Here is a 107443-nt window from a genome sequence, read left to right as displayed (position 1 = left end):
GCCTGTCCCTGAGCCCCCAGCCCCGCTCTCCACGGGATGCCCGGTAAATCAGTACTTTGTCCGGTGTTTATCCAGTCACACTCTAATTTGAAATAAAAAACGCAGCCAGTAAAAGGCCTTTATAGCTCTTCAGAGCTCATAAACCTGCAGGGCCAGCGGATGGGGGCCAGCTGATTGGGGGCCGCGAGGAAAATTTATTGCAGATTTTGGTAAGTTAAACATTACAGCTCTGTGAGCTCTGGGGCTGGTTTGCTGAGCAGCTCCCAGCGGCAGGGATGGAACAAGGGATGCTTTATTGGGGGAGGGAAGGGGAGGGCTTGCAGGTCTCACCCAGACCCACGTTTAACATCAACCTGGTTTTAAACGGGCTCATTTTTAAGGCAAGGCAGGCTTTGCACAGCCCGGATCCAGAAGCCCTGGCATGAGGATGGACCCAGGCTGCATATCCACTAGACATGGGGCTGCATCACCTCGGGATGCAGGCAGTCCTCACAAGCATCCCCGGGGCGATGGCGAGCGGATCTGTGCCGGCACCTCCTTGTGCCACGGTGTCCGGCTCGGTGGGCGACCTTGTGGCGAGCTCTGCTGCGGGGCAGGAAGAGCCGGGACGGGGCAGCCAAGCTTGTCGTGGGAGTCAGGAGAATTTGGAGAGAATGAGAGGAAGCGGCCGGGGTGGGGAACGTGCGAGGGAAGGCGGGTAGCGGGAGGGAAGGCATTTTTTCCTTGCCAGTGTCTTGGCTGCTTCGGTGTGAACTGCTATAAATTTGCTCCTTATCTCTCAGGCCATTTAATGTTTTCATGAAAAGAAAATAGTCTGCAGGAAAAAAAAAAAACTGCTGATAAAATATCCCTTTGGCATCGGGAGGAATGTTAAACGTCTCTAATCAGTGGGGTCTGGGGCTCGGGGCGCTCCCAGGGCTGGCGGGGAGCTGGGAAGTTGTGGAGACGGGGCAGTACTGGAGCAGGCTGGCCCAGCGCCCTCCCGGCGTTGGGGGGGTGTCAGCATCTGCACCCCTGGGTGCCCCTTGCACCGCGAGAGGGGACGGGGAGGGCTGCATGGGGGACGTGGCGGCTGGCGTGGGACAGCAGCGGCTATAGATGGGACAGCTCCAGCCACGTCACCCCCACGGGCTCCGACACCTCGCTGGGGACAAATTAAACCAAACACTGCCAGAAAGAATAAAAAGTGTGAATCCGGGGGGTAAACTCCACGGGAATAGGGATATGGATCCAAATCCTTGTTGGCTGCTGCCCAGGGACAGGCAGGGCAGGCAGGGGCACGGATTGTGCCGGGGACTCACACGTGGCTTAGCACCTCTGGCACCCGCAGCCCTCGCCTGCACCCGTACCCGCGGAGAGGCCGGGGTGGAGCCCCAAAAGCCCCGTGGGGGCTGGAAGCATCCTTCCCCGGGAGAGCTGGCCCGCAGACAAGCTGCTCTTTTGATTTACAGCTGCAAAAGCGAATCCTGCAGGAGCTTCCCACAGCACAACCATATTGTCATGCCGGGTCGGGCGCAATGGCATGAATCACCCTTGGAGCATCCCCCTGTGCCCCTGTGCTAACTGTCCCCTTCCTCCCGCTGAGGACTGAGATGCAGGGCTGGGGACACCGAGGGACCACAAGCATCCCTCGCTGCAGGATCAGGCACTGTTTGGTTGCACTCCTGTAACATTTGGGCACTGAGATATGTCCATGAGGTTTCTTCCTTCCTCCAAATACAGGGCAATGCGATTGCCATCATCCCACTCACTGGAGCATCCTCGGCCGGGAGCATCCCTGCAGCGCGGCTCCCTGACAGCCGTCCCCACCCGGCAGCCTGGGGCCGGCAGAGCCACGGCATGGGGACATGTGAGCCTCTGAGGCACAGCTTCATGCCGAGGCTGAAAAACAAACATGCAAGCAAAAAATGTGACTGCGAAGGGGATTTTTCAGGGTGGGAAGAAACAGTTAGTGATTATTTCCCCCCCTCCCTTTTTTAATTTTTTTTTCCCCTTTGGTAACATTTCATTACATATTCCAAGAGATCAGAAAAGCCATTTCAAATGAAAAAATCAAACCCTTCTGTTTCAACACACTCCCTGGCCCAACGTGCTCATGCACCAACACACCCACATACCAGCTTTCCTCCCAAACACAGCCCCGGTCCAGCCGAGCCCGTTTCCAGGCAGCGTTTCTCCTTGTCCAGCCCCATATCTGAGCATCCCGCCTCCCCTGCCAGCCCTGCTCCCGACCCCAGCCCGCCGTCCACATCCCCTCGCTGCAGGCGAACACATTTTCTTGCACATCCATCACGTGGAAATAGGATGTGCGTTTCGGTGCCAAAACACGCACAGACGGCCGCGCCAGCAACGCCTGTACGGCTCCACAGAGCTACTTGTGTTCTGGTGGGTCGCGTAGTTTGCTTTTGTGGGCAGGTTTTGGCTGTACCTGGCACGGCGGGGAGGAGCCGGCAGCTGGCACTTGCCATTGACACTGACCTGCCAAAATTGGTGCTGTGCCAGGTCTCTCGCTCTTCGCTTGAACGTCTGCCTGTGCGCCCGCTCTCGCCTTTCCATGGGGGCATTTTTGTGCCTTTCAGAGCCCCCCCCCCCCCCCCCCCCCAAAAAATATTTTGCAAACTTGGGGGTTGCTTGGCTTGGGGGGTGGAATGGCAGCACCGCTGGCGTCGTGGTGGCATCGTGGGATGAGGACAATTGGCCATGCATCGGCCCCGGGCACCCAGCACCCTCCTGCCACCGGGGCAATCCGGGGCTGGGGACATGAGGGTCCCGAGGTCTCGTCCCTGCAAAGCTCCCGGCGGCAGCTCCCCGGGGGCTCTGGTGCAGCCCCGCCGCCGCCACCGCTTTTCCTGCCCTCTGGAAGAACCCCCTGTCCCGCCGCCGTCTGCCTCTGACGCAGGCGGCTTCGTTTCCAGACGGGCTGCGCTCCCCTCCGAGCCCGCGCCGAAAGAAAGCCCCTTTGTTCGGCTCGACAAACGGGGCCCACGCCGCCGGCTGACCCCATCGCCCCGCACCGACCTCCGCCACCCGAAAACACAGTCCCCGCTGTCCCATGGGACAGGGCATGCACGGGGACGGGGATGGGGGCAGCCCCCGACGCTGCCTCTCGGGTCAGGATCAGCGCCCGGGGATGCCGGTAGAGGTCACAGAGGATGAATGGGTATGGACCAGCCTCGTCCTGCCGGGAGGAATGGACAGATGGATGGAGGGATGCTCTACAACCAGATCTCTCATCTCATGGTTCTTTGAGACAGGCAAACCATCACTAGGAAATACCGGAGTTGCCGAGCTCGCCGGGGTGGGATGGGGGAGCGGGGACGGTGCTGAACAAGCTGCTGCTAATGAGAAGCAGGCGCACAGCCCAGCGTTGCGCCCCCCCCCCCCTCCAGTCCTCTCTCACCTCTCAGGGTCAGCTTGTATTTTCTTAAGTCCTGATTGCCGAGAAATTGGAGGCTTGTGTGCCCGTGAGGTCTGGTTAGCTAACGGCTGGCCCGGGGAGGAGAGCCATGATGCCGTGGAGCAGGGGTATGCACTCCAAAGCAAAGGGAGCCCGACGGGAGCTGGGTTTAAGGTTTGGAAGGGATCTGAAGGGGGACACTGGCACGTCGCACCCAGGCTGAGCGGGGCACAGGACCCATGGGATGCTGCCTGCCACGATCCCGCTCCGGAGGGAGCATCCCTGGTGCATCAGGTTGGGAATGGCAGCAGCCCATCTGACAGTGCTCAACTTGGCCCCGACTCGCACGCGGGAGAAGAGGAACCCCGAGCTGCCGAGCCGAGGAGGAAACGAGAGCAGAAAAATGCGATAAACATCTGTAAAGCCCAGCCCTGGCTCTGCACTGCTCCCGCCGTCGCGGGTCGGCCCCTCAGACTGTTTATGGAAAGCCCAGTTTGCCGAGAAATCCATCTCCCGTTTCCTGTTGATCGCTGGAAGCCAAGGTCCGCGGCTCAGCCAAGGGCTGCCGCCGCCTGCGCACGTCTCTCAGTAACACAGAGGAAGGGCTGAGCGCAGGTCAGCTCACCCAAGTGTCCCTGGGGACAGGGATAACGGTCCCAAGGGACCGGGAGCTGTATCTCCCCTGGGAGCAGATAGAAGATTTTGGGTGAGACAGGGCATCCCCGGCCCCTCTCAGACCCCCGGGCAGGGAGGGGCTGGATGCTCCCCCCGAGGCTACTCAGCACGGAGGGGGTATGGGTGGGATGCTCGCACCCACCTGCCGAGATCCGGGGCTGGTACCATCCACCTGCTTCCAGCCCTCCGTCCATGCAGGTGTCCACCAAACACTTCCAAGCCCCCCGGCTGGGGACAGGCGATGGGTCCCCCCCCTCTTTCACTCCCTCCCTGTGCTGACCCCGCTGGCTGCCTGAACCAAGCCCCGCCGGGTGCGGAGGGAGCCCGCCGCTCTGCGTAAGCTTTGCTCAAGGCCAACACCATTGTTGCTGAAGCCGTGCCGGGCGGGAGCGGAGCCAAGCGGGGCCGGAGCTGCGGATGCCGCCGCCATCGACTGTCTGAGTCATTGGCCCGGAGGAGCCAAGCGAGGGAGAGCCGGGTGCTGACCTGAAATCCAGCCGATTTTTTTTTTTTTTTTTTCTCTGAATCAGGGCAGGGAGGAAGGGAAAAAGGCTGGGGGAAGGGGGGAGCAATGAGTGGGGTCAGGCTGCTCAAATTTCCCCTCTTTCCAACTGCTCTAGAGGGAGACGGGGCCAAGGCAGTGGCCAGGGTGATGGAGAGGGGCTGTGGAGAGCCGTGATGGGGATGGTGACACCGGGGCCTGCAAGGAGAAGGAAGGGGATGAGAGATGCCGGGGGGGTGCGTGCCCACGATCTTGCTGAGCTCGTCCCAACTAATGCTCAGAGGAGGAGAAAGGAGGAAAAGAAACAACGAGAGCTTCCCACACCCTCTGGAGGGTCCCCTCCCCGGGCTGCGGTCCCCATCAAGGCGGGGATGGGGATGCTCGCCCGGCACATGCCTCGTCCAGCCGCGAGCACGTGGCCAGATGTGAGACATCCCCCCCCAGGGACCGTCCCGTCCCAATACGAGCAGAGCTGGGGGGTGAGGGCAGATCTGGGTCCTGCTGGCCGAGGAGGGGTGTCTCAGTCTCTGAGCGGTCAAACGGGTGAAATGAGCCCACCCCATAGCCAGCCAGGGCCATCCCTCCCCCTCCTCTCTCCTTTGCCCTCCCTCAGCCTCTCCCCCCATTGCAATGCTGCCTTCCCCGAGCCCTTCAGCAATAAGATAACCCCACGGGCTCCCAGAACGGGGCTGCGCAGGCGGGAACCTGACCCCCCCCTGCCCTCTGCCGCCCCCTCCCCAAACCCCAGCAGCAATCGCCGGTGCGGGAAACCCTGTCTGTAGCCCTTCCATGGGGCTTCACAGACCCCCCAGCAACCCCAGCACCAGAGCCAGGGCAGGACACCCACCCCCAGAGCCCCCCAGTCCCTCCCCTCGGGCTGCTCCCCACGAGCGGGGAGGGGTCTGTCAGCCTGGCCAGGGGAGCTGGGGGGGGGGGGGGGGGAGGGGAACCGTCACCCATGTGGTCACCAGCTGCTTGGAAATCTTCCCTTGGCTCTGGGTCATAAGTACAGATTTTTATAATTATTAGCCTTGGTAATTTACCGTAAAATATTTATTCTGGCTCATTCCGAGGCGTTTGATTCGTGTTGGGTCCGTATGGCTTCTGGGGGGGGGGGGAGGGTGCACACAGAGAGGCACATGGCTGTGCGGTGCTGGATGCTCCGCTCCCATCCTGTATAAATATCCACATGGATGTGTGTGGCCCAGGGAAGAGACCCTGGTGGCAGCCTGGAGCGGGGGTCCAGCTCGCCGCACCGCTCCTCTCCCCCTCCCCACCGCAACCCCCCCACGAACGCCTCCATGCACCTATGGACTGCACCCACCTTCGCGCCGCGGGATCTCTCCCAGCCCACCGTGGCCCGTGGGACCATCAAGCTGGATGCCTGGGCTTCTCCCTGGCACAACATCTGGATTGGGGCACGGAGACAGCCCAGCTCATGGCTACCGCCAGCATCGTCCTCCAGCTCGGCTCACCGGTCCCACTGTGAGCCCTAACGGGCAGGACAGGCAGTCAGAGCATCTTCCTGGTGGCTCTGGTGATGGTGTTTCGCAGGGGAGTGTGTGTATGTGTGTGTGTGTGTGTGTGACAGTGGCGTTGCATTCGGACAGGACCAGCCCGTCCCCTCTCTACCGCGGGGTCTGGCTGTGGCACTGCCATCTGGCTGTGTGGCATCCATGTGTGGCCACCAGCCCTGCGGGACACGGGGCAGGGGAGGATGGAGGCCATGCCCAGCGTGGAAGGGTCAGCGGGGAGAAAGCATCTGGGCAACCCCGGGTGAGGGCAGGTGGATGGAGGTGGCAGGGGAGGACGAGGAGCCGGAGGGTCCCAGGGGTGGCTGCAGCACGCCTGGGTGGTCGGCGGGGCCGGGCTGCTCGCGCCTGGCTGCGGAGGAAGGGATGGGAAGATGGGGGCTGAGGAGGGCTTTCCACCGGGCTGAGCACCCTGTGCAAGGGGGAAGGTGGTCCCCGAGCATCCTTCACTCCTGCCCCGGTGCTGGGACCCGCAGCACGGCTCTCCAAGTCCCAGCAGCTCTGGCAGTGGCGGACCCCATGGTGCACAGAGGAGGGATCAGCGGTGAAACTCAACCCAGATGTGCGACAGCGGGAAACCCTTTAACATTTCCCTCCTCCCTACCTAGAGCTGGAGAGTCCCTCTCACAGCCCTGGCTCTTGAGTTGCTCCTCTCTCGCACCCCAAATGCCCTGCAAAGGAGCTGCAGATGTTGTCCCAGTGAGGGACAAGGACAGGGACTTGCCAGGGATGCTCTGGGCAGCACCAAGGTGTTTGGGGAAGGCGGCATCCCTGCCTGGGGCCAGCAAGCAGGGCAGAGTCGAGCAGCCCATGGCAAGCAGCATCCCAAAAGCAAGCTTTGCACCAGCAAACAAACAGCGCTGAGTCCCCACGGGGCTTAAAAAGAGGAGGAAAAGTATTAAAATGGTTGAAACCTATATATTATGTGCATTGAGTTACACCTCCACGTCAGTACCAGCCCCTCAGTGGTGGGAATGTGCTGATACCGGCATGATTTTTGCTGCTCCCTGAGCCCAGAGAAGTTATATCTGCCTTTAGGTGGCTGGAAGCTGGGTTGGCTGAATGAAAAGCTGCCGGGACAGCTACAGCCATCCACATCTTGTCGCCCTTTGCACACCCTCAGTTGCCTGGAGCCTCGTTTAACGTCTGCCTCGTCTTTTCTCCAGGGCTCCGCATCACCTCACAGCCCTTCCTCATCCTAAAGCCGCCCTGAGCCTCCCGCCCCGGCCTCCCTCCTCCCAGCTGCCTCCCAGCTGTCCCCTGCATTATTAAACCAGAACCACCTTATCAGCCCCTATCTTTTTCCACTCGTGCACAACCCGCCTGGTTCCAGCCGGCAGCACTTGTGTCGGGAGCCAGAAGACATTGGGGACACCCCTTTGGCACGGATCCCGCAGGCTCCAGCTGTGAAAAAGCCACCAAGCACCGGGTCCCCAGGGAGTCCGGTTCCTGGGGGAGCTGGAGCTGCCCCCCAGTTCATCCCCCCGTGCCCCTGCGGTCCCTCTGCCGGGGGGACAACCCACCACTTCCCCGTCCCGAGACCCCCGAGAAACAGCCCAGAGCCGCTCCGACACCTGGTTTTAATAATAAACGGCGCGGGAAAGGACAAAGGCGCCTTGCGGGAGGGTGGCGGGATGCAGGATGGGGGGGGGAGGTTGGCAGGTGGGGCGGGAGGGGGGATGTAGGGCTGGGATGAGGGGGATGCGAAGGGGGGCACCAGCCCAGGAGCTTCGTGGAGGCTGGAGGGGTCCGGCTCCCAGCGGAGCCCCGAACTGCCCATCACCACATCTCCGCTTTAAAACAAATACCGCTCGCAGAACTGGGTTAACTACAGCCAGCAGAAAGCCGGGATTAATAGAAATTGGTTATAAGACAGTTTTCTCGGATGGAAGAAACATCTTTTTGTCATCTGTCCTTTGACATTTCAAGTCTGTTTTACATCTCCAGCATTTTCTGATTTAGGCTGTGACATTTAAATGGGCGATTCATATTTACACTCTGAGGCGTTGTAAATACCCTATATATAAATGTCTTCTAATGTATAGAAGACATTCTGTACATTTGTATCTTCAAAACAAGACCTATAAATTTTTACAGGAAAATGTACAACTTCTACAAAAGGATTTCTATCGGCTTTGTAATCCAGGGGTAGATAACAAATAATATAATGAAAATACATTGACCTTTTTCAGACACCAGAATTTAGCATTATTTTGTCACAAAGTGTAAATACGTCACTCAAAATCATGAGAAGCATCAGAGGAAATATTTTGCATGGCTCTTATTCAAGGACTTGGTGACTTGGACTGTCGTCCCCCCCCCCCCGACTAGGCATAATCCTCCCTCCGGACACAGGTCCCACGCCGAGGATGCAGTAAGTGCCGGGGCGGGAGAGCCAAGGTCACATCCCAGCAGCTGCAGCAGTCATGCAATGGGACACGGCCCTCCGGCAGGGCTGACACAGCCACTGTCCCCTCCCAGCACACAGCACCGCTGGGTGACACTGCATAGGGTCTCAGGAGGTTTTCAGCTACCCCAAATCTGACCCTCCTTGAGGGTCCCATCATCCCAGCAGGAGCCTGACCACAGCCAGAGCCCCACCAGCAGCACCTCTCCCACCTCCCCATCCACGGCAGGTCCTGGTGTGGCACACCCGCATCCACCTGGGTGACAATATCCACCTGGGAGGAGGTCCCCAGCCTGGAGGAAAGGACTGTGGAAGAGGGCAAAGCCATTGCTGCTTTCACAGTCCTGCCACGGTGTGAAATATTTGCATCATCTGGTTTTAACCTCCAGCCATCTGGTTCGAGGATGCCTTTCTCGGGGGGGGGGGGGGGGGATGGTGAGGGGCTCCTCCACAGTCGGTGATCTCTGTTATTTATAGGGTGCAAACCACCCTTGTTTGTCCCTGTGAGAGAGCAGTTTCCATGGCCCTTCCTGACTCCCTCGCTAGGTTTTCAGAGCCGAGGTCCTGCACAGGTTTGTGCTTTCTGAGCTCGGCCCCTTTCATGTACCTCTTTGGAGGAGCAGGAGGTCGGTAGCTTGATGGGGAGAGTCACAGTGAGATTTCTCCAACATAAACTTAAACCCATGGTATAGACATCTTTTGATTGAAATAATTCTGATTTCTGCTAAATCTCATTATAAAGCTTGATTTAAATGTCAAGCTGCGGCAGGCTGTATAGGCTGGACACAGCGCAGAGCGCTTGGAGGAGGAACCCATCCCACCCAAAAACTGCTGAGCACCTCCACCTCCACCCACTTTGGGAAGCCAACACAGGAGATGGCTTTCAAGTCATCCAAGAGGTTTCTTTCCTTGTCCTGCCACCCACTCTGCTCATCAGAAGATGGAAGGCATGATGTCCCCCCAGGGAGGGTTGCATCCCACATGCCCCCAGCATGGAGCCGGGGCACCACTGGCAGCGGGGCAGGAGGAGCCATCTGGGGTGCATGTGAATCCCAACTGCCGGCATTGTCACCTCCTTCCCTGGCTGGACATGCTGCAAAACCCCCTCCATCCCCTCCAGGGCTGGGGGTTTTAAATGAAGCAAGGTTGCGAAACTGGGAATTTCACTCCAGTCCCTCCTTTCGGGAGTGGGCTGTTATTGCCCACCCAGCCCAGGGCTGTGCTGCGCACGCTGTCTCTAGTAGAGGATGGAGCTGCCGGGCGAGCGGAGGGGCTGTAAATGATCTGCCCTTCCAGGCTTATAAACGCCCCGAGTGATGCTGGCAGGAAGCCGGGAATCTCTCAGCTTTTCCCTCCTCCCACATTTCCCACCCTCCCGGATCTGTCTGATGGAGCACAGCGCTGCACCTCCAGCCCTCCTGCCAAAATCCCTGTCCTGGTGAGACCCATGCGGCACACAGTACGGCCACCGGTATGGCAGCTCCGACCACAGCAGGAGCTGGTCCTCATGGCCCCTGGGGAGCTCAGGGGCTCGGTGGCAATGGCAGTGCGGGTGGCTCTGCGTGGCTGTGGGGTGATGGGGCATCATGCACCGGCTGCCTGGGGGAGCAGGACCAGAGCCACCCCACTGCTCTGGGAGGTATCTGGGGGTCAGACCTGGCCCCTGTCCTGTGCAGCTGTGCTGGGGACAGAGAAGGGGACACCAGGGTACCTGCATTCATTGGCACATTCCAGTAACGAGTTACCACATGGCTTATGGCCAGCACCCCCACCCCTGCGCCCAGCCAGGCGAGCCCTGCACCATGCTGCCTGCATCCCTTCCCTGCCTGCATCCCTTCCCTGCCTGCATCCCTCCCTGCCTGCATCCCTCCCTTGCCTGCATCCCTTCCCTGCCTGCATCCCTTCCCTGCCTGCATCCCTCCCTGCCTGCATCCCTCCCTTGCCTGCATCCCTTCCCTGCCTGCATCCCTCCCTTGCCTGCATCCCTCGCTGCCTGCATCCCTTCCCTGCCTGCATCCCTCCCTGCCTGCATCCCTCCCTGCCTGCATCCCTCCCTTGCCTGCATCCCTTCCCTGCCTGCATCCCTTCCCTGCCTGCATCCCTCCCTGCCTGCATCCCTCCCTTGCCTGCATCCCTTCCCTGCCTGCATCCCTCCCTTGCCTGCATCCCTCGCTGCCTGCATCCCTTCCCTGCCTGCATCCCTCCCTGTCTTGCATTCCTTCCCTTCCCTGCCTGCATCCCTCCCTGCCAGCATCCCTCCCTGCCTGCTTCCCTTCCATGCCAGCATCCCTTCCCTGCCAGCCCGGTGGGCTGCAGCATGTCCCGCACTGCCTGGCCCCGTGCAAACAGCAGCCCTGGCAGGCACTGCCGGGCTCCACATCCCTCCCGCATCCATCTACAGCGGGGATTCACCGGCATATCCCTGAGCAGCCGGGGAGGATGCAGGACGTGTTGGGGCACGGACATGGGATGCATCAGGACGTGGATATGGGATGTGTCAGGGCACGGCTGCAGGATGAATTGAGGTGTAAGCAACCCCCAGGGCTCGATTGGACCCTGCCATGGCTCATCACGGCCAGGAAAGCCAGCCCTCACCACAGCCACCACGGTCCTGCCTGTGGGCTGGGGCTGCGGAGAGCCTGGAGCAGGCTCGGGCTCAGGTCTGAGACCTCCAGGACCCCCAAGAGGCTGCTGCCTCCAGCCCACTTCCCCCGGCAGCCCTTTGGGGGGCTCAGAGCTGGGCAGGGGCTGCCTCGGGGTCTCCAGCGAGAGTTTGAAGGACGAGACCACAGCAGGGACAGCCCCGGCAGCCCCCAGCCAGGGAGGGGGAGCAGCCCTGGGGCACAGTGGGGTTGGAGCCCCGAGCGGGGATGCTGGCTGGGGATCCCGCTGTCCCCCAGGGACGTGCCGGCTGCAGCCACCCAGCCCCTGGCCTTTGCCCAGCCCAGCACGGATTGCACTGAGTTTGCACATTTTCGGCAGGCGCAGAAGCTAGAAAACATCACGGGTGCCAAGGCGGGCCAGGGGCTCAGGGGACGGAGCCTTCCTCCCCCATGGCTCTCCTGCAGCTGTGGGAGGGCAGAGCCCTCCTCATCCTCCCAGGCACCCCGGGGCCAACGCATAGGGCTGAGCTGTGCTCCTGTTGCCATTAATTAACAAGCAATTAACTCTGGGCCAAGCTGGGCGGCAGCTGGTCCCACCTGGGGCAGCCCAGGGCCGGGCCGGGGGTGGTTGCACGTCACCCGGGGGTGGATGGGGATGATGGTGGCCAACCTGGACACAGCCCCACTGCTCTCTGCCAGGCTCAGGGACACCAGGAAGGGAACTGTGGGTAACGGGCATAGGGTGCATGGCCTAGCTTTGCTCCGGCATGGCCAAAAATTAAAAGCCTCCTCATCCAGGCAGGCAGCCCCGGGGGTGTGGGCAGGCAGGCAGCCCACTGCCCTCCCCTTGCAGCCCCCTCTCCTCCGTCCGGCGGCTCCTGCTGCACTGCACATCGTTTGTCACTCCGACAGGTTCAAACAAACCCGGCTGGGATTAATTAGGCTCCGTCTTCATTTCCTCCAGCGCTTCGCAGGGGCCGGGCTGCGGAAGGCGGTGGGGAGGCAGCAGACGGGTGGGCAGGCTCTGGCAGGCAGGGGCTATCTACCCTTGGGCAGGGGGAAAAGCAAGTGGGGACCCCCCCGGTCCCTCCAAATCGCTGCCCCAGTGCTAACAGAGTCGGAGCTGGATGCTGTCCCAGCTGGCCCTGGGCCCCATCCCGGGAACAGGAGGCTGCGGGCGGCTGTGCAGCGTGGCCGGATCCAGGACTAGACGGCTGCTGCCACCTCGTGCATGGAGGGCCGCTCCCACGCACAACCCCTTCCTCCCCAAATCCCCCAAAAAACTGCGCCCAAAGGCCCCCAAAAGCAGATAGCACCCCCCCGGGAATAGCACTGGATCGCGCCAGCGAGGAGAGAAACAGGCATCAACCAGCACGTAAAACCAGAGTCCCCGATTTATTAGCAGTTGGTTCAACAGGAGCTTACACCAGCGCCCAGGAGCCTCTCCCAGCAAAACCCCACGGAGGGGCAGAGGGGAGGTGCAGCCCCACCATGGCCCCACACACGGCTACGGGAGGTCCTACAAAAATAGCCGGGTGGGAATCCCCGCTGCCAGCGGGGCCCCTCCGTCACCCAGGCTGAAACACTGCATCCCATCCCCGCTGCCATGACACGGCTCTGGAGGTGCGGGGTGGCATCCCGGGTACCTCCGGCGGTGGCAACCGCTGCTATCCCGCATACTACGGAGCAGCTCCATCCGACGGGAAATTTGGGCCCTTATCCAGGTAAACCCATGATGGCTCAGTCTCATTTGCCACCCCTGGCAGCAAAACCCAGGGGACACGGCGGGGCGCGGGAGAGGCAGAGCTGGGGCTGCAGCTCGGTACGACATCAACGGTATAAAGAGGCGTCTCCGGCTGGGAAACCGTCCCCCGTTTCCCCACTGACCTTCGTCCACATCACATGTAACAACCAAAGAAACCACGTAAAACCCGCGGGGTTTAGGTACAAATTCTGGCACCGAAGAAAAACAACCCCCTGCAAAATGGGAACCAAACAAACTCACCCCACCCCCACCCCATCATTATTAAAATACTTTCGCTTTTAATATTCAAGAGTTTTGAAGTTCTCAGCATCCTTCCGACTGCCGTTATTCCAACGTCTGCCCTGTCCCCAAGGACCGGCTCTCCTCCGTGCCGGGGGACGTCAGGCACCGTTCGGCTTTACCACAGGAAACACCACGCGTGTACAAGATTGCAAGGGGGAGTTTGGGGGGGACGGGAGCGCGCCGGAGCCAGCACACCGGGGCCAGCACACCGGCCCCTTCTCCTGCTCGGCCGCGGTCCCACCGTGCGGCCTACAGACGGGGAGGAAGAGGTTGAGGAGCTTGAAAACCAACGGAGATGACAAAAGAAATCGTGCCCAAGTCTTTGAAAGAAAAATCCACCTTGTTCGCAGCTTTCTCAAGTAGGTGTCGGGGAAATCCAGCGAACTCTCCTGCTTCCTGGGGCGACTGATGGCAGGAGCACGTCTGGGTCCCTCTGTGCTTTGGGTCTCTACCAGCTCTGTTGTTCTGCTCCATCTCAGCAAAGTCACCTCCAGCGTGCCCAGAGCAGCTCCTCCACCCTCGGACCAGGAGGTGAGGGATGGCTCTGCCACTGCTCTCAGGCCCAGGGGAGTCAGGGCCTGTTTTGGGCAGAGAAAGGGGGAATTTGTGCACTTGCTCATGTTGGAGCAGGGCAGGAAGGGACCTCACCAACGGGCCCAGGCATTAAAAAGGAAAAAAAAAAAAAAAAAGAAAGAGAAATGGGTGTGCGGTAGGTGGGAGAGGTGGCAGCACAGGGACTGCAGTCAGGCCACCGCTGGGGCAGCCTCCGGCGCAGCCGTCCGCTCCTGGGGGTCCCCTCCGAGGCCACGGCCGGGTATTGCTGAGGAAGGTCCCGCCGGGTGCAGGGGTTGGCCCCGCTCGGGTATTGCTGGGCAGGCGGCGGGCGGCAGCTACCTGGTGCTCTGCAGCTCCTCCCGCAGCCATGTGGGCAGCGTCTGCCCCATTTTGTACAGGAGCTTGGAGAGCTCTATGTTATGGTCCCTGTAATAGTCCCGCAGGAAGGCGCGCGACTGCAACAGGAGGAGAACAGAGAGGAGGGTCAGGGGAACCAGCCCCAAGCCCACCACCTTGACACAGCCCTCCAGCCCCGCTTGGGACCATCCTGGGAGGTTTTCTGCATACTCACATCTGAATCCATCTCGGGGTACTTCCTCCCTTTGCTCTTTCCCAAGCATTTCGTTTTCCCTCCGTCCAGAAGCTGACACCAAAATCCTTTCTTCGGATCAAACCTGCGAAGAGAGAGTTCTGCCTCACCCCTCTTGCTCCCTCACGCCTGCTGCGGGCCAGCATGCTGCCACGCTGCCCGACAAGCCCCGCTGCAGCCCAGCCCTGCACGAGGGCACTTCTCCACCTCTTTTTAATCCGCAGCCCAGCTAACATCTCGTTATCGACCCTCTGGTACAGCAGGTTCCACTACAGCCGCACAGTAAGTAGCCCGACACGGTTCATTCCTCACCCTGCTGAGGGAGCACAGGGGTCTACGTGAATTTAATTATCTTCTGTGGCATCTTTGGCCCTGGATGCCCTCAGGAGCCCCATGGCTGGGTGCAGACTCAGAGTGGTCATGTATACAGACCAGACCATCTCAGAGGTGAATTATTCTTTTTTTAGGAGCCCTGGAATCTTCTGCTTCCCATGGTGGGCTTTAATGTCTGGAAGGCTCAGAGCAAGGTGACACCCGTGGAAGTGCTACACAGCCAGCAGCAAGAGCTGCTCTCTGCAGCGTGTGCACAAGGAGCCAGGGTACTGGGGCTCAACACCATCACAAGTGTCACAAATGCACCCCTGAACTCTGCTCCAGGAGCCCCGAGCTGCTCCTGGGCTGCCTGGGGTGACACCAGCGCGGTGCCTGGATAAGCACAGCAAAGCGGGGTGCTTCTTGAACGTTATTTCTGATTGCAGCCACACCAGTGTAGGTCGCAGCAATGAGGAGTTGCTGTTCTGATCTCAGGTGAAACCTTGGTCTCATCAACACCAGCAGCAGCTCTGGGGGCTGCCCTGGGACAGCACTGGGCGTCCCCAGGGGCAACCCACTGCACCAGGAGCAATGGCAGCTTGGAGGAAGGAGAAGCTTAGGGAAGGACTCACGCCAGCGTCTTGTGATAATCGATGAAGTTGGTCACGCCAAGGAATTTCTGGACAGTCTCCATCACTTTGGCAGGTTCCGTTCGGAGCAGCTTGCCATCCAGGACCAGGATCTGCAAGGAGCAAGGCAGGGCGGTGAGGTCCTGCTGGCTCCCAGCCCTGCTCTCCCAGGGCACAAGGACACCTTCGCCGCACCTTTTGCCATCTTGGAGCCAAATTTGCCACAGCCAGCGCAGGGTCCCCTTTTGAATGCTAACGTGCCCCGGTGTTCACTTACACCAGGTGTTGAAAAATTAAACACAAATAAAAGCCAGGGCCAGGATCCATCTAGGAAAACATCAGAGTTTCGGCTCAGGGCCACCCAACCCATGGGCAGCCAGGATTGCATTACAGCAATTACGCCAGAAGCAGACAGCTAATAGACTTTATAAGGTTAAATGATGGTGGAAAAATCATTCAGGGACTGAGCAGAATGGCGCAATGTGGCCCATACACTGCCAGCAGAGCTCCACTGTGCGGGTCACAGCAGGGCTGGCATCCAGCCCCCATTTCCCCTGCAGGCAGCTCGAACCACGGGCAGCTTTGCCCGCTATTTTTGTCCTGCTTCGATGCCATGGTGACATCTCACAGGGCAGCCCCGCAGGGGTCTGTGGCCAAGAGTGTTGGGCAGGCGGTGGGTGCCCCTGCAGTGCCACCCACAACTCTCCACCCCACGGACCCCTTTCGACCCTGCTTTGCCAGAGGACCAGCAGAAGGACCTACCTGCCCAGGACAGGCACAAGAACATCTTTCTGCATCGTCCATCACCAGGCTCACACTACAAAGCTTTCCTTCTTGCACAATATCTGCCCACTGCACCTTCCCAGCATACTTTTACTCTTCTACCCGTGGTTATTTAAGTATAAAAAAAGCAGATCCCACAGGAGCACCCTTGCAGCTGACTTGCGACCCAAGCTCTCTTCCCTGAGCATCCTTGCTTGGGTGAGGGGGTCTCCTTGGGGTGCTGCCACTGTAGGAGTGGGGTGCTCCCATCCCTACCTGGTTGGCGTGATAGCTGTTCAGCCAGCGCTCGATGTGGGTGGCGTACCAGCCTGGCACCAGGCAGCGGTTCTGCAGGGTCCGGAGCTTCGGAGCAGCCTCGGGTCCTGCCGTGATCACCTCGTGGAAGGTGTATTTCAGGGCGACCGGGTCGTCATGAGCTCGCTGGTGCTGTCAGGTATAAGCAACGCAGGTTTTTTCGTGGGGCAACCCAAATCCTGGGCTGCCCATGAGGCACCGTGGCTCCCAGGCCACCACACCGTGTCCTCGCACATCTTGTTTAGCCAAAAAAGTGCAGCGCCTGCAGCCACCCCACCTCCCAAACCAAGCTGACGGAGGGAAACTGCTGGCCTGCTGCCCCACAGGGCTGCCCAAGGCAGGGGAGAGGCAGAGGCGGGAGGCTCACCTGATACCAGGAGTAGGCTCGATCTGCAGGGTTGATGAGGATGGTGATGACTTTGGCCTTGGAAAGCAGGGCCGCAGCTCTCCGGGGAGCCACTTCGGAGTCAAAATAGTTGGCACTTTTCTCAAAGTAGAAGTCGGAGGTGGTGTTGGAGGGGATGGGGAAGAACTCCATGTACCTGGGGGAGGCACAGCGTGAGGCAGGCGGATGGGCACCATGAGATGGCCCCAGCACCCCTCCTCACAGGTGACATCTCAAACACTCTGTACCATGTACTAACCCTGCACGGTCCCCCCAGGTCTGACACGCTGCCTGGGGCTCCACAATCCCCTACAGCCATTCTGGAGGGCTGGGCCTCACCAGATTCCCCAGACAGACCCTGAAACCAGGCGGGAGCAGATGCACACAAGCCCAGCTTCTGCCAAGGACACTTCTGAGTCCTGGCAAGTGGTCTTTGTCTTAAGGACAACATCTCAGGGATGAATCATGGTGGTGCGATGGCCTGAAGGCACAAGGCAGAGCCTGTGCACAATTCGTCCCACCTGGCAACACCCAGGTGCCCTCTGCCGAGAGCCCAGTGGCTGTGAGGTCAATGGGAAACCTGACCGCACCACTGCTCTGGTTTCTGAAGAAACCAGCGCTCCCAGCTCAGCCCCCGTGGTTGGGAGACCTACCAGTCAATGCCCTTGTGATAGTTGTGTCCATTGAAGAACTGTATCTCCTCGAAGGTCTCTGAGCTGGGGTAGTTGCTGCTCAGGTCCGGGTGCATCCCCAAGAAGAGATAAAGGGCAGTCGTTCCTTTGGACAGACAGAAAGCAGGAGCTGACTTGGGCCAAACCTCCCTCCAAGCTCTGCTTCAGGGCAGGAGGGTTGAGAGGCTCTCCAGGGATGTGAGGGGGACCCAGCAAGCCTCCCAGCATGCTCACAGCACCGGGGGTGAAGGGAAGCACCTGTTTTTTGAGGCCCGATAATCAGAAGCTTTGGGAATCGGTCACAGGTCTTTTCTTTGGACCAAATGTCTTTGTGACGCTTGTCTTCACAGGGATCCTGAAATGCAGGGGAGGATTAGAGGCAGGGCAGCCTGGATGGAACTGTGCACCACTGCTCAGACTCCCCCCCAGCCCGAGCAGATGTGTGAGGAGGCCACGCTGTTCAGCAGGCAGGGCAAAGACTGGGGTTATTCCCAGCTCTATGGGGCAAACTTCTTCCTAGCACCACCCGCAGAACCACAAAGAGGTGAAACAGCTCCTATTCCCCCCATTCCAGGCATGAGGGGTACCTGCCACAGCGGGTCCTTCTCCTCAGAGAAGATCTGGAAGTATTTCTGTGCCAGCTGCACAGGTGGCAACGTCTGGAGCTTCAAGTTGGTCCAGGAATTCAGGAAGCGGACCAGGTGCTTGAAGGTGTACAAGCCCAGGCGGTCATTGCCGTAATTGGACAGATGGGTCATGAAGATGCTGATCTGAAGTGGAGAGGACGGAGCAGGGGTTAGTGGAGCCTCAGCCAGCAGCCATCCCACACAAACGGCTCCCACCCTGGCTAAGGGCATCAGGGACATTGCCCACAGCAGCACCCGGGGACGGCTCTACAAGAGATACCTGTCCGTCTGTCCCCAGGCAGCCAGAGCAGTACTCACGGGGTTGAGGAGCACAGTCAGGAACAGTTCGCCCCCGTTGATGATTTTGTCCAGCTCACTGGAGCCACCAGGGTATTCGTTGTAGAAGATGGTGTGCGTGAAGAGGCCACAGGTTTGCCGGGGAAGTACCTGAGGCAGGAGAAAGACATGCATGGAGCACCCAGGTCTAGGTCCCCTTTCACCTCCAAAACGAAAAGGGGTCCTCAGCCCTTCAGGGGTCAGGACTGGCTCCACTGCCCCTCACCACCTTTGACTTCAGTCCTGATGTCCACAAGGGATGGAGGTGGACAGATGAAGAAGTCAGAAAGTGTCCTCACACAAGCCTCCCCCATGCAGGACGAACAGAGGGCATAGGGCTCTCAAATCGAACCATCCAAGCTGCCCAGAAACCACCCGCCGAGCTTCTGGGTTTTGGTGGGGGAGGCAAAGGAGAAAAGCACCAGAGATAAAGCCTGGCCACCTACCATGATGCCATTGTGGATGAAGCCACGGCGATAGCGAGCAGGTTTCAGGTGGGGATACTCCTCCGTGCTTGTCACTTTGATTGACCAAACCTGCTTCCAAGCTTCGTACAATTGTACATGGACAGGGTACACGCCCGAGTGGTGGGGGGCCACAGCGTACCCCATGTCAGTGGGGATGCCATGCTCCTGCAGAGAAGAAAGCAGGGAGTAGGTGACCATGGAGACCCCAAAATCACAACATCCCAAACCAATTTCTCCCCAAGGGACTGCCCATTCCCAACTACAAATAGTCAATTCACGTCTCTGGAGAGCAACCAGGACAGTGCTGTGCCTGCACATCCTCTCCTAATCAGGGCTGTCTCCATGAAAGGGAGCCCAGCAGCATACGTGCTGGGTGGATACTTGGTCCTCTGCTTCACGTGGACCATCCTCACCCCTGCCATTTCTGCTGTCACTAGCAAAACAGCAGCAGCAAAGCTTTTCTGTGGAGAATGAGGAGATACATCTACACAGGACTCTAAATTGGTTTATATCAGTAGATATAAAACAGCCTAGAAATTCAGAGTAGGGATGGTCCAGTCTCTCTCTAATTAAGCACCTCCAATTATCAGAAAATTAATTTAGGTTAGCTTGAAGATCCCTCTCTTAGGCCATAGGTCTGAATTATTATTACTGGGTCTGGCATTACTGGCTTTGGATTCAAGACAACTGTGAGCAAACAAGTAGATCACATCATGATCTGGTCTCAAACCTGGCTTTACCCAGGGCAGATAAAGGATGGCCCAAGAGGATGGACAACCCCTTACCAAGCCGAAGGTCAGAGCCTGCCTTTATAAACCAAACGTGTCCCTGACAGCTCGGCCTGCAGAGGGAGTTTCCATCAGCAGGAGCCTCCCGGCACATGGCCACAGCTCCAGGATCCTGCATCATAGCCCAGAACAGCATCAAACCACTCCAGGCCGAGCACCCAACCCTAAGCTCAGCTAAAACCCAGCACACACCAACCCAAAGAGACTCTTCCTCTTGCAGAGGCATGGGTCAGACCTCCACATCTCCCATGGATGGACCCCCGCATGCCCCTAGTACCGGGCTAGGCAGGCACAGCTGCAACGCATAGATGACATCTTCCCTTGAACAGGCAACCCAGGCAGCTCGCTGCCTCTTCGCCTCCCTTCTCCCATCCTCCCCCCACCACAAGCACCCCTGCCGGCGGCATCTTACTCACGACAGCGAATTTCTTGTTTAAGGTCATCTGCTCAGCAAGAACTGACTGGTTGTGGAAGAGGTGAGGCTGCATGTGGCTCCACATATGGGGAAACCACCAGAACTCCCTCACATAGGACAGCAGCAGGTCGTCGCCTTCGTCCTCGGCATCGGTACCTGCGGGCACGACGCTCGCCGTCACCGCCGGGCATGCGGAGCCGCACGCGAGCAGCTAGGGCAGAGGGAGGGGAGGCCCCTCTCAGTGACCGGGTAATGGGGGACAGCAAGGGTGGGATGCCCAAGGACCCTCCTGCAGCCCCAACTTTGAGCACCAGTTTGTGCCTCAACACCAGCCGTACGGCATCAACAGGCAAAGCGATGCCCTTGCCCTCCTCACCCGTGTGGAAGAATTTCCCTGAGTATCCCAGGTTGAAGGTGAAGTTCGGTATGTGGGTGCGCAGCTCGTTCTGTGTGTCGAATAGTGCCTGGGAGGGGGAGAGAGAAAGTAAGATGTCCTCAGCTCATGGCCATAGGGATGGCTGCCATGTCAGGGCAAGGACCTGTATCCCCTAGAGCTTTGCAGAGGGGCTCCCATGGGGTCAGGGGATGCTCTGGGGGCAGGAAAACTCATCCCTGCAACATCCCAGAGCAGGCACAAGCACCCACCCCACACATCCCCTGCCCACACAGCCAGGACATCACAGCCGCACCTTGACATCTTCCACCTTCATCCGTGTGCCCTCCTTGCCCACAAAGATGTCGTCGATGTCCACCAGGATGTAGCGGTCGAGGGGCAGAGAAAGTCTCTTGCCCGTCAGGAAGGAGACAGAGTCCACGAAGACAAGCTTGTGCAGCCAGAAGTTGAGGTTGTTGCCAAAAAGCACCCTCTGGATGCCATCGTGAAGGCCCAGGTCCTGCATCACGGTGGTGTGCAGCGCCGCATCCACGCTCATGTGTGGGATGGACTCAGCTGACTTGGTCTTGGCCAGGAGGACCGGCTCGTAGGTGGAGTGGTTGGACTGGAAGACGGTCCAGTCCTCGCCAGGGAGCACACCCTTCTCCACCTCACTGGGGCGCGTGATGTACAGCAGAGGCGACTTGGGGTTGATGCTGCAGTCCTTCAGCGCCAGGTTGGAGTGGAGGAAGAGGGGGAAGCCCTTCAGCTGGGCGCTCAGCAGGCTGTTCTCGTTGGCCTGCAGGGGGAGAGACGGGAGCTGGAGGAGACAGGATGTGGGGACAGAGGCGTTGAAAAACACACCAAGTGCCCAGCCTGGCTGTGCAGGCAGGGGGTCACCAGGGGCACCAATGGCCATGGCGAGGGGTTAGGGGGCTCACCACCCCCCGGAGATACGTGTGCTGTTTTCCCTCCATTTCCTCTCCTGAGCATTGGCCACCCTCATCCCCTTCGCACACTCAATCCTGCTCACATACAACACACAAACCCCCCAGGACTGCGAGCCCCGGGCAGAAGGGCAGGGGGCTGCCGAGCAAAATACCTGCTCGTGCTTTTGGTGAACCCCAGCAAGGGTCAGTGCTGGGAAATGGGATGCTAAAAGCAACCAGACTGATCCCAGAGGTGTGCTTTTACCCCCAAAACGTGCAGGAGCCGCACAGCCCTTCCATGGGGAGAGGGCTAAGATGGTGCCCTCTGCAAGAAGCCTGCACCTCATGCCAGGCTGTGGGCAGGCTCCACACCAATTCAGGCTGCTTGCACAAAGGAAGGGGAGGGCGCAGTCCCTGCAGGGCACTGGGACCCCAGAGCCACCCGCTCACACCCGGCCTGGCCACGGGGTCTCGGTTCGCCCCACACACCCCCTCACCTTGAAGAAGCCGACGATGCCCACACCATACTCCACGCAGTATTTGTCCAGCAGCTCCCTGTTCCAGGCATCCAGGTTGACGTACTTAAGGATGTTCTCGTAGATGATGAGCGCAAAGCGCCCCCGGTCCTTGTCAGTCAGTGTGGGCATGTCCCCCTTCCCCGGGGCAATCTCTGTCCTGTATTTGAAGCGACTCGACTCCAAAATGGCCACGATCTCCTGGCCCAGCTGGGAGTAGAGGCTCTCCACGAAGACCAGCACCAAGGGGTCCGTGCGGGAGGAGTCGGCCGCCTTGAGGGTCTTCAGTGGCAGCAAGCGGGAAGGGGCAACCTTGGGCTCATCGCAGTCTGGCCCCGCCGCGTCCCCAGAGGGCTCCAAGCCCCTTTTCCACCCATATAAATAATACGCAGAGACGAAAACACTGAGCAGGCAGAAGGCAAAGAGCAGGAGCAACACCACCTGCAGAGAGAGCTGCCGGATACCCCGCCAGGCCCTGGCCAGCACAGTCATCCTTGCATCCGCAGGGCAAGGTGGGGGCCCTCTCCCCTGCCTGTCCCCTCCCCTTGCAAGCCCCGGGGAGGGGAAGAAGCAACCAACCAACTGAAGAAAATAGGTAAACTAAAAATGAATGCTAATAAATTAAAATACTAGCAGGCCGCCTGTGCAGGCTCTCTCCCCTCCAGCAGTCCGGCGTCCCTCGCCATCCACTTCATGTCACCATGGCAGACGCACCGAGAGTCCCCTTGCCAAGCCGAAATCCCCGCAGTGGTGGCAGCGGTGGCAGGCGTAGCTCCATGGCTTCAGCAGGACGAGGGGGCGGCGGGCGGCCACAGCGCGGCTCGCGGGGGGCACGTGGGCATGGTGGCTCCCTGGGGTGCCCCAGTCCCCCAGCTCCACGCGGCGCCCTGCAAGAGAGAGGTGGGATGAGCAGGCAGGGTCGGCATCGGTACAACACCACCGCTTTTATTTACGCCAGCACGGCAGCCCTGGCAGATCCCTCGACAAGCTCGCCAGCGTGCCAGGACTTGCCGTGAGAGCGCCGTGAGCTCCCGACGGCGCTGGGGATGGGGCGGGCGTGCAGCGCGCAGGCGTGCTCCGGGACCCCGGCTGCAGTGCGTGTCCGGGGCATGGCAGCACCACCAGGGTGCTATAGGGGGGAGCCCCCAGCCCCCTACAATTACCCATCACACCAAGTGGCTGGAGAAGCAGCCCTGCTCCTCCTGTTTGCCCAGCAGGAGCCAGGCTGCGTCAAGGAGAATGGGGGTGTGGGGGTCCGAGCCCTCCCATTGCCCAGCCCGGCTGGCAGGGAGGCACGCGGGCAGCTGGCCAGCCAGGCAGCATGAGGCCAACCCAGGAGCCGCCAGCCAAGGTCACTGGGACAGGGACGCGGGCACGCCCCCGTGGAGCCGAAGGGACCTTGGGAATATTTTTCCCTACCCTGTGAAAGGCTCATTTAAAAAAAGAAAACAAAGAAAAACAGTAGGATGGGCACTGCTTGCCGGGAGGTGAAGGCGCGCAGGGGGACGCTGATGCGGCCAGCGTCCTTAAGGAAAATAAAAAGTGTTGGCATGGTGGCTTGCAGCACCATCCCCAAACCCAGCGCCGGTGCTGGGGACAAGGGCAGAGGTCTCTGGTCGTCCCTGACTAGAGCTCCCCGCACCCCGCTGGCACCACAGCCAAACGCCCACCCTACAGACACCAGTCGGGCACGTAACGGGATTAAACGTGGCTGGCTGAACGGTACCATGGATTACAGGCTGGGGCTTGGCAGGGTAATCCTGTCATCCCTGCCCTTCCCTGCAGCAAGCTCTGCTCCAGGCTCCACTTCCCAACCCCACTGGCACCGCACTACTTCGCTCGGACCCTGCGCACGCCACCAGCAGCTAGCCTCCATCACTGCCTCCATCGCCATCTCCATCATCCACTAGCAACCTCCACTGCTGTTTCACAGCGGAGCATCTGGTTTTATCGATTTGTAATTAATCTTTGCACACATGGATGATCTCCAGGCAGGACCGAAAGGAGAAGCACATGGGGATGTTGCTTTTAGGGATGCACGTGTGCAGAGGGAGTCTCCCCTGCCTGGGTACCACCCCTACAGATGTGGACAGCCAGGACGGCATTATCAAGTATCCCGGCCATGCCATCCCATTCCCCCTCTGTTTCTCTCATCTTTTAGGAGCAGTGGGTGCTGGCAGCCATGCTCCCATGGCGATGGGTGGGCAAGTGACAGCCAGCAGGTTTGACGCCAGTGCTGGGGCTGGTGGCTGACAGGCAGGACGGTACGTCCATCCTCGCACCACCCTCCACAAGACAGAGCAGACGAGAGCAGGGCCCTGCACCCATATCATCTGCCATTTCCAAGGGGGCTTCGTTAGTCCATCCTCTTCTAAGAGCTTTTAATTACGGTATTTAATGGCCAGGCTTTGGAGACAGCATCTCTGGGCAGATGCCAGCTTACTCTCCCCAGGAAGGGAGGCTGCCACGTCAAAGCACGAAGGCAATGCCTGCCCAGGCAGGGGGCCAGCGCCGGACCCCCGGAGCAGCCAGGTGTGAGCCAGGACCAGGGCACGCAGCATCCCGCCCCACAAACCCGCCGCCAAGGCAGAGAGCAGGCAGGAATCCTGCTCTGCCGGTTCGTTGTTGAAGCAAACCCTCCACAGGGAGGATGCTGAGGGGTTTGGGGCGATGCTGTGGGGTGGGGATGCTCCTGCTCAGGGTTTTCCCCGCGGGAGTGGGTGCTGGCTGCATGCTGGCCAGCAAACCCCTCCTGTACATCCCCAGCAGCACTGGGAGAGCCGACAGCTGCACGCCAGAGAAGGAAGCAGGTTTGGGTGCAAGAGCACAAAACAAGTTCTCGAGACCAACAGCTTTTCTAAAAGAAAAAGCTAAACATGATGGTAAGATAGAAAAAAAAAAAAACCAACACAAGAGCTGGCAAGGTGACAGCCGGAGTCAAACTTCCTTTTAACCTGATTTTTAGAAGCTGCTCAGGTGCCTTTTAAAACCACAGCGTTTATTTAAAAGGCACCAGCTGGAAATGTCAGACTGAGTCCCACACGCAGACCTCAGGCCCCCAGAAACACCGTGCGGCGCCGGCAGGCTCCCATCGCACGGATGGGTGCTCAGCCACAGCCGCACGACAAAGACCACAGGAGAAAGAGCCCTGGAAAATGCTGTTTTCTGGGGAGTTTCTGAGCAAAGCCCTGGCCCAGGCTCTGCTGGAGAGGAGGCTCGGCGAGGAGGCTTAGCCACAGTGCTCTTAATCCAGCCACCCTGACAAACACAATCAGCATCTGAGCGGCTTCCCCAGCGCAGCCAGGAGCCTGGAGCACCCGCGGGGCCAGATCCGACCCCGGGGCAGGCAGGAGTGCAACCAGTGGCCGGGGAAGCCCTTTACTATCAGCGCTTCAAATCTAAGACAGCTGCAGGAGGAAGGGGAAAATGGTTTAAAAGCTTTTCTAAATTCCACCCCCCCCCCCGGCGTGTTTTGGGGGCTGCGGTTTCCCCCGGCCAGAGTTATTTGCCATAAATGCTCCCCGGGGAACCATGGCACCCTGGAAAGGCAGTGGGGCACCAGAGGGGATGAAACCATCTCCGTCGGCGGCTTGCAGCACTCTCCCTTTAACCTCCGGTGGGATTTTGGAGGGATGCAATGGGAGGATTAAATACAAGCAAGAGAGTGCAAGCAGATCCAGAGGAGAGGGAAGGGTTGGTGGTCCGAGCAGACAACTGCAGCAGGGTTTGATTTATCAGAGGGTGCAATAGGTCTGGCTGCAGGTGCGAGCAGTGAAAATCAGGCAGTTCACAAGTCCTGGCTGTCAAATAAATCAACTGTCCCAAGCCCAGGGATGGGAGGTGAGCTCAAAACCACAGGTGTGACATGGCAAGATAATTACTCATGCATCTCCCTCGCACCACTTTGGAAAGGGCTGCAAGGGAGAGAGCAAGCATCCACCCTCATGAAGAAGAGACCCCCAAACCTGCTCCTCACTGCAGTGCAACGACAGCGGATCGCTGACTCTGGTAGCTCACAGACCCCCAACATTCCACCCACAGAGATGGGACCACATCCTAAACACTGCAGCCAGATGGGTCATCCCACTCCTCTCCTGCCTGCACCCTTTGGGTGCTCCTCACTCCCCATCACCGTGGGGAGAGCCCCACCACTGGCTAATCACCTCCTCACCACCACGCCAGCTCCACTTCCCCACGTAAGCCAGCCCTGGGGGTTAAGCCTGGATGGAGGAGGATTTAGAGGCAGGATTCTAAATTGCATTGCCCAGCTCAGCGATTTGCAATTGCTTCTGCTCGCTCCAACGTTTCCCTTCCCATATCCGACCACCGCGGGGGGTGTGTCCAGCTTGGCCCCACCGATGCATCCACTTTGTCTCCCACTTGGACATTTGATGGCAAAAGGCTACTGGAAGGTCTAAATTCATCCAGGCTGGGACCCACATCCCCAGCAGGGCAACAGCACTCAGCCCACCATGACTGCTGTCTCTCCCACGCCTTGCACATCCTCGCCAGCATCCACAGCGGTCACTACCCGGTGCCCTGCAGCCCCGGGAATCACGAACTACCCGTAGAAGATGCACAAAAGGCAGCCAAATTGTTATTAACGGGTTTAAGTTCCCTCTAGGAGGAATCCCCTTCACTCTGCTGGTAATATTTAGAGGGCTGCAGATTTAAAACCACTGAGCTAAGCACGTCCTTAGAGAGGAGATTAATGCCACCATATCATTCAAGAGACAACCATGAGCTTAAGACAGAAGAGCTTGCTTTGAACATTAAAAAGTAACTGGCGTGAAAAACCTGCCTTTAAACACCTACCTCTGCACCGCTGCCTTTATCAGCTCTGAATGGCAGCAATCCCAACTGCAACTGGAAATATCTGCAAAGAATTGGGAAAACTGGCATGGGAGAAGAGCCACCAAAGGTGCAAAGGACCCTGTCCCCATGACCTCCCTCTCCAGCCAGGGCCGGATCTACTGGCCAACAGAAGGCACAATCAGGAGATGAACTCCTTTGCTTCGGAGCGCGGTGGTGTGACAACGCACACCAGTATCAAAGCACAGGAGGCAGCAGGTCAGAGCTGCCTGTGCATCACACCAAGGTGCTCCTCAAGCAGGGACTGAAGCCCTACGTCAGAGGGGACAAAGCTGCAAGCTGGTATAAAAGCTTCAACTGCTGCAAAACTGGAGATTTTCCTGTCGCTCCCCACTTACTGACAACCCGGGTGAGCCTTTAGGATGGGCCCAAAGAGACACAGATGGAAGGCGGAGCTGTATGGATGTCCAGCTGCGTCCTGCCAGGCTGCAAACCCAGAGTGTCCAGGCAGGGGAGAGGGATGCAGAGCAGACAGAGAGAGGAAAACGAGCAGAAGGACAGAAATGAGCAGAAACGAGCTCGTCCCGGCTGCCCGCTCTCGCTGAGTCTGCCCATGTGCCACCAGGGCAGTTTTATAATGCCAGATAAGGAGTGTCTTAGCGGTAGATTACACGGGCTGCTTAAGCGCTTTGCAAACAGTAGTTACAACACACCAGGGAAAAAAAAAAAAAAAACAACCTGCTTCTGGCAGGGGGACAGCCCCAGCGCCACTTTCTTAAGGACACCAGGGTTTCCCCAGTACCCAAAAGATGCAAAATTAAAGAAGGACAATGGCAACCCTGGCATCTGCCCTCGGGACAGGCAGCAGCAGGCAGGGGCAGGCAGCCACCGGCGCTGCTCCCCCCAAACCCACCTGGCTCGGCTTCTTCCTGCTGTGCACAGGCTGGACAGGAGCAAACACAAGGGAATATTGGGAAAATTTATCCCTGATCTATTCAACATCTGGAGCATTTGGATCCCAGGGGAACTTCAGCAGGAAAATCCTCCCTTTTTCTCAGCACTTTATTTAAGATTTGATTTATAAAGCCTGGCCAGAAATGATCAGTTGGAGCATCCACCTGAATTGCTGCTGCTGAACCAAGTTTATTCTCTGGAAATAAAACTCCAGCTCCGGCTGCCCACCACCTGCCCGCTCCTGCAGGAAAGAAACCAAGATAAGTGATTCGCTCAGCAAAAGCGGTCAAAGATTTTCATGTAAAAAGTTATTTTTGGCCAAAGTGTCTAGCTCTGGAAGAGATGTTTTTCACCCAGAAAGCCCCTTTAGCACTTCAGTTTTACGCCTTCCTTGAGTTTCCTTCAAAAAAACAATCGTGAAAATGTTTCTTTCCCTGCAGAGGGATGGAAAGGCAAAGTTTGGTGTGTGGCAAATCACTGCAAATATTTGATGAATTTTTAGGGGAGAAAAAAACCCAAACAAATGAAAAAAAAAAAAACACACGGAAAACCCTGAAGAACCAGGTGAGGTTTCTGGAAGCCTATGATTAAAACTTTTTCCATGGCAGAGCAGCGGCAAGTCCGACTGGTGGGGCTTTTAAGACCAGCTTTAGCAAAACCCACATCTTAACCCCGCTCCCCAGGTTCTGCCCCTGCTAACTCCCTTCTCCCAGCCCCTTCCCCAGCCCCGAGGTGCTGCAGCCCCCCACCAGAGAGGCTGTACAGAGGAACCCCCCTGGGGACGTCACCCCACTTCTGAACCTTGGGCATCGGTGGGTGAAAGGTGGCAACGGTGGCTGGAAGGTAGCACTGGTGGCTGCCACCTGCCTTGTCCCCAGCACCCTGATCTGGAAGAGCACCTCTCTGTGCTCCCCCCCATCTCCCAACAGCCACACGAAATCAGTCTCCTCCATAAACTAGGCCAGCAATTAGCAGCAGTCATTAGCTTTCCTACGCTCCAGGGATGCAGGGCTGGGCAGTTGAGCCCCCGACAGCGATGCTCCCCAACACTGTCCCAACCAAACACCCTGACACGCCGCAGCCAGCTTATGGTTCAGACCTTGCCACTGACTCCCTCAAAAAAAAGCCAGAGCCCTTTGCAGGTTACTCCTCTTCACGGGTATTTTTTGCCCTTGAATCCTCGGGAACAGCCTCCCTCAGAGCTGAGGGAATTCTCCCAAACCTTAATTGAAAGAGGCGCTTAACGAGGAGAGTTTCTTTTGTCTGTTAATTGAAACAGGTTCTTACTGACAAAACTCTCCATGAATTTTAAGTGGGTTCGCAGGGGGGAGGAAATCCACTCAATGAATCGGGTTTTCCTGCTTTGAAATAGGCTGTGTTGGTTCCTGTGGCTCTCCCAAGCACCAGAGAGCCTTTCTGGATAAGCAGGACCTGAATCCCAAGTATTTTAAAAAGAAAAAGGTCAAGGGAAAAATAATCTCATGTGAATTTTTATATTTCACCAGAACAGCAGACGGTGCTCTCACCAGCAGGTTGCACGAGGACTCCTACCCCAAAAAACACTGACTGAAAATCCCTCAACACCACCTTTTGCTGCCTCCGACACTTTGCTTGGCCAGATCTTCCCCGCAGAGATGCTGGTCCTGCCACAAGCGCCAGGGTGATGCTCCATCATGGAGAGCAGCGATTCCCCCTCCTTGGCCACAGCAGCGCTGCGAGCCCCATGGGACGAGCAAGCTGCTTCGTTTTCTTGACATCTTCCCATTATGGTGAATTTGAAGACAGTAGGATAGCAGCTCCATCCTACCACAGAAGAACCGCCAGCTGTTCTGAGGAGTGCAGGCTACCCTGCCGAGCGCTGACCTGGCCCCAAAACAGCACTTTTGCAAAGCTGCCTCCAAAAAGCCACAGCACGAACCAGCTCACGGAGAGCAACCAACCCTCCAGCAACTGCGTGCAGGAGAAATGCCCGCAAGGATAGAGCATTGCACGAGCTGCCCCCTCCTCCCAGGGGCTCCCAAGGATGCTCCTGCTGGACTGCATCCATTCTGCCTGATGCCCCGATGCTTTGCTGAGCTGCAGCCGACCTCTGCTTCCCCCACAGACAGACCCCGCTGGGAGCCCAAAGCACCCATGGGGCTGGGTGCTCGCAGCCAGCATTGAATTAGGAGAAAGGTAAGGGCAGGCGTGCTCTGGTGACGGCTCCCAGGGTGGCAGATCCTTCGGGGAAGGGCTGCGCAGCACACGGCCGGGATGCTCCCAGGGCCAGCATGCTCCAAGGTCGCGGCCGGGCCAGGCGGAGGTCAGATCTTTTATTAGACGAACGGACACCGTTGGAAAAACCGACACATTTTGAGCACGCAGGCATTCCTCGGGCCCAAGAGGACATCTGTTTTTTCCTGAAGGTATTAGTCAGGCTAATAAAAGACATTACCTTTGCATGCAAACTTTGCCACCCTTAAAAAGTACCAGAGGCTGCAATGCTCACCAACCCGGGAGAAATGCAGAGAGCAGGAACAGGCGCAGAGTTCAGGAGACACTTGCAAGATCTGTTTTGTTTTCACCCTCTAAGACACCTCTGGTAAAGCCCACACTTGCCCCCTGCAAACAACAGCATCGGGGCCGCTGGCACCCGAGCTGCCTCCTGCCTCCCCGATTTCCAGATCTGTGTCTGAGGTTGCACAAACGGAGCAGCATTTCTCCGGGAAGCCTGGTGCTTTAGTTTATCTGCTCCCAGGCTACAGCATCAGCCCTGTCCTCCCCTTCTCCTCTGCAGGGCCTCAAGGCAAAGAAAATGCTGGAGGAACCAACCTCCGATGCCCCACCTGCCCCTCCATCCCCGTGCTGCACTGCCTGCCCCATGCACACCAGCTCGTGGTTTCAGCCAGCGAGAGCTAATAAACCACAGGTAACACATGCTGCTTCACATCCCACCGGCCAGCTGGGCCAGGAGACCAACTGCCACACATCACTCCTGGTCTCTCTACCTGGGGACATTCCCCATTTAGATGGGCTCCCGCGTCCCAGTCATCAGGCAAAGCATCCCCATCCTGTGCCGGGTACCGCGCATGGCCTCCCTCCCTCCCTCCCTCCCTCCCAGCCTCGATTCCCCTCTCCGACATAAATCCACGAGGCCAGCAGTGCACCAGTGCAGCCAAGGGATGAACCGAGGCTGCTGGAGGAGATATAAAATGGCCTGAACTGTACATTTAGACTTCAGGCACCAAGAGCATTTTGCAGCTGTATTTCAGGACTGAGCTGTTAACTCTTTTTAACGCATCCCTTTTTTCTAAGCTGGTACCACTGCTTCAGGCTCCAAGCCCTGGCGTTGCAGGGCTGTATAAGGCTGTGAAGAAGCAGACAGTGGTCAGGAAGGAAGGGGGATACTCAGCGAGATGCTCACAAGTAGCCAGAAGGCATTTGGGTTCTGCCCAACAGGAGGCAGAGGAAAGAGAGCAGCATGCTGCCCTGAGGAGCAGGGACACCCTGGGGGCTGTCATCCTTCCAGACCATACGCAAAGCCATCGGTCAAGACACACATATCCCTGCGTGGCAGAGGGAGCTGAGAGGGACACCCCTCGCTGTACATCCACCTCTCAACATGCCCAAGCCCAGAGAGACAGAAAACACTTCTTCCCTGCTTTACATCAGTGATGAGATTTCCAAGACATTTTGGGTTCCTTGTCAACAAGAGGGCAAAGCCCATGGTAGAGAGCCTTGGTTTCTCCAAAAGACCTGCATCTCCATGGCTTTGGACCAGACCAGCAGCAGGACTGACCTCCAGGCATGCCCCCCTCTTAAATACCAAGGCAGCTCCTCCTGGAATACCTCACCTTCAGGAATCTCTTGACTTTCTTAAACCCCTCCAGGAAGGTTCAGACCACCTGAAGGTAGCACTGAGGATCTCAGCCCTTTTCTCGGGCAGAGGGCTGCAGCAAGGTCCTGCTGCTTTAGGGGAGGACACAGCAACCGAGGTGCTCCCAACACCAGCCTCCGCACCGCCCAGCCGGCAGTCACGTGTGGGATTTACGGCTCAATATTGATTTGTCTTCTGCAAGCTCTGCCATTACAGCCGGTGGCTTTTGCAGGAAAATAACATGAATCATAAGCTACAGGCCGCCCTCTCCCCGCGTCCGCGTTGCATGACTCACCGAGCCCTTCCAGGGGTCCTGGTGCAAGAGCTGTCCTGTTCCTCCACACCTGGGGACGAGTGTCGAGGGGGGGTGCAGGTGGCACCATCTCCTGTAGGCACTTGGGGACTGAGTCATCACAGCTCCTGAGGTTTGTGAGGTGGTCTCCAGGAAAGCAGCATCATGCTTTCCCTCCACCTGGGTACTCCTTCCCCCGTCTCAGGCTCCAAAGCCACCGGCACACGCATGACAATGGCACACCATATAAATGTACAAAGCAATGCCACCACCTCAGCCAAAACCATACAAGGAAGCCAACAGCATTCCTGAGGTCCTAAAGTGCCTTCAAGAGTAGGGCTGGAAACATAGGTGAGATGGATTGGGAACCCCAGCCCTCCGTGGCCATGAAGCAATCTCAAGATATAGGAGCTTAATAGCTTGCTTCTCTCTCTGCCTTAAGTCTAGCCTCATTCTAGCAGGCTTTAACCTCAGCCAAAAACATAAAAACAACTCAATAAAGTACATCTAGGAGGTAAAATTCCACAAAACCCCTTTTAAGCAAAGCTCTCCATGACCGTGCCCCAGAGCACGAAGAGCCAAGAGAGCAGCTCCATCTCAAACACCCAGCCAGAAGCCCCCCGAGACGGGATGCTCAGCAGGACCACGGCCCTCTGTCCCCAGCCCAGACACGCAGAGATGTCCCCAAAACCAAACCTGGTTATAAAAGCCAAAGCCTGCAGGCGGACAGGGGCAGGCGGTGCCGGTGACACTCTGCAGCAGGGACACGCTCGGCCATGCCATACTTCACCATGACACGCTACTGAAAAAAGCATTAATCATTCCCCCTTTGCTCCAGCCTAGTTTTCGACCTGTGAGGCATCTTTTTTCTTCTGTTTAAATTACCACCAACAGCACATTAAAGGTGTCCTGTTCTAGAGTACTGATGGCGTTGCACAAGAAAAAAAGAGGGGAAAAAACCCAAAACAACCTGTAATAAAAAGTCTGTTTGGCTGCGATGGGTTTTCCATCCCCACCCAAACACAACCAGACCAGATCTGACCCATCAGCTTCCCAAAGGCGCAGGAAGCAGGAGAGCCTTCACAGAGCTTTCCCGCCAGCATCCATGCCCCATGCTAGCGCTCCAAGTGGGAAGGGAGGAATTTGGGGGCTGCGGCTGGCATGGCACGCACCAGCACTGAGCGAGGTGACCCTGCAGGGTGGCTTGGGGACCCGTAGGATGATAACACGGGAGGTCCTGGCTTCCCCACACCCATGCACGGATGCCCCAGACGTGGATGGGTGTCAGGAAACTCGAGCATCACCATTGCTTTCACCATCCTTGCCAAAAAGAAGCGCTGACATGGACGAAGAGAAGATGCTCGGCCATCCCGCCACAGGCCAGCGAGCTTGTTGGTTTTTTTTCCTGCCATATAAAGCCCCGCACGTTTTTTCTATTGTTTAATTTCCTTCTTCTCCACCCACGGCAAGTTCACTCAGAAGCAAGGAACTTATTTCCTATTGAATTCGTCCTGGTTGTTTTATTTGGAAAAGGACGACTTCCTCGGCCAGGGTCCCCATGCACAGGAGAGAGGAGCAGGCACGGGGCAGCTCGCTTCCCCATCTGCACCAGCCCAGCCCTGGTAAAAAACACTCTTGAGATTAAAGTAACAAAGATGCTGCTTTGCTGCAGGAAGAGCTGCTGTTTCAAGGCTGTCGGTGACAAAGCTGCATTGCAAGGCGCCGGCTTCCCAACCCTGCGTGTGCTGGTAGAAGACCAGCCCCATGGTGTGCTGTGGTGGCAGCCAGCCGGGACCGTGGGAAGGGAGAGCCACGCACGGCTTTGGGATGCAATGGCAGTGCTGGGAGCGAGCACCAGCCTCGGAGGGAAGCGGAGCCTTCCAGGTGATGCCAAAAGGTGGCCAAGCTGGCTTCTGCACCGCCAGGCATCACGGGGACGGCGATGGAGGCAAAAAAACCAAAAGACTTGGGGGAAAAAAAAATAAATACAGCTATGCATGAAAGGCCCAGGAGTTCAGCGGTGGCTGGATAAATGTTAGGACCCCTTCCAGAGGGAGTGATAAGGTGCTTTACGGGGACTCCAGCTAGACTGGACAAGCCACGCCGTGCAAAAGGCGTGCACCATCAAACCAGCTCTCGGCCGCACTGCCCCAATCTCCTTCAATCTTTTATTATTTTTAACTAACGCCACTTACGCTCCTCCAGCGTGGGGACGCTTTAGGCCTCGCACCCCTCGCCCTCGGCGCCCGGACTGCAGCTCGGCCCCGACTTTTCGGGCGGCAGCCACCAGCCCTCCCTCCCTCCCTCCCTCCCTGCCTGCCCGCCGCCCAGGGGGGGTGCCCGGGCCGAGGGCATCCCGGCACGGCTTCGCCGCCTCCTCCTCCTCCACAGCCCCCGGTTCGGCGCACCGGAGGAGGGAGAGAGGGAGGGCGGGCTGGGAAGCCACGGCGGGGGGACGCGAGGCCTGATGGAGCCCAGGCGAGGTGGGCTCCGGGGCAGGCCCCGCCGGACCCCCGGCTCCGGGTAACCTGCCGAGGGGAAGGGGAGGGTCGGCGCAGGGAGTGGGGGGGGAGAGATCACGTCGTGCCCCGGCGTGGAGGGGGACGAGAAGGGCGGCGGGGCCCGGCTCCCCCCAACCCGGCTTCGGCGGGTCCCGGAGCCCGCGCTGCCGCCCGCCCTTTGTCTGCACCGCCGCCGCCGCTCGGCCCCGCTCGGCTCCTACCTGCCTGCCCCGGCCGGGACCGCAACGCTCCGCCAGGCCGCCGCCGCCCGCTCGGCTCCGCCGGGCCCGGCCCCGCTCGGCGCGTCCCGCCCGCCGCCTCCCCCGGCCAGGCACCGCCCCGCCGCCCGGCCCCGGCCCCGGCTGCACCGCCCCCGGGGGCCGCGCTGGGCCGGGCAGGGCGGGATTGCAGAGAAGACAGGGCTGGCGGCGGGCGGAGGGGGGGCGGCTCGGCATCCCCGCTGCCGGCGGGTTATGCTCCCCGGGGTATGGCTCCGGTTATCCCCCGGCTATAGCACGGCTCCCGGCCCCGCGGTGAGAGCCGCCTCCGGTGGCTGTGGTGTCGGGGCACGGGGGATGACCGTGAGCTCTGCCGTCGTCTCCCGGTGGAGGGCTCCTGCCATGCCTCCCCCCCGGGAGGGAGTGTGATGATCGACCCAGCCATGCTCCCACCGGGTCGCTGCTCGCACCGCTGTCCCCGGGGCCAGCGCGATGGGTTGTCCTGGATTGTAAGGCCCAGGCAGTGCCTTTGGTGTCACTGAGGTGCCAGGCTGCTGTCTCCCACCGAATCACAGAATCATTTAGGTTGGAAAAGACCTTTAAGATCATCGAGTCCAACCGTAAACCTAACACTGCCAAGTCCACCACTGAACCATGTCCTTAAGGGCCACACCTACACATCTTTTAAATACCCCCCGAGAGTCCTTTTATCGTTCTCTCAGTGTGCGTGCACCCTTCGTGACAGATTGCTGAAGCCAGTTCAGCCCAAAGTCATCCCCGTCCTCCTCCCCAGTCGCAGAACCCAGGCGTGATTTCAGAGCGCCGGTTCATCTCATCATTTCAGCTTTTCCACCCTGACTCCCAAGCTCAAGGTACACATCTGAGTCACGGGCTGGCTGTCCTTGGACTTGCAAGCGCACACACAAAATTCCCTTCATTCCTCCAAGAGGGGAAAAAGGAACCTGAAATGGCTCAGCCGCTCCCCTCCTGCCCCTGCCCTCCCCATGGAGGCTGCCGGGGGCTCTGCCGGCATGCAGAGACGTGCTCCGGTCCACGTTAAGCGCCAGCACGAGCTGCCTGGGTCTGTCTCACCACCTGCGTGAGAAGGGATGCTGTGCATGAAGAAGACCCCACCAGGTTTCGTGTTCAGCCCCTGGGGACAAGTTTTGTGCCCAGCCCGTGGGGATGAGATGCGGCAGAAGGTCTGTTGGGTTTGGCTTTGGCAGCATGCTCAGGGAGAGCTTCCGACTTAACGGGAGGAGAGGAAGCAATTTCAATCAAATGAAACAGGCAGATAAACAAACAAAAACAAAAGAAGAAAGGAAATCATAGGGAAGGAGACACAAAAAATTTCAGACAATTATGGCTGCAAATTTTCTAGCACACTCCAAAGCATTCATTGAAGTCAAAGACTTCTTATCCTTAAACTTTTCACTTCCCTCACAAGCCTTTTCTCTGAAGATCTCTGAATATCTTGCCTAAGCCAAAGTTACTTGAAAGCTCAGAAAACAAAAAAGGACAACCAGGAAGTTTTTAAACTGTGAACTGCTGCAAAGGATATTAAAGGTGGGGGTTTTTTTCAGCCTTAAAGGATTTGCAAACTCAGCCTGAAAACGTATCTGCACCAGGAATGGCTTTCTGAGGCCATGCTAACATCCGTCAAGAGTTTTAGCAGAGGAGATTCATGCACAAATCATTGAGCAAAAAGCCAGCAATGAGTAATCAAAGGCATGCATCCAACCCCGAGGACAATCTGCAGAATCCGCAATCTCCAGTGGTAAAGTTTTCCACTGAATAATTACTTCAGAGAAAAAGGAATTTGTTGAATGCTTGGTCTGGCATTTGCTAATACATTTTTTTTAAAGAATGACCTACTGCCTGGAAACAGAAGGCTGCTCAGAAAAGCACTGGTATTTATTAACACCAGCTCTGCCATTTTACATGAGTATCAGGTAGCTTCCCCCCCCCCCCTCTATCTTCTGTTTGCAAACACAAAGGAAACCAGTTCCTTTCCTGCATGCTTTAACTTAGAGGCTCTTCTTCAGCACATCTGTCGGAAAGAAGTTCAGCGCTTCCTCCGCATTGTCTCCAATTTATTAATCAACACTTTCAGCTCCCTACTGAGTTACCGCCAAATTATGGTCCCCTTGAAGTCCATGGCAGCACTTCCACCGACTTCATTAGGACCAGAAACTGGCTCTTGAAGTCTCTGCCAATTCCTTAAGTGCTTTAACTTCAGCATTGGAGATTTCTTTTTTAATCTTCTTATGCCTGTTTCTGACACATCATTTTACATGTGTGCATGCACAAACTGCCTTTCTGAAACTAAAAATGGCCTTAAAAGCGAATGGAAAAGTTTGCTTTTTTTTCTCTGTTTTTACCTGTGAATGACTGCATTTAGGGTCCTGAATTTCTCTTTGCTGGGGCTATAAGAGGAAAGATGCCATTTTGAGGGGCCTGGAGCTGTCACCCACCAGTCCTGTGACAGCCGCAACCGCAGACCCTGCTCAGCACCAGGCAGAAGGCAAGAGTTCAGTCTCTGGGGAGAGTTTTGGCCTCTTCCAGCTCCAGTCTCTGTTTTGAGGCCACCTGTGAGGCCACCAGTAAGGCCACTGGACCAGTGGCATGTGGGAACGAGATGCAGTGAATCCAAAAATTCCTGCTTGTGGGAAGCCCGGAACTGAGGGCTTTGCAGGTCAGGTCAGTTGTGTCCCACTGACCCCTCTCAGCCAGGACCAGTTTACACCAGGGCCAAAGTCCGGCAGGAGAAGAGGTCAAGAGCAGCATTTGCATTTGCCTTGGCTCTTGGGCTCCTTTTTTGTTTAGTCACTGGCTGAGTTATGAAATCCGCCTGCAGCGTCACTGTGTCTGTGGGTTTCCCATGGGCTGGAGAGGCTATTACTAAGGAGCAGCTGGAATGTTAATTACCCAATAAGGAACTAAGTCGGGGGGATTTCTCAAAGCAAATACACATCGTCTCTGGCACTGACCCCACCGCGGCCTGAGCATCCTTCCTGGCCAGGCTGGGGGATGCAATCCTTGCAGTCCCTGCCCAGTGCCTCCTTTCTTGCTCATCCCAGCCCGGGAAGGTCCTCAGCGCTGTCCTCAGCAGCTAGGACAGCCTGGCCAGAGATGGCATTCGAGCCCCAGGGACATTTTGCAGGGCAGGCAGTTCCCTTGCAGACACACCAGGACTGGTGCAAAGCAAAGAGAAAGGGAAGAATTCATCCCGGGAAGTAGAGAAAGCCCCATCCTGCACAGAGCCTGGAGGGACTGGGAGCAGCCTTCCTCCCAGCTGCTCCGGGGCTGAGGGCCGCGTTGGATTTTGAACCGTTGGGTTGGGATTTTTTTAGAAGCTCATCTGGTTATTTCAGCCTGGTATCCCGTAAGTGGAGGCTTGCACGTTTCCTTGCCTCTGGCTTGCATCTCTTCCAGGCTGGTGTGAGCTTTGTGGAGGATCGTCACAGCCTGCCCTGCTCCTTGGGGAGAAACCCAACCTGCCCAGCTCAGGCTGCCCGTGCCACCCTTCACCATCCCCACAGCTCCTTCTCAGATGGGTCAGCCGCAGCCACTACGGCACACGTGGCCCAACGCAGGCTGAGCGCTGCAGTTCTCGCCTGCTGCTAGACCTTTCCTTCAAATCAGGCCACAGCAGGTGTCACTGGAGCCCCCGGCTGGAATTACAGCAGTCCCGCCAATGTATATTTTAAAAGCCTCTCCTTCAATATTTAAACAGGAAGATCCCTGATGCAGGAGCAAACTGCTAACGAAGAGAGGAGCGGGTGAGGATGGCCCACAGGGTCAAGACAGGCATTATGGTGGCACCTGTGAGCACAGAGATCTTTCCTGGGGAAGAAGCCCAGCACAGAAGGGTGCAGGGGAGTAGGAAGCCTTACAGACCAAACCTCTTCTCCCTGGTGGCAGCTGAGATGTTTGCATCCTGGAGGGACCTGGGGTGGGCCCCTCACTACAGGAAGACATTGGACCTGGGAGGGACTTTTTTGGGCCCCTCACTACAGGAGAGACATTGAGGTGCTGGAGCATGTCCAGGGAAGGGCAACAAAGCTGATGTGCTCTATCTGGAGCACAAGTCTTATGAGGAGCAGCTGAGGGAACTGGAGTTGTTTAGTCTGGAGAAAAGGGGGCTCAGGGGAGACCTTATTGCTCTCGACAGCTGCCTGAAAGGAGGTTGTAGCAAGGGGGGAGGGTTGGTCTCTTCTACCACATAACAAGCAATAGGACAAGAGGAAATGGAATCAAGTTGCGACAGGGGAGGTTTAGATCGGATATGAGGAAAAGTTTCTTCACGGAAAGGGTTGTCAAGCATTGGAACAGGCTGGTGGTGTCACCATCGCTGCAGGTATTTAAAAGACAAGTAGATGTGGTGCTGAGGGACATAGTTTAGTGGTAACTTGGAAGTTAGTTAATGGTAGGACTTGAAGATCTTAAAGGTCTCTTCCAACCAAAAAGATTCTATGATTCTATAATGTTTGGCCAGAGAAAGGAAAAGGTACCCAGAAAGACATCAGCCTTGCTGGACTTGTGGACGCTGCCCTAAAAACATGCAGCACCCCAGAGCTGCGGAGCTGACGGGCGTGAGAGAGGGATCAGGAGATTCCCATGGGCCAGCAGCAAATGCTGTCAGTCGAGCAGAGGTGCTGGACGCTCCCTGACGATGTGTTTTCAGGCTTTGGGACTGCAAAATCCCACTAGCGGGGCCGTTACAAGGAGCCTCCCTCGTACATCTGCAGCCATCTGCTTCTCCTCTGGTTGGACCAGCTCTGAACACAGCTCCTGGGTGGAAATCTGAACTCCCTTCCCCACCTAGGCATCCACGGGTGGGCCCCTGTGGCTCTGAGCTCTCTGCTTCCCGGAGGGCCAAAACATTTTTCCAAACGGCTTTGATGTATCCCATCTTTATTCTCCTGAGCCTTTTTTAAATCAGTTGGAACCTCCTGGCAGTCAGGGCAGAGACCCCCATGACACCTCACTGTGCTCAGCCCGACAGCAGAGTGAGGGGGAATGAATGGCCAGCCCAGCTTTAGCTGAACCCAGGAGGCGCCGACTGCAGCTGCGTGGCCGGGAGGAAGCCAGCTGCGTGCTGGCATTACACTGGTTCTCCTTAGTTGTTTTTTAAACCGATTCAGGCCTGCGTTTCCAAAGCTCTCCTGACACGGTTCTGTCAGGAGCACAGAGGCCCAACCGCGCACCCGCCGCCATCTAGGGGAGGGACCCTGAGCAAGCGGTTGCCGCCATCTTGGGGAGGGACTCGGGGGACTCGGGCGGCGCCATCTTGGGGAGGTCGGTCCGGCTTGCCCTCGGCAGCGCCGTTGACGGTTTCACGGCGGCGGCCGGCGCGGCGCGGCGCGGCGGGATTGGGATCGGGATCGGGATCGGGGCAGAGTCCTGCCTCTGCGACCGGGGAAACGCCGGTTCCTTCGCGGCACTCGGCCACCTCCCGCTACCACTTCCGGGTGAGCGGCGGTGACCTCCGCCCCCTGACCCCGACCACTTCCTTTCCAGCGGCGGCCGCCGGAGGAGACGTGCAGGTGAGCGCGGGGCCGTGGCGCATCCGCCGCCATCCGCCCGCCCGCGCCTCGTCGCTGCTTTCCCACCCGCTGCCCGCCTCCCCGAAGGCCCGGGACTCCGCGGGGCAGCGCGCTTGGCGCGGGGGAGGCGCGGCCGGCCGAGCGGGGCGCTAGGCCGCGGGTGAGCCGGGGGCTGGCGTAGCTGGGCGCCCGGGGGAGGGCCGGCGCTCCTGGCTGGGGGTGGGGGGCGGCCAGGCTGGGCCTGGTGGAGGAGCGGGGAGGCGGGGCAAGGCGGCGGCTCCGTGGTGGGCCGAGGCGAGCTGGCCCATCCCGAGCCCGGCGGTGCGAGGCTTCTCCCGCCCGCTGGGCCCTGAGCGGCCGCGGCTGCGTGCAGTGTGGTTTTAGGGGGGTACCGGAGAGCAGCGGGTGCGTTGTTTTGATTTGACAGTCTGTGCCGCCCTCTGTGGAGAGGGGACAGTCGGGCTACGGCCTGTGGGTGAAAGTAGGTCGTGCTGGGGTTGATGTCCTTAATGAAGTTGTTGGGCTCTTCTCTTGGGCAAGGCATCAGTCATAGCTGGTATTTGGCAGGAGAGGGCAATAGGGAACTGTCTTCCTGTGCTCAGAGCAGATGCACGGGGTCCTCGGCCACCTAACCAGGCGCTGCCGAGAGCTGCATCTGCTCTGTCCTGTAGCTGGGTGTGAGCTTTAAAGGCAGAAGACTTACCAGGGTTAGTCCCGATGATGTGGTTAGGAGACCAATAACCCAGAAGAACCCAAGCTAGAACTTCAAAAGTCTGCAGGTTTAGAGCAGTGCTCAGCTTTGCTGGTTATCAAGGAAAGGGGCTCCCTCTGTGCTGCGGTGGTGCCTGGGGCCATCAGTTGCCTTGAAGCACAGCTTGGGTAGCTCCTGCTGTGAAGTGCAGCAGGAGAGACCCCACTGAACCATTGTGGGTGGTGACCTGTTTGCCAGCATACGGCTAAGCTGGGAATCCTGGGTTTTGTAAGAAGTCCACTTGTACCCCAGAATTGCTACCTGCATTTTGCCAATGGGAACTTGTTTATCTTGCTTGGTAAAAGGTTGCAGTTGTAGGGAATTTTGTAAAATCCTGTAAGAGAATGCTGAGAAATCCATCATCACTCATACTTCTTTTTTGTTGTTGTTCAGAAATGGCACCTCGTAAGGGCAAGGAGAAGAAGGAAGAACAGGTCATCAGCTTGGGACCTCAGGTTGCTGAAGGAGAAAACGTGTTCGGCGTCTGCCATATCTTTGCTTCCTTCAATGACACTTTCGTCCATGTGACTGATCTCTCTGGCAAGTGAGTATTGAATGTTGCTCACCTCCCGGCAGTACCTGGCTCCTTCTGTTTTGAAAACAGAAATGAGATTTGGCAGGAGGTTCCACTGAAATCCTTGAGCTTCTGCTGAGCTGTAAGATAAGATGGTGTGCGTACGTGAATATAGACCAGATGGCTTGGTGTGCTTCTCTGTGATGAATATTGCACTGAAGGTACTGGATGGCAGCTTGTTGATCCAGTAACATTCAAAATAACAGGTTCTGTCTGTATCCACAAGCTGCTTTGTGGGGAGGAAAGAGGAAGGGCTCCTTTCTGAATGTTGTCTTTCCATTTCGTAGGGAAACCATCTGCCGTGTGACTGGTGGCATGAAGGTGAAGGCTGACAGAGATGAGTCTTCCCCCTACGCGGCTATGCTGGCCGCCCAGGATGTTGCCCAGAGGTGCAAGGAGTTGGGCATCACGGCCCTGCACATCAAGCTGCGTGCTACCGGTGGCAATAGGTACGTTGGAGGGGCTGGGCCCTGGCATTCCCACAGGATGTGTCCGGTCTTAGAACCGTGCCAGACTGCACCACATCCCTTCTTTGCACTGACTCTGTTGGGAAGGTAGATGCACCCTGGGAATTTGCCCTTAAACTTGACCCAGAGGGTGTTTGTCACTTAGAATGGTGACTGGCTTATGTCATCTCTCGCTGAGCATCTGGAACTCATTCTGAATGAACATTTTCAGTTGATGGAGTCAGAGTGTGCTCTTATTTTTATCCGGTAGTGCATGGGGAGGTGCTGTCAGCTTGGAGGTGTGTTACCTTGGAGTGACAGTGAAGCGCCTGTCTGGTGGCTGATGGCGAGTGGTGTGGGTCTGGGGACAGGAGGAGGTTGAGTTCTGGTATCTGGACATTTTGGGGTGGAGAAACTCTGATTTTGACATTGTCATTTGTTTGTTAACTGTGTTCAATGTTCAACTTCTGAATCATTTAAGGGATTATGAGTTCTGGTTCTCTCCTCCAGGACCAAGACTCCTGGACCTGGTGCCCAGTCAGCCCTGAGAGCTCTGGCCCGATCTGGAATGAAGATCGGCCGCATTGGTGAGTGATGGGGAAAGCAATCGCTAAATGCGTATGTCATGGTATATCAGTGCAGAGCCTTGCTACCTCAAAAAATCAGTTTTGAGGGATTACTGAGTAATAGGAGCTCTGCAGACATGTATACCAATGGCAGCTTGACTTTGGGGTGTTCTGCTTGGCCTCTGTCAGGTGCCACTGTAGGTATGATTTAATTTAAACAGATTCTTAAATTGAAGATTCACCAGGAGGTGGCGTGAGCAGGCTTCAAAACCCAAGTTTCTGTCTGCTGATAAACACCAACTGCACAGTGGGATGCTGATGCCCCTCTGATGTAACAGCGTTTGCGCCGGAGCCACGCAGTCACCTAGAAATAACTCTGTCAGTCTCGGTTTAAGACTGACTCAATAATATTGGAGAGTCCCAGACTTTGTAGGGGGATCACGAGAGGGGGTTGTGTTGGCTGCTTTGAAAGTTGTATCGAGCAGCCTCCGTTTCTTTGGAAATGCTGTGGCTACTTGGTTTAACTGGGATGGGAGATGGGGATTTTTGCTTTCTAAGCATTCCAATCCCGAGATACCCAGCCCTTGGGAAGTTCACAAATACCTTCGCTCCCACTGAGCGTTGTTCTGTCTGCGCGTGGCTCCTGCGGTGGCTGTCCGCTAGGGGCAGCTGTGGGGTGCCGGGGTGACTGCTGGGGTTGGGTGGCTGTGACTGTTGGTTTCTTGGGCTACCTCTGGAAGGTAACAGTGTGTTTTGGGTTTTCTTCTCCCCACAGAGGATGTCACCCCCATCCCCTCTGACAGTACTCGCAGAAAGGGTGGTCGCCGTGGACGTCGTCTGTAAACAACGCTGCACCTTTCATTATTAAAGCTCTCTTTTAAACCTCTTCTCAACTGTGTATTTTCTTACCGAGGTGTGCTTGGAATTTGGGTGTTACTGTTGGGGTTGTTGCAGTACTGCTGCAGCAGAGGTGCTTTTGAATATACACAGGAAAAGCTTCTAAAAGCACTGGAATTCAGCTCCCCATTTATATTTCCAAAAGTATTTAAGAAAAATGACTCCTCACTTCTTAGTCACACACTGCTTCCTGCACTGATGTTTGCCCTCCACGGAATGTGCTGCCGTCGCCTGGAATAAATTCCCGTTTCCACTTTTGCTAGTGTTCTCTTCCTCGCTTTCCAGGCTTTGAAATCGATCCTCTTCCTGTTGCTTCCTCGGCTGTAGCAGGATTTTAGACCGAGTGAAGATTTATTGGCATATACAGCATTTGAGAAGGACAGTTTGAGAGGTGGGTTCTTCACGCTTGTGGTGTCAAGGTGATGGTTAGAATAGCTGTGGCTTCCACAACTCGAGAGATGAAATTGTGAAAATTCCTCCTGTGTGGCGGTGATGTCAGCCCTCATATGGTGTAGTGCCCATTTTGATGTGGGTCTGTTATGCTGTCCTGCAATTCCTTCCAGCAGTGTGCTGTGCGGTCGGTGGGAGTTTATGGTGGAGGCAGCTACAACTTGTCGTGCTTTGCCTCCTCAGTTGCAGTTGTGTGTTCAGTGAGACTCTTGGCAATGAGTGAGTGAGCTCATCTAGAGATGGTAAAATGTTTGTCCAGGAGTACTTGTGGTCAAGTTTAAGTGATGATTATTTATCAGAATCGATTGAAAAACCTTAGGATTCTTAGCCCAGTTGTACAGCAAATATGAATAGTCTTACACATGATGTGTGAGCTATAAAATGAAGCTGGAAGGCAGTGTTCTAATGTCCTGGCCTCTTGGACAGGGTCTGCCTCCAGAACCTGAGGCTTGAGAACCTCACTGCCTCCAGGTGGGCTTTCTCCTAAAACACTTCATGAGGGATTCCTTCACCTGCCCGCTCCTGAGCCCCCCTCTTCTGCTTTGACTGACGGTGGTGTTGGAGGCGCTTCGCTCTCAAAGGAGTCTCTGTTCTGGTAAAGTTACTCAGCCTGGGTTGGATCCAGGGTGTGTTGCTCCTGTCAAGCTTGGTCTTTGGTTGTCAAGCGCTAGCTCTTCCGCGGGGAAAGGGGATGAGTTTCACAGCAGAAGAAACCAGGCTGTCTTGATCTGAAGCCACGGTGCGTCTCGGTCTTCATAGTGAAAACTACTTGGATGCTTGCGGTTTCAAAGTGAGTCATGATCTCTTGGAGGTGTCCCTGCTGTGGAGAAGAAAGCTGGGCTTGTGAGCAGGCTAAATACTGCTGGGTTTTCTGCAAACTGTTGCTTAATACATGACTTCCCCTTTCTGTGGAAAAAATCTCCGCCTGGACAGATGTTCCTAAGCCAGCATTTCCCTTGGCGCAGCCACGGTGTTTTATTTGTAATTTTATAGGTGGCCATGGAAAAACTTTAGAAAAACTTCCCTCGCTGTCTTAAAAGTGCACTATTTGCAGTTCAAATCACTGTTTTCCTGTACTTGAAGTGTTCTTTGAACTCTGTGTGGGGAAGGTGTTGAAAACACGAAACCAGCAGTGGCTCAGCCAAGGTGGAGCTGAGCGGAGGGGGGGACAGGGGGGAGGAGTGCCGGGGAGCGGGATGCTCTGTGCGGGAGGCGAAGCGGTGGTGTGGTACTAACAGCTCCAGTCAGTATTTTTTTAATACTCGTATATACAGTGAAACCTGTTGCTGTTCTCGTAGGTGTTGCTCTGTCCTGAGTGACATTAATGTGACTACTTCGTGGGGGACAGTTGGGGAAAGCTCTGCAGGAACATGGAGCAGCTTTGCGGCCTTTTAGTACTTGAAGAGGGCTTAAAAGAAAGATGGGGACAGACTTTTTAGCAGGGCCTGTTGTGATAGGACAAGGGGCAATGGCTTTAAACTCAAAGAGGGTAGATTTAGTCGGGATATAAGTAAATTTTTTTACAAGAGGCTGGTGAAACCTTGGCCCAGGTTGCCCAGAGAGGTGGTTGATGCCCCATCCCTGGAAACACTCCAGGTCAGGTTGGATGGGGCTCTGAGCAACCTGATCTAGTCGAAGATGTCCCTGCTTACGGCAGGGGGCTTGGACTAGATGACCTTTAAAGGTCCCTTCTGACCCAAGCTATTTTGTGATCAAATCTGAGGCAGGATCTTTGCAATGGCGCAAATTTAACAGACCCATCTTGTCTCTGGGTGCAGTTTGTGATGTTTTCTGCTCGGTTCCATCTCCTTTCTGCTGCCCACCCAGGCAGGGCACAGCTGCCCGGGCGCAGGCTGGCGCACCCCGCTGGTTTTAAGGGCAGATGTGGAAATGGGAAGATGTCTGCTCAGTACCGCTCCGAGGGCAGGAGAAGGGAAGCGGATTTTCACCTGGCTGGTGGGTTCCCCTGACGTAGCAGGGTCAGGCCGACCTCCGGGCAGCGTGGACCTGGCTGGCACCCGGTGGCCGTGAGCCTTGCGGAGGCTTTGGCCTCGTTTGGCTCCGCAGAGCAGGTTGCTGAAGCACCAGCTGGCACCTTGGGGTCTAACCCAGGCAGGATGAACCCCAACCTGCTGCCCTGCTAGGTGTATCCCCCCCCGGGGAGGTTTCCTGGGGCTTGCACAGGCGGCCGGAGCTTTGTGCAGTGCAGGAAGGTAGATTTGCTTTATTATCCCTTCATCTTTGGGAGCAGGAGCTGTGCAGGTCTGTCCCGGCTGAGCTGCTGGTAGCCCAGCCCGTGCCACCCGCTGTCCTCGCCGTGCCATGCCATGCCGTGGGCAGGGTGTTCCCTGGGCTCCCTGCACCATTAATGCCAAAAATGACTTTTATTTCTTAGCTGATCTGACGTCTTTGAAACAACTTCCCTCGTGCGTGTGAAACCCCCCCAAGGGTAGAAATGAGGAAGAGAGACCGGAGAGCCAGACGGGTCCCTGCGCAGAGTGGGCTGCCCGGTGTCCGTCCTGCCCGGCGTCCGTCCTGGGGCTGGCTGGAGGGAAAGACTCTCCTGGCTGAGCGGTGTGGATAGGTTTCACGGCTCTTGCCAGTTCCTGCCCCCGCCCGGCTGCCTTCTCTTGAGTGATTCACGAAGAACTGCATTACCTGTGATGCCCCTGCACTGGGTGATGGCTCCGTCTGCGTGGGTGGGGAACGCGTGTGGCTGCCCACCCTGCATCTCCCCGGCAGGGATGCTCATCCCGTTGAGGGTACGGGGCTGCTCAGGGACTGCAGCGCGTCCCCAGCCCACAAAGTCCCCAGAATCGGGTCTGTGTTTGCTGGTGAGCCCTGCGGCTTGCTCGTTCCCCTCGGGTTTGCCTGGGGCCAATGCTGTGCTGCCGAGGGTGTCGTGTCACAGCAGTGAGAAATGTGGGTTTTTTCCCCAAACGCCGGTCTGCGCAGGGTCTGTGGGCTGAGGGCTGCGAGGCAAAGGCTCAGCTGGTTACGAATGGCTTCACGTGGATGCCCGCAGGGTTATTTCCACCTCCCTGCCTGAAATAATTGCTCTGCCGGCTCTGGTTGAGGCCGCTGGGGAACCGGCAGGTCTGAGTCCTGAAACTGCTCCTTGCTCCAGATGGCTTCTTTTCCCCCAAAAAGCCAGCTGGTTCCCCAGCCTCCTGTAATGGCGCTTGCCAATATTTTCATGGGCAGCACAAATACAAAGAAGCCTCATGGGGAGGGGGGGGGGGGGGGGTGGTGACAGGGCGGTGACTAGCCCGTGCTGGGTCCGGGTGCCAACCTTGGGCTACGGAAGAGAGAAGGACGCGGCAGGTTGAAAGCTGCTCAGTAAAATGTCTGCATCTTCCCAGGAAAATTGATTTACAGACTTAAAATGCCTCAGGTGCCACATCGCTGTGCAGAGGGGTGGAGTACTGAAGTTAATGGAAACGTCTGTGCAGAGCGGGGGCCGATTCGGTGCTGGCAGTCCCTGCTGGGGGCTCAGCCCGCCCCGGGGGGGGGCGCGGGGGCTCTCCCCCACCCCCCGGTTTATCGCCTGCCTGTGCGGTTTGCGGAGTCGGGCCCACGTCCATGAAATCGCCGGGGGTTTCGCTCACCGAGTTCCTGTTCAGACTTTCCTTAGTTCTCCTTTAGGGCTGAGGGCGGTCACGGAATGCGCCCGGAGCGTGGCCCCGGAGAGGGATGGGGCTGCGAGAAAAGACACCCCCCTTCCCCCTCATTCCCTCTGTGGGCTGAGAGCGAGGGGAGAGCCAAAAAATTTATGGACGGGTTTTATGTGCTTTGTTTTTCTCTCTCTCTCTTTTTTTTTTTTTTTTTTTTTTAACACTTCGGACGGTTTCTAAATGCAGCATCACCTAAAAAGCAGCAGATCAGCCTTTAAAATAGCCTCTGGGGAGGAATGCAGGTGGGGGCAGGAGCTGGGGATGCAGGTGGCCTGTGGCGAGGCTGATGGACACCCTTGGGCACCCCTGGGTGTCCGGGGGCTTTCCCGGCTGGCTCCTGTGAGCCCGAGGACGGGACCGTGCTCCTGGCGCCGAATCCCTTCCCCTGTGCGGGGGCTGCGATTTCCCACCCGGGGAAGACAGAGCATCATCCCACCAGCCCCTGCTTCTCCTCCAGAAACAGCATCTGCCGGCAGACCCTGCCCCGCTCCTTGGAAAAACGCTTTTAGATTATTCCTTACCCCCGCGCTGCCGGCGGGATGGCTGCAGGAACGACACGGGAGAAGGGATGAAGTTGTGGAAGAGCCCGTGCCCGCCTCAGCCTTACCACTTTCTGGCCCCGGGGCCGCGCGTGGAGAGGTTTGCCCGGTAACTGGTGACGCCCGGGCGGATTGCTTTTAATTTCACACTCGGAGTTTCACTTTCACGCTCGGTCGTGCTGGGTGCTGCCGCTGGAGCCGGCTTGATGCGGCGTGCCCGGCAAGGCCCCCATGGCCCAGCACTGGCACTGGGGACGTGTCACCCCCGGGGCTGCCCCGGCTCCTTGTGTAAAATCACTTAAACTTGTCATTTTGGGGGGGTGCAGGGCGGCTCTGGCCCACGTAGCACTTAGCGGGGCTGTGGGGTGGGGACCCGCGCTGCCCCCCACCCTGCCTCACTCCCACTGGTGCTTTGGGGGTCACCCACCTCGAGGGGGTGGTTCTCCTCTCTCAGGTTTGGGGGTTCAGCCCCCCCCCCCCCCCCCAAGGTGCTGCAGGTAGGGCAAGGGGGGTGTCCCAAGAGGGAGGGGGGGCTTGAAAGCCCGTGGTGGTCCTTTAATCGTGACCTCCTCAGCCCGAGAGGTGCTGGCCAAGCATCCCCACCCAGGGGGGGTCCAAAGTGACCCTCAAGTGGGGGTTTGGGCTGAAGTGCAGTTTTTCCCTGGCAGCGAAGATGAGTGAGGAGGGGTGTACCATGACGGCATGTCCCCATGGAGGGTCCTGCTCAGCCTTTGGTGTGGGGAGCCCTCACCATGGCATCCTACCCGTTGTATCCCATCTCCCACCTCCCCCATCCCACTTCTCTCATCCTGTACCCCACATCCCACCTCCTGCTCTCCCCCCTCAGGGGTACCAGAGCCCCCAGACCCATGGCACTGGGTTTCACCAGCCTGGGTGCGGTGACCTGCCCGTGGCGGTGGGGTGGGAAGCAATGTCCCACGACGTGGCTGCCGTGCTCACGGCCACATCCAGCATCATTTCTGCATCGGAGACCTGCCGAGCAGAGGTCTGCCTGGCAACAGGTGATGCGGGTGCTGGCAGCCAATGTTTTTTTTTTTTTTGCCCCCCCCACCCCCCCGTTGTGGTGGGGCAGGGTGGGGACCCGGGGGGGGTATTTCCAGCGGTGGCACTCGGGGCGCTCATTGTTCATCGGGGTGCTGAGAGCGGAGCCATGGCCGAGGAGCAGCGGGACCTCATCTCCGACCGCGGCAGCGGCGTGCTCAATGTCAGGGACAGCCGAAGGTGCCACTGATGGGGATGTAGTGCTGTGGGGACAGGGCGAGGGCAAAGTGGGCACGATGGGGATGTGGGGCAGAGGGGGCATTGCGTGGCTGTGGGGTGGAAGGGGATACAGTTGGACCAAGGGGGCTCAGAGTGGCTGTGGGGCAGAAGGCGGGGTCACACTGCGGCTATGGGGCACTGCGGAGCCAAGGGGGCCATGGGGTGGAAGGGGCCGGAGCATGGTTGTGGGGCAGGCAGGGGCACGGGGTGGCTATGGGGTGGAGGGGTGTTGCTGTGTCTGTGGGGCAGATGGCGACATGGCGTGGCTACGGGGTAGATGAGGGCACGGCACGTCTGTGGGGCAGACAGGTTCCAATCATGGCTGCATGGTTGACGGGGCACAGCATGGCTATGGGGCAGGCAGGCTCCGGGTGTGGCCATGGGGTGGACGGGGCTATGGGGCAGGCAGGCTGATGGCATGGCTATGGGGCAGGGGATGGCTATGGGGTGGGCAGGCTGATGGCATGGCTATGGGGCAGAGCAGGGCTACGGGTCAGGCAGCCCGGACCCAGAGCTCAGTTGGCTTTGTGGGGCCACCTCCCCATGTCCCAACCAGCCCCCTAACTCCCTTGGGGGGCCCCGCCCAAACACTTCCAGCCAATCAGAAGCCTGGGAGCTCTGACATCATCGGTCACCAGGCAGACATCCGGCCAGCGAGTCCTGCTCGGGACATTGCCCACAGCAGCAGTGGCGGCCGGGCAGCACCCATGGGTGCCCCCACCTTGTCGGGCAGCGGAGGCAGGTGGTGGCTCCCCGGGGTGCTGCTGCACCCCATCAGCGCCCCATTTGCCCCGGGGGGACATGATCTGGCCCGGGGAGGCCTTGGCAGGACAGCAGGCGGCCGTGTGGTGCTTGGCTTTGCCCTCCCTTGGTATCCCAGTGTGATGGCAGCGCCGCGACAGCCGCCTGCCCGCCTGCCTGCTGCTGCCTGCACGCTCGGGGTGCCCCACACCTTCGCTTTTTGCACAAAATTTTACAAGTTAAGTCCGGGCCGGCATCCCATGGGATATGTCCTCTGTGCACCCAGGACCAGTGAGGCTTCAGGTGGCTTCATCATCCCACAAAAGGCAATGCCCAGAGCGATGCCGTGCCCCCAAATCCCCCGGCAGCACCCTGTCTGCAGCCCCTGTGCGCCCACATGCTCCTTGGATACCCCTCCCATGCCTCCCCCTCCCCCTCTCGCCCCCGCGGTGGGTTTCGGTTCCCCCAGCGCGCAGGAATGACCTTCACGCTGAGATTTCACTTCTGCACGCCGCCACGGGGGAATTTGCATTTGTCTGGCTGCAACCCCTGGGAGGGGGGGTTGGGACAGCGTGGGGGGTGACGTGGGTGCAGGAGGTGTTTTTGGGGAACGGTGATGGTAGGGTATGAGGACATCTCCCGCTGCCGGTGGCTGGAGCTGAGCTCTCTCTCCATGTCCTGCAGGTCTGCGTTGGGCAGCAAAGCCGCCCTCTCCACACTCTCCATCCTGGTGGCCCTGCTGATCGCCGGCCAGGCTGTCACCGTCTACTTCGTCTACCAGCAGAACGGGCAGATCAGCAAGCTGACCAAGACCTCCCAGACCCTGCAGCTGGAGGCACTGCAGAGGAAGCTGCCTGCCAGTCAGTAGCCCCAGTGGGCATCAGCAGGGTGGTGGTGGGGTGGCCGGGGACGGGGGACAAGTTTCCCCCTCGACCACCCAACCTGGCACCCCTCACGCCGCTCCTTCCTTGGCAGGTGCCAAGCCGGTCAACAAGATGAAGATGGCCATGGTGAACATGCCCCTGTCCATGAGGGTCCTGCCTCTTGCCCCCTCTGCAGACAGCATGGTAAGAGATGCTCACCACTGCTTGGCACTGGCTGCTGCCTGCTGCCCTCATGGGTTGCTGCCACCCCTCGCGCTCACGCTGCCTCTTCGCCTTTTCTCTTGAGGTCATGTCCCCCGCTAGCAACAAAACCGAGGACCAAGTGAAGCATGTGCTGCTGGTAAGTTCCTCCGCTCCCCCACCCCCCCCACCCCATAGCTGCCCCCTGTGCTGTAGGAGATGATGGGACCCTCTGCTTTCAGCTCCAAGCTGTCTCCTGGCTGGGTCTGGGGTCTCTTGAGGCACTCAGAGCTGGTGGGAGCTCCTGGCCTCCTGCAATGTCCATCTGGCTGATATAAGCAGACTGTCAGCCCCCACCCCCACCTCATTTTTCTTTGCCCTGTCTCACTGTGGTGATCACTCTGCAGCAAGCAGACCCCAGGAAGATGTTCCCGGAGCTGAAGGACAGCCTGATGGACAACCTGAAGACCCTGAAGAACACCATGACTGATGTGGACTGGAAGGTCAGTGCTTGCTGCCGTCCTACTTTCCCCCTTCCAGGAGCACCCTGCTTTGGGGAGGAACTGGGGTGTCCCCACCTGGAAAAACAAAGTCCTGCTTGAGCCATGCTTGGGTTACTCCCACCCCGAGGGAGATGGTGGTGCTTGTGACCTTCCTTGGCCCAAGTGGGTTAACATGCTGGTTCCCCTTGTTGCAGTCCTTTGAATCCTGGATGCACAAGTGGCTGCTGTTTGAAATGGCCAAGAACACCAAGCCGGAGGAGCAGAAGGCGATCCCAGCAGAGAAAGGTACCAGGGATGGGGGCTGCTGAGCTGGGGAGGGTCAGGACTGGTCCTTCGGGAGCAACCACCCCCCAGGAGGTGCAGCACAGGCCACCCCAAAGGCCACCAAACCCTCCGTCCCCTGACCAGTCATGGACCTCTTTGTTCCATGGGGGAGCCTCTGGTCGGTGGCCTTTAGGACATCACAGAACTACTGCCTGTTGCCCACAGGGCATGTGGATGAGTAAATGCGTGAAAAGTGAAAAGCCAGAGCAGAACACCAAATCCTCAGTCCTTGGCTCGCTGGAGAGCTTTAGAAAGGTCACCGGGGTGGGACTTGTTCTCCTTTTGTATTTAATTTAGCTGCTTCTGGATAAAAGGCTCCTGCGGAGGCTGCTGCAGCAGAAGGGCCTGGGGGGGGCTCACGGTGTCTCCCCTTTGTTTTTATTGCCCTAGTGCAAACTAAGTGCCAGGCGGAGGCTGATTTTGGGGGTGTCCATCCGGGTCGCTTCCGCCCACAGTGCGATGAGAACGGCGACTACCTGCCCAAGCAGTGCAATGCCTCCACGGGCTACTGCTGGTGCTCCTACAAAAATGGCACCAAGATTGAGGGCACTGACACTCGGGAAAAGCTTGACTGCTCCGGTAGGTCACCTGGGTGGGGAAGGAGAAGAGGAACGAGCAGCGTGTATGGATGCTGTGCCCGGCTTTGCTTGTGATTAGGGAGAGCTGCCAGGGAGAGAGGAGAGGAGGGTGCCCGAGCTGTAGAGAACATCCCCCACCCCTCTTTGGTGCCTGCACGTTAGGGCTGGAGGGCACCCTAAAACCCACAGCCCTCCTTGGCTAGCTGCAGTGATAGCAGAGGCGTGCGGTCAAGGTTTTGCCCCAGTCCCATGGCTCAGAGGGTGGGCACAGGCGCTGCCCTGCTGCCCTCAGAGGGGAGGGGGCAATGGAGCAGCCCCAGGGTCCAGCACCCACATCCTGCCCTCCTTCTGCAGGTGCCGCTGCTACCACTGCAGAGCCGGAGGAGATGATGTTCTCCGGGGTGGATGTGCTCAAGCTGGGTGCGGAGAAAGGTGAGAGGCCAAGTCCTGTCCTGGGGCTGGGAGCGTTGGGGAAAGCCCTGGGAGCTGGGGGAGGGGAAAGCTGTAGGAGGCACAGGTCCAGCCCCCAGAGCCAGGACAGCACAAAAACACTGCTGGGGAGGTGGAGGGTGTGATGGAGACACAGCAAAAGCAGCCTGGGCTTTGGGAGGTCCTGAAGCCATCTTACTGACTCCCTCTTCTTTCCCCCCCAACAGGCGAGTAGAAGAGGACACCAGTGGATGCCTGTCCCCTCCTCAGCATCCCAGCTCCCATCTTTTATTTTTTTTGCTCTATTCCATTTCTGCTCTTACATTGCTTTCCTGAGAAAATTAACAGCGGGCACCCCTGCACACTCCTGCCCCTCGAGGCACCGGTTGTGACCCTTCCCCTGCTGCAGGGCACCAGACAGGGCCGAGCTGCCACCAGGATGAGTGCTAGAGACCAAGCGTTCCCTCAGAGGGTGGGTAGAGCGGGCTGGAAAATTATTTCAGCCATGTCAGACCCACAGCCCTGTTCTGGTTTTGCTCCCCAGCATCCCGCACCACCCAGGCAGCAGCAGGCGCATTGCTCACCCCTGCTGAAGAATGAACCACTAATGCTTTCTTACACTGAATGATCATTAAAAGCAGCAAAACAACCTCCACCAGCTTCTTAACTGACCCCCCCGGTAGGTGGAAGCCCCATTAGACTACTAAAGTAGCGGGTTTTTCTCGTGGAGTGCTCAGTTTTGTAGAGACAGAAGCTCACCTTCAGCTTTTGCCTTCAGGCTGGAGAGCGGCCGCAGCAGTGGGTACCAGTGAGCAGAGGAGTTGACCCTGGAGGCAGAGGGGCTTCTAATTTTTCTGAATATATCTGATGGGTCATTTATAAAGGAACTCACAATCCAATTATTTCAAATAAACTTTTGAATAAGAAAGCCTTGTAAGCAACTCTAGCAGGGCAGTGCTTCCAAATGGTTTGCAGCTGTCCTAGGTTAAAAATAAATTAATCTTAAGAAAAAAAAAGAAAAAAGAAAGATCTCTGCAGACACTCGGACATCTATGCCCCCACCCAGGATTCCTTGCCCTGTTCCTGGCATATCACTTGTTCTATCTCCCCAGCATGGCCCAGGAGGCTGAAATCACCTTTAAGTGAGTCACAGCGTGGGGGGAAAGGAGGAGAGCAGCCCCCTCCCTCTGGCACCCAGGTCGTGCAGGTGTGAGGGTGGCAGCCAGGAGCTCTGTGCTGGCCAGCGGAGCAGGAGGGAGGAGCACACGGGGATCCAGTCCCTTTTTCCTCACCTGCTAAACCCCAGGGCTGGGAGTGAAGCGCGGAACCCAGGCACAAGCCCAGTACAAGGTTCAGGGTAGCGAGGCAGCCGGTGATGCACAAGCCTGCTCTCAGCACCTGCCCCTACACAGCATTTTAGTGATGAAAAAAAAAAGAAATACAAACCAACACTAGAACATGCAGTTCAAAGCTGAGGAGCAACAGCGTCTGCTCTTCCTTGTGGAGCAGGCAGAAAGCAATTAATTTTTTCCCAGGGGTTGAAGCAGCGCCTATGAACCTGGGTGGAAGCTGGGCTCTGCCCTCCTAACTGCACAGCCTGCTGCCCCTGGCCCAGGTTTGGTCCCTCCTGAACCGAAAGGCTTCTCACCTTCCTTCCCTCCCTCGAAAGCAGCTGAAGCAAAATGTCACCATTTATTTTTAATATTTATTTTGTATTCCATAAAAAAAAAAAAAAAAAAACAACCCACAAAAACTTATGCCACCTTGGCTGAGAACAGCTGCTGGACACAGCTGTTCAGTGCAACTCCAGGGAAACAATAATCACTGTTGTCAAGTGTTAGAAGAAAAAGTAAACCCAAGAGCTTTCTTCCATAGTAGCAAAAGGACTGACACCACAAATCACAGAAGGGAGAAGGGGGGGGGGGAAGGTAAAAGTTTCTCTTAAAAATATAGCTCTTTGATGAGAAAGGAAAAGAGATGGCTGGGTGTCAACTAGGAGGAAAGCAGTTTATGAGACCTGGCTCTTCTCTGGTCAAACTGCCTCCTTCAGTTCAGTTCCCGTGCAACAGGTAAGCCGTCGGGGGGGCAATAAACACATCTCTGGGCCCCAGCAGGGCAGGAGGAGGCAGAAAGTTACACTGTTCTGCTCTAAAAGTCACAGTTAAGAGAAGTTATAAACTATTATTTAAAAAAAGAGTTGGAATTCTCCTGATGAGCTTCCTTTTCCTCTCTTCTGTTTGATCTTCACCCATAAATCCTTAATCACAGGGATGCGGTACCTTTGGGGAGAGGAGTTAAAAGAGTTAGGGATGGAGAGGAGGATAACAGCCTTACAGCTGAGCAGAGCAGGGGCAGAGTCATCTGGTCCGTTTCCAGGTGTCTACAACATCACCATCTAATCCACATTACTTTTGCAAGCTCCCTGTGGTCAGCAGGGACAGACAGACACTGCCAGAGGCCGCTTATCTCTGCTGATGACAGAGGACAGCAACATCCAGGCTGGACATCCAGTTCTCAGCAGCTAAAGAGTTGAGGTCAATCACATCCAGAGAAGCCAGCACACTGCTGCATGACTTTCCTTACACCGCTCCACTCCCTGGCCCTCTAACCTAAGGCCAGGCTGACTGATTGAGCATTTAGAGGGCACATTGTCTTCCCAAGACTGGCCCAGGAGTGCTGAATTTGGCCAAGGTTACCGCCGTTCAGAAGTACCAACTGCCAGTGCCACAGGCCATGTACCTTCTCACAATCCTTCAGGCTCAGCTGTTTTCTTCTTCTAAAAAGGAAAGGGTGAAAAATAAATCAGTATTATCTGCACTACAAACATGAAGGACCCAGCAAAGCCACAGGCCACGCACGCTTCTTGGCTACCATCTCCACAGGGACATAGCCATTAAAAGGAACATCTTATAGTCTACCCTCTGCCCCTCTTCCTAGCCCTTGGGATGGGATGCAGCAGCCTGCCAAGCCCTCAGGAAAACAACGAGGTGGACAGAGAGCTGAAGAAGAGCACTTGGGCAGGTTCTCTGCCACCAGAAGGGCCTCTGGGTTTGACCCTTCCGGGGAAAGGGATCTCTCCTAGGGGAGACATACGGGAACAAGCTCTTCTTCAAGCCACCCCAACCCCAAACAACCAAAGGTCAGGGTGTCTCATGACTAGCCACAATTAACTGCAGCATCCTCTGTACTGCCAGCAAGGCCAGGACACAGCTCTGTTGCTCTCCAGCCTGGCACGCTGCAGGGATAAGCCTCACAACCATGGTTCAGAACAGCTCTCCCCATGGAACCCCACCTCAGGGTCTTGCACATACCTTCTTCTTCTTCTTCTTGTGAACCTCAGCAGAGCCATCTGCTACAGGTTCCCCTTCTGAAGACACCTTTTTGCTCTTCTTCTTTTCTTTTCCAGTCTTTTTTTCTGGGAGAGGGAAAGAAAAGTCAACTAAGAGAGGGAGTGGTATTGCTAGCCTCTGAGATGGAGTACAGAGTGGTAGGAGCATCTCCAGGAAGTCTTTGATCATATCCAAATGTGAGCAAGATTTCCAGAGCAGTAACTGGGTGAGGGCAGAGCCCTGCTACAGGGCAGCTGCATCCAGGGCTGTTTCTCTAGTACTGCTGAGCCTGAGCGGTTTGATCCCACCATCCATGCACACGTGTGGGCAGAATTACATAGGATCCCCTTCTTTCCACCTCTTGCTGCCCACCCACTCCAAGGAACTGCTTCAGTGCTGGAGTAACTGGGCACATGCCAGAAATCAGAGCAAGGCCAGCTACTGACGCAGGGTGGACACAAGGCTCAGCTCAGCACAACTGCTCCAAGAGGCTCCAGCTCACTGCTATGCAACAGCCCACACAAGGGCTGACAAACAAGTCTGTGTCCTCCAAAATGAAGGGCTGCATCTCTGTGGAACAGAAACCCCGGCAGGTCTGGTTCCCCTATTCCATATATATATTTAAAAAAAAAAAAAACAAACAAACAAGAAAAACCAAAACCTGCAAGATCTAGCACAGAACTGGCTCTGATTTGCAAATTCAGTCTGCCCTGCAAAGAAAAATAATTGTCTTTGCATTAGGGCAGCAAACAGAGCATTACAGAGAGGCATGCAGACAAGAGGGGCAGGAAACACTTAATTGGGAGCAACGAGCAGAAGGCTGGGACCATCCTCCTCTTTTCTCCAGGGGTTTGAAAGCAGCAGTAACAGCCCTGAGTCAAATCTCTTGAATGAACTGCTCACCACATTGCAGCACAGACACTGATCAGGCAGGGTCAGGAAGGGGCGCTGTCATCCCACAGGGAACAGCAGCGGCTGACATGGCAGATGACAGCGCAGATTTCAAGGCTGATCTCTTTTAAAGAGGCTGGCAGCAAGGGGCCATGCTCAGGAAGCTCTGACTAACACAAACCCCTGCACATGTGAACGCTGAGCTCACAGCATGTCAGGGACCTTCTGCCTGCCATTCCCCAGCTGCGTTTCACCTTAGCTCTCCGCTGGCGCATGCTGCACTTGCCACAGAGGAGCCAGGGCAGCCAGCTGGGTTAGCAGAGCTGTTCTGCACTGCAGACACAGAGCAGGGCACCACGCGCAACACAGGCCTCGTGGCTTACACCTAGCAAACACTCTTCCAAGCCCAGCACAGTCGGGCAGGCCACGCGAGGCAGGCAGAGAGGCCTCAGGAGGTTCAACACAGACTCACTTCAACCCTTTGCCAGTCCTCAGCTGCACAGCTGCTTCCAGCCAGGGTAAAAGGCCAGGAAAGGAGAAAGCCCTGGAGGGACAGGTCATGCCACAGAAGATGCATGGGGACACCAGCTTGCTCTGCAGGCAGCCAGGATCAGCGTGAGTATTAATGCAGTTTCCACTGCGTCAGACGCAGGACAGAGGGGCAGGGGAGCTCAGCCTGCTGCCTGCAACACAACCTGGTGCTAAGACTGCAGGAAAACATGGGAGCAGGGTGTTAAAAATCTGGCATTGGCTTTGAGTGGGCCAAGAGGGAAGTCGCCAAGCAAAAAGCTAATGGGGAAGTGGTGCTACTTACAAGGCCCCGCACCAGAGGCTGAATGTGCATCAACTGCAAGAACCTATTGCAAATGCAGCCCCAAGTGAGGGATGCTTACTTTTAGCTGATTTTTTCTTTTCCTTGCTGCCTGGCAACTTCTCCTGATCACCAGCTGCTTTCTTCTTTTTCTTTTTGGGTACTTCTTCATTAGCTTGCCCTTTCTGCTTCTTCTCCTTGGGCTGCCCAATAGCTCCATCCTCTCCTGGCAGTTTCCGCTTCTGAGACGTTTTCTGCTTCTTATTCTCTTTGTCTTTGCTCTTAGATGTTTTCACAGCCTTGTCTGCCATGGAGGAAGATTTCTTCTTTTCCTTCTTTTCTTTTTTCTCTTTTTTCTTCTTCTTCTTCTCTTCCAACCCTTTCAGTGTTTGCATTGCAGAAACTTCAGCAGCAGTGGTGACCTCAGTTTCGCTCCCCGAGCTTGACTCCTCTGATTGCGGGATAGAGAACAGTGCAGATGATGCTGGGGTCACTTGCACTCCTTTTGCCCCAACATCATTCTCTTTCACGGCCAGAGCTTTCTTGACTGGGGAAGGTTTGACGCTGGCATGACCCGGCTCCATTTTTCCTGCCACCTTCTCTTTGTTGGATGCTCCTGTGGCTTCCTGCCCTGGAGGGGGGTTGTTTCCTGCAGAAACAATGACAAGAGAGAGAAGACAACTCAGGGAACGCTCGTTATAGACCACAGGGTTACTGAGAGATGGAAATATGCTTGAGTTTGAAGATGAGCATTTGCTTCTCCCTCAAAATCAAAGCCTGCTGGCCATCCCAACTACAGCCGAGCCAGAGAAAGATGCCTCAGCCTGAGATAAAGTATCTGGTGAGGGAAGTGGCTGACAACAGCTTTGGCCACATCCACGGAGAATAGGGACTAGACTACAGGAAACTAGCACAAGACAGGTAAGCATAGATACAGCAGTCCTTCCCCAGGACACCACCCCCAGTAAAGCCAGGGACTTCCCAAGGTGGAGGGGGTATCCACACCACCACATTTAACCATCACCAATGGCCTATCCCCCAGCACCTGGGCCTTCTTAAACCTATATGTAGTCCCGACCTCCTCAACATTCCTTTGCATGACTTAATGATGTGCCTAAGAGGCCAACAGACCCATTTGAGCCTCTAGAGTGGGCCAGAGCTCTCAGCCAGAACAGAACTCATCTGAAGGTGCCAGGGTCACACCAGAGCAGAAGCAGTTTCCAGCTCAGAGTTTTACAATTTGTCAACAAACCAGGGCGATAGGGAAACAGCAGGACATCTTGTTTCTCCATACATCTTCCCACTTGCTTCCTGTCCTCTGCCCTCCAGACAAGCCAGAGAGTCCAGAAATCCCAAGGGAAGGCTCGAAAGCCAGCACTGTATAGCAGATATTCTTCAGCCAGTGTTTAAACGTTCCCTAGAAGCCATCACTACCACAGCACACCAATGCAGTGGGCACAGATTTTAGGGACAGCCCTACCTACTCCCATAAATTGCATTAATTATTGCAGTTAAAGCAGAATTTGGAAAAAGCAAAGGCATGGAGACAGCCAGCACAAGAGGGGCGTTCAAGCAGAGGGCTGTGTCATGGCCAGGGGAAGCCAGCAGACGGCAGCAGCACTCCACACTACTGGGCTCTGCGGTGGAGACACACTGGGAACAGGGCCCCCTCCCAGTGTCACCCTCCAGTGCCAGCTCGGCTTAGCTCCTGGGCCAAGAAGATTCCCAACCTTGCCAAAGGAGACCCACCTGCTTTGTGGTTTGCAGCCACCTGGTCGACGTCTGTATCAGAGTCACTGCTGTCACTGCTGGAGCTGTCAGCTGGGGCTGCCTTCACAGAGGCCTTAGGGAGGGAGTTTGCAGCAGTCGCGGCTGCTTTCCCTTGCCCCACTTTGACTACAGGCTGGGGGGGAACCGTCTTTGGTGTTTGGGGTGCTGCTGGGGTCCTGGAGAGGCCCAGATAGCCTGTAAGGAGGGACTGAAACAGCACAGACACACTGAACAGTCACAGCGAGGCAGCCTCCCACACACCAGACACACAGATCTCAATCTGCTGCTATTGCCCTGGTACTCCAAGTGAAGGGCCCACCTTTGGCCACCTGCAGAGGGATCCTGCACCACCTAGCCAGCCCTGTAGAGAGGACAGGGCTGCTAGAAGAGGGGGGCCAGCACTGACAGACACTAGCTCAGCTTACAGCAGCAAGAGCTGATGGGAGAGGGTCTCCTCTTTGTTCTCGCCTAGTAAAGCAGGCTTGGGGGAGGCTCCTGGCCATTAGCATGCACCCACGCACAGCTAATGCACTGCAGATGTGCTGCACGCCTTGCACATTACTTACAAAGGGAATTTAATGGCTTGGACACAGGTTAAATTACAAATAAAAGTGGGGGAAAAAAATCCTGCTGCTGTGGGCACTGTGCACCATTTCTCTTGGTTTAACCCTTGCAAGGCACCACCTCCTCCCATCCCTTCTCCCCAGCAAAGGCATCATGAGCTCTGGACCCAATGCCTGGCTGCCTGGGGAAGCATTCCAGGTTCAAAAGCCCCTCTCTGCCCCCACTGAAACACACTGCTCACAGCACTGCGCTGGGAAGCCCCCACTTCTGTGCTGGCAAACCCACTCAGCACCCCATTGGCTATGGCTGAGAACTCAGTCCTCTCTTTGTCCTACTTACGAGCCAGTTGTAAGACCCAAAAGGATTCCAGCCCTGTTCAGGCACCATACCTGCGATGCTGCCGCCTCCTCCTCCTCACTGGACTCTGAGGAGGAGCTGTTGGCCAGCTGGGTCCCTTCTGGTTTCTGCAGCGAGCCTGCTGGAGGAGCAGAGTTCATCCCGTTAAACCCACCACTGCCACCTGGGGCTGAGCTCACCTACCCAGCACAGTTACTGCCACCAAAAGGCCTTCCGCATCCAAGGACAGGGGAGTGCTCTGCCAAGCTGGAGAGGAGGAACCCCTCTCCAACCACTATGTGAAGGTGACAACTCTCACGGGATAATAAGACGTTGTCCCCACCCTGGCCTGGCCAGCAGCACCGAGAGCATCTTCTTGGGAGAACTGACCAGGTTTTGGGGGCTGCTTGGGTGTCTCCTCCTCATCACTGTCTGAGGAACTGCTACTGTCCGAGGTCTCCTCTGCCTGGGTGGGCGGCACAGCCTGGCTCAGCCGGGCATCCTGCGCTGGCTGTAGGCCTGGCTTCCCCGACTTGGTGGTGGGACTTCCCAAGAGCGACGCAGCCTGCAGAGTGGCAGTGTTGGCTGGAGAAGCTTTTCCCACAGGAACCGTTTTCTTTAGGCAAGGAGGAAGGGAAGAGGCCTAGGGAGAGGAAGATTAAATGTATCTGGAAGGAGGAATAACTGCTCATGCCCATGAACTGTAAGAAGCAGCCCAGAGTAGATGGGCTTGGACCACCTCAGCCCTTCTTCAGCCATACTGCTCCAGTTCGCATCAAGGTTAGCGCAAGAACCTCTCATGCAGGGCACAGAGAACCCCATCTCTGCCTGGCCTGCAGGTGAAGCAGGAAGCTGTGGCCAAGCAGACGACAACTTGCTGCACAGCGCACTACTAGCACAAAAGGAGGAAGAAACCTGCCAGCCAACTGGGAGACAGGAACAACAAAGGTACCAGGGCTACCCTCTGCTCATCTGCCTCACCTTATGGAGCAATAACAGTGGTTAATATAGAGCAGCCTCCCCCTTCCCCCACTTCAGCAGACACGCTTCCTCAGCTGGGGACGCTGCACCAGGCTCAGACTCCAGCACATCCATCTGCCCACTCTCCCCAGGGAAGCTCCCCACTTTAGTCCCCTCTGTCTTTACCTCTCCCGACAGCACGTCTTGGTCCGAGGAATCGCTACTCGAGCTCTTGGACACTCTGCTAACTGGAGGGACAGCAGGCGCTTTTATCCCCTTCCCTGAAGGCAGCGTGGCATTAGCCTTGGCAGCCACTGTGCTCAAAACCTTGGTTGCTTTGACGTTCTGCTGGGACAGACTCTAAAATAGATGAGAAAGAAAATCAGGACACAGTGCAAGTTGGAGGGAAAGAGAAGCATACACCAATCCACCACTATCTCTTGAGCCCTTCCATCATTTTCAGCATAGCACCAAAGCTCCCCCCCCCCCACTTTACAGGCCAGCTCTGTCTCCTACAAGCCTCTGAGCAGGGCCTCTGGTACAGTCAGGAGAAGAGAAACAAAGGCCAACAACTCAGGAGTGCCTAAAGCATTAAGCTTTAGGCCCCAAAGGCACCCATCCTGAGGGCAGGGAGGCAAAATGTGATGTGCTTGCAGGCTGCGAGATCCCCATCCACTACAGCACCAGCAAGACTGCAGCTGCAAACCCCACTTTGCAAAGCAGGCACTTGGGACTCCAGGATGTCTCCTACTCTCTGAAAATCACACATTGAGAATTAATTGGCAACAGAGATAAAGGAAAGACACCAACCACAGGGCAAATTTGCCTTCAGGTCCACAAGCAAGCCACAGATTAGAGAACAATTTAACAAGAAGCAATTTGGTTGCCTCACATTTGAAACCTTCCATCAAACTAAACGTAAGAGGGGTTAAAAATAGAAGAGCCAGGGGCATGGAAATCAGACACTGCATCAGGTCCAAGACACAAATGCCAGCAGAGGAGGGAGCAGGAGCGACAAAGGAGTGCTCAGCCTCCTGGTTTGTGTTACAAACGAGGCTACGTGAGCAGCCCTCCCTCTCCAGATCTCTGACAAGCCGGGCCTTTGTGGGCTGACATTTCCCTCACACAACATCTGGCCTTCAGAAAAGAAAGCAACGCTCCACCATGCAGAGAGCCGCCAATCCGACGTGAGCTCTCAGCCGTCTTGCACAAAGCTCAAGTTACAGTAACTGCATTATTTTATACAATCTTGGTACTATAAACATGCTTTAATCAAGGATTGCTGAGGCTGGCTGCCTGCCCACCAGCTGGGAGGAGACAGCCTTTCCACTGGCCAGAGCATCAGGCCAAAATGGTGAAGGGTTTCCTTGAGTGCACATAATCTCCTTCTCCCAGCAAGGGTGCTGGCCAGACAGGAGACACATATGTGTGGGCAAGAAGAGCACTTGGCCACTAAGCCCCGGGCTCAGAGCACCAGCCAAGCCACTGCCACGGAGCAATGGCAGCCATGTTTCTCAGTCAAGGCTTCTTCACGCCATTTTTTCTCGGGCTCAAACTGCAGCAGAGGTGCAGAGACACTCAAGCCAGCTTCACACCAAGGTAGCTCAGGCCCTAGGGAACTCAGCCACAGCCCTGTGGGACTGGCATGGAGACAAGAAGAGATGTGGCACAAAGAGATTCAGGTGAGAGAGAGCTGGGACTGGCTCCATGACACTCAGCAGTGTCTCTGCACAGATATGGGGGTCACCTCCCTCCTCCAAGGCATGGGTCTGGCTGCTCCAGCTAAAAGACAGCTGAAATCCACTGTGCTACCCTTCAGGGCAGATCCTTCCAGCCTCCCGAGGCGGGGAAGTCCAGAGATCTCCAGCTGCACCCCACACGCAGGGGGTTGGGAAGAAACAAGGGGCGAGTTGCCTTGGAGCTACCCAGCTCATGGAAAGACTCTGCCTGCAAGAATTCGGCTGCCCTTCCAGTCTAACTCCCTGGAGTAGGGCAAACGGGACAGAGTCCCAGAGGAGGTCTGGGCTCGTGCATCTATTCATGTTCCTGCCAAAACATTCACACCCTCCACTGCTCTCGCACACTGCAAGCTTGCTGCGGCCGAGATGTGTACCCAGAACTGGGGTCAGCACGACCCAGGGATTCTGCAAAAAAAACCCAAACTGATCCAGCTGACGGGAGGGTTCCTCTCTGCACCGCTCATCACCCACCCAACTACCACCTCGTAAGTCCTGAGACCTCCTGAGCGTGCAGGGCTAACAGTGTCCACACCCAGCAGGTCAGCGGCTTCTTACCTGTGAAGGGGGGACTATTTCTTCCTCTGAATCTGACTCCTCGCTGGAATCATCGCTGCTGTCTACAGGCGGAGGGGCTGGCGTTGGTGGAGGAGCCGGTGCCTTCTTCACGTTTGTTGGTGTCGTGGTTTGGGGTACAGCACTGATTTTCACTGCAGGAAAAGCATAACAGATTGTCACCATGAGAAAGAGTTGCTCTCCGTGGCTCTTCAGAGCAGGAGCTATCACACCAGGCTGGGCTGTTCCACGTGCAGGGGAGAGAAAGAAACCCATGAGGATGCAGGTGAGGGATCCTGGCCACAACCAGGAAACTTACCAGCTTGCGGAGTCTGTGCCTGTGCTGCAGGGGACTCCTCTTCACTGTCAGACAAGTCACTACTCCCACTTTCTGAGGCCTGGCTTTTCAAGGTGCTTCCTGCTGCTTTTACAGGCAATCCAGCTTGAGCAGCCTGGCTCAGGTTGGGAACAGGCACAGGCTGTTCTGTTAACCTCTTAACAAAAAAGAAACACAGTCGCAGAAATATGGTATTAGTACAAGGGTTGTTTAGGAAATTAAGTGCAGTTTCAGCTCAAGTTGGGTTTTGTTTTATCCTAACACAGCTGTTACTAACACTCACTCTACCCTTGGTGTGTCAAGATTGGAAGGGGCTTCAGTTACTGCTTGGACTGAGCTGCTGAAGAAACACACCACGGCATTTAGCAATATGCTTTTGACAGGAAGCCTGAGTGTGTTTTACCGCACGAGCATTCAGGGCTAACAGTGCTCATACGCTCATAACAGCAATCCCTTACTGAGGCACAAATATTGGCTGGACAGGAGCCTGAGAGCAGGAGAAGCACCACAACCCTGAGACCTTCATTCCAAGGAAGACTAATTTAATCACAACCTCCCCCCAGCTTGGGGAATCAGTAGGAGCTGGGAAGCCTTGTGCAAAAACACTTGCAAAGTTCAGAGACAGCATCAAAAGCAGCTACTTCCTAGAGCTCTTGGAGAACTCAGTGTAGACACGGGGCCGACACAAATATTTGGGAACGCAGAAGACAGGCAGAAACAGACTGGGACCCAAGATATGACAGAGCACCTTGGAAACTGATCTGTCAACGGGTTTAAGAATTTAGAAATCTCCAGACAACAAAAAAACCCTGAAACTCACTTGGGCTGTGCCTTTCTACAGCACCTGTCAACACTCTGATGTCCCAGGACCGGCCACAAGCCAATGCCCCAAGCAACTAGCATGTCACACTAGGAAGCCACAGTTATCTCAGCACCAGATACACAACTGCCAGGTGAGCCGATCTCTTCCCAGCTCCTCTCCCAGCTTGGGCCGAGGGCTGCAGACACCCCTCCTGCAAGCTGCTGAAGGCTAGTGGCAGCAGAGGGAGAGAGAACGCTTGCTGAGAGATCTGGCAACTTCACCACCCGCAGATTTTCTCCAGGCTCGCAGTGCTCTGCGCCTACTCAGTTTACTCCACTCATCGCTCATCTCCGGGCTGCTCTGCCAAAGAGCACATCACGCTTGCCAGGGCAGGCAGACCCCATCCAACCCACACGTGACGGCAGCCCGCTTCAGCGCTCTGTCTCCAGGCCTCCTGCAAGAAGGTAAGAGAGACTCCTGCCTGGCTGCACAGCCCCTGCCACCCCTCTCTCCCAAACCTGCCATGCTGCTAATGCAGCAATACCCTCTCAGCCCACGATAGAGGACCAGGAGGACTTCAGCAGTGCTGGCTCACTTGGGGGCTGCTCCTGGCCAGCAGCCGAGAGCACCAGCCTAGCAGCCTCCCGGGAGGACGGATCTTACCATGCTTCCTGGCACAGCCCCACTAAGGGCTGCCACTGGGGCAGTGTTTATCGTCTCCAAGCCAAACACTAAACAGACAACAGCATCTGCATGTTTATCCCATTACAGAACAGCTCTCCGAACAAGCCAAGCACATTTTGACTCTGCTTAGAGAAACAGAAACCTCCACAAGCGCTTGGAGAGGGGGGATTGCAAACCTCACTTGCCTGTTTTGTTTTGATACCAGTGAGTCACTATCTCCAGGAGAGAGGCCAGATTTGCAGTACTGAAGAGAGAGACCTAACTACTTGAAGCAGACACAAGAATTCACACGCTCTACTTGAACGTGCTAGCTCCTCTCCCTCCTGTCCCAAGCACTGCTGTGCAAGGGAAGAGTCTACTGAGACCAGACCCTGCTTGCTCACTTTTAAGACCTTCATAGCAACGGGACTGGCTTTTCCCTCTACTCAGATGCACAGCACAAGGACTGCTTCATTTCCTAACTTAGCAAGAGATTGGGAAAGAGCTGCCGTACAGAGGCGCCTTGACACAGAAAGAACATAACAGCATCCAGAGAGAAACCACCGTAAGCTTTTACACAGCCTAGGGGCTCCTCAGACCTTCCTGGGAGAAGGCCATCCCTTGATCCACCTCATCTTGGTCAGTGCCATGTGGCTGACAGCCACCACATCCAGTGGCATGGCCCCAGCAGCTTGGCTGAGTTACACCCAGGGAACAGGGTAACACAGGCAGAGAGCTTCTGACAACTTAAGAGTCACGGGTAACGAAGTAACTCAAGAGAGGAGGAAAATAATTCAAGAGGAAATAATTTTTCCTGCTCCCTCTCCAGCCCCCAAACCAGGAGCTGCCTGCGGCTCAGTACGAGTGTGATGACTCAGCTCCCGCACAACCCATCTGCCACTCCGCTGGGTCCATTTGCATCATGCAGCGCTGCATGACAAGAGGGGGAAACAACGCTGAGCCACGTGTGCTGAGCACGTTGTAACAATCACACTCCATTGCTGCCTGCACAACGCGGAAGCACCGCCAGAGTTATAGGGACTGGGACCAGTATCTCAGCTGTGTCACAACACAGCAAAGGTGTGACTGTCACCTGCAGGGGAGCAGGGACAGGGTTCAGGGAGGGAAAGAGAGCCTCCATCTCTTGGGAGATTTGGCCTCTCCCCACAGAGCCTGCAGTCCAAAATAAAAACTTGCAGGTGCAACTTCTACCAGTGCTGCCTGCACTGGTTTTCCTGGGATACTCAAGGAAGACACAGGTTCCCAACACACACATGCACGTGCATCTCACACCCAGTCCTGGTAAGCAGAACCCAAAGCGTGTCCATAGAGGGCTTGCATGCCATCTTTGGCCCAAAACATCCAGGAAAGAGGAAGCAGAGCAGGATTGGCAGTTCCAAAAGAAAAGCAGCTCACAGTCTCTTTAAGATCAATCCAGACTGTCCCCCATCACCATCCTTCCCCCCAAAAATATGCAAACACCTTGTCAACTTCTTTGACTAAATATTCCTGAGTCTTCAGGGGTAAACATACCAATTAAGCAGTTCAATTTAGGCATGATGTTCATTTTAATTGTGCTAATCCACCCCCACAAGGAAAGATGAAGCAGCTTCCAACGCTCTGTATCTGTTTGGATCTTGCACAGAAGCCAGAGGAAGTTGCAGGATACAGTAAGTCAGTGGTTAGCATATGCCCAAGTAGCAGATGGTGGGGATGAGCTAAGAAGAGTTTGACTGGGAGGACAGGACTGTGGACACAGCTAAGCCTAATGGTTTATCTTCAGGCTTCACTCGTGGTCTCTGCCTGTAGGCTACTAACACGGGTAGAAACAGCCTGTTTGGCAAAAACAGAGCTCCCTTGATGACAAGCTCTTCCTTGCTGACTGTGATTGTTGAGGGGTAATCACCAGTTTGCAACAGGGAAGATGCTGAAGTGGTTAAATAGCCATCAGCAAGATGGCTACCTGCTGCTGCCAGCTTCAAATCAACATTGGGGGGAAACAACCTACCCCAGCATGTCCCTCACTCACCTACAACCTCTGTTAGAACAGTCGAGTCTCAATAGTTTTACAGCAAGACCCCATAGCACAGCTATCAGAATAGCTGTTCCTGCCACCCAGAGCTGAATCTTCACATATAATCATGCAGGAAGAGAGCAGCAGAGAGCCAACTGTTAGAGATGCGTCCCCCTCCACCCACTTTAGCAGACCAAGGCTATGAAGACAAAAATGCCTGTCAATAGCAAAAGGACGTGTTGACAAAGAGCCTCCTTGCAAGGACACGTGAGGCTCTGCCCCCAGCTTCCCTTCCTACCTAGCAGATAATAGCTGCCGTCTCTGGAATGCTGCTTTCAGGGCACTTTGCAAAGATCCTTGCAGCTCAAGAGTCAACACCGAAGGTGTCCATACAATGGGCCTAAGGATGCTCTCAGGAAGGGATTTGCTTCTCTACAAGCTCAGCCACCTAAGTCTGAGTCCAGTCTCGAGTTCATGGTCCTTCTCGCAAGACAGGTCTAAAGAAACCCTCACAGGAGAGCCAAGACCAAGCCATCTGTGACCCCACAAACAAGGCCCACTCCAGAGGGGCAAGGCATGAGTGGAGCGAACCAGCTGGTATCAAAGAGGTTAGCCCCCACCCTCCTCTGGTACGGCTGGGTGAGAAGAGTTAGGCTGTACTTGTTTCCAAGTAGAAAGACCGACCTTCCTCTCTGAGGGACTGAGATACAACATACGCTACATGCTACTGGTGTTTCAAGGAGATCAGTAGTAGCATTTAAGGGCTAAACAATTGACTTGCATGTCCCATCCCTTCGCACCAAGCTGAATGCGGTGTCACCTACCTTCTGGCTGACAGGCACAGGGAGATCCTCCTCTTCACTGTCTGAGGATTCAGAGCTCTCTGCTGGCTTCGTACTTTCAGCAGGCTTTGTGGGAGCAGTCCTTCCTGGTGTGGTTTTGGCCTGCTTTGGCACTGCTGGTTTTGGTGCTGGCTTCCCTGGGGACAGTAGAAGCGGTTTTGCCGGAGCTGCTTTGCCAGAGAGTGATGCTGCCGTTGTAGCTTTCACCGGGGATGGGATAGCCTGGGAGGATTTTGGAGGTGGCTTTGTCTGGACAAGACAAGAATAGCGTGAAACAAGGCAAATCCCACAGCAGTGTAATTCATTTGCTCAGACTGTAATCAAGGGAAGAGATTTCAGAGCCCCCTGGGAAAGGCAAATGCTGAAGGAAGATTAGCAACTGGCAGGAAACACAAGGCATCCTTTCATCTAGCTGTGTGGGGACAGTCTCCCAAGATGCAGCAAGACCAGACATTCTTCATCAACCTGGTGATACTACCAGTCCCCTCCAGTGAGGTACATTGCAGCACTTTGCACTCCCCACAGCAGGGAAGCCAAGCTGCACTACAGTTCAACAAATTAGACACTATTTATTACAATTTATAGCTGACAGGCAAATTCAACCACGACAATTTGCCTCTTCAGGTGGGAAAAGAATTGCTGGGTTTTTTTTTTAGTTAAAAGTACTGATGGTTTTTTTTTCATTAAAGAAAGGCACAGTGGCTTGAGCAAAGACACTGAGGTGCCTTTAAATACCTCATGCCTCTTCCCTCCCACCCGTAAGATGACTGCTATATGCTACAGGCATTTACAAAATTTTCTTTTCACTGCAATTCCCAGCCCTGAAGAGGTGTGCAAGGAGAGACAGAGTCTCAGATAGATAGTCTCACCTGGGTTACTGATGGAGGTTCCTCGTCTTCACTGTCTGATGAGTCGCTGCTGTCTGATGTGTCATCGGGCTTTGCAGCCCCAGGAACCGTTATGGATGTGGGTTTGGCCTGGTTTGGTGCCGCTGCCGTTTGCCTCACTGCATTCTTCTTGACAGACACTGGAGCGGCAGGTGCACTTTTCACAGGTGCTGCATTAACCTGCACTGTTTTCACAGGTGGTTTTGCCTGAAAACAGGAAGAACAAAAGGGAACAGGAGAATCAGGTAACATCTCACAAGAAACCTACTGAGAGCTGTAATTGTATGGAATCTTTTACAGAAGGCTACCTTGCTAACTTTGACCAGGATAAGCTTGTTCAGACCCACAGGCTGTGGACTATCTGAAGCAAGCCACTTTCTCCATGGACTGCCTGATTACATCCATGGAGTTGAGCACCAATCACCTCCTACAGATCAAAGGATCTCCCTCAACTACAGGCACAAGGAGGAACTGGGATGGAATGGCTGATGCTGGCAGAGGTTGGTGGGGCTCTTCGCCACACAGCGTATTTCTCTGGCCTTGGGTTTGGGGATCCCGCACACCCAGGGAAGGGGGTTTGTCAGACTACAGCATTGCAGCATTTCCTCTGTCCTTCAAGGGAAGGGAAATGATTTGCTAGAGACAAGAAATCTGGGTTGGAGAGGTTACCTGGACCGCTGGAGTTGCAAGCTCCTCCTCAGAGGACGTCTCATCACTTGATTCCTCGCTGCTGCTCTCAGCAGCCCCAGCTGCATGCTTCAGCTCTGAAACACAAGCAAGGAGATGACACAGCTGCTGCCTGCTCTGAGCTCCCAGAGCGTGATGCTAATGCAGCTTTTGAAGTCAGGAAAACAAAACAAGCCACAGAGAGGGCTAAGGGGATTTGCAGGGAAGAAGGCCTAGCCCTGCTGAAAGCATCAGTGGCCTGCTGGGAACAGCTTCATCAGGCAAACATTGGCCCACAAACACCACTCCCCTGAGTGCAGGCAGAGATGGGAAATCCTTCCTGGTCACCCTCTGACCCTACGGGGAGCTTCCCAGTCACAGACAGCTCCCTGCAGGGGCACCCAGCCTGGCTGGACCTCCTCTGGAAAACAGCCAAGAGAAGGACCATTTTCGGAGCTTCTATGATCTATTCCTCACCCCCCCAATACATACACACTTCAAAGCAGTAAAAGATTTCCTTGAAGTCTTCAAAACCCAAAAACATTCACTTTGCAACTGGGAATAAAGAGAAGATGCTGCAGTGCCTTTCCAAAAAGCTGAATGCATTTGCAGTATTAGTACTGCATCTCCTCCGGATATGCTACGCTGTTATCTCCAACCCCATAGTGCTGGGTGCTGCCAGACAGACATCTTAGCACGGAATCTGCCGCTTGAAATGGGAGCAAGCACGCTGGATTCATCCCACAGAGCTCTGGAGCTGGCTGCTTTGCAGTATTCTTGCAACCTCCCCGAGGAACAAGCATCGCTCTGAGCTTTCCAGCAACGGAGCTGAAAGGAACATGCTGAAGGCACAGCTCAGACCTGATTCACAGCAAAGCTGGAGCACGCATGCATATACTGCACCCCACAGGCTCCTTACCCACTTTGGGGGCTGGGGTCTTTACAGTTGGCGTCTCTTTTTCCTCTTCACTCTCTGATGAGCTGCTGCTGGAGCTTTCTGGTGCTTTGGTCGTTACTGGTGCTTTGCTTTGACCGACTTTGGCCATGGCTGTTGCAGCATGTTCAGGCTTCCCAGGACCAGGCAGTTTCTGCCCAGCCTTGGCCGGAGTTGAAGATGCAGCTGGCGCACTGGGCTGCTGCTTATTTGAGACCACAGTTCTTTTTGCAGCAGAGAGAACCGCTGCTTTGCCTGGTGGGGTAGCAGGTTTGTTAGGAGAATGCAGGGAGTTGGCAGCCTTGCCACTCACCACAGCTGGTGTCACCTACAGGAAACAAAATAAATTAGAAGTCTATAGGCAGATGAAGTGCTAAACTGGACATCACATACCTTAAACAGCAATCTGGCAGCCAGCAAGCCATAGAGCTCTTTAGAGAAACAGGGGACAGATATCCAAGAGAAGGTTTTTGCCTGTATAGGAGACTCATGCCAATGAGTCTGGAACAGTCCTGGCCTCAGAGTACTATCAGCCTTCAAAGCCAAGAGAAGCATGGCCTTACCGTAACTGCACCTTTTCCAGCTGGTCTCTCCTCTTCTGATGAAGAGTCGTCATCATCACTGGTTTCTACATTCACCCCTGAGTTCGTGGCCAGGGAAAGGCTAGCTGCTGCACAAGAGAGAGCCACAGAGAAATCATGTGAGAGCCTCTCGCATCAAGATGGCCTGTGGTCTGCAGGAAGGCCCCATCAGGTAGGTCAGGGTCCCATCTTCACACCTGTCCCAACATCTCTGCCACTGCCCTTGCAACAGACAAGTGCCTCCACCCCATGCTTCTCCCCACCACCAGGGCGAGGAACTTGCCAAGATCTGCGTGTTTCCAAGGGCTGGTCTACCGCAGATGAGACTGAGCCAAAATGGATCAGACACATGCCTCCCACATCAGCTGCACCAGGGATCTCTCCTCACCTCAGACAGAGGGCACTGGCTTTCCACACCAACAAGTCCTTCCCTCATCCATGAAAACAGGCCTGCCTTTGCTGGCCCAACAGACACCTGGGACCAATTAGAAGGTGCTCCACAGCGAGCAGCATCAGGTTCCCAAGGCTTCATCTAAGCAACAACATCCATCCCTCCCCCATGAATCATAACAGGATTTTTCTAGCTTCAGCAGACATCTGTGCTCCTCAGAAACTCCACTTGAGAAGGGGGTGCTAAATTAGTTGTCCTATTTTTCATAGAGCACAAGGGAATAGCCATCACTTTACAAGCATTTTCTCTAGCCAAACAAGTCAGGCTGCTGCTATACAACCCTCCAGTCCTATTCCGTCAACACCAGGGAGATGAAAGGCTCCTACCATTTGCAGCTTTCGCCTTCTCTTTCTCATCCTCTTCTTTCTCTGAGCTCTCGGAGCTGCTCACAGGATCAGGAACTCTGATCTTCTCTGGGATGGCTGCCTCCTCATCACTCAACTTTCTTCTCCTGGAGTTCGAGGGAGTTCTGAGGAAACAGAATTTGCATCAAAATGGGGGAAAAAAGATATCTTGAACAAATTGGAATACAATTACTCATCCACTCTCAGGTCAGGCTCCAGCCTAAGGACATGCAGTGCCATTCTTCTACAGCTCCTAAGGGGGTGGGAGAAATACTTCTCTAACCTGCAAGGGTCATCTCCAGTCCTCCTCAGGCAACTCCCAAGAACAACATATCCTTGCAATACTCAGAGGAGAAACTGAACATAAGACTTTTTTTCTGTGTCCTAGGCAGAGTCTTTCTTCCTTTAGCAGAGAAGCAAAAACATATTTGGTCAGGCTAGTGCTCACCACAGCACAAAGGCATCCTACAGAACCAATTCTGTCTCCAGGAGGCAGCTATAGCCAGTCAGTCAATAAATGCAGTCCCAGGGTTAGGGCAGTGATCCCCAAACAGATCTTGGTATTCCACGAGGCCGTGAGAAGTGAACCTAAAGGCTGCAAAAGCCATTTGAACTTGGGCTTACAGGCCAAAAGGACAGAAAAGTCAGGTTGCAGAGAGATTTAAGAAAGGAAGTGGCTGGACCTACAGAGGATGTGTTGACAGAAGGGGAGGAAGAAGCCACAGATTAGTGGTAAACGCTTAAGCTGTTCAGTTGGGTTAAAACATTAAGCTGGTGAAAGATGCTTCTAGGCTCTGAATCCTACCTGTACCAGCAGAACAGATGTAGCTAAAGCTATCATTAATTTTCAAATGAAAACATAGGTAATACATTCACTTTATTACGAGGATAATATTGGCTGGGCACGCATCTGAGCATGATTCATACACACAGTACTTCTAAGTGGGTAAAAGCCCTGAGACATGCACAGTTATCAGAGGCGGAAAGACCCCTTGCTTTTGTGCCAGTTTAGCTTATTTTGTGATGAACTTAAAAATAAGGTTAGTTTAACAATTTGGCCAGTAAAGATCATGTTTACTGTGAGTGTTTCAGTAGTGCCACTGTAACATCAAGTTTTTTGCAAGCAGGCTAGTCCAAAGGCACATTTGCTATTAAAGTGCTGTGAACTACTGTAATATTCCCTTTAATAAAATAATAGGGCCAGCCACACAGACAGCTATGACACTCCAAAGCCTTCCTGATTCGGTGGCAGCTGACAGCAAAACAGAGACTGCTGTGAGAATCTGTCGTGAGTAACCAGGCACTGAGGGATACTGCGTGGGGGAAAACAGCGGTGCCCGCAGGCGCTGGCCCTACAGCAGCCTGGAGCATCTGAGGGCTGTCGAGCTTCAGCTGCTCCTGGGGCTGAGCTGGTCCAGCTTCCACCTGCACTCAGGCACCCTTCCACCCCCCCCCCGCCAGCATCCTCCAAGACTAAACATAGCCCTGGAGGGATGCCACTCTTAGGTAACTGGGAATCTCAACTGTTATGTTCACTTTGAAACAGGTTTTGAAAGACAGAACCAAGGACGGCCTCAGTCAGACAGGCAAGAGACGCAGCACAGAGGAAAGACATTTTCAGGTCAAAAGCCTATGAAGCGACAAGACGTGAGAATCACAGCTCACCCACACAACAGCACTCCAGCTAGGCAGGGCACCTTCTGGATAAACAAAACTACTGGTCACCACATCCCTCATTTTGACTCCAAGCCAGGCATAACTCAGGGGGACCAGGAATAAAAGACGTACTTGTAGGGTGGGACTGCAACAGAAGGGTGACACTATAGAAAAAGGAATTAAATGTGATGCAAGTGCCCTGTCACCCCCCAAGCTTTAAAAGTAGCAGTGTCTGGAAGGGTTTGCAGTAACACTCAGGATAACTTGCACAGAGAAAGGTCATCATCAATCCTCAAAAGAGCAATAAATTGTTAGATGGGGGAACTGCAAGCCTGTTCCGACACTGCTACATCCTCAGCTAAATCCAGTCCTCCTCCTGCTCAAGAAAATCATGGAGACGCAAGAGCAAGAAGCAGGGTAGTGCCAAGGCAGGAGGTGTTCTAGCAGAAGACACCTTTGAAGCAAACACCCACTTCCCAAGGCTGCTGGCACAGCCACGCTGAGGAGCATCTTCACTCCAGTGCCAGTCAACAAGGGCACAGAAGCCCACCCAGCTCCACTGATTCCCCAATAACTCAGCTCTGTGGCTGCCCCCAAGCCTCTCTCTGCAGCGCCGCACTCCAGCATCAAACCAAAGCGAGCAGTGCACAGAATGGGTGCAAAAGTCATTGCGCCCCACAGATGGGAAGGTTCCACGCTGCAGACCTTCACATGGGGTACTGAGAGGAATAACTACGCGGAAAGGCACTGGGCTGAACATGTAAGGGCTTGAAAGGACAGGCTGAAACCAAGAGACTTCCTCTGAGTCAGACGATATGCGATCTATGCCAAAGTTTAAGTCCCTATAAGAGCCTTGGCATTTCAGCATCTGCTCAAATTCTCTGTTCTTGTGTCAGCAGTCCCGCAAAGCACATGGCTTTAAAAAGAAAGTGAAACAGAACTAGGGAAAAGATTTCTGGCAGTAAAGCATGACTCTGAGCCCCACAATACTCCAGTATTAACCCCAACTGTCAAGAACCGCATCAGCTGCTCATAAGTAGAGTAACAACATACCTGCAAGCTCAGGAAATTTTAAACCAAAGTAATCTTTAACATCTGAAACAAATCGGTCTGAAACCAGAGGCTACGAGGAAAGTCTGCTGAGCACAGTTATCATCGGAAATACTCTGACAACGGGAAATTCCAGCAAATAAAGATCACACGTGCCATGCAGCCTGGTTGTTAACACACTCTGGAACCTATTTTATAGTCATTTCCTCCTTCGACTTACTTTTGCCAGTGGGTAAAGATGTCCTCGAGAGAGGTCAAGAGGGAAGGGAGCAATTTCTGTGAAAGCAGAGGGAACACAAGTCAGGCATCAGCCCTGTTTCAGGATGCGGCCACGAGACAGAACTAGAGACCGCAGAGGCCCCTCCAGGAATCCCCAGGAAAACGGGAACTTCTCCTCCCCGCACACACGCTCCCGGTAAAGCCCCCCCCCCCGGCACCCAAGGCTGTGTCCTCCCCTCGGCGGCACCGGCGGAACTTCACCCGCAGCAGCACGTGTTCGGGGAGCCATTGCCTCCCGGTACCGGACGGTTTTACCCGGCGGGCCGCCGGCCTCAGCCCTTCTCCCCGGCCGGCTCGGGGGGGGGGGGGGCAGGGGCGGAACACCGACCCGGGTCCCAGAAACCCCGCAGGCACCGGGGAGGGGACACCCACTCCGGATCAGGACAGACAGCACGTGGGTCCAGCGTGGAGCTGCAAGTCGGCGTGGAGCCACGGGCCCACGGCGGGGCCGGCACCTCACCAAGGGCCTGGTGGGCACTGAGGAGGGATCCCGGGCCCTCCCGCCCCGCTGAGGCCCATGCTCCGGGGCCGTGCCCGCCCCCCCCCCCTCCCGCTCCGACCCCCACGTTGCGTCCCGCCCCGTCCGGGCCTTGCTGCCCGTTACCTGCCCGATCTGCGCCTGAAGCTCACGGGCCGCCCGGGCGTAGCCGGCGCGGAGGAGGTGCTGGTGGATGAGGGCGAGCAGCTCCCGCCCCCCGCGGCCATCCGCCGCCATGGCGCGGCCCGTTCGGCGCAGCCCCGCCGCGCCGCGTGCCGCGCGGTCATGACGTCACATCCGCTTCCGCCCGCGCGGCCCGCTGGGAAATGTAGTGGCGGGGCTGGGGTGGGCCGCTCATAGCGGGGACCTGGGATCCATTGCACCGTCCCCGGGGGGAAATGGGGGAGGCAGCGGCGGGGACAGGCCGCTAACCGACAGGGGGTTGATTATTTCAGCAACGTCCACTCAGTTTTCCAGCTGTGAAGACGGAGACCTGGCTCGAACAGCATTGTGGAGATTAATCCTCTGGGTTGGTTTAGCGCTGAGTGGACATTGCTTTCCAGTATCTGAAGGGAACCTATATGAAAGCTGGAGAGGGACTTCTAACAAGAGCATGTAGTGATAGGATGAGGGGTAATGGCTTCAAACTGGAAGAGGGGAGATTTAGATCAGATATCAGGAAGAAACTTTTCACTCTGAGGATGGTGAGCCCCTGGCCCAGGTTGCCCAGAGAAGCTGTGGCTGCCCTGTCCCTGGAGGTGTTCAAGGCCAGGCTGGACGGGGCTTTGAGCAACCTGGTCTGGTGGGAAGTGTCCCTGCCCATGGCAGGGGGGTTGGAACGAGATGATGTTTAAGGTCCTTTCCAACTCTAACCATTCTATGGTTCTCTGACTGAGCTGCTCTGAGGAGTTGCTCAGGCATTTTGGGGACTAAAACAAGCAAATGGTGATAGGGAGGAAGGAGCTCCTGACGCAGAGCAGCTGTTGGAGAGGGGCTGTGCGGCAGAGGGGCTGCCCTGTTACCACCCCCCACCCCACGCTGATACTTTCCAGGAAAAATCTGGCTCCCTTCACTTTGGCAGAGGTTTATTTTTGGAAGGTTTAATAATGTCCGTGGTGTGCCTGTCGCTCACTCAAAATACAGACCCTTTATTTGTATTTATAGGCAAGATTAAATATAAAACTGGCTCAGCTCCAGCTGGCTCCTGCACCAAACGTCTTTGACACCAGCACCATCCAGAGACGTAAAGCCACTGGCCAGGTGGCAGTTTTACAGCTCTTGTAAATGAAACGCAGACCTGGCTAGTCCTTTCTGGGCCTGACCTCCCCCTGCACAAATGGTCATTGATGCTCGGCATAAACATGGCCATGGCATACGCCACGATGGGGTGGCTGGCCCGGGATGGTGTCCCAGCATGACTGCCGCTGCTCTGAGACGACCCGAGGTGCGAGGTCTGATCAGCCGGTGGCCTGGTTTGGAGACCTCATTCTCTTAACTGGAGAGGAAGAGCCAGGGAAGAGCATCCTGGGACAGAGAGCAGTGAAGAGTGTCTCCTGGGGAGGGTGTGGACCAGGGCTGAGCAGACAGAGCCTGGGGAAGAGCCTGGAAAGGGGGCAGAGCCTGGGGAAGCTGACTTCACCGGCTTCTGAAAATGAGGTGGGGTAGAAATTCAGCCCCCCATCCCGTGGTCCACAAAGGGCGCTGCCTACTGCAGGTATACTGACAAACAGATTTGAACCTACTTAGACATGCTCTGGAATGGTTTTATAGCTCCAGGAACTGTTCTGTTTGCTTTGTTTATTTAAAAAAACAAATCCTAACACCAAAACCAACCTTCCTCCACCCCTATCGCGCCCCACTCCAAGGTGTACAGGAGCCTCTGGCAGAACGAAGCAAGAGGGTGTCTCCCCCCCCGGGGCAATGGAGCTCTCTAAACAAATGGTTCACCATTAAGGGAGCCCATTGTCGTGCAGGGAATTGCAATAGCACTGTTTAGATTGATCTGAATGAAGGGTGGATGGGACGTTTAGCACTGGAAGGAGGAGGGCTGGGAGGATGGCAGGTGACCAGATTAGCAATTCATCAAGATGCCAGCAGAGAGACAGGAGGGTGAGTAGGTCCTGCCAGGTCTCAGGGATGGGACAATACAGGCAGACCCGTCAGCTCACTTTACAGGCAGGAGAGGGGAGCAAAGTCCTGCAGGGCATGGTGGCCGTGCGCTGGATCTGGGGTGGAGGTGTATTATGGCCAGCTTTTCCAGAGCTCTCTGTTTTCTCTGTGCTTTGCAGGGTGCCTGGGGAAATCGGGTGCATTACTTTCCCCTAGTGTTGGGGTACCAAGAGTCCAACAAGCCCCTGCTATGTTGTGTTTTAAGGCCTCCTTTCCCAAGACTCAGGACTTGAATACTCTAGAAAGCATAGAAGGTTTGGCTTTGACCAATTTCAGTAAAGTTTGGAAGGGAAGAAGCTAGATGAGCATAGATGAGAGGAAACACGCTCAGGAGAGACTGCTCTCAAGAAAGGCAAATAGAGTATGTTAGATCCCTGAGTGCCCATGGACAAATGGCTTGAAAAATTGACTCCATTTTTTCCCCCAAGTGTCTCTGCAGGTCCGCTACAGTTCGGGGTCACTTGAGTCCAAAGCTTCATACTCTCAAACCATGAATACCCTTAGCAAACCGCAGCGTGGGGCCTGGGAGTAACACAACCCGCTTGAATGAAGAAATCTGAAAAAAAATAATATGTATGCTGCACCACAATTACAGGTAGAGAAGGTATTTGAGGCGGTTAGTAAACATGCCAAATAATAAATAGAGCTATTCAGTCAGCAAACAGCTGCATGATTATAAATAGGAAAATCTACCCCAGCCCAAAGCCAGCTGAGACCCAACAACATACACTTATTAAGGAGTGATTTTTTTTGTGTGTGTGCATTTTTTTGAGGGAGGTTGAAAATATTTTGCCCGCTCTTTATTTTAGGAAGGTGAAATGTCCCTGGTGGATTTCAAAAGCTAAACTCTCGGGTATGCGTTCTCCATGCCAAGACACTGAGTCACGAAGAGATTGGAGGAAGCTGTTTCAAATCCAGACAGGGGATAAAACAGCTGTAATTGAGTAGCCAGCTCAGCTCAGTCTGCTAATAACCGCACAGCCCCGGCCTTGCCCTCAGCCGTACAAGCTGAGAGCTTTGCTCGCTGCCACTTTCACATGCTCTTTGGTTATTGCTTGGGGTCAAACTTGTCCACACCTATTCCGTTCTGAATGACTGCTTGTGTCCCGGCCAAGCCCGGGTTCAGGGAGCGTGCTTGCAGGCTGGAGAGTGCTGTCCTTCCTCTGTTGTGCCCGATGGGAGCTGACAGCTTCTGGACACGTCTGCTGGACCCTTGGGCTTGCAGGGACACTTTGCTGCTCTGCAAGCTTCAATTTAATATGTCCACCCAGAAGTTTTTGGCATATAGTGCGTAGTAGCAGCAGGGGACACATCTCCTGTCATGGTCTGACCTTTTTGTTTGGTGCGTGTGGGGTTGCTTATGCCCCTAGTGGGGTTGCAGAATGAAGGGACTTTGTGATCTGTAGGGATGCCAGGGTGGTACACATGAGGGCTACTGGGGGATCCAAGTCTGTTTGCCTGAGGAAGTTTCTGCCTCTGGTTGCTGGTGTTTACACCACGGTGGTGATTCTGCCTACTTCTTAGCTGGTGCAACTCCTTGCCTGACCCGTTTCATGGCTGCTACCAGTCAGTGTGTGAGCTGTTCCTTCTGCCTTGGCTCCAGAGCAGGACCCCCCCCCCCCCAGCCAAGGAGCTGGATGGGTGGCCTGGGACAGGGCCCTTGTTACCCCTGGCAAGTAACTCGTATGTGTCTCACAAGTCAGACCGTTGGCTGAAAGTACAAGCCACATTTAGGAGGATAATCTTCATGGCCCAGTTGAGAAGCTAAGCTGAATTTCCCTGCTCTGAGTGCTCTGCCAAGAGGGCTTTGAGCTCTTTCCCTCCTGGAAAGTGCCCCGAGGTGCCACCTGGGCTGAGCAGAGGAGAGTATCAAGGAGATGGGGATAGGTCAGGGCAAGGGGAGTGCAAGAGATAGATGGAGATGAAAGGACGATAAGGGACAGTGAGGAGAGGAGGTGGGAGCACAGGCAGAGAGAGGAGAGGGGGAGCAGTGAAGGGAGAAGTAGGGATGTGGGAAGGGGTTCTCATTTCCAAGGGAAGATGAGGCAGGGAAGGGGCAATGGAAAATCAAAGGAGAGATGCAGAAGAGGAGGAAATGACCAAGGAAGAATAAATCCACAACAGTCGTTAGCTTGGGGGGATCTGTTCACTGGTGCTCCTGCTTTGTCAGTCTTTAGCCCTGGATGTGCGGAGGGAGGGTTGTCGGGGGCTGCTCTGCGGGGCTTTGAGTCACAGCCGATACCAGCATCTCTCACCGCCTGCCCGGGGGGTGAGTCCTGGGCTGCAGCCAGGCCCTGGGCAGCACTGGAGGCAAAATTGTCCACAGCCAGTTTCACTGCCCTCTGCCCCGGGCGGGTGGGCTCGGGCTTAGCAAGGACAAGGAGCTGCTTTGGGAACAGTCTGACTCAGGAATCCCGTTTTTTTTTCTCCCCCCTCCTTTGTTTTGCTGTTCTCTCCCCCCTCCTCCTTTTTCTTTGTCTGCTAATGCGCAGCAGATGGGAGGAAATGCCATTTTAAATGCCACAGCATCCTGATGAAACGCGCGATGGGTTATGGCAATCTCAGATGAATCATGGCATTGTTTTGTGTACACGGCCCCGCTGCGGCTCAGCCTCGCTTGGGCAGCTTTCTGCCTACAATTTTGCAAATACAGTTAGGGTCATTTAGGCATCCACTTAGGGTCACTTAGGCATCCATGCCAGCCTGGTGGCAGGTGCCCTCCAGGACCTGGGTGTTCAAGTTGCATTAATTAATTAGCCATCCACATTTGTGGAGGCAAAACCGAGCCCACAGTGCTTTACCAGTGATGAAACCAGCAGCTAGCTTTGAAACATCTGGTCCGCACTGCCTTTGGGGATGTGGGGGTTATAAATTACACTCAATTCCCATGTTACATTTATAGGATTTCCGCACAAGGTGCAAGAACAGAGTCAAGAGAATCTGACCCAGTGCAGCACAGCCCTCCCTGCCACCTCCAGCTTAGCCCTTGGCCCCTCTGGAAGGCAGGGCTGTGTCTCCACGCCTGCCTCTTCCTCGGCCCCACGGCTGGGACGGATCCACAGAGCCAAGGCTGAGGTTTCTGTGATGTGGCCACTTGCTGCTGGGGCTTTGCTTGGGGTGATGGGATCATTTCATGTAAGCTATCAGGTAGGCATCAAATAATATTGACTCAGTTGCTGGCAGCCTGCTGCCAGATGAGAAGGAGCAGCTCAGAAGTGAGAAAAAAACCCAAACAGAATACATATATACACACATATCCCAACAGCTCCATCACTGAAACTCGTAGTGACCCAGCCCTGTTAGTTTCAAACTAATTAATTCGGGGCAAAAAGTCCCCTCTAAGCCCGTACAGCATATAAAGCAGTCTTTTAATTTCAGTAGCTGAAAGAACAGATTTGAGAACTCCAATGAGCAGAAGATGTGACATTAAAATTTGGTTGCAATGTGCTTAATTTTAACAATCTAGCTTGGAAATGTATCTCTGGCTGTGTCTAACTGCCTGTGTGTCTACTGGCGTGGCAGTTATTCAGCGCTGGCACTGAAGAGCTGGTAGCATTAAGCCATTTAATTTCACTTTTTTTTTTTTTTTTTGGTAGTAGATCTAATACATGTCGATGCAGTGAGCAGAAGAGCTGTTATTATTAATCAACCCCCATCCCAGCCCTGCTTTCCCTCAGGCTCTTGCTCTCGTTTGTAAGCGTATCCCCGTTAAAAGGCCTGGCAGCCTCGCAGCGCAGCGCGGCCAACACCAACAGCCACAACAGCTCCGCTGTGTTTATCCAGATTTCAGCAGCTCTACCTGGGAGGAGAGGGGAAGGGGGCTGTGTTTGCCTTCCCGAAGCCAGAGGGCCGGGGTATTATTTTTCACCCGTTGGGCATCCTTTGCTGCTTTAACTTAAGTCAAAAGCCGTGCAGCAGGAAAAGGAGGGGAGGAGGCAGCGGGAAGAGGCAGGGGCTGCTCGTGTCGAGGTCGTGCTGCGGACCTGCGCTGTGGCTTTGAGCTTTCTCAGCTCAATTCTGATCAGAGCAAAACTCTTGCTCCTGATTAAGTGGCCCAATATGAGCCTGAGAGGGGAGGAACAACCCCTTGTTTTTCAGCAGTGAGCTGCCCTGCTAGTGTGGCTCTATCCTATAACTTCACCTGGGGACAGTCGGCTCATGTTCCCACCAGACCGGGGGGTCTCTGCCCCACAGTCCCTGACCATAACCACCACCCACAGCCAGCTGGTTTGCTCTGAAATCCCCCTGTGCGTTGTGTCTGGGAGGCTGGGAAAGAGAGGAAAGCTTGCCGGGGGGGGGGGGGGGGGGGGGGGGGGGGGGGGCTGGGCAGAATGGGGGACCCAGGGTAGGGTACACTGCGAGGAGCATCCCTGTGTGGCAGTGTGTCCCAGTGCCCTCCCTTGCCAGCACCATCCTGCTATGGGCACAGCCGTGTGCTGGTGCTGGAGATGCAGAGATCTGAAAACAGGGGAAAAAAAAGAGAAAAAAAGGTAAGAATTCAACCTTCCCTTTCCGAGGATATCTGCTTTGTACATTAGTGTCCCTTCCTGGTCCCCCTCGTGCCTGACTGTGGCTGCTGGGCACTAGGAGAGCTCCATTAATGGGCTCTTGATGTGTGTTTATTTCGTTTAGCACATCCTGAGTGCCGTGGTGAGATCTTTAGAGACGTTCGTTATGGTGATTGCTTTCCCTGCTTATGAAGATGGAAAAAGCCACAGTGGTTAAGGGAGGGGAGTGGACAGATGCCAGATGCATTAGTGCTCTGGGCAGTCACGGAGGGCCCATTCGTTAGGTGCTTTGCCTCAGAAGGAGGAAGGTTGTGAAGCGCATGGCTTCCCCATGACCTGCACCCTGTGTCCAAGCGGCTGTGGGTTGAGGGTAGACCCCACAAGGGACATGAGACCACGCAAGGTTCTACCCTCGTTTGGCAGGGCTCAGTCTGAATCATTGGATCATACAATGGTTTAGGTTGGAAGGGACCTTGAAGATCATCCAGTTCCAACCCCGTGTCATAGGCAGGGATGCCTTCCACTAGACCAGGTTGCTCAAAGCCCCATCCAACCTGGCCTTAAACACCTCCAGGGATGGAGCTTCCACAACTTCCCTGGGCAACCTGGGCCAGTGCCTCACCACTCTCAAAGTGAGAAATTTCTTCCTAATATCTAATCTAAATCTACATTCTTTCAGTTTGAAGCCATTCCTCGTCATCCTATCAGTACATGCCCTTGTAAAAAGTCCCTCCCCAGCTCTCCTGTAGGCCCCTTTAGGTACTGGAAGGCCACTATAAGGTCTCCCCGGAGCCTTCTCTTCTCCAGGCTGAACAGCCCCAACTCTTTCAGCTTGTCCCCTGCTGGCAGGAGAGATTTGCGTGAGCCGTGCCTCGTGCCGTGGTGGTGCCATCCCTTCCTGATGCTCGTGGCATGAGCATATGAGGCCAGGGCAATGGTCCTGCTTAAAGCATCCTCATCCTCCAACAGCGTGAGTGCTGAGCCAGCCTGGCCAGCTGCATACCGAATGCCCTGGCCCTGCCGGGGACAGGCAGCCACAGCAGGAGAGGTGGTTCACCCAGCGCGGGCAGATGCCTGCTGGTGCCTGCAGTGACAGCCCTCCCTCTGGGTCCGTTTCAGGGTGGCTTTCCCTCTCATGATGGGGGATTTTGCTGTGAGGTGATACGTGCGTGGTTTGGGAGCCAACTCACGCAGAGCAGTGGGTGATGTCCCACTCCTCCCAGCACAAGGAGGCCCTTCTCTGAGTGGGCACTCGGTGAACCACCCTCGCACCATTATCTGACCACACTCCCTGCTGGGCATGGCAGTGGGCAGGATGGAAGCCTGTCACCTCCTGGGCTTCCCAGGCGAGCTGTAGAGCTCTCTGCCTCTGCTCGGGTGGGATGCAGCCCCAATGCTGTCTCCAGCCACGTTCTCCAGATTGATGTGACTTCGATGTACCAGAAAAGCTCAAGTTTCACACAGGAGCAACACGCACACACGTGCTTGTGTAGAAATAACATGGGAGAGGACCAGGCTTGGACCTGTGCTGGTGTGGACAGCAGAGATGGGCTCCCGCAGCAATATTAGTCCCTGTCCTCCCTCCCTTGCCAAGGGGACAGCACGACCAGAGATGCCCGTTTGTCTGTGTACGACAACAATACACAGGAATTGCAAACAGATTCTTGCCTTATCTTGCTCAAGGGTTATTGCAGTAAAGGGATTTATTTTGGCTTTTCTGCCAAAAAATGTACGCGGAGATTCCACCAAAGCACATATATATGTTTCTCTTGGAAACAGAAAAAAAACATTATCCAAAAAAGCCCTGCACTGTTATTAATCTCTGGGGTTTTATCCAAGTTTCGTTAGGAATCTGGACATACTTGAAATGGCTTTCAGATAAAGCTGAATGAATCTCCCTCTGTCTTAGAGGCTGGTGTGGCCTCGTTTCCTAGCTGAGATTTGGGTGGGTTGGGAATTGGGTAGGGGATTTCCAGCCATCTAAACCGGGAAGGAAAGAGTGCCTTAAAGCAACCCAATCTGAATGACTCGCAGATGCTTTCGGTGGCTTGCCTGGAGCGTGGGGCGAGCAGGGGCGTCCCAATCGATGGAAGCTCTTCCTTGGCCGGTATTGAACCAGATGGGCAAGAAATTGCTATTGAGATGCGTGACTCATAGGGCAGGAGAGCTGCTGGAGAGCCGGTCCTCCGGGGGTGAACAACCTCCCCGAGCACCTGGGAGCAAAAGGCCAAAGTAGGGGAGTCGGGGCAAGGAGCAGGCTGAAGGCACTGCCCTGCCTTCCCTGAAGCAGGGGTCTTGGATGTGGCCACCTCAAAGCCACGGCAAGCCTGCCAGCCCTTGTAAGCCACAAGAGGGTGACAAAGTCCCATCCTGTGCTGCGGTGGCCCTGGACAAACCCAGAGATGTCCCCTGCTAGCAGAGGACAGCGGTCCCCCTCGAGACTGCTGAGCAACCAGAGGCTCTTGGAAAGTCCTTGCTGAAGTCCTAGATGGGAGAGAGCACTGGCTGGGAATGGGATCCTGGTACTGAGGAGCTGGGGACTATATTTTTGTCTGCCTGGCTTTAGTTAGCATTGATGCTGGCATCAGCAAACCGTTCCTGTTGCCAAAAGTAGGGGGAACTCCCCAAAATCGCTGTAGCAGACAGAAAGAAACCTCGCCCTTGCTCCCTGTTGGTGGTCTAATGTGAAGCCCACGGTTTACAGTAATTTTGGAAAAATGGAGAGCTGCTCCGTAACTGTCCTTAGTGCTCGCTGAGGAGCCGTGCGGCCAGCCAACCCTGGTGTTCCAAAGATGCAGGGGTTTGGGGACAGGGGTTGGTGGAGGTGCCTCCCAAACTCAGACAAGGCTGGGATGGAGGGAGCTTAGTGTCCCTGCCAAGGATGCTCCAGGAGCATCCGCACCACCTGAGATGCAGGGAGGATGCTCCTGCTCTGGCCATGCTCTGGCTGCCCAAGATGTCCACACAGTGCTGGCAGGTGGTGGCCCAGGGCATGTCACACTATGCAGGCTGCACGCTTGGGCTGCCGCTTGTCTTTTGGCCCCACAGGGAATCTGTTGCAGGTCCCAACCCCTGTGGCCTTCCCTGGGGAAAAGCAGTGGTCCCTGCTGCCTCTTCCCTCTCCCGCCTGCCTCCCAGGCTGCAGCATCCCCCCACGGCGCCGTTTGGGCAGGGAGCACGGGGCTTCTCGCAAGATGATCTTTGCAATTCTGCTTCTAGAGGGACAACCCGCGGTTCTGAACAGCCGCCCGAGGCACTGTCCAAGACAGAAGATAAAAGTGCTCTGGGAGGTTTCCAAGCCGGAATCTCACCCTCCCCCCTATCCCAAGAGGCCGGGGCAGCGGGTGTGGGCTTGACAGCATCTCCGGCCGTGAGCTCCAGCCAGCTCCCTTGTAACCTCATCTGTCGCTGGGATGGGAAGAGCTGCAGCGCAGCAGACAGGAGGGTGGCTCTGCCAACCTCTGATCTTATCTGCTGATGAGAGTGGCTGTGGGGTGGGAGCTGGCCCGGCTGCCTGGCTGGAGAGCTGGCCGCTGTTTTCCCACGGAGGGCGGCTTTGTTTTCCCCCTCCTTCTGTTGCGGGACCGTGTGCGTGCACCAGTGCATGTATGGATATGGTATATTCGGATGTATATTTGCAAATCCCCTCACTCCCATCTGTTTCTTATGCTGTTATTAATGGAAGGATGAAGGGAGAAAGGGGAGTTTCCACCCCTGGGTGCTTTGGGGAGTGCCTGTGGACCAGGGATGTGGGGTGCTGGGTTGCGGCCGTGCAGCGTGACGTGAGAGAGGGTGTGTGTCCGGGTAACACGGGCTCTCTTCTTGCAGCTGCAGCTTCTTCACTGAGTTTATACTCCAAGGAGATTCTTCTATTTTCTCTTTAAATACTAGAAGTAATTAGATGCTGCTCATGAGTAATTGCTTGGACTAAACTGTCTGGTTTCATTTAAGTGGTCAGTATGAAATGCCTCATGGTTTGGTAGGAAAAAAAGTAAGAAAGACTCCTTCTTTCTCAGGCTCCCAGGAGCCGCCATGGAGTTAAACCTCACCTTTCCTTGCCCAGCTGGGGCTCCCCACAAAGACCTCCGAGGGAGGAGGGACAAAACATCACCTCCCTTAGGAAGGGTGGTGAGGATGGAAGAGGGGCTGGTTATGTCAACAACAAGGGGGCCGTGGGGTTCGGTGGGGGACAGCTGATTCCACACCTACCTACAGTCCCACAGCAACACGCAGAAACGTGTGCTGCCACTTCCCAAGTCAGAACCATGAAAGCCTAAAGCCAAATGTTAACGACCGGCTTGCAACACGCTGAATTTTACAGTCCTCGGTGAAAATTGTGACAGTAAATCTGCCTTGGGCTCCAGTCGTTAAGTTGCCGTCGATACCACAAAAATCCCTGCAAATTTCGTGTTGACTTTGGCCATGCGAATGCCGCGCTGTGTTGCAGTGTTAATGGCAAAAGAGATTTTGGAGGCCTTGGATGCAGCAGCGGTGGTTTGGATGAGCCGGCGGTGGGGAGCGGATGGAGGGAACAGTCTCCGTTTGGTGCGTTCAGCACATTTTATCAGCTTATCCGATCCGTAGGCAGATGAAACAGTGCAAGTCAGGCGGGGTGAGAAGAGATTTCCCAACAGGGTAAGCAGGCATTTGGAGGCAGGAGGAGTGTGGGAACTGCCAGGGAGAGGAAGTTTTGGGATATGCAGCTGGGGAAGGCTCTGTGCCCTCCCTGCCTGTAGAGATCCCGGGCTGCAGGGCAGATCCCAACTGGGATCTCCAGCGTGCCTGGCATCCCCCCGGACAAGCTCCGTATTTACCCCATTCCTCGTGCTGCTCCCTGGATGCAGAGCCACGACCTGATACATCCCACAGATGCGATGCTGAGGAGCTGGACCAGCACTGACCTGCGCAGCCGTTCCCACGTTATCCTTGCAGCCCTGGGCTCCGGTCACCTAGCAACTGTGCATCGGATCGCACAGCGGCGTTAAATAAATGGTGTTCAGCAGGACCTTGAACCCCACTGCGCCCTGCATCTGCATCCCTGCAGCTGAAGGCTCAGCTCTGGCAGCTCTGCGGTTGCAAGCCCGCAGCCACCAGGGCAGCTACATAAGCTGCGTTCGTGCCTCCCCCCTTCCCAAATTCACCCCCGTCATCCTGGATTTAAGCCAGTCCTGTGGCACCCGGTGCATCGGGAGCAGCTTTCAGCCTGTTTGAGAATCAACTTCTCCCGGCGCAGGATCCCAACCCCGCTTTGACTTGGATTTTGGGGCTGATCTACATCCCCTGCTTTCATTTAGCTCGATTAGGGGAGCTGAATATGGGTTATACCTTTCCATTTATAGTTTTAGCAAAGCATGATTGGATTTTGTTCCAGTCATTTTTTATCTTGACTAAAATGTCGGTTTTGAAGCCCTATTATTAGCAATTTTGTATAGCTTCTGGATTACTGCAGATAATCATGAATCACCCTCTGCAGTATTGATATAGGTACTTTAAGCCTCCCAACAACCACCCTGTAAGTTATGCCTGCGACTGAGAGCAGAAAACCCTCGATGGTAATGGGTGGGCTTGAAATACGGGGACGGCGCTCCAGATCCGGTGTCTGCGGAGCACATTTATCTACCGTCCTCTTGCGTGCGACAGGAGTCCCGGCGCACGTGCCCTGGCTCAGCTCCAGCTCCCAGCACCACTCCGGGACTTTGCTTCCAGCCCCTTCCAACCCCTTCCCCACATTTTTCCCTCTTACTGCCCACGTTTCCTTGCAAGGTCCCCCAGCGCTGGGTTTGGTGCTTTCTGTTTGGGGAACCGCGTTTCTTTGCTCGATCTGGTGGTTTTACTGGTGGCTGGCAGGCAGCTGCCTGCGCTGCAGTAAATACAGCTCGCCCTGACCCACGGCTCCGGGAGGAGGCTGCTCCGGGCCCCTCCGCTTTGAAATGAAGTTATTTTCACGTATCAATCTCACTCTGCAGCGTTTAGCTGCAAATGCAACGTGCTGCCCCTGAAGAATCACTCCTGGAGTTTTCCATTTGAGTGAAATACTCCAGTGTGGTCCCCAGTACATTCAGCTGACGGAAACTGTTTTTTCTTCTTATTATTTTGCTCTGTTTCCCATTCAGGAGGGAAGAATCCAAGTTCCAAAGTTTAATCCTAGATTTGTCTGCTGACGGAGCTCATTGCACAGCTAGGGAAGGAAGCTCTGGTAGGCTTTGGACACGACTGATGCAGCGGCGTGGTCATCCTGGACATCTTCACCCCTGGTTTAGGTCCAGAAGTCAGGCAGCTCTCTGGGTTTAAACAAGGACCTTCTGGTTTGACTCATCTTGGGAAGCAATAGCAGCAACAAGGCTGGTGCGTTACAAACCCAGGGCAGAGGGGGACGCGAGCGCTGAGTGTTCGAAGCTCCATCCCTTCGTATCTTGCTTTCCACCCTGATAAAATGGCTGTGGGCACCCTGGGCCTTCGAAGAAACTTCAAAGGAGGCAGCATACCCTCTCCTGTTAGCAATGAAGGCTGATGAATAATAGAGTGGACCCACCCACTCATGCTTTAATCTATCATGTTCTATGGAAATTAAGCCTTTCTCTTACAAGAAGGCAATTTGTGCTCTTGGCATTCTCGGCGAGAAAGAGCTCTCATTTCTCCTGCTGGATTATTGATACCTTTTGTATTAAGTAATGCAACGTCTAATTGGGCTCTTTGCTTGTTCTGCGCCGCTCCCCAGCCAGCGCTCGGCAGAACAGAGCCCTTTTGAGACGGCGGGAGTGGGTGCTGCCAGCGCCCGTGCCCAGGGCTCGCCGCTGCCTGCGGAGACGGGGTGGGCAGCGGAGACCCACGGGCGCCCGGGGTCTGGCCAGACGTGCTCCCTGCCCTCTTCCAGCTCCAGCGGCTCGGTTGTGGCCAGCCTTGATGCAAAACCCTTTGAAATGCCCCTTTTCTGAGCTTTCCGCCATCCTCTCCTGCCAGGATGGAAAACAACCCTTGGTGCTGGGGGAGAAGCAGCCCCTCCACGCCAGCCTCTCGGGGTGCTAAGGAAACACATCCCGGGTAAACAGTTCGCACTAATGGGTTACAGGTGTGAGCCCGGCTGGTGCGGGCAGGTGTGTTTTCCTTGCGCTGAACCGGTGTTATAAATAAGTGGGGCGCTTGGGGCATCCTGCCCTGCCCCGCCGCGAGCTCCCCCGGCGAGAAAGGGCTCCTTGTTTGGGGCGGGCACCCGAGCCAAGCTGGGGAGCGCCGGGCTTCATCCTCCTCCTCCTCCTCCATGCCTTGGCTCGGGGCGGCGGGCAGAGCTCTGGGCAGGCATCCTGCCCACCGGCCGTCGCATCTCCTGCCAGCCAAAACCCACCGGCTGCCTTTGAAGAGGTTGCACCTGAAAGGGGAGATGGAAGCTAAGGGCAGGCAGGAGCCAGGAGGTTGCCCAGCCCTGGGGAAAGGGTGGCCGGTCCCCCGCTGTGCTGCGGCTTGGGAGGGGAGCCGGGACCCCGCAGGGTGTTAGGGGGAGGTGGAGGGACTAGGGCGTGCTGGGTCCATGGGTATCTGCCTGCCACGGCCGTTCCCAGGAGGAGAGCAGCCTTCCTGGGGGCAGCGACCGTGCTCGTCTCATGGCGAGGGGGGTCAGCCCTCGCCTGTCCCGGGGGCTCTACCGAAGGTGCCGGGGTGCAGCCTGGTGCGGCTATGGGATGGAGAGACCTTTGCCAGGCGGGTGCTGGGAAGAATTGCTCTTTCTTCCCCAGCCTGGGTGAGGTTGGAGGTGATGCCAGCATCTTGCACACTTTGAGGATTGAGGAGTTTCTGTGTATCCCATGATAAATCGGGTCAGGAATGAAGGTGGGGTTGTCCAAAATCAATAGGCTGGGGAAGCCAATGTCAGGGTCACACGGCAGCGCTGCCAGAAACCAGCTATGCTAAATGCTTAAATCCTTCCTTCCGCCGCCTTGGGACCTTCCCTGCTTCAAAGAGAGCCCTTGGAGGCCAGGGAACCGCTGACTCTTTTTTGATATATATATATATATATTTTTTTTTTTTTTAGAAAAATCGGTCCTTCTGAACGGTGTGTTTGTGTTGGGGGCAGAGTAGTGTCCACCCCAGGAGCTTGAACCATGAAAGCCGATGGGACCGGGCACAAACCCACCCGCTCAGCGTGTTCTTTAGCTTTCCATCAAATGCTGCCACGCGCAGGCAGGTCCCTCACCTCCAGTCCGTCCCGCCTGCGAAGCCAGACTAGAGTCGCTTCCCCTGACGTCCTCCCCCGCATCCCGTGAGAATCCATGTCCCAACACATCCCTGGTTCACGTCAACCGGGAACTCTCCAGCCAGACTGCCAGCCATCACGCGAGCCTCCGGGGCTCTCTGCTGGGAAGCTGCAGCGGGAAGCGCCTCGATTTTGGGCTTGGAAAGGCGGGGGGGGGGGGGGGGGGGGGGCAGGATGAGGAGGGAGAGCACCCAGGCGAGGTGGAAAGCTTGCCATAAGGCATGGGAAGAAAGGAGCGGTGCCAAACCCATGGGCTCCTCTCCAGCTCTTCAAAGTGAACATGCCAGTTGAGAGGAGAGGAGAGGAGAGGAGAGGAGAGGAGAGGAGAGGAGAGGAGAGGAGAGGAGAGGAGAGGAGAGGAGAGGAGAGGAGAGGAGAGGAGAGGAGAGGAGAGGAGAGGAGAGGAGAGGAGAGGAGAGGAGAGGAGAGGAGAGGAGAGGAGAGGGCGGCGAGCTGCAGTTTCCTGGGAGGTTGGGGTAAGGCAAGGAATATTCTATCAAGGAAGGGGAGCCCATGGACTGAAGTCTCCTGAATGGAGGGGAAGGAAAAAAACCAAACGCGAGCAGGAAGGCGTAGAAGTTGTTTCACAGGAGAATTAGCAGAATCATTGAGATGTATTGTCAGTATAATTGTTGAGATGTATTATCAGTATAATTGTTGAGATGTATTATCAGTGACCAAAAGCAGAAGGAAAATTCCTTAGCCCAAGAGACAAACCGACTCATATATAGGGCTTTAATTTATTATTTTGCTAGTGCTGGGTGACCGGGAGAGGAGGAAGGGGAGCAGCAGTATTTTCATCAGGAACAAACCGTGGCCAAGCCCAACATGTGTTGTTAGAGACTATGGTTTACATTAGAAAAGGCTCTAATATTGCGCTACAGCTTCTAAGTGCGTTTTGATGATGACGATTATTTTCAACTGCGCAAATGGCACAAAATACGGGCAGGGTATTGAGAAAAAAAGGCTGTTTGGCTCCAAGAACAACATCCACTAGTTCTGCCGAACCCTTGTCAGAGGGATGGCTGATGCTCTCCTCTCTGCCCCTGTAACGTGCTACCACCCCCCATGGCTTTGGCATCCGACGTCATGGTTGCTGCTTGCAACACTCCTCGTTCCTTTAATGATGATGAGGGTAGCATAAACAGGAACCGATGCAGATTTGCTTTTTTTTTCTGCCCTGGCTCCAGCTTCCAGGCAGCAAATTATGGTGTGTTCAAAAAACCTCCAAGTTCCCCCAAATCAAGACCCATCCCTGTAATCTGGTCGAGGTCTTTGCCACAGTGGTTGCCGCAAGAAAATTGGTTTCTACCCACAGGGTCCGTGCAGCCAGAGGCAGGGAAGTGCTGGGCTTGGGGTGGGGAAAATGAGGTCCTGGAGTGGGAAAATGTGATTTTTGGGGGCTGGTGGGGAGAAGGCAGGTCCTGGCGCTGCCTGACAGAAGTGCTGCCTGCCCGCTGAGCACCAGGGAGGGAAGATGGTCCCCGGGGAATAACCCTAGAGGATAAGACACCAGGGGAGCAAAGAGTGCTCATGGCAGAGAGAAGACTGGGATAGGGCTGTGATCCATCCCCAGGCCAAGGGCAAGATGGCCAGAACCTCTTGGAGGCTCTCAAAATCAATGGAGAGGTGTTCATCTCCCACCCCATCCTCTGCTGGGTTTGGGACCAGCGATGCCTCCAGCCTCCTTCCTTCCTTACAGATCGCCTGGCCGCCCCCTCCACTCAGCCTCCCCCCCCCTCCTTCTAGACAAAATAACAAGCTCTCTCCATTCCTGGGGCTGCTCCCTTCTTTTCCAGACTTGCCTAGGCTCTTTCATCGTGCCAATAAAAAAGTAAATGCATCACACGTTGGATGGGGAGAGCGGAAACCCTTAAACATCTAAGAGGCGAGAGCGACGCGCTGTGTTTTTTCAAGGGCGGGCTCGGCTCCCCGATGCCCTGTTAGGTCAAATGTCTTGCTCTGAAGAAGGAGAGAGGGGACTTATTAAAATCCTTTCGTATTTCTTATTTTTAAGGTCCCGTTTCGGCAGGCCGGAGGCCGAGGCGTGAGCAGGGCTGCCGAGGGGGAAGGGCACCGCGCCGGCAGCGTGCAAACAGATTGTGCAATATTTGCCTTGCACAGAGCTCCCATTGTAAAGCCTGGGAGTTCTGCTTTCAATAATTCCCCTGCCATAATGCCCCATTGATGGCAAGAGAAAGGCAGTATTGAGGGCTGAAGGGGCTCCGGCCCCGGGAAGGGTTAAAAAATAAAGAAAAAGGGGAAGAAAAAAAAAAAAAAGAAAAAAAGAAAAAAAAAAGATTTGAAGCTTAGTTTTAAACTTTGCTGTGTGGCCCTCATGGCAGATCGCGGCCGCTGAGAAATATGCGGAGCCTGTTTGCATAACCCCGTTTGCAGCGAGCGCTTTCGGAGCCAAAATGCAAGTGCGGCTGGAGCCGGGGGGCGGTGGGGAGAAAGAAGCAGGAAGGGCTGTGATTATTTTCATTCTTGCCCCAGGCCACATAAAATTAATAAAGAAAAAAAAAAAAGAGGTAATATTCAAATATTTGGTTAGAGAACCAGCTGTGCAAATGCGAGGAGCTGTGCCAGATGTAGGGACATGGCGGGAGCTGGCCCCGGCACTGGTCAGGGTTTGCTGCCTCACAGGCTGTGCCACTGGGCTAAAAAGCACCAAAAAGGAGCATATTGGGCTTTGGCTGATGGCTTTACCCTGGCTGCTGTGTGATTTCTCAGCGTGGGGGGCTTGGTCCCAGCTGGAAAGGGTCCGCAGGCGCATGGACGTGCTGGGCTGGGGTGTGGGATGCTCTGGGCTGGGGAAGCTCAGTTGGGGTGCGAGTGGGTGATGCTCTGGGCTGGGGAAACCCAGTTTGGGGTGAGGATGGGTGATGCTCTGGGCTGGGAAAGCTCAGTTGGGTTGTGGGTGGGTGATGCTCTGGGCTGGGGAAGCTCAGTTGGGGTGTGGATGGGTGATGCTCTGGGCTGGGGAAGCTCAGTTGGGGTGTGGGTGGGTGATGCTCTGGGCTGGGGAAGCTCAGTTGGGGTGAGGGTGGGTGATGCTCTGCCCACGGAGCCACTGCCAGACCCGCAGCCAGCACCTAGCTCACCCAATGGGGCCCCCCCATCACCTTGGATGGTAAAATCACGGCGGATCAGGCTGGGAGGGTGATTCAGTGTCTTTTGTCGCAGTGGCTGATGCAACAGGGAGGAGCGGGGCTGTCCTGCCTGGGCAGATGCAGGACCGAAGCAGGCAGGGGCCGCCGGCTGGCTCAGCATCCCCGGCCAGGCTGGCTGCCAGGGGAAACCTCCCCGTTGTGCAACGCACCGGAGCTCTCCAAGGAAGCTCCTGGCTCTTGAGACATCTTTGAGCGAGGCTGAACGAGTGACTGCCTTGAATTAAGAGCGGTCAAAGGGGGGTGGCTGCAGGCCCTGAGTACTTTTTCCATCCCTAGACCTTGTGATGCATTAATCACCCCCAGAGCAGCCTCCCAGCCGGCTGAAATCATCCTGACCCTGAAACTCCAAAGTTGTCATTTCTTCCTCTCTCTCTCTCTCCCTCTTCCTCCTCCTCCCCCCTCCCAGCTTGCTCCCACCTCCTGCCTCCCCTTCAGAGGATTTCAGTGGGGCTGGTTTGAGGGTCCCATTGCACCCCGTTTCCCCCGGGGTCTAGAGCAGTTTCCCCGTACCCCTCGCTGCTTTTCACCGTTTTATCATTTCTTGGAGGAGAACCCAGGCTGTGCATCCCCCTTCCCCAGGAGGTGTCCGTGTGCTGCTGGGAGCCGGCCAGCTGTCCCCGAACCATCAGAGCAGGGTCACTGCCAACAAATTCAGTATTTATTCACCCTTCAGCTCTTGGAAAAGCTCCCTGAGCTGAGTTAAGCCTGCTGTTTCCTCCCCAGACCTGGGGCCAGCTTGGACCCACCACTGATTTCCCTGAGCCGGCTGCCCTGGCTGGGCACAGAAGGTCCTCTCCCCGTGCCAGAGTGTGCCCACGTCCCTGCTGCTGGCACCTTCCCTCCTTTCAACCCTCGGAGCTCTGGCTATCGACAGTAAATGAAATTCAGGGCGACTCTCCCAGCCTGTGCTTCCTCTGCCGAAGGCGTGAGCAGGATGAGACCCACCACGTGGCTGCAGAAGCTCATCCATGCACCCGGGAGGGTGCTCAGCGCTGCTTTTGCTCCTCAGAGGTGGGCTCCAGCCCCGCTCCCATGGTGGGTGCATCCCTTCTGCTGCCCCCGTCCTGCACCTCCCTCCCTGCTCAATCCTCCAGCCCCAAACAAGAACAGTTTATCAGCGGTCTGTGCTGCCTTAAACACACTTTCTCTGCCGCATCTCAGCTGCGACCTCTCCAGTCTTCTGTCTAATCTGTAATATTCACCCAAACCCACTATTATTTATTGTTTGGAAAGAGCTGTGATTGTAATCTCTGGTGATAACTCTGTCTCTGGTCCGAGGTGTGCATGGAGCCATGAGTACAGGGCCGCAGGTCAGGATGCTCAGGGAATCCCACAGCCCCAGGTAGCTCAAGGGGGGCACAGAGGGGTCTCCCCGGGCTGCAGAGGTCCATCAGGAACAGCGGAGGAGCACACAGGACCCGGGAGTCGGGGGTCCCAAACCACCGCCCAACACTATTCCCCTTCATTCAGGGGTGGGTTTTTCCAAGAGGAGGGAATTGTTCAAAACTAAAGATGTTCAGAGAGAAGAGGGAGAGGTGCAGGAGGCAGATGAGCGGTGGGAAGGAGGGAGAGGAAGGGAGAAGAGGAGAGGGCGGAAGAAATGAGTGATGAACCCCTGGGGATTAATCAAACCTTACTGAAGAGTTCGACCCAGCTTTGCCGTGCTCCTTCGAGCGAGCAGGGGTTTCCACCAGCAGAGAAAGGTGCAGAAAACAGCTATCCATCCCTGCCTCCCACTTCTGTCCCCTCACACCCCTCCCTGCGCACCTCAAAATCCCCAAGCCCCAGCTGAAATGGGGTCTCTCCCTGTCCCCGTCCCCTCTGCCTGTGTCTAGAGCCAGGAGGGAGAAGCCCACCCTCCCTTTGCCTTTCCTGGGATTCACCCCCGTCCCTGGGAGTGGGGAGCCTTGTGCTCCCTCCTGCCCGCTCCCCCGCAGCGCCTGGGGTCCTGTGGGGCAGTCTGGTGTGGGGTGGTGGGGAGATGTGGGGCGCGGGGGGCTGGAGGCGTCAGGGGAAGCACAGTACCTGGGGCAGAGGTTGTGGGGGGAGCCCAGGGAAGGGACCCGGGGGAGGGGACATGGAGGGGACCTGGCAGAGGGAAGCCTGGCTTCGGGGACCAGGGGGGGAGCCCAGGGCAGGGGGCCACATTCTGGCTCAGCTGCTCCTCTGAGCCAGCCCTTGCCTAAGTGCAGGCAGAGCCCCCCCAAAGCCCCCAGTGAGCCCCCACGGCTGCAGCCCTGCGGTCCTAAAGGCAGGCAGGGTGCGTGGGCTGTGGGGCTGTGTCGGAGGAGCCCTCATGTCCCCATCGGTACAGCGCAAGGGATGTCATGGTGCCCAAACAGCCGCAGGGCTCAGCTGCCAGCTCTGCCAGGGGTGGGTGAATGTGGGTGGGTTTGTGCTACCAAAATCCCCACTCCTGGGCCAAATCCTGCCCTAGGGAGAGTCGAGGAGGTGAGGTGCGTGCCAGGCGTGATGGCTTCCTGATGCCTGATGAGTGCCGACCCAGTGAAAGGAGTTACACAAGAGCATTGCTCATCTCTGCCAAAAGCTCCCCTGAAGCATGAAGGAACCGACCTGGCCCCTTGTCGCCCAGCTCAGACTGGTACCCCTGCCCTGGCAGACGTCTCTAGTTCACACCAAACCTTGCTCCTGGCTGGCATGAATGCCTCCTCTGTGCCTCAGTTTCCCCACCTGGAAAATGGGTGCAGCAGCACCCACCCCCACTCTGTCGTGCTCTGCATGCCCCTGGGTGGTTTTATTCAACACTGAGGGTGTCCCAACAAGTTTTTGCAGCTTCTCCTTGCCCAGGATTTATTTGGATGGTGATGCTGGCAGCGCGGGCAGCTGGTCCCAGCAATCCCTCCCAGGGACCCAGCCCTCCCCGCTGCCCTCCCTGGCTGGGTGCTGCGGGGGGGTCCAGCTGAGCATCCCACCAGGGGCCCTGGCCCCACGCGTCACACGTCTCAGGGCAAGCGGGGAGGGAAGTGTCAGCGGCTCGAGGAACACCACGCTTAGGACCCTGCATGCTCCGGGGCTTCCCAGCTTTTTCCTGGAGCCGCTGAGCTGGGAGGGGCCGAGCTTGCAGCTCCCCATAAACCTGGCGGCTTAGCCCACGTCCCGGGCAGATGTTGGGACACTCTGCCTTGGAGCGGAGGGTGAGAAAAAGGAGAGGGCGGCTCTTCCCCGGAGGGTGAGGAGGAGAGCTCAGCACCCCTGGACTTGAACTTTAGCACCCTCTTCTGCAGGAGTTTCAAGAAAAGGATCATCGTATCCCGAGCGAGCAGTCCGGAGAGCCAGGCAGGCGCAGGGCTGGAGCAGAGGAGAAGCCAGCTACTTTCTCCAGCGAGGTTTTGATGGAGTTCTTTATAAAGAAATAACACCGGTGAGAAAACACCAAGAAGCCAGGGAGGGTTTCGAGCGCTCGGGACGCTTGGTGAGCAGCTCTGGGGCTGCCGTTAATCACTGCGAGGAGCCCGTCCTGCCGTGCAGATGTGTTTGATTGGAGCGGCGCGAGGGTTATTTTCTTTTGACTGAAGGCAACCCAGCCCCGCCGGATTAAGCCCTTTGTGTGCGCGCGAGTGTGCCTTCATGGGAGCTGCTCCCGCAAAACCGGCTGCAGGGATTTTGGGGGCCATCCCCTAGGTTTGGGGGGGGCTGTCCCAGGGGAGGGGGAGACCTCCTGCTTCTGTGGCTCCGGGGCGATGCCGGGACAGTAGCTCCCTTCGCAGGCAGCGCAGCGTGCTCCGGGATGGCCGTCTATGCCCTCACGGGCTTCTCGCTCGTCAGCCTGCTCAGTTTTGGCTATTTATCCTGGGACTGGATGAAGCCCAGTTTGGTGGCCGATGTGGCCACGGACCCCATGGAGAAATCGCTGCCTCCTGCCTTCGCCAGGCCACCCCACATCATCTTCATTCTGACTGATGACCAGGGCTACCACGACGTCGGGTATCATGGCTCAGATATCCAGACGCCAACGCTGGACAGGCTGGCAGCCGAGGGCGTTAAGCTGGAGAACTACTACATCCAGCCCATCTGCACCCCGTCCCGGAGCCAGCTGATAACCGGCAGGTAAGCCAGCGCCTGCTCGCACCCCACTCCTGTCCCCCCTCCTGTCCCTTCCTTAGCTCTGTGGGGCTTATCCCCAGCTCGCTGCTAGACCGATGCACTGGTGTGTTGGCAGATGATGGAGATCCTCCAGAGAAAGGTGTCTTGCTGGCTTTGTCTACAAGGCACCCTGGGTAAACGGTTGATTTTTCACATGGGATAAATAGCAGCACATGGCAAGGCCAAAAATGTGGATGCCATTAGGTAACAGATGTCACTTTGGGAGAGGGTGGTCTCTGGCCGTGAGGTCCTTTGGTGCAGGGCAAGGAGCTGCATCCCCAGGGCTGCCCTGTGCTGCTCTCACACTGGCCCTTGCGGGGAATTTGCTGCTGGGCTGCGGGGTCGAAGGTTGTTCTGTCCTTCATCTACGAATCCCGTGGACCGTGCTTTTCCTGCTTGCACATTCAGCACTGCCCTGGCCGGGGAAGGCTGGATGCTGGTCCATCACCCTCTCCCATGGCAGTACGCTCAGGTATCCCCTGATCCTGGGCCCTTCTGCCTCCTGGGACAGATGGGGCTTTCCCTGGAGCAGGGCTGGGAAGTCAGCACTCACTGTAGGAGGTAGATCTCATCAGATCATGTCCTACTGAGGAGTGGGCATGGATGTGCTTATGGGAGGTGCTTATGGATGTGGTCACCTATGGCCTGGGGGTGCTGGAGCCCACCGGGGTCCAGGCAAAGACCTCTCTTCTCTCCTGACGGCTCTAGAGGGATCCCAGGCATCTCCAGGATGTGCAAAGCAAGGGAAGACGGGGATGCGTGGGCACCCAGGTGGGGCACTGCAAACTCACAGGGATTGCTACACAACTCTTGCCTGTGCTGCCCGGCGCTGGCAGAGCCCAGCCACCTCCCCTGGGCTGGCAGCAGCAGGGCCAATGGCTGGTGGCATCCAGGGAGAGCAGTCAGTGTGCTTTTGAGGTGTCTGCTGAGCCCCCTCTCTCTTTTTTCACATCTACTTTTGGTACTTTTGGATGGATGAGGAGCTCCCTGTGTCTGGCATGGAGCTTGCTCTGTGGGGTTGGGCTAGGTGATAGGGAGAGCATTTGGGATCTCTGGTACATAAAGTGCCACCCAGCGCTGCTCCCCATCACCACTGATTCCTCCTGGCTCTTCCCTGGCAGGTACCAGATCCACACAGGGCTGCAGCACTCCATCATCCGCCCTCGGCAGCCCAACTGCTTGCCCCTCGACCAGGTCACCCTGCCCCAGAAGCTGCAGGAAGCTGGCTACTCCACACACATGGTGGGCAAGTGGCACCTTGGCTTCTACAAGAAAGAATGCCTGCCCACCCGCCGGGGCTTTGACACCTTCCTGGGCTCCCTGACGGGCAATGTGGACTACTATACCTATGACAACTGCGATGGGCCGGGTGTCTGCGGCTATGACCTGCACGAAGGGGAGGATGTGGCTTGGGACCAAAGCGGGAAGTACTCCACCTTCCTCTATGCCCAGCGTGTCAGCAAGATCCTGGCATCCCACAGCCCCAAGGAGCCCATCTTCATCTATGTGGCCTTCCAAGCAGTCCACACACCTCTGCAGTCGCCCAAGGAGTATATCTACCGTTACCGCTCCATGGGCAATGTCGCTCGCCGCAAGTATGCCGCCATGGTGACATGCATGGACGAAGCGGTGAAAAACATCACCTGGGCCCTCAAGAAGTACGGTTATTACGACAACAGTGTGATCGTGTTCTCCACCGACAATGGCGGGCAGACCTTCTCCGGGGGAAGCAACTGGCCACTACGGGGCCGCAAAGGGACGTACTGGGAAGGGGGAGTCCGTGGCATCGGTTTTGTCCACAGTCCCCTGATCAAGCACAAGCGCCGGACCAGCTGGGCACTGGTTCACATCACGGACTGGTACCCGACTCTGGTCAGCCTGGCCAGGGGCAACCTGAGCAATGTTCCAGGCTTGGACGGCTACAATGTCTGGCCTGCCATCAGCGAGGGCAAGGACTCGCCACGAACCGAAATCCTGCACAACATTGACCCCCTGTACAACCACGCCAAGTATGGCTCCTTGGAGGATGGCTTCGGCATCTGGAACACGGCCGTGCAAGCCTCCATCCGGGTTGGGGAATGGAAGCTCCTCACTGGTGACCCAGGGTACAGCGACTGGATCCCCCCACAGACCCTGACCAACTTCCCGGGGAGCTGGTGGAACCTGGAGCGTCTCACTGATGGCCTGAGGAAGTCCGTGTGGCTCTTCAACATCACCGCTGACCCCTATGAGCGCTACGACCTCTCGGACCAGCGCCCAGATGTGGTCAGAACCCTCCTGATGAGGTTGGTGCACTACAACCGGACGGCCATCCCGGTGCGGTATCCCGCGGAGAACCCCCGGGCTCACCCGGACTTCAACGGTGGCGCCTGGGGACCTTGGGCCAGCGAGGACGATGCGGAGGAGTGGGAAGACATTGGGGAGCCCTTGAAAAGTAGGAACAAGAAGAAGAAGTGCAAGATCTGCAAGCTGCGCTCCTTCTTCCGCAAGCTGAACACCAGGCTCATGTCCAACCGCATCTGACAGGGGACTCCCACAGCATCAGCCCAGCCTGGCCAGGGTGGCGGTCTGGACGGTAGTGCTGCAGGGTGGGAGCGAGGGAGAGGGATGGACCAGGAGGTGGCCAGCACACTCTTGCTTTCCCTTGCTCCAGTGTTCACCCCAAAACACCTCTTCTCTCTGGTTGGACTGGTGGCCGCAGGGAGGTTGTCCCGGTGAGCGAGGAAGGGCGATGTGGGCTCAGCCGCACCGCTTGGCGGTGGTGTACAAGTCTGCTGAGCTGGGCTGGCCCATGCACAGCTCATTCCAAAGAGAGCCACCTTTTTCTCAAGGACTTTGCCAGGTGATCACAAGCTTTGGACATTGCAACGGCAGGAGGAAGCGCGGGACCATGGGGTGGTGATGCAGAGGGGCTGGCCAGCCCTGGCACCTCTGTCTTCAGGTTGTCCCTCACAGTTTCCCTGTACCTGGGTGCTCCTGACTTTCTGCAGGCTGCCAGGCAGCTGCCTTCTTCACTCTTGCGCTGGGAACTCGAGGGCCTCCCCTAAACCCAAGACCACGGCATTTCTCTATTATACTTCCTTGTGGAAGGACATTTTCCTGACCATGGATGTCAGACCTGAGATTGCCAAGGCTGGACTCAGCCTTGCTGCTACAGGGACCTCACCTGGGGCTGTGGCTTCTCCTCTCTGCTGGCTTGGGGGCCTGGGAGCAGCCCCGGTGAGGAGCTATGGCCCACGGAGATGTGGTTGGATGCACTCAGAGGACAAGTGGTTCTCCACAGCCCCGCATTTGGGAGGCAGGTTTGCCCCAAGCTCTGGTGGACTTCACATGGGTCAACCACCCAGCAGACCCTTTCATCCACGCTTCTGCCTGGCCGGATCCACCATGTGCATGGCTGTAGGCACCCATGTTCCTCCCCATGCATCCAATGCATCTGACCAGCCAGCTACCCCTGCCACCCCTTCTGAGTGCTGGGGCTGTCCCCATCCCCACGTCCCCGCTGCTGAACCTAGGGCAGAAGGAAGATCTCAAGAAGATCTCTACAGCGGCTGATGTGCTGCTCTGTAGCTGCAGGACTTCGAAACCGTGGTGGGGACAACTCCCGCCTGGCAGCGCCGCACCACGTCCCCTCGCCGCAGATGGGCACCGCTCTCCCAGCAGCGCAGGCGTAGGGGGGGAAACACCTCCCCATCATCCGCCTGCCAGGGGGAGCCAGCCCATGCGATCGCTGGGGGCCAGGCGGTTGGGGAGCCGGGGCAGCAGCAAAGCGCCGTGCCCCCGCGCCTTTGGCGGGGTGCGAGCGTGCGTACGTGTGCTCGGAGGAGAGCTGGCGAGGATGAAAGAGGGTAAATAGCTTTAAAAGCATTTTGGATGCATGGTGCATTTCCATTTACACAATGTGTTTTACATTTCTCCCCACAGGTTTCTCTTGGTGCAGCGTGTGTAGGCGAAGGCCCTGCTGTGAATTTTGAAAATAGTTATTTTTGTCTCTGGAAAATGAGGCCCGTTAGGACTTGTCAGCTCTTGGATGAGCAGTGTGGGCTTTTTTTTTTTTTTTTCTTTTTTTTTTTCCCCTCTCTCTCTCCCTTGCAAAATAACATTCATTTAAAATCTGTCATTGAAAGATGTGACAATTGGCAGCGTGCACGCTGAATACCTTTCAGTGCGCTTTCAAGCCCTGTGTGTGAGAGGGACGGGGACGGGAAGAGAATGCAATGACACGTTTGTATTTCTTTTTTTTTTTTTTTTTCTTACTCTTAACTGGATTATTTGGGGGAATTGGGATTTTCTATAGAAACAAAGAAAAAAAAAAGCTGACAGCAAGGCAGAATAGAGGAGGCCTCTTGTTGTAGAGATGGGAAGGAGTTTGCAAAGCCGGAGCGTGGCAGTGTGTGTGCTGGTCCCAGCTGCTCTACGCACACCCATCACCGCCCCGTCCCGTCAGCCCCCTGCATCCCTATGGGCACGTCCGCTGTGGTGGCATCAAGGACAGGTTTCAGAGGGGGACTCAGCTCCTCCATTAGCCCCAAGATGCCCCATCTCCATCCCCGGCTCTCTTAGCAACTCGCTCCATGGGGACTGGGGCCTGCAGCATCACCCTGGTCCAGGTGAGCCCCGGGAGGATGCTGCACATCCTCGAACTACCTCAACCGGCCTGCCTGGTCCCCCGGGACATGCACCGCCGCTGTGCCCGTTGGCAGCGGGGCTGCGGCGCCGGCTGCCATTTGGCAAAGCCAACCGGTTGCTGAATATAAAGCAACGCTTTGCTGAAGAAGAGGAGGCTGCTGCGGGCTGAGCCGGAGCCGGAGGACAGCAGGGGATGACGGCCGCGGGGGGTTCGGGCACGAGTCACGGCAAAGGGGGAACTGGTGCTGGAGGGGAGCGGGAGAGCGGGGCTGGCTGTGGGGCGGCAACAAGGCTCGGGAAACAGCTTTCATTTCCATATTTATATAAACGCATCCAAGTTTAGTCCTTCTTTTATTTTTTTTTTCTTCAAAAATGGAAATTTCCATGAAAACATGTTTGATTTTTCTCCCTTCATTTTTACTAATATCACCATGAAAAAGTTCATCTGGTTTTGCTTCATTCCCATTCCCTGATCTGCTGGGCTGATGCCGGGTTCGCACAGTCAGCTCAGCCATAGCATTGGATCTGTGTTCTTTTGTTTTGTTTTGTTTTAATTTAAAAAAAGTTGCATTCTGAATTTTTATAAAAAGAAACAGTTGAAGGAAAGTCTTAGTCCCCCAAAACAAAGAGGAAAAGTAGGCAGGAGCATCTCTGGGTGCCTGGAGAGTGCAGAGCATCCAGCCTGAGGACAGCAGTTGTCCTTCACTGCTGTTTCCAGTCCCACTGTATCTGAATGTTGGGTTGGGAAGGGGCAGGCTGTGGCTGCCACGTGGGCTCCCCGTCCCACCACTGCTCATTAATGGTCTCTGTGGGGAAAAATGCAGCAATGTGCCAAAATCCCATGTTTCCACACAGTTCAAGCCCCATGGGAGTGCCCGTGCGCTCTGGCTGCCCAGGGGTTAATGCAGCTGGTGAGATGCTCGAGCTGGTGGAGCTCCCTGCCCAGCCCTGATGCTGCACCCAGGAGATGTGTTTGCAGATGGGCTGAGCGCTGCCCTCCTTCCCAACCAAAGAGCCGTGTGAGCCCAAGGGCTGCTCCAAACCCCAGGCAGGAGCTGGGTGCAGGATGGGGCCCTGCAGAGCGGATGGGGCAGGGGGATGCATCTGAGGCCATCAGTGCTCTGGGCTGGGAGGAGGTGAAAGTGGGGTGGGATGGAGGGGTAGTGTCTCCTCCCTCGGGATGGACTGGCTGCCTCCACCCTGCCGGCTGGAGGGAGTCGGGATGGGGATGGGATGGGGATGGAAGGAGTTGGGATGGGATGGAGATGGGGAGGCGGATAGGATGAGGGTGGGATGAGGATGGGGATGGGGATGACAGTGGAATGGAATGGGACTAGGATGGGGATGGGATGGGATGGGCATGGGAATGGGGATGGGGATGGAATTAGATGGGATGGGATGGAATAGGGATGACGATAAGGATGGGACAGGATGGGGATGGGACGGGGATGTGGGTGGGATGGAGTTGGGATGGGATGGAGATAATGGAGATGGGATGGGTCAGGGAGGATTGAGGGAACCTGGGAGCCTCTCCAACCCCACAGACGTCTTCCACTTGAGAGAGGGAAGGGAACAAGCCCAGTAGCAGGAAAGCGGATGGACGTCTGAGCAAACTGCAGTGGTGGGAGGGCAGTAGGGCACCCTGGGCACCTCATGATGGGGAGAGGGTGCTCTGGGCCAGGGGCTGTATCTCATGCCAGGCAGTCACATCCTTTCTCCTTCCAGGGCTCCGAGGACATGTGGTTTTGCAGAGGTTTCCTCAGAGCCCGCGCATGATGGCCCCAGGGAGCCGTGTGGCACCTACTGGGGGTCTCCAAGTACCCACGGCCATGTCCACAGGAGGGTCCCTGTGCACGGACCCTGGTGTTGGGGAGAAGGTGGCCCTGAGGTTATCCTGTCCAAGCCAAAAGCAGCTTCATGTGGCCACAGGAGTGAGCGCTGGGGCAGGGCACGTTTGCAAACACAACCCTAAATGTAAATCAGCTCTCCTTACCATGGTATTTATAATCTTTATCTAAAAATAACCCCAAATTCAGCTTCCCAGAGGACAGCAACTGAGCATCCCCCAGACCCCAGCTTGTGTGTGAAACTGTCCCAGTAATTTTGGGATCTCTGCAGTATGTAATTCGCAGCCCCGCTGGTTGTGCGTGCGAGACACTGCTGCAGGCTCCCTGCGATCCATTCCCCTGGGAGGAGGGGGGACCTGCTGAAGACCCCTCGGGGATGCGCTGGTCCTCCCCAGGCACATCCAGTGCGTTTGGGGTTTGGCAGCAGACCTCAGGTGCCTGGGGCAGTCCCATGCTGGGATGCAGAAACTAAATATCTGCAGGTAGAGCTGGAGCAGGTGTGGGGAGAGCAGGAGGCATTTCTGGAGAGGCAGCCGGGTGATGGAGAAGAGGCACTGGGGATGAAGGTCTCCATCAGGTGGCCAGACCTGAGCACGGCAGCAGGAGAGCAGCTTGGCTCCAAAGCCCTGCGGGAGCAAATCTTGGGGTGGCCGGGAACAGAGACATCCGCCAGGGAGAGACATCAGAAGAAGATCCTGAGGCCCCTGGGAAAGGGCTGAGACTGGTCCCCTCCCCCAGGAACTGGTGGGAGAACCCCCAGCACGGAGCAGGAATGTCCCATCCAGAGCTCCTGCTCCCCTTGGGTTGTCCCCAGGCACCGGGGAGCTGAGCCGTGCAGCAGTTCCCGCTTGGGAAAACATCATCGGCAAAAAGCAGAGCGTGTTCAGCACCCAGAAGCCTGACACCCCCTCACTCTCAGAGAGGGAAAAATGCCGAGGAAAAGGGAAAAAAAAATAATAGAGAGAAGGGCAGGGAGGGAGAAACCCTTCCTGGAGAGCCGTGTTTCTCCCACGCAGGAGAAACCTGGAGATGGAGGCAGGGACCCCATGGGGGGCTTTGCCATCGCCCCCTGCCCCGATCGAGGGGTTTGGGCTGTGGGGGTTCAGGGGTACAGCGGTGGCCCTGAGGGGTGGAAGGGACGGATCCCTCCTCCCAGCTACGGGAGCACGCAGAGTCATGCGTGTGGGGCTGAACACGTGTGCCAGCGTGGGGGTGGGCACGGGAAGGGGGGGGGCAGGTCACACTGCGGCGCCCACGGGGACACGTATGTTAGTGCAGGTGGGAGCGCGGTGGGGGTGCAGCTGCCCACGGGCATCCGTGGGTCCCAGGCATGGGGGGTTCTTCCTCTCGCCCTTTGGCTCCGAGGGGCTGCTGGGGGCTGGCAGCAAAAAGCTGGAGGAGGAGAGCACTCCTCCGAGCATCCGGCTGCACTGGCCCCTACGGCAGCCCCCCACCTCCCAGCATGGCCCCGGGGGTGGCAAATGAAGCCCCATCTTGCGTGGAAGTGGGATGGGGAGGAGACGTGCACGGGCAAGGAGGTGCTTTGAGGACCATCATATCCCCAGTGCACCGATCATGCGCGTGCATCCCCCTAAGTGGGGTGCCCGGTATGCTGTGAAGGCGTGGTGGCATGGCCAGGGTGGGTCTGGAGGCCACCAGCCCTTGGGGACCATGGCTCTGTCCCCTTGCCCATGCATGGGAAACGAGCCCTTGCCCTGCCACCAGGGTCCCCTCCAGCTGGGCCATGTGGGATCAGGAGGGGATGAAGGTGGGTAATGGTGCAATTAATGGAAAAGCCATTAGACCTTTCTCCTCCTCCCCCTCTTCTTCCTCACTCCGCCACTTGCTGTCCTCCTCCACTTCCACCTCCTTTCTTCTCTCCCTCTCTCTGCTCCTCCTTCTCTCTCCTCTCGAAGATTTCTCCCTATTTTTGTCTGGTTGGAGCCTTTTCTTTTCCTTTTAACCCTTCCATGGCAGCCTGAAAGGGAACTCAATCCATCTTAGCTGCCAAAGGCAATGCCCTCCCAGCTGGTGGTGGGACCCCCTTCTCCCAGGGTGGCAGGAACTCCTTCTGCTGCAAAATCATCCAGAAATGGGACAAGAGCTTAGCAGAAAGCTCTTCTGGGGGAGATGGGGGGGCGTCAGAAAGTGGGAGAGCGCAAGGGGTGGTGTAGTTGGAGGAGAGGGTGCTGCCAGGGGTGCCAGCAGCAAGGTGGGCTCAGAGGGAAACCTCTCCCCCGCAGTCTTGAACCTCGTTACTCTACTTGTATCGCCCTTTTTGTGGTGATTGTGGTTGGTTTGTTTTTTTTTTTTAATTATTATTTTTATGTTAGACGCAGTGGAGAGGCGACTCGGCAGCAAAAAGCCGGAGGAGGAGGGGGGCAGACCTTCCTCCTACCCCTGCCCTGACACCCCCCTCCCCTTTCTGCTCTGCCTTGGGTACCGCAGGGAAACGATAGCCCGGGAGACAGCCTTTCTGCTCCCCCTCTAGCTGTGCTTTAGCCCAAGCCACTCGCCCCACGGCGGGGGGGGGACCCATGGGACCTGCTCCCCCGGCAGCCCCAGAGCCCGTGGGGAGAGCCGGTGGGTGAAGGGGGGAGCGGGGAGCAGCTCCCCGGCGCAGCCAGCCCTCCCCTGCAGAGCGATCGATCGGGGCCAGCCCCCCCCCCGGGGGAGCCCAGCCGACGGCAGGTCGGTTTGGGGACCTGGGGACCTGCCATGGTTTCTCCAGCTTCTCCTGACACAATTCTGCTCCACCTGCTCCCACCCGCCCCAGCGTGTCCCCCATCCCACAGCCCCCCGGGCCCCAGAGGGATGCTGCTGCAGGCACCAGCAAGGCCTGTATTTTTTTGGGGGGGGGGCGGGGGGGGCAGTTGCCGGGACAACAGCATCCTCCTGCAACATGGAAACCACAGTTTCCATGGAAACCCTTTTTGCCCCAATTATTCTACCACTGCCACGTCCTTTAATTTGTCTTTAATATTTGCATTTTTGACTTTC

The 107443-nt window shown here is 56.1% G+C and overlaps 5 protein-coding genes across 7 annotated transcripts; 3 read left to right on the top strand and 2 right to left on the bottom strand.

The window, feature by feature from the left end:
- Positions 1-12492: 12492 nt before the first annotated feature.
- Positions 12493-22322, bottom strand: NDST1 (N-deacetylase and N-sulfotransferase 1; the record flags this gene model as incomplete). Its single annotated transcript, XM_082489673.1, has 14 exons — positions 12493-14173; positions 14290-14392; positions 15252-15361; positions 16287-16457; positions 16693-16867; positions 17364-17487; positions 17640-17736; positions 17969-18151; positions 18326-18454; positions 18790-18975; positions 20015-20169; positions 20390-20477; positions 20703-21185; positions 21813-22322. The coding sequence occupies 14 exons, from the start codon at positions 22320-22322 to the stop codon at positions 14054-14056; spliced, it is 2634 nt and encodes an 877-aa protein (XP_082345799.1). The 3' UTR covers positions 12493-14053.
- Positions 22323-39899: 17577 nt separating this feature from the next.
- Positions 39900-43237, top strand: RPS14 (ribosomal protein S14). The gene is made up of 5 exons (XM_082490142.1): positions 39900-40012; positions 41157-41307; positions 41625-41786; positions 42294-42370; positions 43125-43237. Exons 2-5 carry the CDS (start codon positions 41159-41161, stop codon positions 43190-43192), a joined length of 456 nt encoding a protein of 151 aa, XP_082346268.1. The 5' UTR covers positions 39900-40012; positions 41157-41158; the 3' UTR covers positions 43193-43237.
- A 5804-nt stretch (positions 43238-49041) lies between these two features.
- On the top strand, positions 49042-53479 carry CD74 (CD74 molecule). 3 transcript variants are annotated; one of them, XM_082489696.1, is made up of 9 exons: positions 49042-49151; positions 50616-50791; positions 50907-50998; positions 51102-51155; positions 51403-51498; positions 51693-51783; positions 52213-52401; positions 52755-52832; positions 53057-53479. In XM_082489696.1, exons 1-9 carry the CDS (start codon positions 49081-49083, stop codon positions 53062-53064), a joined length of 855 nt encoding a protein of 284 aa, XP_082345822.1. In that variant the 5' UTR covers positions 49042-49080; the 3' UTR covers positions 53065-53479. The 3 variants fall into 3 exon arrangements, with proteins under 3 accessions (XP_082345822.1, XP_082345824.1, XP_082345823.1); XM_082489698.1 differs by lacking the exon at positions 52213-52401; XM_082489697.1 differs by lacking the exon at positions 52755-52832.
- A 1035-nt stretch (positions 53480-54514) lies between these two features.
- Positions 54515-76002, bottom strand: TCOF1 (treacle ribosome biogenesis factor 1; the record flags this gene model as incomplete). The annotated part of the gene is made up of 18 exons (XM_082489694.1): positions 54515-55108; positions 55569-55602; positions 56141-56244; positions 57943-58509; positions 59610-59838; positions 60584-60669; positions 60921-61173; positions 61677-61850; positions 63785-63936; positions 64101-64275; positions 68422-68688; positions 69309-69533; positions 69996-70090; positions 70912-71254; positions 71490-71596; positions 72285-72427; positions 75229-75284; positions 75892-76002. The coding sequence occupies 17 exons, from the start codon at positions 76000-76002 to the stop codon at positions 55573-55575; spliced, it is 3117 nt and encodes a 1038-aa protein (XP_082345820.1). The 3' UTR covers positions 54515-55108; positions 55569-55572.
- Positions 76003-97611: 21609 nt separating this feature from the next.
- Positions 97612-100490, top strand: ARSI (arylsulfatase family member I; the record flags this gene model as incomplete). Its single annotated transcript, XM_082489851.1, has 2 exons — positions 97612-97931; positions 99089-100490. The coding sequence occupies 2 exons, from the start codon at positions 97612-97614 to the stop codon at positions 100488-100490; spliced, it is 1722 nt and encodes a 573-aa protein (XP_082345977.1).
- Positions 100491-107443: the final 6953 nt, after the last annotated feature.

This window comes from Vanellus vanellus (assembly GCF_965231255.1).
Source record: "Vanellus vanellus genome assembly, chromosome: 13".
Classification (NCBI taxonomy): Eukaryota; Metazoa; Chordata; class Aves; order Charadriiformes; family Charadriidae; genus Vanellus; species Vanellus vanellus.
Note: the sequence above shows the minus strand (reverse complement) of the source record. Positions and strands in the feature narration are given on the sequence as shown.

Excerpts from the sequence above, each read along its gene's own strand:
- CD74 (XM_082489696.1), top strand. The coding sequence starts at position 49,081 with ATGGCCGAGGAGCAGCGGGACCTCATCTCCGACCGCGGCAGCGGCGTG. Across the intron at positions 49,152-50,615 it reads AATGTCAGGGACAGCCGAAG|GTCTGCGTTGGGCAGCAAAG; the intron begins GTGCCACTGATG and ends CATGTCCTGCAG. Across the intron at positions 51,499-51,692 it reads TGACTGATGTGGACTGGAAG|TCCTTTGAATCCTGGATGCA; the intron begins GTCAGTGCTTGC and ends CCCTTGTTGCAG.
- RPS14 (XM_082490142.1), top strand. The coding sequence starts at position 41,159 with ATGGCACCTCGTAAGGGCAAGGAGAAGAAGGAAGAACAGGTCATCAGC. Across the intron at positions 41,787-42,293 it reads CGTGCTACCGGTGGCAATAG|GACCAAGACTCCTGGACCTG; the intron begins GTACGTTGGAGG and ends TCTCTCCTCCAG. Across the intron at positions 42,371-43,124 it reads AATGAAGATCGGCCGCATTG|AGGATGTCACCCCCATCCCC; the intron begins GTGAGTGATGGG and ends TTCTCCCCACAG.